The following is a 137,438-nucleotide window of genomic DNA, read 5'->3' on the forward strand; positions in this document are numbered from 1 at the left end:
GCCGTCTGGCCCCATCAATGGAGCCTTTGTCCCCACGCGGAGCCCTGTCCCGGGGACCATGCCCGTGGCTGGGGCGCTGGGGCAGAGAGCGGGGCAACCCCTGCACCAACACCAGGGCCAGGAGCGCAGCGAGAGGAATGGGGGTCCCCAGACCTGCTGCACCCCAACACCCCCTTGCTGCCCCACGCCCAGTGATGGAGAAGGGGGGGATGCAGCCTCCCCAGGGCTGTGAGCCCCCCACACACACACAGCAGCCGGGGGGGCCGTGTGCCGCCCACCTCAGCACCATTCTGTCGCTCCGCAGCCTTTGATCTGCCAAACTCGGGGGCCTTCAAAGCACCTTAGCGCAGGGAGGAGGCGGGGGGAGCACCGCACGCGGCTCCCGCAGCTGGGAAGGGGGACAAGGTGAAGTTGGGGAGCAGGAGCTGGACCCAGGCATCTCCATCCCTTGGGGTCCCCATCCCACCCCACAGGGGTGCTACAAGCGGGGGGGCAAAGGGGAGCCCGGGGCGTGGAGTCTGTGGCTCGGGACTCAAGACAACACACAGCACATAAAACAATTTCCAATTATTTTATTTCAAACCCCCGCTCTCTTCCCTTCCCACCCCCCAACAAAAAAAAAAAAAAACAAAACATCAGTCAAAACGACGATAGAAATGAGTTACAAACACAGAAGTCAGCTCTCCCTCACTGACGACTTACAAAAAAAACCCAAAAAAACCCAGGAACTTCACGCCAGCTTCCCCAACAGGACCTGCAGCAGTTACTAACGTCTCCACACGAGAGGCCAAACATGCCTATTAATACAATATATACAGACAAACCCACAGGTACAGCCAGGCTCCCCCTCCCCACCCCCAAAAATAACCAAACACACCCAAAAGTGCATTTGTTGTGTTTATATCAAAAACATTTTCTTTTTTTTCTTCTGAGAGATTGGCCTGCAAGTCTGTTTTTACCATTTAGTAACTTTTTAATATAGTTTATGAAAATAAATTATACAGCAACTATTTTAATAAATTAAGCACACACCAAAAAAAAAAAAAAAAAAAAGATAAAATTAAGCAAAGCTGCATTTCTACCAAAGGGTGGTTCAACAGTCCTGGCGATGAGCAGCGCGAGGTCCTGCACTCAGAGCTGCCGATACCTGCTCATTCCTTCTCTAAAGGCAAGTCCGGATCCAGTGTTACTCGCTGCCCGTCAGCAATTTTGGGAGCAAAGCCCTGGCTGGGGTGGGGAGCACCCCGGCGGGCACCGGGAGCTCGCCCCGGGAGGCCGCTACATTTCTGGGCACGGTCGGAGGCAGCGCCACTGGCACCCCGTTAATCCCGGGGGATGTTTTTTTGGGAGGGGAGAGTGTCCCCACCTGCCCCATCTCACCTGGAAGACTCTGGATGAGGAGCGAGGGGCCGGGGAGGGGAGCGCTACGGGGGCTGTTCGGAGCACGCCGATAAATCCCTCCATCCCTGAAAGCCAAGGGGGGCTCGGGCGGGTGTCTGGGTCCCCGACGAGCCCTCCAACGGGCAGGCTCAGACCTGATGGTCGATTTTAAGGGTAAAATCATCCCAAGGGCAGATCTTGACCGCAAAGAACAAAGGACAATAGCCAGTTCCCTTCCTACTGGAAGCAGGAAGATCCTTCCTTTTGCAAACCCTGCTTTCCAGCGGTTTCCTCCCCAAAATGCTCCCGGACAAGACTTCAGCCCCAACCATCACCCGCAGCAGAGCCTGCCCGGCCGGGGCACAGCCCCGCACATCTCCCTGCACCCACATGCTCCTTCAGGCACACGCATGATAACACAGGTCCCTATTAAAAACACTTTTAGGGTTTAAAAACTGGCCAGATATGTAAGCGCCACGTGCCCGGTGCTTTCAAAACCACCGATTCCCTCTCGCATGAGCGGCTCAGGTGGTTCCCACCCAAACCAAGCTAAGGATGAATTTTTTTCCCCTTCTTTTGGCCCCACGGAGGTCGATGCTGAGCTGAAAACTTCCATGCGAGAAAACTGTCCCGGCTCATCTGAATTTCACGCTGCGGGAGCGAGCCAGGCCATTCCCTACCTTGAAACAGGCTGCAGGGAGAGGAGCAGGGGCCCTGCGCAGAGCAGCCGGCTCAGAGCAAGTCGTGCCATGGGATCCCGCCAACCTGATAACCCGGTACAACACACAGCTGAAGGCTGCACCCATCCAGCTGAAAAAAGCACCATCTCCAGCTGAAAAAGGAGCTTTTCCATGGGTACTTTCTGCGCTTTGGTAGTTTTTACGGTCCGTTTCATTGTTCATCTGCCTCCGGCCTCTGATAGAGGGAGGAGGACAGCAACAACCTCTGCAGAACTCAAGGTTGGACAAAGGAGGCTATAAAAAATTCTTCCAAATCAGCAGGATGAGAGCACCCTCCAGAACCAACCTACAAAACCATTCCAGGCAGGACACAAACATTAGGTGTTCCTCCCCAATCAGGGATGGGGATTCACCGGCAAGACAGGACCGAGCCACCTCTTTGAGATCTCAGCCGTGTCCACGAAGACCATCCCCCCCTCGGCAGAGACCACTCTGCTCGCTCCGCTCACAACCAGCCTGGAAACAAAAGCTCTGGACCTTTTCCACGCCCAAACGGCAGATCAAGTCCCTCCCTCCCCTTACACCTAGACGTGAAGGAACTCTAGGAACAGCTTTATTTTAACCGGATTTCAAGAGAAGGCTGTTAACTACAGTTAACCTTGGGATCTTATCCAGCACTATTAGCCACAGGCAGCAGGCTGGCACTGACCACGCTCCAGCTCCCCTGCCTGTCTTGGAGCAAGGAGAGGTGGAGCAGGGCCCTGGGAAGGCTGAAGAGCATCTGCCACCTTCATGGCAGAGCTGACCCCGCCGCTCCCGCAGGTGCGGATCGATAGGGGGGTCTGTCCGACTACAGCCGACACCAAGCAGCACGACACGCCGGTGTCCCACCATCGCCCATCCAACACCCCAGAGCACGTTTCCTCCGTCTTTTCAGCTGCTGCAGACAGACCCCAAGCCTTGCTGCTGGCCTCAATTTGGGGAGGGCCGCCCGCACCGTGCACAGGGTTCAAGTAACAGCAGAAGCATCGGCAGGCTGTTGGGAGAAGTTCTCCCAAGGACAGTGACAGCCGACCAAATACACGTAATTCAAGTATTGCCCCTAAAGTCTGGCTGCTTCTTCAGCAGCTCCGAAAGCCGCAGAGCCACCCCATCCACCCTCACGGGGAGCTCCGGGGGTACGCAGGGAGCTCCCTGGAGGGGCAGGGGATGGAGCGGTGCAGGACGGCTCCACCGCGGAGCAGAGTTGTGCGTTTTCACCCCAGGCAAGCCCAGTGTCGGCAGGACGGGCTCTGCACCGATTCCCAGTGCCCGGCCAGCACCAGTTTTGCCTGGTCTGCTCTCCAGGTCGGCTGCTTTCCCTTCCCAAACCCAGCCTGCGCCTCTCCATGCCAGAAGGGGGAAGGAAGGAGTGAAAACGCTGTCACTACCATCACACTAGGGAGAGGACCAGCTTCTCCCCGGCTTCGGCAAGGGGAGACTCACAGCTCCCCCATTTCACACGTCCCGCAGGCCATCACCTATCCACGCGCACCGGCCCACGCCATCGTATCCTTGCCTCCGGGGTCTCTTTTGGAGAGAAGCTGGATAGGAGACACGGGCACTGGGCACACTGCTCTTCGCTGGCACAGAGCTGGACAATTCAGGCGTCAGACCAGGCTCGGCTCTTGGGAAGGTTTTCCTTTCCAGCATACGGATAAGTTGGAAGATTTAAATCTCCAGCACGTGGACAGGCGAGATGCAGCAGGGCCAGGTGTGCGGATATTCAAGTTTCACCTGCACAAGTACAGATGCTTCCCCCGCGCCCCCCCAACATTCGCCCACCATGCTGTGCGTTTTAGTTGAAGCAGTTGCATTTATCTGCAGGCTCCGCTGATAACTTGGTGTGAGCTGTAGGTCTACAGCCGAGGGGAGGGAACGCAGCGGCGGCTGCGGAGGGATGAACGCTGGTCCCCGCGCGGAGGGGACACGGTAGCTGCAGACTAGATTAGCTCCAATTTCACCAAGGGTCAGGATATGCTGTTCAAAACGTCTTGGGGCAGCTCCCCCTTCCTGATAACCACTGCCCCGACGACGCAACACAAAGTCAGTAGTGAGTAGAGTCCAATGAGGTATTTCTACAGATTTTGAAGCTTAGTTATTAGTTTCATCTGGAAGCCAAATCCTTTTTAAAAAACCATACTTTTTCTCCAAGACCAAAACTGAGGCCAGAGGTGATGGTGAAGAAAGGGAGGGCAGGATTTGTTAGCACCCTTCGTAGCAACGCTTGGCGGAGGCAGACAATCAGAATTTCTCCAGGCTGCTTTAAAATCCACACGACTGTGTCTAATTCAAGGACACAGATCATTCTGCAGGGCAAGACCAAAGTCCTAGCAGCTCCTGAGTGACTGCAGCCAGCTCACGGGGCACCGACCTCAGACCCGGCGACCGGGGCCACACACCACATCGCATCTTCAGACCACACTGTTGCAGGATGGAGCGTTCCCTTCACTCGGGTTGAGAGCACAGGAACGCTTGCTTGTTTAAATACAGGAGGAAAGGTGCTTCTCCAGACTTCTCAGCATCACTTCAGGCAAACTTTAAACTTCACCATGAAATGCAAACTCTTTGCAGTTGCTGCAATGGATGAAACAGCAGACCAGGATTTGAAAAAGGTGGGGGTGAGGGGGTGGCAGTATTTCAGCCCGTGCCAAGCCCAGAAACACAGCAAGAGCTACCACTTCTCCTTGCTTTACTGTTTCTGCACTGCTGTGGTTCCATGGACATCCCAGGAAGAGGAGGAAGCAGCAAGCAAGCTTGAAGAGATCAGATGCCGTTCCAGAAGAACCCTCAGTTATCCGTTTCTTGCTCCAAGTCACCCCAAAGATGCTTCTTAATGTCCCAGCGACTCCTGACGGGGATCCTTCACAGCTCTACAGAAAGCCACTTCATTCACAGCTTCTGGACACTGCCAGAGAAAGGCTAGAAGTGCACGTCCCACGGCTCTGAAAGACTGAGATCGCTATAGCAAGTACCTTTGGTCCATGGACTGCTGCAACAGTTACAGAGCAACAGCTTTGCCACCTTCCTCCCACTTACCACAGGGGTTCAGCAAAATCTTCCAGTGTTTGCTAAGGGAACAATGCCTCCTCAGGGGAGCAGCCCTCGCTCCCCAGTGCAGCGGCAACCGTTCCCTTTGGCAGAAGGTTCCAGGACATCCACATGGCTCACATGCTCTTCCTTCCTTGGACCCAACTTAAAAGCATATAGGACCACCCTGCAAACCCAGTTGCAAAGTTCAGCTACCCAAGACTAGGTTCGGTCCTCTTCTCCCAAATCCTAGGAAGCAGGGGAGCTGTGCAGCTGCCCGCTGTTCAGAGCTCCATGCTCCCCAGAGGCTATTCCACGTAGCTGCACATGATTCTGGCTCAGTCTGCCTCCAGGCAGCTCTCCGGCTGCATCCCCTCTTGGTGAGGGCCAAAGAACAGTCTTGCCATAATGCCTGGAGCAGATGATCTTCCTAGAGAGTCCCCTTCTCTCTCTATCTCTCCCCACCTTGAGGTTTCCAAGGGAGGATAATAAAATTCAGCTGATCGTAAGACAGTATTTCTCATGCTGAAAAACAAACAAACAAAAAGAAGACATAAAAAATAAAACTTTCAAAAAATTGTAAATAGTGCCATGACATTCTTTGTTCTGCAAGGAGTCCGCGAGCTGGGCTCAGCCATCTCCGAGACCCCTCTCCCTCAGCCAGGAGCCGAGGCTCTTGTTCCCGTTCTGCTGTGCTTCTTAGGAGTCTTGAACCCTCTTCTCTGTACAAAAGAGCTTGAGAGCAGAAGCGGCACCGCAGAAGCAGGCTTCACCGTCGCGTGCCTCCTTCCCACCACAGCCTGACTCGGGCTACAGGATGGCAACAATCAAATTCCTAGTGGGGAAGAGAGAAGGGAGAGGGATCAAACAGCCCGCTTGATGCGGCAGGATCTGCCCCAGACTGCAGCCGGTTTGGCACGAGAGTGAGCACTGGCTTGTGCGGGCACAAACATGCACGAGAAAGCAGCAGAAGCCTTGTTCCCCTCCCCAAGGAAAGCTGGGCAATGGTAAAAGACCATGGAGTGAATAGCCACGACTTCTTTGGGAGGGTTTTATGTTTTCTTTGCAATCAGAGGGAACAGAGCAATTTACGTTTGACCACACGGGACGGTGCACGGACCAGCAGCTCACACGTACCACCAGTGACAGCAACAAGACGGGCGAGGCAGCCTCGCTACGTGGAGGATTCGGTCTCCTGCTTCTGTTTGGAAATGAGCTGAGCTTCCTTCAGCGACAGATACACCTCCTCCTGCGGGTCGTAGTAGTAGAACTTGCGGATGTAGGAGATCAGGGGCCTGAGGAACGTACGGGCAGAAGCTTTAACCCTGAGCCACAACCATGCCAACCTCCGCAAAGGATAACCAGAACCTCTCCCCCAGCCCCCCCAGCACAGTCACCTCCAGCAGGAACAGGAGCCCGTACCCCAGGGCTGTGGCACCAGCAGATAACACTCCTGAGCTGGTCCCCACTCCCACCTGCATCCCTCCACACCACACGACATTTATCTTGCTGTCCCAAGGCTGAAGAAGTCAACTACTCCCTCCCAGAGCCCTTGCTGCAGACACAGACGCCTCCTCACTGCCTGCTGCGGCGAGGGTCAGGGAGGAAACCAAAGAGACTCGTCCCCAGGCCAGTCCTCGAGACTTACTTGGGCAGCGGGAGCTCGGGGATGTGGTCTATTCGGACCAACTGCCTGATCCGAAAGCGGCAAAGGTGCTGAAGGGATTTGACGTTGCTGAACCTGGAGACTGGATACAGGAGCTGGACGGGCGTTGGAGGGAGACCTTTGGACAAAAGCAATATTGGAGACAATAGAAAGGAACTGCTACCGATTCAGAAAGGAAAAGCTGGCTCTTGGGAACCGGAGCTCCCCGCAAGGCTGTGTCCGACAGCGGATCTCCCCAGGAGCCCACTGCTTTGGAGTCGCTTGGGACTGGGGAGCCAAACCTTCCAGGGGTGATACCCCTTTGGCTGCAAAATATCTCCAGCCTTCCTCACAAGGCAACAACAGTTCTGATGTCGTGGGGCGGCTGTGGAAAAGCAGACCCTGGGACACTGCGAGCTCCTAACCACCCCCTTCTCCCAGGACTAGTAGATGAAGCATCACTTTATACAGAGAAGCAACAGGGTTTTGAAAGGATGCAGAAGAAAGCCAAAGGAGAAGGCAGGCAGCATGACCGGCACGTAGGCTTTGCTCTGCATAACCCTTTGGGTAGTTCTAGCGAGGCGTTAAAAAGCTGGGGGATTTGGTCAGCTCAAGCTGTGCCGGAGTTGCTCATTCTTGGGGTCACGAGGCACAAAGGCAGAGGCGGCAGCGGCTTCACTCGAGCCAGCTCCCCACGCAGGGAGCGACCTCGCAGGGCTGAAAGCGAGTTGCATCCAGCCATCCCCCCCGCCCCACAACCTCCTCCTCCCCCAAAGTTAACAGCAACAATCGAGCCCACAGAACCGAGAGGACGGCAGGAGCACTAGGAAGGATCTTTGGGAGCTGGGTTCGTTCACAGCACAAGGTTTTATCTGTCTTTACAGAAGGATTCAAAGCTAGTTACACTCTAACCCCCTCCTGCTGGCTTGTCTCTGAGGGCAATGGAGTGAAAGGAGAAAAGGGAAAGCTCTTCACACTAAGATGGGCTCAAAACTGCTCCAGGCAGCTCAGGAAGTTGTGAGCCAGCTTTTGAGAAAGCAAAGAACAGCAATCAATTGAAGGCTGGATTCTGCCTCCCCCCCCGCCTTCTTATTCTCCTACCAAAAAGGAATTAGCCTCTGGGAGCTCAGCCAGCGACTACAGGGACGCAGCACGAGCTCCGCACACTGTGCTAGCCACATGCCTCACTGCCAGGAGCCAGATGTGAGCTGGAAGCAGCCCCCTCCTCTGAGCAGCAGTTAACATTTCAGCAGCAGAACAGCACTAACGAGCACACTGGGGAGATGCAGATCCTAAATATTCCCCCACTAAAGATCAGGCATCAGTGTGAGACTTTGTTTTTCAAGGATCAAGGCGCAGCAACTCTAAGAAGCACCCAGGTCCAAGCCTGCACCCAGATGGAGAGGTGCAGGACCCGGAGCCAGAAGCACAGCTGGCTGGTGGCTCAGAGGGGGGACCAGGCAGCAAGGGACTCCTCAGCAGGTGCACAGCGCTGTTGGGGGGGGGATTTTTTTCTTTTTCGATGATATTTTTCTAGAGCAAGTCCTTCCTAAGGTATTTGCCTGGAGTCCTAAGCCCACAAAGCCCTATTCTCAAGGGGAAGAGACCTCAGGACCAGGAAAGCAAAGTATCTTTAAGTTGAAAGGATTTTTTGAAGGCAGGGTGCATTGCAAAACCAGCTTTACGTCCCTCTCCTCCCCAAAGCGTGGCCACGTTATAAATCAGCTTTCCAGTTACTGGCGGTGTCTGCAGCAGAGGGCAACACTGAACAGATCTGGGCTGTGACTCCAGTGCTGCTAGGAACCCTGAGGAGGGAACATCCCATCCCTCCTCCCCTCCAGCCTCTTCTAGACCAGAAACTCTTTGGACCGAATCCTCTCCATGCTGCAGTGCCACGGAGAGGTCACTGTCACCATCAGGGCCTGCAGGCATGATGGCAATACGGATAGGGAGCAAATTTACTGTAATTTCACTTGCAGATTTACCGCAGCAATCCTCACACTCTTCTCAGTTCTGCCCCTCTCTGCTTCACTGCCGCCACCCATCTCACCACGGCAGCGTTCCCATTCCTGCTCCGTTTTGTTCAAAGCATCACCGCTCACCCGCCCTCCAAATTCAGTCCCCCACTGTTGCTCTCTCACAAGTAAGGGGCATATTTGCCTATTTGGCAGACTCTTCCCTTCCTTTCACATCAGATTTTTTGGCTAGCTTTCTGGTACACCAGGACAGACGAGCGAAAACCAGAACAAAAAAACAATAGATACAGAAGCTACTGGTCCAGTTGCCTGGCCAGATTTAGCAGGGGGGAGATGTGAGCCCATTTAAGGAACCAGAGTTTGATGGATGGGGAAACAAGCACTCTGCAATCCCAACAGCATGCGATCAAACATGCTTCAACAAAGCTTCACTAACACTCCTCGCTCGCAAGCACCTGCCTGTTGATGGGCTCTGGCACCACAGTCCCCCCCCAGGGACTCTGAATCTACAGTATCTATCGCTTGAGGCTCACTTTGAGCTCACACTTGGAAGCGCTCCCACACGCTCAGCTTAATGTCTCTCCCCTCGACAGTCCCAGGTGGGTCTCAGCTAAGGGCGAGCTGGGAAACTACAAAGCATGGACTGGTTCACAAGAACAGCAGTACTGAGGCTGGGGAAGGGAAGAAAGCAGGGTTTTAGTAGCCAAATAATTGCTTGTTGAGGGAGCAGCTTTCCGGTCTCCAGCTCCATTTGTCATAGCGTGAGATGGTATCACCATTTCCATACTCCTGGAAAGAAAGGTTTGGGAAGTCTCCTTACCACCACGAGTAAGTGGTGCAGCTGCTGAGTGAGAGGTCTGCTCCTCAGGATCCTCCTGAGAAGTCAGTGGGCAAGGATGCAGACCAGGGCACTTGAGGGCAGCAGACCAAAGCCACATCAAACTGGCTCTCTAGGACAGACCAGCAGCTAATCACAGAGCAAAACACCCCCCCAAGGCTCAGAGTGGGAGACTCACCTGGAACCCTGGATCGGAGGAAGTAGAGAAACTTCCCGTTTTTGGAGTGCATGATTGCTCTCTTTATGAACTCCACCACAGACTGGCAGCGGTCTTCAAACTTGGGATGGCACCACAGGCTGAAGGTCCCTTCCAACAGAACAGAACAGGTTTCACGTTATAGGAGCACTGGTGGCAAGAGGGGACATTTAGTCACGAGTCTGATGTTCTCAAAGACCAGGTGAATGCCCCAGGCCGAGTACTTCTCGTAGAGCTGGGCCAAGGCAAGGCACTAAGAGGAAACACCAGTGGCACCAGCTTGCAAGGATGCTGGTCCGCTGGAACCAGTGCTCTCCAAGAGCTGAGGATACGCAGAAAGACATGACGTGATCGCTGTAACCCAAGCATGGCCACAAGTCATGCTTGCCTGAACTTGTAAACAGCCTGCAACGACTGCCGGGTCTACAACTTAAACTACCAAAACATACTTTAACAGAGGACTAGCAGATGCCCCTGCTCCTCCGCAGTATCCTATCAACAGCACTCCCAAAGAAAGCTAGCGCATCAGAGCAGTTAAGCCCAACACATAGAGGTATGTAAAAAACAGTGATCCAGGTGCTGAAGCCCTCTTCTGCCAGCCCTGTGGCTGTCAAGGATCACTTATTTCAAAGCAAGCATGGGAGCAGCCTCACGTTCTTGCTAGCTGTTTCAAACACCTCAATTCAAATTACTGTCAAGCTAGAACCAGGGTCAAGACACAGCGACGGAGTCCTCCCTATACTGCCACCTGACACGACGTATGCGTTGAGCTCGAGTGGCAGACAATTAAACTTGGAGATGGGCAACACAGGGAAAGCAGGCCCTCTAACCTGCTCGCAGATCTCTAAATAGGTTAAGTTTAAGCCTCAAGTCAGACAAGTCTCACGATCTTTGTGCCGCAACCAGACGCCCCCTCCTCGCACCAAAATGCAGCCATTTATCCCCCCTTACTTGCCAAAACGCTGCTTACACCCCCCTCCGTCCCCCCTGTATCTCCCTTTCTATCTGCAGATCTGTCAGTGCTCCAGCAAGAGCCGACGCAGAGCGGAGCTTCACCAGGAAGAGGAAAATGGGAAAACAAAGGCTTTGTTTAGGACGGAGCCCATCAGGAGCCAGACCCAGGCTCACGCCTGCAGGGGGGCAGATTCCAGCGGGAGGCGTGCGGCACCACTGATCTGCACAAGCACTGTAACCCAGAGCTAGAAAGGCAGCGGAGTGACTTTGAAAACACCCCGCATCCGCGTAAAGAACTTGCGCTGAGGAGAAGGGGCAGCCAAATCAGAGGTACCCAGTACATATTTCAGGTCAGGGACTTCTTGGACGAGCAGCTCCCCCAGCAACATCACAGGCTCCGCAGCACCAACCTGTTACAGAAAAACTAGAGGAAGCGGCTCTGTGGGATGTCCAGCACTCACGGCTTTCTATAGGGTGGACAGCAACCAGCAATGCAGGGGCTATATACAGCCCACAAAATTTAAAACGCACCTCCTCTCCCCACGGCTAGGTCTGGTAGGCTTTACTGGGAGAAGATACCTCTCACCCCTGCCATGGGCCAGTTTGGGAGCAATGACCTGGGTTAGCACCTGCTAAACATCCAGGATCAGCAAGCACAAAAACAAGTAATTCTTCTTGGGAATCTCGGATCTGAACAGGCCCTTAAAAGTGGCCAGTAGATGCAAAGGACAAAGCACCAACACCAGCCTCCCCAGCCCACCTACTCAGCTCGCCTAAAAAAAAGACAAAAGAAATTCTGGTTTCTTCCTCTCATCTACCTGAAACCTGAAGGTCAAGCATTTCTCTCTCTCTACCATTCCCCCAGCCTCACCATTTGTCATCTTCATTGGTTTATCAAAGTGCTCAGGTCTGCAGTTTTCCACGATGCCGCAGCACATTCAGCACAAGGCAGCCAGTGCGGGGGGGGAGCACAGGGCTGCCGACACAGACCGAAGCGCTGCACCCAAAAATGAAATCCTTGATGCAGTGCCATGGCTGGGAGCGCTGCTCTAGGGAAGGTGGCAGCACCAACCTCCATCCACGCACCAAGAAGGACAACTTGAGGAAAGGGAAGGACGCCGGGCTAAGGAAGCTCCAAGAACAGATGTATCCCGGCCCCAAAATAAGAAACCAGACCAGCAGCAAGAGAAGTTTGCTCCAAAACTCAATTATGAAAAAGTATCCACTGTACAGGCAGCCTCCCAGCTCCTCCAGCTGCAAGAGCTTCCTGTAATTTCTGTAAGGACAAGGTGATGAAAATCCTTCCTCGTCACGCAATGGTCAGGGACGGGGGAACTGGCTTTAGACGGGCTAGAATTAATGCCGGGGCATCTTTCCATCAGAGGGGCTCAAGACCAGAAGTGCTGCCAGGTTCCACTAGCAGAGGTGGAAGAAGACAACAGCGGCACCCCTGGGGCAAGGGCAAAAAGGAGAAAAAGATGAGCTTTGCTCCGAAAGGTTGCAAACCACTGTCTCCTCCAGCAGCTTGGCTGGGAAGACTCTGAACCCATTATTTGCAGGCATATTTAATGACAAGGCTCTACAGGCAGCTGTTATTAAAGCTTGCCCACTGGTTACAGGGCAGCTCCCCCCCGCCCCGTGCATTCAGCCTCTCGGGCATTTTACTCGGCCTGAGGACAGCTGCCTGTACAAGGGTTCGATATAGAAAACCACACGTGAAGATGAGCAGACAAAGCGTGTGGGCGAGGTGAGAAGCAGCCCACGCCGGAGAGGGAGCACAGCAGGAAGAAAGGGCGCAAACAGCGTGCCAGGAGTTCTCGGAATAAAAACCCCCCACCGTGAAGCTAAAGCCTCAGCCTGGGACCGACTGCAGCCGGTACCACTGCCGAGCATCCCTCGGGCAGGCGGAGAACAAAGCAAGGCGATGAGCCACGACCTCAAGAGATCACTTCTCATTTCACAGGGAAACAAGCTTCATTTTGGGAAGCACCGAGAACTACGAATGGTGACTCTTGCTGTAGATCACATCTCAGCAACACGGGATCCCAAAGACCTTGCCATCATCATTTTTGAGTCCAGTTTTCCAAAGCAAGGCCTGAGGACAGGCACAGGGAACTCTTGTATTCCCCAGTTTTTCAGTTATAGGGAGAGTCGCTGCTTGAGGCACAAGAAGCAAAGTCAAATGCAGCTTCTAAGGCCTCTTGCAGAACCTCAACACAAGGGCGAGGACACATTCCTGCCGCTCCCCCTCTTCTGCCAGCTCTGTGCCCAGAGCACTGTTTTGGGACCTTGCGATCAGCCTGGTCCCCAGCCACAGGCCTCCGCTGCCAGCAGCACCCCCAGAACCGCCTCCGGCTCTTACCTCTGTAGTGCTCCATCCTGGTGTGATGGGTGATGCCCTGCGACCGAAAGCTGAGGCTCAGGATGTAACGGGGGTCAGAACTGTCTCGGACCAGAAAGGACCCATCCGGCTTCCCCTTCAGCTTCATCTCTGCATCCTCCCAGTTCATCGGTCCCCAGTACCACCCGCACTAGGAAAAGAGACAGCCAGAACGTCAGCAGATACCCGCCAGAGAGATTCTGTCAGCAACCGAACAATACGATTTGCTCTTGTTGTTAATTCCCTTTAAATGCCAAAATGGAAGCGTCTGGTTGTATCCACCCAGGAGTATGGGTGGTTGGGACTCACTGCTCCTGGATGAGCGCGCACCATCACATCCCTTACCACCCAGAAGTGTCGAAAGAACAGATGAGACTACGACCCCTTCCACGCACAACAAAAAAGGCTTTTCTAGACTCAAAGACCTCACTGGGAGAAAGGCAGGTGGTGGGTTTTTTTTCAGTCCTACCCTATTCTTACGCTCCCAAGCCTGTAAAAGGGACAGTCAGTCCCCAAAACCAGAGCCTAGAACCACAGCCTTTTCCTTCTGGCTGCCACCACCCACCCCCCCCTCCACGTTACCGTTACCTTCTCCAGCTCTCGCAAACTGGCTGCGAAGCTGCTGGAGTCCGGGCGGTAGAGCGGACACTGCAGGTGCGGGGCGGGCTGGCCGGGCATCGCCTCCATCGGCCTCAGCGGGACAATCCGTGGGAAAGCGTCTGCAGAGGGAGAGACAGCCCGGGTCATGGTCACCCGCGGGGAGCTCACCCCAAGGACGAGTCGCCCCGTCCCCCTCGCACAGCTCTAGAGGTCAGGGCAGGAGGGGCAGAGCTGCAGCGTGGAGGAGGAAGCTGGGCTGACCGATGGAAGGACAATGTCCTTGTGAAGGACACAGTGGGAGTCACTACCTGGCTCTTCCAAGGTGACTAACTCGGTGCCTTCACCTGCTATTTCCTTATGCTAGCTCGGAGGGGAGGCAAGGGAAGTGCCAGGCGGCACAGGCTGGAAGGAATGAACACACATCCTGAAAAAGGGGCAGCTAAAGCCCTCTGGGTCCTGAAGAAAACCGAAAGCACAAGGGTAAAGGCAGAGGAAACATCCTCGTGTGCTGTTCACTTGGACTGCGCACCAGGCGGGCTGTCAAAGCTGGGGCTCCTGCACCGAACCCTGCTCCCACGGCTCTTTTCCGACATCGCTGACACTCATTAACACGTTATCTGACACAGCGCAAACCGGGGAGGGCTGCGCTTCTGCTGAACCCAAGAGGAACCAGAGAAAACGGGAGATGCTGAACCGAGGATAAAGCTGGCGCAACCAGGAGCTTCAGCGATACTACTGTGGGCAACAAGAGCCACACCACGCGGAAACCAGAGCCTCGACACAACAGTGCCTGAGCACTCAGCAGCGTAGGACCGCATGTCCCTGAGCGGGCAACGCAGGCAGCACCATTGCTGTTAAAGCCCGAAGGGCAGCCTTAAAGTTTACCAAGAAAACCCCCAAAGTCCAGATCCCTGAAGGGGATCAGCCAGGGCCTTGCTGCTAAAGCTAAGCTGACCTGGGGCATGGGGCGGAGGAGGCGGAGGCAGAGGGAAAGACTGCAGGGAGGAGCCCATTGGACCCACTAGGACAGATGTAGGCAGCGTCCCACTGATATCATCTAGGAGAGAACAGAGGCAAGAGAGATTCAGAAAACAGGAAAGCGAGCGAGCCCTGCGCCGGCGAGCGCCTGACAACACGGCCCGAGCAAACCGGCGCTCGGCGCTGCCTGGAGAAGCGAAGATGGAGTTTCCCCACCGGCAGCTCACGGTCCTCCTCTCGCTTCTGAGCGCGGGTGGCTGCTGCCACGTCACACCAGCTCGGAGCTTCGCACACACACACACGCATGCTCACATGCACTCCTGGAGTGAAGGAGTCAGTTTTCCAGCCCAGCTAGCTCCTCGCATGCAGCTTGCGGCACAAGACAGGCATTTAGAGGAGATTTCACAGACCCGGCACATGGGATGTGCAGTTTAAGGTGCTGCTCGCTGAAGCTGACTTTACCCATCTTAAGCCGCTCTTGCTCAGAGGAACCTCCTCCAGAGGAGGATGTAGAGCAGCTAAGCCAGGCTCCTGGTGCAGCAGCCTCCCAGGGAGCCTCCAGTTCCACCGACTAGAGAGCGCAGAAGGGAACCGGCCTCGCTGGGCAATGGGTAGGAAGGGGGAAAGTTTCCAAAAGCAGCAGAGACACTACGCAACCAGCACGTTACGTCCCACCTCACGTTGCTCCACCACCGCCCTCCCCTCCTGGCTGATCTAAGAGAAACGCTGGAAGTTTCAATGGACAGCAAAAAATCCTCTGCTGGGGAAGGGCGAGCAGGCACGCTATGGGGCCAGACGAGCAGGCAGTGAGCCCGCTGCTGGGGACCCTTGGGACGCTCCTCCTCCGTCCCCGCAAGGGCAGATGGGCAGTTCCTACACTCCGTAGGGACGCACGGCAAAGGATGCTCTCCAGGACGGTACCTAGCAGGCTGAGGCTTCTTCGTGGTGGTGGTGGTGGAGTCGGAGGGTGAGGGGAGGTCAGTCCTCGCTGAGAGATGTCCACGTCCACTAGTGACACTGTTTCACCTGAAGGTTGGTGGAGCAAGACCGTTAGTATTGCACCTTCTCCGGGGCACGCAGAGGCTGAGCGTGGGGAGGCAGAGGGAGAGGGAAAGGGGCAGTAACCTCTGCAGGGTTTGGAGGACAATCTCGTTAACTGCTTTCAAATCAAGTTTCCCTGCTGCACCGCTTTCGAGACGTTGATCAGCTCTGCTACCGCAGCCCAAAAGTCGGGCAGAAGGGAATGACAGATACTGGTACGCGTGCCTGAACCCCATCCGAGTCCAGCACCAGGAGGACGTGATGAGGAAGGCACTGCGAGACCTTTTCAGCACCGAGTTCACGTATCAAGCAGAGCTCATCAATGGTGCACAGCGCTGACACTTTATGTAGTCTTGGGAAATGGTTTCACGGGTCTGCGTGGCACCCACTGGCACAGGACTCTGATATAATGCTCCTATCAATGCCAGTCCGAGTTTGCCTACCAATGCCTCAGATGATCAAACACAAATACCTTTTACCCTAAAGGCCGTGAGGGTACCAGCTCTTAAAATTAATATAAGGGAGCCAGACAGGCTTTTATGTTAAATAGCTGGGATTCACTGAAGCCTAAAGCCTCTGGATCCAGGACACTGCTTGGAGAAAATAATGACACAAACTAAGATGTCTAACTTAAACCCAGAAAAGCTTAAAATCAGCCTAAAATCACGGAAGAGAAATGAAGCCATCAAATCAAGGTCAAAGCATCAGCCTCAATGTTGGACTGATACAGAGTCAAAAGGAAAACACCTAAATCCCAAAGAGAGACCCTAAGTGGTGTTACCACAGCCAAGGCTTCCCCCCCCCCCCCCCCAAAAAAAAAAAATCAGTCTAACCAGGCTCTGATGAACCCACCAACATAAACCAAATCATCCCAAACACCTGAACGATGGTCTCAAGGACAAGGAAATCTGGCTGCCTTAGATTTCAATTCCTGTGGGCAGGGAACTCCTCTTCTGCTCCAGATACCGCACACAGCGTCACGCACCTCTTGGTAAGCACCTGACAATGTATTTACTATGCATTACGCAGGACAATACTGACTCAGCTTCCTTCTGCTTTTAAAAGTCCTATCTACTAATAAGCCACGTTGAGAGGAGTATTTAGGGTTGGTTATTATCCGAGGTACCTTCTCCATGGGCGTGAGCGCACACGCATGCTCACAGCCACTCATTTCCACACCCTGCAAATAAAGTGGCCACGTAGGCTGGGCTGCATTCGTCTCGTACAAACAAAAACAAAAGACGACCAGACTAAGAGGGGTTGCAGTAACTCAGCTCTGAAATCCTTCCCAACGCAGCAGGAGCTGCAATGGCAGGCTGGGGTGCAGTTATGGAGCCAGCACTTCCGAGAGGTGCCCGAGGAGACGTCAGCCTTCCCAAAGACCTTCGCTCGCCCCACAAGCTAACCTGAAAGCGAATCGCCAAGAAAACCATGCAAGTTGGGCCAGATATTTGAATTCTGTCCCACTTCGGTGGTCCCAGTCTCAGAAAATCCTCTGTACAGCGGCCATTAAAGAAACCAAGTCCTCAGCTGCGCAAGACTGGAGAAGTCAACAACAAACCAAAGCAATTAAAATCCAGACAGTCACTTTGGGGACTCTTCAATGGTCTTCTGCAAAGGAAAAGCTCCTATGAGGGCACTGCCAGTATTCCACCAACCGGCAAAAAAATTGACAAAAGTAACTTTAAAAACAGTTAATAGGGTAAACTAACAATTAACCAAATCAATTTCCCAAATGTAAAGCAAAAACCTGTCAACTCCAGGTTCTCCTCCGGAGTTTCCTTTGAAGAAAAGCAGCTCTGCACACACATCCGCACACCCCCATCACCAGCACCCAGAATTACAGATTTTATACTCACAGCTTCCCCTAGCAACAGCTGACAAAGCAGCAGAAGCAGCTTTTGCTTTCACCAGCCTTGATTTGCTAAATAAACGCACGTGACGCTTAGAGGAAGCCAGTCGCATGACGGGAGGAACACGTCCTCCCCACGCTGCCCTGCTATCAGGACATCAGCTGAAGGGACGTGGGAATGGAGAAGAGAACAAGCACCACAGCTGAATTACCCCCAAGTCACCCCACTTCTGCAAGAGGGGAACGAGCTACGAGAAACCACAGGAGCAGGATCAGCAGCTTCCAGTTACTAGTTTCAGGCAAGTCAAACGAATGCTCTGCCTTGAAGGTCGCTTCTCTGAAATTCAAACCAGTTCTCAGCAAGACTTCACCACCGCTCTCCAAAGAGGGCTTCACCCTACACTCAGGAACACAAACCACGCACCAGCTCCCGCGCCGAGCTCTCCAGCCGCTCTCTGCTACCAAACGCCTACACCAGCAGCAAGAGGAGGCTTTCAGCTCTACCCACCAGCTTTTCCTAACACAGTTATCGCTACACAATCACATTTTGATTCCTTTGCCCTGCAATGAGACCCTCAGCATGAATTTATTTTGAATCCGGCCTTCATAACAAGCCACGTAGAGCCCCACACAGCTGATAAATACTCACTTGTGACCTTAAGATTCCTAATCCCGCAAGTCTTGAGACAGGATTCTCCCAAGGAAGCCCCAAGCCCTGTGGCTAGGACTGATTTGACTATGAGCCCACACCACAAGAGGCACATGACCATGACCAGGGGCTTTTCAGTACCACAGCTTTCGGCCCCCAGCAGAGCAGGATTTCCCCCCTCGCACCATTTATAAACTGGTCAACCTCCCCCCCCTCTCCGCCCCCCGCAGAAAAGGGAAGGTCAGAAACCAGCAGGATACGGGGAGAGGGGGGAAACATGCAGAAGAAGGCGGTGCTCCACAAAAGAGGTTTCAATTCCCATAGCTGTCATGCAGCAGAGCCGCTGACGTTGGTGTGCTGTCCAGGTGGGGAGCGGGGCTTGGTCTCAGCCCCCCTCAAACCACGGGAGGGGAGCACCAAACTGCACTTGCTCTACGGGGGATTTTCCAAACCACTTGGATGCAAACAGCCCTGCGCGGAGGAAGGACCTTCACCTCTGAGAGCACAACTCAAACTTGCGTTTCAACAGGAAGAATTGCAAAACGCTGACGTGCAACAGCCACGTTCTTTACAGCTCCTCTTGTTCAGGCTTTGAGGCCGAGCAGGACAGAGGGACTCTTCACAGAGACCCCAGTTTGCACGTGGAGGCAGCGTTCAGCATCTATCGTTAAGCACACACTGCTCTTTTCATAGCAAAATGAAACGCCGTACTGTAAATCTTTCAAATCCTTACCTGTGAAGAGGGGGCTGAACACAACCGGGGAAAAGGCACTTTGAGTTCTTGTCAGTCTGTGTTTCCTATTGGAAATAAGAAAAACATCGTTAGTAGCGATGAGGAGACTCAGTGCATCCCACCAGAAGAAAACACTGTTTGACCTTCTCAGACCAGGAGAATCTTCGCCATTCTTTACAGAAGCTCGAGACAGCTCGATGCTGCGTGTTTATTCGACTCCTAGAGCAGTGCTTTGGCCTAAGTAGGGCAGTCAACCAATAAAGCTAGGTCTCCGTCCTGCTACGAAGCAAATCTCTAACTAGGTAATTAATAAGGTCTTTGGAAAGAAAAAACCCAAGCAAGTATGGTAACCGGAGCCAAGAAACTCTTTCACAACAGACGTCACACTATTTCTCTGGATCAGGCACTGCCAAATGCCTTCGACAAACAGGTTGGGTCCCTGCGCAATTAGGGGTTGTGCCTAGAGCGAGCGCACCAAATGCCCTCGCGCTGCGTTTGGAGGACGCCATCTCCCCAAAGGGTTTCAAAACGCAGGTGAAGGGCAGGCGAGCTAAACCCGGAGCTGTCAAGATGGATGGAAACAGCTAAAAAAGCACCTCTGATGAAGACCCAGGAATACCAGCAATTCCCGTGAAGCTTGCTTTCCAAACCAGCAGTTTTATAACAACGCTGCGGCCAGCCCTGGGCTCTCCCCGCACAAACCCACTCCTTCCAGCGCCTTCTCTACTGCAATGCTAAAGGGCTTTATCCAGATCTAGGCAGAGAAAATGCTGGTAAACTGAGGCACAGAGTATGGCACCCCCAGGACTTGAGTCCACGGTCGAGGTGAGTACAGAAATGCGTCCCTGGTGCCAGAAACTCACTCCCACCTAAGAGGAGAGCACAAGAACAAAGCTGAGCACAAGCGCAGCTCTCATGTGCCGCAGCTTTGACAAAGCTCTTTCCAGCATCCACAGTACATCGTGCAACGCCCATCCCAGCACCGGGCAGTCCGTATCAGTCTGCAGGTCTGTACTGGGTCAGACGAGGTTACTCCAAGTCAAATAGTGCAACTTCACCGTGCTGGCCAGAGAAACTGGTCCCGTTGCATCCAGGCAAGCGACTGCACCACCAAGATCTACAGGAGCTCAGAGACCAGCTCTGCTCACCACCCAGAAGAACACCCCACTGCAAGCAGACTGTTACAGGGCTGACACCGTTCCTCTTGGACGCCCTCCTCACTCTCCCGCCTCCTCCCAGCAAGCGGCTGACCCTGAACCTTAAGCCTGTCTTGTGCTTCAGACCCCAGCTCTGCTCGCAGCCTCCTGCGAAACCTGGACAAAGCTTCAGGTAAAACCAGCTCCGAGCAAGGACTGCCGCCCTTCAGGAAGGATTGCACCCAGCAGATGCATCTCAGCCGCCCTACAGGAAGAAGAAACCCAAGCTCCGGTCTCTTATTGCCTTGCGCTGAAGAGCCCTGAGCGCGCAGAACAGATGGCTGCGCCCTCATCTTCTCACAGGGCAGACCAAATGCTTCTCTTGTTTGTGTCCAGACACATCGCCGGGTCGCACAGCTGTGAATAAACATTTAGTACTATAAGTTTGCAAATAAAAATACTAAGAACACTCACCATCCCGATATATGAAATCCCATTAAAGTGTTTGGAAGTGTTTTCATTTTAAGCCTCTCGCACCTATTTGAGGGTTGGATTTTTTCCCCCTGAAGGAGAACAATTCACCAATTATCAGGCACACACAAAATTACACTTCTGGACTAATATCAACTAACCTTATAATACAGTAACAGCTCTGTTCCCACCCACTAAGCCAGACGGAAAGGAGCATTGTTGGCATTTTGCTGTTACCAAAACAGCTACATTTTATGCCAACATTTTACAGCCATCGATTTCTGAGATCTCTCATTTCTAGCAAGCTCACATCAGCAGCAGGGCGAGAGCAAGAAACGATTCACATGGACCGAATCCTCCACTTCCCAACTCAGTCTCCACCAAAACAACGTATTTCCATACTTCCTCCTCCTACCCTCAGGTTCTGCAGCCATCTCCAAACGCTGCTGAAACCCACGGAGAAGTAATTACCTGTGACCGGTACCTGAATGCTGCTGCATCGGACCAGCACGGCCCTGTGGAGCTGGAGAAAGCCGAAGGTGGACATTGCCATTCAGGAACGCCGTGGACAGATTCTGCATGGATTTGAGCACACACGAAACTGGGAAACCCCTCGAGCTCCAGCAAATAAGGATTTTTAGGGTCAGTTACCCACCGGCTCTGCAATAGCTGCAGCTACTGCCTTAGCGGCTGACAGCGCCCACGGCGCTGCCTTCGCTCGTCCCAAAGCACTGTCCTGTTAGCACCAAGGCAAGTCTTGCCCGGCCACCCAGGCTGGCAACGCGCTACTTTATGCGTGTCATACAGAGACGTGTTAAAAAACCCAAGGTCATCCATACGGCTAACTTACAAGACCTGGGTACCAACCTGGCAAGCGATCTGCAGCAGATGCAGATGGGTCCCGCACCCACCCATCTGCAGAACTGGTGCCTAACCCTGTCCCCTTCCCCTCTGATCGCCTCTGCAGTACAAATCGCTCCCCCCCCCCAAAAAAAAAAGCCGTTTCACTGATGCAACCTTTAAATATCAACACTCAGGCCCAGGGTGAGAAGCTGCACGTTGGTATCTCCACAGTTTCTTAGCCTCTTGCAGCTCAGCAGAGCCCAACTATTGATTTTACATAATGAGGCTGGTCTCCTTCCTAACTGCTGCTGCAGGCGGGAGGCAAAGCTGCACCGTGCCGCCTCCAGGACAGGCAGCAGGATGGGAAGCTTGGGCAGCAACTCCAAATACCAGGAATTCTGCTTCTTGCGGATGTTTAAAAAAAAAGAGCCGGGCTAAATAACACCCACCGCAGGCCAAGGGAGCACCCTTCACCGCCAGCAGAGAGACTTGCAAGTCAGGAACAAGAGCTCAATAGCACGCAGATCCATGAATTAACCCTAAAGTTGCTCTGAGCCCACCTCATCAGCCATGAGCGACTGCAGCAACGACTCACGGTGAATGCCAGATCCATCCTATATTAATAGGGGCTACGGGTTGGGAGGCAACAACCTCCAGCTCTTAGTACAACCAAGGAAAGCTTTATTTTCCTCCCAGTCAACCAACGAAGAATGGTGCAAAGTAGCAGACAGCATTCACCGGCGCGGCATTAAGTCTACCAAAGACTTAATCGGCAGAAAATCGAGTCGCTGCACTACTTATCTCTGAACTGGGGGACCAGGGCAACCAGGAGAGGAGAGGAAAAGAAAAGCAGCATCTACTAAGGCCAAACATTCACTTCCCAGCAAGCCCAGCTTAGCTAAACTGCGTCTAACCTGCTCATGAGAGTATGGGCATCCCAGCATCCCGAACCGCTCCTCCTCGCTGACGAGAGCGGGCACAGACCTCCGGGGCCAGCAGGGACCGTCCCGTCAACGCGCAGCCTCCCGGCAGGAGAGATGCCAGCACCGAGCACACCTGCCCCGCACCCCACCAGCACAGGAGCTGTGCTCCACAGGAGCAAAAAAGCATCGTTCAAATAATCCAGCCCCCGTCAGCAGGAAGGGACTCCTGGAATTGGAAGCAGCAAAGTCGTCCCTGAACCACAAGAGTTGCTGCATCAGGCACCTTGAAGTAACCTTTGTTAAAATACCACCTAATTAGTGCAGCGGAGTTGCACGACACCGGAGCACGAGAAGTGATCATTAAACTCCCAGAGGGAAGACCCGGGCAGCGATACGGTGCTTCTCTGCTCCCAACCTGCTAAGACACGTCTGCCAACTCTCCACTGCCTAATCCCAGCGCTGGGAGGTCCCGAGGACTCCTTGGTCTCGTCAAGCACGAGGGCCAAATAAACCACAAGCCCATTAGCAAAACGTTATGCCATTGCAGGCAACTCGGCTCGCTACCGTTTGAGGCCCGTTTAGTCATTTGCGGGGAACGGAGCCGTTGTATAAAACTGCTTCACCACCCCACATGCAAAAGCGAGGCTCCTCGCGGGCACACGAGCCCTAGGGAGGACTCAAAACACCCTGACCAGCTGCAGGGCTGGGAGCTGACGCAGGAGCTGTGGCTGCCCCATCTCAGAAGCCATCCTCTGCTTCAAAGGGGAGGTAATTCTGGCCTCCGCTACAGCCTGGCTGCCTTTTGAAGGCTGCCGAAGCGCCCAGTCACCCCAAGCCAGTGCTGGGGGTCACACCTGACCCAAGGTCAGCACCTTCAGAGCAAGCCCGGAGAAAGTTTCCTGCTCGCCCATCAACAGGTCTTCAGCTGCACTGAGGAAGCAACACACCCCAAAAGCCTTACACGAGGTTAATTAACCCCACGGGGAAAGGGCTGTGCTGTAATACCCAGAGTCCATTCAATTATTTAATGCTGCTCCCGGGCTGGCTGCACAGACCTTGGGCAGGCTCGCCCTGCCTCTTCCACGAGGCATTTCAGTTCTGCTGCTGGAAACGCTACAGAAAGTGGTTTCTGGAGCACAGGAGGCCCACCCCGACCGGAGCCTGGGCAGCGGGTACAGATCAGCCCTTTACCCTCCCCAGCTGGTATCGAGCAGTTCGTGTCTTCTGCTGAAACACGAGGCTGGAGCAGGGCGAGCAGCCGAGGAGTGCCGGAGCCGACGGAACAGGGCTGAGGAATGGGGGTGGGTGGGGGTGCGCGTGGGGTCCCACACCAATAGGCCCCAGGATTTGTCCCTCCAGCCTAACGCACGACCCAGCCAACCTCTGGCTGCCAACGCTTCCTCCGGCCACGTCCTGCCGCGGAGCACCGGGAGAACACAGCCCCTGCGGCAGCACCCACCACTACCGAGGCCGGAGCCCAACTGCGACGCTCGCGAGCCTCAGGAAATCATTCTGCAAGACGCGGGAGGGCGAGAGGAAATGCCAGCCCCGTGGGTCTCAGCGCAGTGTCACCAGAGGCCACTCCCGGGGCACACCACTTCCTCGCTCGGCCAGCGCCTGCAGCGTCCCGGGGCTCCGGCGGCTCCTCCGAGCCACCCACCGCCTCACCGGTCCTGCTCCCTGACGTTTTTCCGCCATCCCCTTCGCAGATGCAGGGCCCAGAGCAGCGTGTTCCTCCTCCGCCTGCCTCTCCCGGGCTCCAGCTGTGCTCGCCGACCTCGTGTGAAAGACGAGGCCTTGGCAGCTACTCAGAAGAGGCCTGAGCCCAGCTCGGAGCCGACGGACGGCCACGGCGTCCACCTGCGGGATGGCACCCATGCCTCGCGGTCACCCTCCACCTCCAGCAAGGCGTCACGGCACCGGCACCCCTTCTCCCCCTGCACCACGGGGCCACGCCGTCGCACGCCCGGCTTTCACCCCGTGCCTGGCACCAACCCCAAGGTCTCCCGGCTGCCATCAATGCAGGCGGCTGCTCCCCGCGACCCCCCGTCCTGCCACCCCAAAACCACCCCCCCCCCCCAAGCTCAGCCCCCGGGGCCGGGGATCCCCCCGTACCTGCCCGCCTCCTGCTCTCGGCCGCGGGCCCCGCAGACGTCGGTCAGGCTGCCGGCCGAGGCGGGCAGCTCCCCGGTGCGCCGGCCCTCGGTGGCGGCGGCGGCGGCGGCGTCCCCGGTGGCCGAGCCGCCGCTGCAGCTCTTGGTGCGGAAGAGGCGGCTGAGGCGGATCTTCAGCGAGCCCTTCCTGGCGCCGGGGCCGGCTCCCCCGGGGGCGGCGGGCGGGGGCGCGGGGCCGGGGGCTCCTCTCCCGGCGGCGCGGGGGGCTCCGCGGCCGGGAGAACCCGGCTCCTCCTCGGAGCAGCTCCCGGCCTCGTCGGGCTCCAGCGCCTCCAGCACCAGCAGCGCGTCGCTGGTCTCCTCGGCGGCGGGCCCGGCGGGCGGTGGCGGGCCGAGGCAGGGGCAGGGGCAGCCCGCCGGCCCCTTCGCGCCCAGCCCGGGCGGCCGCAGCCCCAGCGCCGCCAGCTGCAGCTCCAGCCCGCCCGCCGGCGCGGCCCCCCACCTCGCCGCCGCCTTGGGCTCCAGGGCGCAGCGGTGCCGCGGGCAGAGCAGCTCGCCGCCGCCCGCCGGGCCCCCGCCGCCGCCGCCGCCGCCTCCCGCCGCCGGGCCGCCCTCCTCGCCGGGCCGCCCCTCCGCCGCGTTGCGGAACACCATCAGCTGCGGCGGCGGCCGCGGGCCCCGCAGCGCCCCGCCGCCCGGCAACGCCGCCGCCGGCAGCCGCCCGCCGCCGGGGCCCAACGGCCCCGCGCCCGCCGCGCCGGTAACGGCGCCGCCCGCCGCGCCCGCCTCCGGCCCGGCCCCATAGCCCAGCAGGCGGCTGAGCACCCGGTAGGAGGCCGCGGCGGCCGCCGCCGCCTCCCCCTCCCGCAGCTCGGCGCGCTGCATGGCTACGGCCGCCGCATGGCTCTCCGGGACCGGGCCGGACCGGGCCGCCGCCGCCCTCGCACGGCCGCCGCCGCCGCCACGGCTCCCTCCCTCCTCCGCGGCGACGGCCGCCCGCCGCCACGCCCCCCCACTTCCGCCGCCGGCCCCGGCCCCGCCCCTTGCCCCTAGCCCCGCCTCCCGGGGGCCTGTAGCCACGCCCAGTGTCGAGGCCCCTCCCACTCCCCCCTCCCGCTTCGTGGAGCGCGGCCGCGGGGACCCGCTCCGAGCCCCCGGCACCCACGGGCGGCTCCGGCGGCGGGGCGGGGGCGTGGGGGGACACGGCTGGTGGGGCAGCCGTGGGGCAGCGGTGGCAGCCGGGGCGCCTGGAGACGCAGCCCCGGCCGCGACCCAGGGGGCTCTTCCCGCCCCCCCCGGGACAGCGGGGTGTGGTAGGGGAAACTGAGGCACGGGCGCCCGGCACCTGCGTCTTGCGAGCCCTGCACGGCTCTGCACCGGCTCTTGCACGGCTGCCGCACGGCTCTTGCACGGTTCTTGCGGGCAGCACGCCCCACTGGAGGAGAGGGGATGGGGGCCAGCTCTCCCCACACCTGCCTGGAGGCTGGTGCGGAGGGAAATCACCGTTGCTTCAGGCGGGGGGGGGGCGCCGCTGATCAGCCTCCCGTGCCTCAGTTTCCCCTCTGCAACCAGGGCAGTGCTGCGCGGGACCCAGGACACCATCCCCCAGCTTGGGGGGGTGGGCATCAGGCCCTGCCGTGGGGACCGTTGCTCGTGCCACCCGCATACCGCACTCGCCACCCTCAGCCCCACAGGGACATCCCGTGAGTGTGCCATCCGCCCCCCCCCCCATTTCCATCCCATGGCCGGGGGGGCCGGGCACTGCGGGACTGAAGCCCGGGACCATATGGGGAACCAGCGGGCGACCTTCTCCCCCCTCCCCGGCTACCGAGGGGGCCGCGGGGAGGGGGATGCCGGGAGGAAAATTCCCGGCCCCGTTGCCATGGCTTCCCATCAGGATGCGCTTTGCATCATGGCCAGCCCGAGGGGGCCGGGGCGCGGGGGTCCCCACGGGGCTCAAGGGCGGGGGGCTCCCCGGCAGCGTGGCCTGCCCGAGCGGGAGCGCGGGGGCGGGCGAGGGGGGGGGGGGGAAGCTCCGGGCAGGCAGCGCCAGCAGATGAACAGGTTTTGGAGCTGGTGACGTCTGCTCCGGCATCGCCGAGGGAGGAAAACAGGCGGCAGAGCGCGAGTCCGGCCCCGCGGAGCGGAGCAGGCTCCCGGCCGGCTCGGGCCCCCCTGCCCGCCATGCCACCCCCGGGCCGGCCGGCGGGACTGTGGGGAGCCAGGAGGCTCCGCTGAGCCCCCGGCCATGGGGCCGTGGCGGTGGCCGCTGCTCTGGTGCTTGCACGCCGCGCTGGTCCGCGGCACCATCCTCGCGGGGGGCCAGCGCCAGCAGGAGAGACCCTCCCGGCCGGCGGGATGGTCCCCGGCCCCGTCGTCCTCCTTGGCGCCCGTGCCGGAGCCGGGAGCGTCGGGGGACCCCGAGGGCTCGGCGGCGGCCCTGGCTTTCCTGCAGACGGGCGATGCTCAGCAGCTGGCCCGGGCCAACTGCAGCCGGGGCGTCGCGGCGGGGGCGCCCGGCCCCGGGCCCCCCCCGGCGCTGCGTGCCGCCCTGCGTGCCGCCCCCGAGGCGCTGGCCCACGCCGCCAACTTCCTCAACATGCTCTTCCAGACCAACGACATCCGCGAAGCCAGCGTGGCCGAGGACGTGGAGTGGTACCAGGCGCTGGTCCGCAGCCTGGCGGAGGGGCACCCATGGGTGCGCCGGGCGGTGCTTGCCCTTGACGCCCACCCGCTGGCCGCCAAACCCCGGCTGATGCTGCAGGCCACCAAGGGGGACGGCGAGATCCTGCTGCAGGACATCTCCGCCGCCTCCCCCAGCCTTGGCAACCTCAGCTGGGACAACGAGTGGTTCAACGCCCTCAAGTCCCAGCGGACCCCCCTCCTCCGCAAGCGCGTGCTCAGCAATGACCTGCGCAGCATGGAGACCCCCAAGTGGCAGCGGGGCGACAGCTACATGGGGGAGCCGGGCCACGTGCGGTGGTCCCCGCCATTCCTCGAGTGCCGGGATGGCAGGTTCCTGCCTGCCTGGGCAGTCACGCTCTCCTCTGCCTTCTACGGGCTCAAGCCGGACCTCAGCCCTGAGTTCAAGTAAGGGGTACCTGGAGGGGCTGGGGGGGTGTAAGGGGGCTGGGGGGTGCCCCATGTGCATGCTGGGGGGTGCAGCTGGAGGCATCACCCCCGGGGTGCTGGCAGCGGGTTGCAAGGTGTGTGCCAGCCCTCCTGGCAGCGTGCCAGCCCCCTGCCCGTGTCCCCGTGCGTGTGTGTGTGCGTGCACGTGCGTGTGCGTGGGTGTTTGCACGTCCGCAGGCACGGAGCTGCCCCCCGTCCCCCCCTCGGTTGTCTCCGTGCTGCCCACCTTGGGCTGCCACCCCCAGAACCCCCTGCCGCGGCTGCACTGGGGGTGGGTGAGCCGGGCTGGGGCCCTTCCTGGGAGCTGGGGGGGCATCCCCAGGCTGGTGGGTCCCTGCCGCAGCCCTGGCACCGCCCACACAAGGAACCACAGTGAGAGGTGCTGGGGAGGGAAGGGGGCAGCCGGGCTTAGCCTTGGAGAGGGCACATGGCCCCATTTCCAACAGGGAAGCCCCGTCCCCCTCGGAGCACCCAGGGAAGAGAGTCGGTCCTGCAGGGCGAGGGACGGCACGCAGGGGCCACCCCAGCAGCTCCTATTTCCCAATCGGTTGCATTAAAGCCCCTCTTGAGAGGCAGAATTCACACCCAGGAGCTGCTGCCCCTGCCCCTGTCCCTGCCCTTGTCCCTGCCCCAGCTCCAGTCTCCACCTGACAGGGCTCTGAGGGGGGACATCCCTGCCTGGGGGTCTGGGGACATTGCTGACACCTCAGTGTTGTCCCACCAGTCCATGCAAACGGCACCAGCCACCCCTGTGGCTGCCTCCCCCAGAGGCAGCCGTGGGGCACGGCCGCACTGGGTGGGGGGCACGAGGTGGGCACAGGGACGCCCTGTGCAGCCCCCGGGCGCCGACCCCATCCCTCTGCGCAGGGGCGTCGTGCGGGTGGACGTCGAGCTGCAGGACGTGGCCATCGACCAGTGCGCCAGCGGGCCGGGCTGGTTCACGGATACGCACCGCTGCGACCTCAACAGCACCCAGGTATCGGCCGCCGGCACCCAGCGCCCTGCGCCCCATCCTGTCGCCCGGCAGGGCTGGGGCTCCCCCACACCGAACTGTCCCCGTCCTCCCAGCCAGGCTGTCCCTTCCGCGTGTCCCTCCCTCCGGGCTGAGCTTTATCCTCTCCCAGCCGATCCATCTGCTTCATTCAGCTGCTCTCGGCATCGCAGCCGAGGGGTTTATTGTGCAAATCTTCCTTCCCCGATGCCAGCAGCAGCATGTGACCTGGCTGCTCCCTGCCCGGGCACCGCGGGGATGGCCGGGCTCTGGGGGGTGGCAGCCGGCGGGTGAAGCACCCCGACCAGCAGCCCTCGATCCCCTCCGGCGGTGCCCACCCGGGCGAGACGGTGATGCCTGAGCGTGTTTCAGGGCTCGGCACGACCGGCAGCATCCTCAGCCGGGGCAAACCCCGCAGCACCCCAGCTCAGTGTGGATCAGGGTCCCACCCCGAAGGCAAAGAGCCGTTCCCAAAGTGGGAAAGGCGTCACCAGCTTCTCCTTCCTGCCAGCGCCCCGCGGGCGATGCCCTCCGGAGGGACGGGCTCTGCCACCGGGCATCTCTCCAGAAAACAACAATACCCAGAAAAACTGCCAGCCCGGCCCATTCGGGGCAGGATCCGGCCGTGCCGCCCCGCAGAGGCCAGGGGGGATTAGGGCAGCAGTGCCCTGCCTGCCGCTGCCGTCACGGCCGGGCAGGATTAGTGCGCTCTGCTGCATTAGATGTCCATTTAGGTTTTAGGGAGGGATTTGGGGGCAGAGCTTTGGCTTTTAATTCTTAAATGTTTAACCATTGATTCCTCCTGGGCATGGGGGAGGACGGCATGGGGTCGGGTACCTGCGGGCCGGGGGCTGCTGGAGCCCCTGGTGCAGGGGGGGGATGCGGGGCCGGGGGGAGCATATGGGGTGCAGGATGAGCCCTCGCCCTTCCATGCGTCTCAGCCCGTCTCCTTCAGTGTGTCCCCCAGGAAAGCCGCGGCTTCGTCCTCGGGAGGTACCTGTGCCGGTGCAAGCCGGGCTTTTACGGAGCCGGCGGAGCAGCCAGCGGTGCCCAGGCAGGTGGGTGCCATGCCTGGCCCTGGGGTCCCCGTTTCACCCTGTGGCACATGGCTACAGCAGTGGGGTCCAGGGTTGGGGGGGCGGGGACTTTGGGAAGCCCGAGCACGTGCCCTGGCAAGGAAAGCGCCGCATCCACGATGCGGTGGCCTCACCTGGCTGTCGCTCTGTCCCCAGGTGCAGCAGGGAGCACGGCGGGGGCGGACGGGGGGTCCCGGCTGGCCTGCTGGCCCTGCCGCCAGGGATGCGCCACCTGCAAGGACGACGCGCCCTGCCTGATCCAGGAGGACCGGGCGCTGCGGGCGGCCGTCCTCTCCTGCCAGGCCTGCTGCATGCTGGCCGTCTTCCTCAGCATGCTCGTCTCCTACCACTTCCGACGGAGCAAGGCAAGGCATCCCCAGGTCCTCCCCCTCCGCCCGTCACCCCCTGCCCCTGCTCCCCTCCCACCACCAGTGCCATGGCCTGGGGGGCTCTCGGGGGGGGGATGTCACAACATCAGGAAGGATGTCACGGCCCCAAAACACCCCGGCACACGCAGTGGGGATCTCTCTGCCCTGGCTCCATCCCCTCCCGGCACCGGTGAGGCTCCCGGCTACACCCTCATGCCTCTGTCCCTGCAGAGAATCCAGGCGTCAGGAGTCATCCTCCTGGAGACGATCCTCTTCGGGTCCCTCCTCCTCTACTTCCCCGTGAGTATCCAGCTGGCCCCGGGACTGAAAACCTCTGGGCTGGGGTTTAAGAGCGTTTGCAGCCTGGCCAGCTGCCCCCCCGGGAGAGGGCGTCGAGCTGGCTCCAAGCAGGGCACGGGCACAACTCCGCCTAATTGTTAGTTTTGCTGGCACGGCCCCCGGCGGCTGCGGTATAAACCTTCTCAGGAAACCAAATCCCTTTTCCTCCGCTGGCCACAGGTATTAATCCCTGCCCAAATCCCCTCTCCCTCCTGCAAGAGCTGCGGCAGATGCCGTAGAGCCAAGAGGGAAAGGCGGGAGCGGGGCTAGCCCGAAAGCAGGTGGTTTCCGAGCCTCCAGCGTTTGCTGCCCCCCCGGCAGGCGGGATCCGGCCCCGTGCCGCCCACTGACCCCTCTCTCCCGCCACCCCAGGTGTTCATCCTGTACTTCAAGCCAAGCATCTTCCGCTGCATCGTCCTGCGCTGGGTGCGCATGCTCGGCTTCGCCATCGTCTACGGCACCATCACCCTCAAGCTGTACAGGTAGCCGGGATGGGGGGGCTGGATGCTTGGGACCCCCGCAGCGGGGACCGGCTGGGGGCTCACCCCTCCGCGCCTCGCAGGGTGCTGAAGGTGTTCCTGTCCCACACGGCCCAGCGGGTGCCCTATGTGTCGAGCGGGCGGGTGCTGAAGATGCTGGGGCTGATCCTGCTCCTGGTGCTGTGGTTCCTGGCGGCCTGGACCATCGGGATGCTGGAGAACATCGACAAGAACATCCCGCTGGTGATCCGCACCCAGACTACCCGCGGGCTCCACTTCTACATCTGCGGCCATGACCGCTGGGACTACATGATGGTGATCGGTGAGACCAGGCCCTGCGGTGTCCCTGGGTGTCCCCACAGCCCCAGGACCCCACCCCGTAAATGCAGCACGTGGGGTTTTAATTTCCTTGTCCATTTAACCTGCCTGGAGCCTGCAAGCAGGGCTGGGGCGCCCGAGCTGCCTCCCACCCTCTCCTCTGAGCATCCCCAGGACTCGCCCTGGTGCAGGATAACTCACCCGGCGCAGGCAGTGAGTCCCGGTGGCCTTCGGGCAGGCTGTGCTGGAGGATGCTTTGCACCGGACCCGGCTCCGACCACGGCACGTGCCGACGGCAGCCAGGGTGAACGTGCTCAGCTGGATGCGCCCCGAGGCAGGGAGGTCCCGGTGGGCAGCAGCACCCACCCCGCAGCTCAGCATCCATCGGTGTCACCCAGGGAAACATGCCGACGGCAGCGGGGTGATGGGGCTGGATGCTCAGCATCGCTCCCCCGCTCTCTCCCACAGCCGAAATGCTGTTCCTGCTGTGGGGCAGCTTCCTGTGCTACGCCACGCGTGCCGTGCCCTCCGCCTTCCACGAGCCCCGCTACATGGGCATCGCGCTCCACAACGAGCTCACAATCTCGGCCGCCTTCCACGTGGTCAGGTAGGGCACGGGGCCCTGAGGGGGCTGGGAACCGAGATTCCCGTCCCCGGCGATACAGAGGAACTGGCGGCAAATCCCTGAAGCCAGCGGGTTCCCCGCGTGGGTCCCCGGGCAGGGTGGAGGCTGCAGGGTCTGGAGGTGGGGAGGGGGCTGCGGGCGCCTCGATGGGACCCGGCACTGCCCTCCTCGCCCCTTCCAGGTTCATCATGGTCCCCTCGCTGCACCCCGACTGGACCCTGCTGCTGTTCTTCGCTCACACCCACGGCACCATCACCATGACCCTGGCGCTGCTCTTCATCCCGAAGGTAATGCTCGGCCCAGGGACGCGGGGAGATGGGGCTGGGGTTCCCCGGTGTTTCAGGGACCCCTCGGTAAGCTCGCCCCCTCACCACCCCCAGTTCCTGCACGCCGGCTCGCCGCTGCGGGAGGAGATCGCAGCCGAGGTCTACGAGGACGAGCTGGACATGCAGCGCTCAGGCTCCTGCCTGAACAGCAGCATCGCGTCTGCCTGGAGCGAGCACAGTCTCGACCCCGATGACATTCGGGTGGGTGGCACACTCAGGACCTTCTTTTGACGCTAGCTATGCAGCCCCGCGCAGAGTAAGAGGTGCCTTTTGCAATCTTTCTTCTGATGCAAAGCAGAGGGGGGGAGAAGGGGGTGCAGGGTGAACCGCCGCCGGCCACGGGTGGGGAAACCCGCCGCGTCCCCTGGGTTGGAGGGACGGGCAACACGGGGGCTTGGGGACATGGGGACAGCCTGGCCCTAGGGGCCAAGCCGGGGCTTTGCAGGGTCATCCCAGCCGCATCCCCCGTGCGGTCCCATTGTACGTGCTCTCCTCTCTCCCCTTTCTCTGCCGCGTCCCCCCGCCCACGGCGCACAGGAGGAGCTGAAGAAGCTTTACGCGCAGCTGGAGGTGCACAAGACGCGGAGGATGGCAGCCAACAACCCCCACCTCCCCAAGAAGCGCAGCTCCCGCCGCAGCCTGGGCCGCTCCATCGTGCGCCGTGTCACCGAGCTGCCTGAGGCCATGGCACGCCGGAGCAGCGGGGGTGAGCGGGTGGGCACCCCAGCACACCGCGGCTCCTCGGCCAAGCGGCTCCCTGACGCTGGTGGCGCCAGCCTGCAGATGCGGGATGACGGCTCCCGGCGCCGTGCCGCAGCCCTGCGCAAGTCCCGCAGCACCGAGGGTCCCGCGCGGGAGCCCCGGGGAGGCTCGCCCACCCCCGGCCTCCCCGGGGAGCCTGCGCCGGGGAGGAAGACGATGGTGGTGACAGCCTCGGAGCAATCCGACAGCGAGTCCCTCGACACCACCCCGCTCATGTGCAAGTCGGCCAGCGCCCACAACCTGGCGGGGCACGGGCAGCCCCCCCCGCCCCGCACAGCGCCCTTGCAGAAGTCGCTCAGTGTCGTCACCGGTGCCCAGGAAGAGGCCCTGCTCGCCGCCAGCCAAGCTATGCGGGCCAAGTGGCACCGGCACCCATCCGCCCCATCCTTGGAGCGCCCCACAGTCCAGGGACCCCCCAAGGAAGCCAGGAAGCCCCAAAGCCCTGGTGCAGCCGATGCCCTCCTGCCAGCTGGCTCCAGCCCCGCCGAGGGGTGCTCCCAGGAGGACGTGTCTCCCCCGGGCAATGGCAAGGTGCAGAAACACATCACCTACGCACCTATCAAGAGCATCAGCGTCGACAGCTCCCACCTCTCGGGGCGGGTGTGGGTGGCGGCGAGGAGGACCCCGCCGCCACCCCCCGTCCGCTACCAGAGCCTCGTGCAGCACACCGTGCAGGCCGGGGACAGCCCAGAGCCAGTGGAGCCACCCGCGGACCCCCTGGCACAGGCGGGAGAGCCAGAGAGGACACCGGAGGGGCCTGCGGAGGAAGAGCTGGGGTGTGCGTCCCCCCCGGAGGGGAAGGGCAGGCTGCTGACCACAGGCTCCATCTCGGTGCAGGTCTGCCCCTGGGAGCTGGTCCAGGAGGAGATCCGGAGCCAGAAGCAAAAAGCCGCCGAAGCAGCAGACTCGGGGACCCCTGGTGACGCAGCAGCCACCCCTCCCAGCCTCAAGCCGCCCTCCCAGAAGACCTCCTTCCGGGGCCTGGGACTCGCCATCAAAGCCTTCAACCACTCCAGGGGGAAAAGCATCCTGAAGGGGAAGAGAGAGGGCGAGGGGAGCCTCAGGAAGAGGGGGCGTGAGCGGGAGGGGGGCAGAAGGAGGGAGAGGCCCAGCCTGGCAGAGACGTCGTCCGTGTCCCTTGGCGGGATCGTCCGAGACCCTGCCGCCAAAAGCCCTGAGTGGAGCAGGCAGAGGACTGGCAGCGAGCCCACCGCCCGCCCGTGGCAGGGGGAGATGGTCCCCTGCCAGCACAACAACAATGCCGGCACCGCTTCAGAAGCTGAAGGCTGGGGGTATGGCAGGGAAGAGGCAGAAGGACAGCAGGACAGCCCAGCCCCGGGGACAGGCGATGGTGAGAAACTGGCAGAGGAGCCCAGTGCTCCCCGGGGGGACGTGGATGCTGGGAGGGGCCCGGGGCCACCCTCGGGGGTGCACAAGATTCCACCCAGTGTTGGCCACCAAGAAGGAGCCGAACATCCCCGTGAAACCCCAGCAGCGGCCAGCAGTGGGAAAGCAGAGATACGCCCCTGGCAAGGGGCCGAGGCTCCCGTGGCAGAGCTGGGGAAGGATGCTCCCACAGCCGTCGTGAGGCTGATCACACCGAAGGAAGGGGTGGCCGGGCCAGCTGAAGGGCTCGAGGGGGGCAGCAGGTCCATTCGACCCCAGGACCACGCGGAGGTGGAGCAGCCACGTGCAAAACCCATCGCAAGCAGCCCCCACCCATCCACCGCCAGTGCGTGGAGAGCAGCTGCTGAGAAGCCGGGGGCTGAGGTTTGTCCCCGGGGAGCCCCAGGCGTCCCAGCAGGAAAAGGAGCCTTGCTGCGTCAGGAGGCGATTGCTTCCCGGGAGGACAGTGGGGTCCCGCCGGGCAGGGAGAGCCCGACCAAGGTGCTGGAGAAGGGGGGCAGCCAGCCCGAGCCCCTCGGTCCCAGGGGGAGCCGGGGCACCGAGAGGGTCCCTGCAAAAAGCCAGAGCATGGAGGTGGCCCCGGCTGCAGCGGGGAAAGCCGGCAGCACGGCAGGCAGGCAGGCAGAGGTCTGTCCTGGGGAAACCCAGGCAGATTGCAGCATTAAAATAGAAATTTGCCCCTGGGAGGAGAGCGGAGGCAGAGCCCTGGGGAAGGGCGGCAGTGAGGGGGATCCCGGCCGCCCCGGGGAAGAGCCAAGCGCAGAGAAAACACCAGCAAAAACCCCAGAGCTGCCCAAAGCAGCTTCGGAGACAGCAGGCAGTGCGGAGGGCAGGACGGCTGAGGTTTGTCCGTGGGAGACCGCGGAAGGGGGGAGGACCGTCAGAGCAGAAATCTGCCCCTGGGACGTGGAGGGGGCTGAGCCGGAGCAAGAGAGGCAGGAAGGAGAGAGGAGGCGGCTGGCCAAGTGGGTCAAGGGCATCAGACCAAAATCACTGGGTTTGCTGAGAGCGCAGGGGAGTGGGAGCAGCCTGCAAGTGCCCGGCTGGCCCTGGGGCAGCACCAGCAGCGAGGGACCTTCACCGAAACCTGCTCCCAGAAGCTCTGAGCTGCCAGAAGTGACCTCGAGGAGCCCGGCGAGCGCATGGACTTCAGTTTGTCCCTGGGAAGCGGCTGGAGCCGACAGTGATGCAGAAGAAGTTTGCCCTTGGGAAAGGGGAACAGCCTTATCTGATGCAGGAAAATTAGATGATGGTGAAATTTCCCAAGTGAAAAATGGGATTTCCCTGCAGAGGGTGGTCCCGAGGGCCATGGGAGAGACAACTCCGGCTGCAGACAAGGGGAGCGGCCAGCGAGGAACCCCCAGCCCCGAGGAAGGTGCGGAGCAGCCTGGCACGGGGCTCGCGGCAAAACATCCAGCTCTGCCCAAAACGTCATCTAAGCAAGCGGGAACCATCGATAGCAAAAAGGCCGACATTTGTCCATGGAAAGTGGAGGATGAGCCGCTTCCTAAAACAGAAATCTGCCCTTGGGAAGAGGCTGCAGCTTCATCGGGGAGGGAGAGACTGAGTCAGGACACACGTGGGACTTCCAAAGGGGAAAACAAACCAGGATCTGGAGGACTTGAAGATATCAAAGCAAAGCTGGCAGAGGTGGGTGACCGTTGGCCAGAGCGCAGGGACACCGGGATCTTTGCAAAGCTCATTGGGAAAAGCCTGGAGTGCTCAAAAGCGGAGTCCAAGAAATCCCAGAGTGCGGAGAGCATAAGGGAGGAGATTTGTCCCTGGGAGAGCCTGGGCACGGAGCAGCCCCCAGCAAAACCCCGTGCTGGGAGCCCGGCACTGCCCAAATCACCTTCAAAGAAATCCCAGAGCGTGGAGATCCTGAAGGCCGAGATCTGTCCTTGGGAGGCTCCAGAGCTCGAGTCCACCGATAAAGCAGAAATCTGCCCCTGGGAGACGGCTGTTCCACCATCAGGTAAAGAGAAATTAAGACAGGACAAAGGTGTTCTGTCCGTGGTGAGCAAAAGCCCTTCTACAGGTCAAGGTCTTCGCAAAGAGATTGGAGACAGCACATCTGCAAAGAAGGAGAAAGCAAGCAGAGACCGTGAGTCCATCTGCCCCTGGGAGAGCACGAATATGGAGGGAACCTCCGTGGGGTACGGCACAAAGAGCGCAGAGCTGCTGAAAGCCACCATCAAGAAATGGAAGAGCATGGGGAGCACAAAGGCTGAGGTCTGTCCCTGGGAGAGCCTGGGCACGGAGCAGCCCCCAGCAAAACCCCACACCGGGAGCCCAGCGCTGCCCAAATCACCTTCGAGGAAATCCCAGAGCGTGGAGATCCTGAAGGTGGAGGTCTGTCCTTGGGAGGCTCCGGAGGCCGAAGCTGGCGGTAAAGCAGAAATCTGCCCCTGGGAGGTGGCTGCACCTCCCTCTGATCAGCCAAAGGCAAAGCAGGGTCCTGGGGGGGCTTCAAAGAGGGACAAGGGCATCACGCGCCAGGCAGCGTTGGCCAGCCCGCTGAGATCCCCGGAAAAGGGCAGCAGTGAGCGAGAAGCCATCTGTCCCTGGGAGAGCCTGGGCACGGAGCAGCCCCCAGCAAAACCCCGTGCTGGGAGCCCGGCACTGCCCAAATCACCTTCAAAGAAATCCCAGAGCGTGGAGATCCTGAAGGCCGAGATCTGTCCTTGGGAGGCTCCAGAGCTCGAGTCCACCGATAAAGCAGAAATCTGCCCCTGGGAGACGGCTGTTCCACTATCAGGTAAAGAGAAATTAAGACAGGACACAGGTGTTCTGTCCATGGTGAGCAAAAGCCCTTCTACAGGTCAAGGTCTTCGCAAAGAGATTGGAGACAGCACATCTGCAAAGAAGGAGAAAGCAAGCAGAGACCGTGAGTCCATCTGCCCCTGGGAGAGCACGAATATGGAGGGAACCTCCGTGGGGTACGGCACAAAGAGCGCAGAGCTGCTGAAAGCCACCATCAAGAAATGGAAGAGCATGGGGAGCACAAAGGCTGAGGTCTGTCCCTGGGAGAGCCTGGGCACGGAGCAGCCCCCAGCAAAACCCCACACCGGGAGCCCAGCGCTGCCCAAATCACCTTCGAGGAAATCCCAGAGCGTGGAGAGCCTGAAGGTGGAGGTCTGTCCTTGGGAGGCTCCGGAGGTTGAAGCTGGTGGTAAAGCAGAAATCTGCCCCTGGGAGGCAGCTGCACCTCTGCCGGAGAAAGGAGCAGCCCCGGGTAAGGTGAGCCTCCCACCGAAAAAAGCGGGTGCCTCCAAAGCACCGGAGAAGGGGAGTAGCGAGCGCGAGGCCATCTGCCCCTGGGAGAGCCTGGGCACGGAGGAGCCCTCCCTCAAAACTGCGATGGGGAAAGAGCCGTCCAAGAAGTCCGACAGCACGGAGAGCAGGAAATCTGATATTTGCCCCTGGGAAGCAGCAGAGCCCACCGGCTTGGAGAAGGAAAGCTTCAAACCAGGGATGCGCCCACAGGGAGCTGACAGAGCAGCCCCCACGGGGACGGGAAAGTCAAAGCCGGTGGCAGGAGCCAGCGCCGTGTCTCCAACAGCCCTGCTGAAAAAATCCAAGGGCAGATCTGACGGCGAGGCTGAGCACAAGCCCCCGCGCCGCATCCTGCCGGGCATCCAGCCCCCGCAGGGCCCCAGGGCAGAGCCGCTGCCTCGGGGAGCGAGCACGGCTCCCGCGGTGGGCAGCAGCCCCAGCCCAGGCGCTAGCGTAGCCGAGGTTTGTCCCTGGGAAGCAGAAGAGGCTCCACCAGCATCTGACAAGACCAGCACAGAGACAAGGAAAACCTCCGAAGTGTGTCCGTGGGAGGTGGAGAGCGTGGATCCCACCCCGACCCTCCGCAGGCAGGGCAGAGCCGGGGCGAGCCCCCCAGGACAGAGGCAGGGGTGCGAGTGAAACCAAACCCGACGTCTGCCCCTGGGACCACGAGTAGCTCCCTCCGTCTGGCCGCCAGCTGGGTGCAGACACGGCTTTCACAAAGTCTTGAGCTGAAGGCTGCTGCCTACCTGCACAGCCCGGACGGGGACAGAAGTGTTCACCAAAGCCAACGGCACGGCCGCACTCCCAGCGGTGGCCATCAGCCAGCCAGGCTTGGGGACCGATGCAGCGAGGGGACGGTTAACATCTCCTGTCTGCATCGAAGCGCTCAAGCCAGGCAGTAGCCTGCAAACGCCACCCGTCATTTGGTACCTGGCCCAGCACAGGGCCCCCTTGGTCCAAGGCGGGCACCCGAATACACTACACCACCCGTGGTGCCAGCCTCGCTCGCTTCCACCAACACGGCAGACACAAAGCTGCGGCTTGCTAGCTAGAGACGCCCGTCCACAAGCTCTCCGGCAGTTGAACGTCCTCCTACCACATGGGGAGGTTTGTGCCTCCGGCACAGCGAGGAACGGCTTGCCCGGCACCCCGAAATAGGCAGTCCCGCAGCCTCAGCAAGCCGGACACCGAAACAAGGGGAGAGGCAAACCAGGGGCAGCAACGATGCAGTTGGGAGGAAAACAGCTTTACCAGAGTTCCTGCAGCCCAGCTGATCTCCCCCAGCACTGCTGTCACCTCTGTTTTAAGCCAGGGTGGTTCCTGTAAGCGCTGCTAGGACCAGGCAGGTTCTGAAGCCTGGGACAAAGAGCCGTTGTTCCCAGCCGGCCCCACGACACGTTTTGCTTCCTTGACACAAAGTCATTTATTTTTAGATGTCCTCTGAAGTCACCGAGCCAGCCACAGGACTTCCACGCGCGCCAGGCAAACCTTTCCGCCCTGTTTTGGTCCAGCGACGCCAGCCCAGTGCTTGAACACTGCGCTTTGGCGATGCCCGCCACCATCTCTGTTCCCAGATGCCTTTGCCTATCGCTCGACCTGGGTGGGATAAAACCAACCCTCAGGCCACCCCACTGCTCTGCTTTTAGAAACCTCCGCATCCATGAAGGCTGGGATGGGTATTCCCGCTACTAACCTCCCCCCTGACTAACTTTACGGCACTGCTACACTTCCAATTCCTGCAGCAACTCAGCTGTAAATGTGTTTGTCTTAACTAACAATGCCGCTAACTTTTCAAAGCACTTTGTTACTGGTTTCTTCTTCACTCGCACTGGGTGTGCATGCGTGTGCATTCACCATGTGTGCAAACACGCCCAGGGCTCACCTTCCCGTCACAGGAGAGTTTTCCCCGTCAACATTTCCACGGGCGCTAGCAAGCCTTCCCTTTTACAGCCCGTCTGTAGCAGTGCTGGATGCCTTTTGTCATCCCACATTTCAACCTCTCCCTGTATTTGCAAGGCCCATTCCTTTGGGGCAGAGATGCAAACAGACTCCTGTATGACAGAGAAGATGCCGAGACCATGGAGGCAACTACGACCTCCAGAGCATCGGGCAGGGCTCCCGGGTTTGCCATTACTCCAGCCCACCCACTCACAAATGCACAAGGGAAGGGACGCGGCCGTACACACGGGGAGAAGCCTCAGGGTCGGGAAGGCAGCAGCCGGGACACAAGAAAGCCTCCAGTCTCCCCAGATTTGCCCCTCTGCTCCGCTTCGATGGAAGCAAATAAAAACAGAGACAGCAGAAGTGAAGGTTTCGGTTCTCCCTCTGATCTCCACGCAAGGCTGGGGCTCAGGGCTCGTCCTGCCATTCCTTCGTCGTTTACTTCCACTCTCCTTAGAAAGCGGCATTGCTGTAGCGTGCTGTCTGTGGTCTTCAGCGCTGAATGTCAAACGATCGTCCAATTGTGTAAGAAGTGTACATACAGAAAATAAAAGGTATTATCTACAGAGCGCACACTTCGTGGCTGATTTATGGGGTGTGGGTAAGATACTAAATATACTCAGGGAAGAGAGAGAACAGAAGGCAGCAAGGCTGTGAAGGAAACCCAGGAACAGGGGTGGTTCAGTTGCAGAGGTTTGAATATTGGCAAAGGAGATGGCCAGACTGGAAGGAAAGGCCATTCTCCCAGAAAAACCGGCCACTCCACCGGAAAACAGGCTCCTTTCATTCAGAGCCAGAGCTGAAGAACCTTGTCTGTTGGTCTTGGTTGAGGAGTCACGTCCCACGTCCATACCTGCTTGTAAGCTGCCTGAGTCACACCAGACACAAACCAGGCAGCTCACACTAATTTGTTTTAGCTCCTAGCCCAGCTCGCATACGCTGGAGCACTTCAGCTCATGAATGAAGCGTAGGCAGAAGGCTCAATATAGTAGGTTCTTTCAGGAAAGGCAGACAGATTGTGACACCCCTCTGATTTCCAGAAAGATGAAAGGGATTCCATCGCTGGCTCCTCTCCTAACAGAGCATAAAGATGATATTCTGCCCTTTCAAAAGAACATCATTCACAAGGAACACTGAACAACTCGGCAAGCATAAGGAGCCATAACTCTTTCACTGCATACTCTGTAAAATCTCTTTCAAGGAAGAAGAAAAAATGCACTTAACTCTCACAAGCTCTGGAAAATGGCCCAGTTAAAAAGTAAGACAAGGTTGAAAAAGAAAATGTTTCATTGTTTGATGACTAGTGAGTATTTTGCTCTGTGACTAGGAGTAAGTGGGACTTACCTGTGCAAAACAGAGCAAGAAGAGGTTAGCAGAGTGCACTGGTTTACTCCCAGCCACGGAAAAAGCTAACCTCTGGGTATATGTTTTCCCGACCCACACAGCCTGCAAAACCAGGGGACCCGATGCGAATGTCATCGTGTCCACAGGATGGTGCCAGCCACTCACTAACAACATCCCATCGCTGAATACATCAGCGTCTGTAACAAATGCACCTAAACCCATCAGCTACGAGAAATGCTGCCTTTGAAGAAGGCATTGGTCGACACAAACGCTGACCTTAGGAGTCAAAAAAATTTTATTACATTATCAGTGCTGTGCTGCAGCCCCTTTGGAAAGCTCGGCCATTAACAAGCACCCGTTCAGCAGGAGTCCAACTGCAATGCCCACTCAGGAGAATTTGATTTAAAGCGTGCTTGCTGCTCTTCCCTGTTTTCTGTTAAAAAAAAGCAGCCTGGGAATCAGTACAGAGAGGGAAAGAGGACGGGAAAAGAAAGTGCCAACACCTACTGCTGCAAGTTTTAGTGAAAGCCCACCAGGTCTATGACATTTCCCATGGAAGTGCCAAATATCCCACGTCTGGACAGAATTCTGCTGCCAAGGGCTCTCACGATGCAAGTTCAGGACAGAGGTTAGCCTAGAGAGCAGTCCTGAAGAGAACAGACTTCTCGTCTTCACAGAAACACAGAGAGGGTTAAGCTGCAGCACACTAAGTCTACTTGGACAGAGTAAAGCTCTTCTCAGAGCTCATCTGAATCCCTCTCCCAAGCCCCTCTCACTCCTTTAAAGGCAAATCCTCAGCGACTGGAGTCCATTTCTGAAGCCGCTTTGTTCGTTGACTGCTCACTGGAAAGGCACAGCCGTATCCAACCCGCTACCTCCACAGACATTCTCCCCTTCTTCCCTCCAGAGCGGTTTGCACTGCTGTCTCTGCACAGGCTCTGGAACTTCCTACTGCGTTTCTTCAAACTCTTTTGAGGGATCCAAGGTTGGGCCAGGAATCATCACAGTCTGAAAAAGCAAGGAACAAAATCAGCACGACACAGAGCAGCTCTGAACTGCTGTAACAGGAATTCTTCGTGTTACAGAGCATGAGAAAGGGTGAGCAGGGGGTTCTGGCAATGCAAGGGCCTTGCACAGGAAGACGACCAGATGGCAGCAGCACGGGGGAGGACGCAGAGGGGGAATGGGACGACATGCCTTGTACTACACTATAGTTCTCACCTCCTTCCTCTCTAGGACCTGTTTTTAGTAACACAGGAAGGCAGAGCACCTGCATCACTTTCCCAGGCTAAGTACAGGGAGTAGTAACCCCCTAAATTATCACATACGTGTCAAATGCCATCAGCCTCCTATTACAGCTTCCAGGTGCTAGAGGCTGATTATCCCCCATTAATAAATAGGTCTGCTTGCAGATTAATGCACCACTTTCCCGTTACAGGAAGCTCAGCTTTGGTTTTGTCCAGAATTAACTCGGGACCTATGTTTCACAGACACAGGCCATGCTGGTGCCTTCTCCCTGTGGCATTACCTTAACAATGGGCTCCTTCGGTGGAGCCCACTCTGGAACGATCTTGCCGTGCATCCTCCATGCGCCATATGGGTTCACCAAGTACCTCTCAAACACGACGTACTCCAAAACGTCCTTGGCCACCTGCTCTCCACCGTACATCAGCCGTCCAAAGCGGTCATAGATTGCCAGAATCTGTCAACGGAGCCAAGAAACTTACGTTGGGCTGGCAGCAGGTTGGAGTCAGCTGGGAAACGCGAGGGGCGCAAGGGGCTGTACCTGCCGCGTGTGCATCCGCACCGTCACCTGGCCGTACAGGTTGCCTCGATTCACAATGCTGTCGCATCGAACATGAACCACTCTTGGAGGCTCCAGCGACTCCACAAAACTCCACCGGATGGTCTTGTACCTGTTCCCACGGACCATTTCCTATGAAGAAAAATAAGCACCAACTCAATTAGGATGCGAATTGAATGACAAGCGAACTACCATAAATAATGAAGCATTTATGCATTAGCTATTACTTAGACTTGTGCTTTCCCTCCCTGCTCTGTCTCTACTGTATCCAGAAAAAAATGAGACAGACGATCAGGTTTAGAGAGCCTTAGAGATCACGGAGGACATCAAGGACACGCTACATCCAGATAAACACTTACCGGGTAGCAGCGCTCTGTCACCAGGGAGTGAAGTTTCTGCTTGTTAAAACTGCAAGTGAAACACGACAGTTACTTGAATACACATATTGTGAAGAGGCTTACTCACAAATTCCTCCTTCCCCAGAAGACATGCAATCTACTGGCAAAACAGAAAACGCAAAATTCTCAGCTGTGATCTCAGCACGAAATGAGAACACGAACGCAAGCTGGTTCACAAGACTTCAGGGACAGACACAACATCCTTCGGAAGCCAGTTATGACCTAAATGTTTTATTGATGTTTGGAATTGTAACCAAGAATGATGCAGTTTTGAAATCTGTTCTATTACTGGAAAGTGGAGCAAGCCAGTGGAGTATCATTTCATATCCAAACAATTCCCTGCAGCGTGATTCTGAACAGCACCAACCACCCACTCGTCTGCTGATAACACTAGTGGTGCAACAGCTCATCTCCTTTGCAGGTCAGGTCAAGATGAGTTTTCTGCAACCTGCTTTTCATTATCAAAAGCAAGAGGGTACCGACCAAACCTCCAACACTCTACCCTTCACAGAGATGGGGGCAGAAAAAGATAAAGTACTTGCTGCAGAGGAGGTACAAGGATTAGAAAGTCAAGGAAGAAAAACAGAGCACGTAAGCAAAGAGAAGCAGGTCCGACATAAGCGCATCAGTCAGAGAAGGGGTCTTACTTTGCCAGGCAATTGTGAGCTTCGATAAATATCTCCTGCGCCTTCTCTGGGAAGGTTTTAGTGCTGAAATCCGGATCATGATCTTTTACCTTCCGCACACTGAAAAGACAAGAAAAGCTCTACAGTGAGTAAAGAACAGCTTGGAACTGTCTCGCACGTCTCAGATGATGACAGCGATCTCATCCGGTTGGAGCCCAGCTTTTACCAGGGAGCAACCGAGAACTGGAGACTCCCCGCTAAGACATAACCTCTCGGTGCTCCTAAAACAGACATAGTGCTGCAAACCCAAAGAATCCTCAAGAAAATGAGCGCACGCTGTATCCATTCATGCCAGGGCAGGTGCCTCGCGTTCATTCGCACACCAGGGGCTCCCGGTTAAGCGGTACAACAGCAACAATGGAAGAAGCGGGTAGAAAACAAAACACGCCACCTCACCACTGCAAGACAGAACCGAGCAAAACTTCTGCACCACGGGCGAATTAAAAAGGAGGTACGTACGCTAGCTGGGAGACGGCAGTCTGCTTCAGCTTCTCCACCTTTTGCTTCAGCCCATCTTTGGATAGGGACGTCAAGCGGGCATCGCCCTCAGGAGGGATGTAAGGGTCTATAATATCAGCTGCAGGAGAGAGAAGAAAGGTCAGGAGGAGGCGCAAAAAAACAGCAAAATGAAAGAAACAAAGAGGCGGCACCCTGGCTGCCGGGGGCTGGAGTAGCAGGATTCCTCCCTGAAAATGTCTGTAAGACAAAGTATGAGCAGGCAAAGAACTGCTAGTCTAACACAGCTTGTCAGCAGTGACAGGTGCCTGCTCTCTGCTCTCCTTTTCCATACAGCCCAGGACAGGAGGAGAACACGCATTCGGCAGCAGGGAACGTGACCTCCCTTGCTATTCCTTGTCCCTAGGTATGAAGGGGCCAACAGCTTGACGCACTTTTGAGGTAAAGCAGGACAGCTGCTATCCCTCGCCAGGAGGCAGAGTGCGTAATTCAGTCTATTGCAGACAGACACTCTCTGTCAGCGTGGTCGCACCGCTTAGGCTAATTGCCCCATGCTGCTACTTTGCATTAGTTTTGCCCTTGAGAAGAGACCAAAGCAGGCTTTCTACCACCTGTGCAGGCCAAGTAGAAAGTCCGTTCTATACGTTCCTCAGGAAATACTGTCCCCAAAGACCTGAGTCTCTTCTCCTTCTCTTCAGGAGACAGTTCTCTGGCCCATTCGGGGACAGAAAACCTCTTCTTCGTTCTCACTGGGACAACAAGGCAGGCTGGAGCCGCTCCAGTGGGACGGAGCACGGACTCCACGGTCTAAGGAAGAGAAATGACAAAGCCGTGGAGTCAGCCCAACGGCCAAGAAACACCACCACCTCGATTTACTTCCCTTCGCATCTCCCAAACACGGGGCAGCTGTAAATACACCTAACGCCACTACTTGTAGCCTTCCTTGTCCCATGGCCCTCCCCATACTCCCTCGTCCCTGACTCCCCACATCCCTTATCCCGTGGCTCCTCAGCAACTCCCCACATCCCGTGGCTCCTCAGCCTCCCCGTGGCTCCTCAGCCCGTTCCCCTCTGTCCCTCCTGCCGGACCCCCAGCCCCGCTCCCGGGCCCCACCTGCCAGCCCACCCGCAGGCCCAGCCGGCCCAGGCCCGCCTTCATGGCGGCCGCCATCTTCCCGCCGCGCAGCCCGCCGGGACGTGGGCGGGGCCGAGGCGGGGCGGGGAGGGGCGGGGCCGAGGAGGCCGCGCGCGGAGGGGGCGGGGCCGGCGGGAGCCCGCGCCGCGGCGGCGAGTGGAAAATTCCATCGGCTGCGGGGGTGGGCGGGGGCCGGGGGAGGCCCCGCCCCGAGCGCGTGGCGGGGGGACCCCGGTGCCTGGTGCAGTGCGGGGCGGGGGGGGGGGGGGGAATCCTGCAGTGAGGGGGGGTCCTGCACCGGCGCCCCCGGTGCACCGAGAAAGGGGGTGCGGCCCCCCCCCCACCCCGTGCCACGTGCAACAGGCGAGGGACCCCCCCCCGCCCCGCCCCATGCAGGGTGTGCTGGGGGTGTCGCGCCCACCTGTCCCCCCCCGGACCTGCAGAGCCCCCCCAGCCTCCCCGGGGTCCTGTGCAGCCCCCCCCAGCAGCTCGGCTGGGCTCCGGGCGCAGCAGCAGTCGGTGCCTGATGCTTTTGGCATTTCAAATGGCAGCGACGCTCGTGGCTGCCGGCGGCGTGGGGGGGGGGGGGGGCTCAGGGGCAAGGGTCCCCTCCGAACGTCCCACGGGACAGCCTGGCACGCCGGGATGCAGCAGCTCCCGGGGGGGGGGGCGCAGCACCGGTGCCCTAAAGCAACCCACGCTTATCCCCAAACCCCCTTCCCTTGAAATTCCAGCTCCGGGAGCCCCGGGGACACCCTGGGGATGCTCCACACCCGCCCACAGCTGCAGGGCGAGGCCTTGGTCCATCTTGCAGACCCAAAGGCAAACACAGCGTGGGGGGGGGGGGTGCGAACCCCGGGGCGGCCCTGCGGGAAGCGGGGGGCTCGTCGGGAGGCTCCGGGCTGCGCTCGCTCCGCCTGGCCGCGCTCCCAGTTTGCTTTGGGGACTGTTGATCTTGGCTACGAGGAAGCGTTGCTCCATCGGACAGCTGGTTAATGTGTAGTGACGGCTCCGCTGTGCCCGAGACCGTTGATCCCAGCCCACGCTGTTATCTGTGCCGGCGTGAGCGGGGCGAGCTGGGAGCGGCCCTGCGGGGCTGTGCCGGGGGGCACAGAAGGAGCCAGGCACCCATGGGTGGGGGGATTGCATCTGCATCCCGGCAGCAGCTCCGACAGTCTGGCATGATGCTCGTGGGGGGCTCAAAAATAGGAGAGGGGGGATCCTCCCCGCTGCACCCCCGACAGGAAAACTGGAGCCCGTTTCCCCTCTGGAAAACAGAGCTGAAACCCCGGGGCCACGGAGCCGGTCCCGAAGCAGCCGGGGCTGAGTCACCGGCCCCAGCGCCCCACAGCCCCGGCGCTTTCCCACGGCTCAGGACTCGTGGGGCTGGATTATCCCAGCCCGTCTGGCTTTCCTGGCTGCAGAGCTGCCCTGTGATGCCATCTCAGCCAGTTTTACCACCGTGGGCGGCCATTTCAGGGCTCTGGCAGCCTCCTGGGGCCACGTCCTCACCTGGGGAACTGGGGAGCACGGCTCAGGAGCATCCCTACCTGCTGCTGTTCAGGCTGGGGCTTGTCCCAGCAGCGGTGGCTTCTGGGGATGCCACTTGACGGTGTCCCCAGCCCACGTGTGACCTTCCCCCTGCAAAACCACCACACTGGGATTTGCCCCATCGGAGAGCGGGACCAGGGCTGGGATTTGGAGGGACCCGAGCATCAACAGAAGTGGGATGTGCTCAGCACCCGCCCAAAGCTGAGCTGTCCCCGGCAGCTCCGGGCAGGGGCTTGGCCACATTTGCCTCCGTCCTTGTGCAACTCGCCGCAGGTCCACGGCGAGGCAGGAGGGCGACGGGTAGACCCGCACGCATGCATCGCCACGTAGCGAGAGGGGGAAGTGATGCAAAACGCCTCCCAACCCCCCCGGGAAGAGCCTGCGGAGCAAGAGGCCCCAGGAGCCACTTTGCAGCTTCGAGCACGCCGTTGTCCCGTGCTCCCGAATACCAGAGATTCCTGCCCTAAGCTGCCGGCCCAGACCTGCGAGGCAGGATTAGCCGGTGCCCTCCGGCTGCTCCCACTCTCGGCAGGAACGGCAAAAACTCCAGCAAAAGAGAGAAGAAAAGAAAAGCCTCTCTTGGGATTTTTCTTTTTCTTTTCCTCCCCTTTTTTCCCCTTGTTTTCCTAATTAAAATGGTGCGCTGACAGCGGTTGGTGGCTGCAGAGACTCTGGGCTAATTACAGCTCCTGGCTTCCACCCCGTCCGTTTGTCCCCGGGCCCTCCCCAGTCTGGCGCTGCAGGAGAACCCGGTTTGGTCAGGACACGGCAGAGGAGGTGGCTTCCCCCCGGCTTTCTCGGCAGAGGCTCTTTCTTTCTTCCTTTCTTTCTTTCTGGATTCTTGCTGACAGCAGCATCTGTCATCTAACAATATCTCCCGCGCAGACCAGCAGCCGCAGAAGGCACCCGGAGCCCTTTGCCGAGCAGAAGCCCCGCAGCCGGCGCGGCCACCGAGCCCCCTCGCTGCCCCCAGCACCGGGCGCACACCGGGAGGGCACCCGGCGACCCGCGTAGCCATCGGGGGCAGGAATTAAAGCTCGGAGGAGACAATCCCCTCCGCCTCCCTCCCGCAGCAGCCAGCGGCTCTGCTCCAGGAATAGGTTTATCCTGCCCTGACCTTGCTGCCTGCCCGGCCACGGCTCTGCCCAAGGGAGAGTCACCCGTGGCCGTGAGCTGCACCGGGGCATGGAAAGCAGAGGTGGGGCAGGAGGAGAAGGGCTTGTTGCTCCGGCGAGGTCTCTCAGCGCGACCGTGGCACGCCTGGGATGACTTCTCCTCTGTCCAGCCTGGCTGCAAATCACGCACGGAGGCTCCCCACCCAACCCACGCTGAACCGTGGGGTCACCGCTCCAGCCCTTCCCTCGCTGCAGGGGAGACGGGACTTTCTCCCCAGCGCCCCACTGGCACCGCAGGCGTGAGCTCGCTTGCAAGAACAATGATGAAACTTTCCCTGGTCCCAAGTCCCAGCACCGACACGTCCCCAACAACGTGTCCCCACCGACACCGTCCTTGTGTCCGATGGGGCTCCGCACCCCACCAAGGCGGCGGGAGGGGATGGTGGCAGGGAGCAAGGGGAGGGCGGCAGCTGCCCGACCTCCCCGCACGGTTCCAGCTGTTTCCTTGTCTCCCTTCCTCTCCTCCGGGCTCTGCAGCACAATGCAGCCCCACAGAAACCCCAGATGAACCCACGCTCGTCAGCCATTTGGTTTTTATAACGACGTGCTAAGAGCTGTCTGTACTTTCTCCGTGCCCCAGTTGGTGCTGCCGGCTCCTCCAGGTCTCAGCGAATCCCCACTCCCTCTCTCGCTCGGCGCTAACTTAATGCTAAACAGCCAGGTACCACTTTTAGCAAAAATAAACCTCTTTGGGGAGGGGGTGGAAGAAAAAAAAGGAGCAATTGCAGTTTCTAGCGGTGGAAGGCAATTAATGATTTCCTGCCTCTGCGAGCTGCGTTTCCTTCTTAAAACGAGGGAGGTTGTGGCACCCACAAAGACACAGCACGCTTCCTTTGGGGGGGCTGAGACTTAATCAGGTCCGTGTTTAACGCCACACGGAGCCAGGCAGGAGGCAGTGGCTGAGTTGATGGATCTAAGATTACCGTGGCAGGTCCCGGGGCCGAGAGCAGGGCTGGGCTGCGGCTCTCACCCAGCGAGCTGGGTGCAGGGAAAGCCACCGCGGCCACCGGCGCAGGCTCCCCTCTTCCAGAGGAATTCAATTTTTCGCCCTTCTTTTTCCCATATAAAGTCTTTATTAAGAATTTTTAAACTTCCTGCTGGTGTTTGTCACAAACCCAAACAGCCATCCAACATCACCCACTTGGGACATTTATTACCCTGTAAATACCGTTCGCTGTCTTGTGTACATAGCTTTTTAAGACAGATTCCTTACATAGCATCTTCCACAAGCCTCGGTGACACTCCGCGGCGCTGCCGACCCCGGGTGAGCAGGGAAAGCCCCGAAGGGCTTGCGGTACCCCGGGGTGGGCAGCAGCGGCTGCTTGGCCATGGGAAAAGGCAGAGAAGCCCCTTTCTGCTCAAGAGCTTAAGAGGTTTTTTTACTTACGAGGACGTGAGCCTGGTCACGAAGGGCTGCACGCGCGTCGGCAGCCCTGGGGTTTTACCGGGAGCCCTGCAACACCCGGGTTTCACCTTGACGCTGTGGTTCAAGCACGGGGAGAAGAGCAGCTCAGGGCGGGGAGAAAAGCAACCCCACGTAGCTGTATGGACAGGTAAAGCAAGCCTGGAGGAGAAGACACTGTCTCTCTGCTCCACGCGTGCACACCGCTATATTTTTGCTGCAAAGTCCCAGGGGTTTCAAGCTGATCTCACGATTTTTTAACGCTGGAGGTTAGCGATAGTTATACCCCAAGCTCCGTGAGCAGCGCTGCCTTATCTGGACCTGGGGAGCACAGAGGTGACCGAACCCAGGGAGAAAGGGACTTGCATCCTCCAGATACAAGGGCCAGACGCTGCATGGTGCCGAGTGGGTGCTCAGGAGGACTGGATGGGGTGACGAGCAGCCCGGGAAAAACCCAAACCTGCACGGTGTGCGCAGCGTGCTGCTGGTGTGGGACCCGCCAGCTGCTCAGTGCTAGGAAAAAGTACTCAGTAAAAAAACACCCCATGGAGGAGAACCAACAGAAAAACCCAGGACAACGTATTGGAGCTCATTAAACATTTGCAGCGGCGAGTCCCAGCTCGGATCTGGGCTGCTGTGGCCGGCCGGGCGCTGCCGTCGGCCCGGCCGGGGCTTTGAAATGCCACCAGCACAATGCCACGGAGCAGCAGCGACAAGTCCCATGTTGAGGCCAGCTCTGCGGCGGGGCAAGGCCGGGCAGGACGCGTTCCTGGAAGACATGGGACCAAACAGACTCTGAACAGCCTCCAAGCCCTGGCTGCACCCACGGGTGCCATGAGACCGGGCCCTGCCCCGCTGCTGGGGGACAGAGCTGCCACGCGATGCCGTGCCCTTGACCCCAGGGCCCCGCTGGACCCGTGCACGGGCGACCATCCCCGCCGCAGGGTGCATCTCCCAGCCCCCTCTGCTCGGGGACACCGTGCTGGAGCCCCCACGCAGGGCGCACCCCCCGGGAACCCTGAGCCCCGGTGCAACCCTGGTCGTCCCCGTCCCCCCCCCCGGGGCTGCCAGACCGCTCCACCCCGGGCGCGCTGGGAGCCCCCATGCAACCTCTCAGCCCCCTCAGAGCACCTTAAAGGGGTGCACTGTTCCAGCCCCCCCCCCCCCCCCCCCGCGCCGGGTGCATCGTGACAGCCCCGCTCTGTACTGGGTGCTGCGGGAGTCCCCGTTAACGGGGTGCACCGTGCCAGACACCCCCCCGTCCCCCCGGGCCGGGTGACCCGTTAGCGGGGTGCACCGTGCCGGACCCCCCCCGTCCCCCCGGGCCGGGTGACCCGTTAACGGGGTGCACCGTGCCATATCCCCCCCCCCCTCCGGGCCGGGTGACCCGTTAACGGGGTGCACCGTGCCGGACCCCCCCCCCGGGCCCCGTTGCAACGCGCGCGCCGGGGGCAGCGCGAGCCCCGCGGACCGCACCAGCCGGCAGCGAGGCGGGGCGGAGCGAGGCGCGACGCACGCGCACCGCCCGCGCCGCTTACGCAACGCGCTCGCGCCGCTCTACGTGCGCGGCCGCGTGGCGCCGCCGCCGCGCGCACGCGCACGCGCTGTTCCTCCTCCTCCTGCTGCCTCTCTCCCCCCCCCCCCACCCCCCCCCAGCCGCCTCGTGCCGGGAGCGCGCGCGCGCCCCCGCCCCTCCCTCCCTCCCTCCCTCCTCCTCCGCCGCCGCCGCTGCTCGCCCGCCCGCTCGCTCGGTGTGTCGGTGCGGGGCCGCCGCGTCGCCGGCAGGAAGCCTCCCCGCTCCCGCCCCCCGCCGCCGCCGCTCCGCCGCCCCCTCCCCCGCCGCCCCGCCGCGGGGGGGCGCAGCCCCGCACCCCCTGCCGCCGCCCCGCCATGCCGGAGAAGCGGCCCTTCGAGCGGCTGCCCGCCGACGTGTCCCCCCTCAACTACGGACTCTGCCTCAAGCCCGACCTCATCGACTTCACCTTCGAGGGCAAGCTGGAGGCCGCCGTGCAGGTAGGGCCCCGGCCCCTCCTCCCCTCCCGCCGCCGGGCCCTGAGGGGACCCCTTCCCTCAGCCCGCTCCTCCCGCCGCCGGGCCCTGAGGGAGCCCCGTCAGCCCGCCGGGCCCGGCCCCCCATTCCCTCCCTGGGCCGGGCCTTGAGGGAGCCCCGTCCGCCAGCGGGGGCCCGATCCCACCCTTTCCCCTTCCCCTCCTGGCCGCCGGGCCCTGAGGGCCTACCCCCTCCGTCAGCCGGCCGGGGCCCGGCCCTCGGCGCGGTGGAGCCGGCCAGGCAGGTGCAGGGAGGCCGCTCAAAGCTGCCCCCCCCCCCCCCCCGCTCCGCGGGCTCCGCCCTCCCTTTCCATTCAGCCTGTACATATATATGTATATATACCCCGCCAGCCCGGGGCCAGGCGTCGGGGAAGGGGAGAGGGCAGCCCGCGGGGCCCCGCCCTGCCCCGCTCCGTCCCCCGAGAGGGGCGGGAGCGGCCTGGGAAGGGCTGGGGGCCTCGCCCCGCCGTCGCGGGCCCCCGCGGCTCCCCCTCGGGCTGCGCGGGGGGTGCCCGGCCCGCTCCCTTTCCCCCCTCACCCCCGCCCAGTTCGGACCGTCCCCGGCTCTTCTCCCGCCTGCCCGCTGCCAGAAGGGCCCCGCTGGCAAAAGTCTGTATGTAGGTTAGGCGTGGAGCGGTCGGAGCCGCGGATATCTGCCTCGCTGGTATCCCCGGCTTCCCCCAAATCCGTAGTGAGCACCCTGTTCCTGTTTTCAGCCTCCAGCGTGCTGCTTTTATCTATATCCAGCCATTCAGATGGCTCGGGATTTTGCTGGAAAGACAAACTACCACATATGCAATTAAATGAGAACCCCCCCGGTGTAGTACGGTAAGCTGGTAGGCCTCAGTGTCATGAAAAGCCTGAAGTCAGTGGAGCGAGAGGCTCGGTTAACAGTGGGAAGGGGTGTGCAAACTAAAAACGCCGGGTCTTCTGCCTTTTCTGAAAGGCAAAATCTTCCCCGTGTTCATGCTTCAAAGCCAGATTGTTTGATGAAAGCCCTGAAGTCTCATAGTCATTCTCAGGCTGCTGTGCCAAGATTTCCTAAATTTGCTTTGAAGTCTTTCCTTGTGCAACGATTTGAAATAGATAGAGAATTAGTAAGGGCTTACCGGACTTTTTCTTAAAACGGGATGACTGTATAGAGAGCTCAGAAATATTTGAGGGAGATTTTAAATACCGAGATGTGTACAGATTTAAATCTCAGTCTAAAGAGGTGGTTAAAACCTTGTTTTAAAATGAGGTAACATCAGGGTAATAAAACTGCTGAATGTGAAGCACAGGTACAGAGGAGAGCAAGTGCCTGGCTGGGCAAGTGTCTGGTGTCTGTGGAAGTTAGGGAGGGCAAAAGGCTGTGGATGATAATGAATCTTGTGACTTTTGGGACCTGGAGGAAGATGACCAGAGATGAGTAAGTTTGTGTCATGTGGAAGAAATACTGAAAACGTAAATCGCCTTGCAGATTTTGTTCTAGCTTAAGTCCTCAGGCCGCTGCTGTCTTTGGGGTCTCGGTTTGACGGTGCATCAGCCTGGGTGAAAATGCTAGCTTGACAAATTCCCAATCTCTTCCGTCTTAATCCTAGCCACCTATTCCTGTCTTCGCACCCAAGTTGCTGCTCCTCAACCCTGTTACAGCTGTGGGGCTGTGCTGTAAATGGGATCGCTGAAATCATCCAGGTTAAAAATAACACTTGGGGGGAGGGGAGTAGGGGCTTTTTAAGCCAGCATTGCTACGGAGGAGAGAGTGGTATTGAGCAGCAGCCTTGGAAACTTAGTTTAAATCCAGGAATAACGAGGATTTGGAGACTTCTTGTGGAGATGGTAGTTGGTCAGCAGATTTTAGTCCTGTTGAGATATTTTTAATATTGTTTGCTGTTCAGGGGATTGCTCAATGAATTCCTAGAGCAATGGACACCACCTGACAATGCGAAATCCTGGACTTTCCTACCAGCTGAGGGCATGTGTTAAGGAAGAACACTGATCTGGCAGGTTCAGGGTTGTAAAAAACCCTTGTTCACATCACGGTGAGCTGATCTGATGTTCCCACGGTAGAGAGAATTAAAAAAATATAGGGCGAGGTTTTTAAAACATATCTAAACTATGTATCTTTATTTTTAAATAACTTTTAACAACCATAGACTGAAGAATCATGAGGCCACATCCCAGCTGCGTGCAAGCAAGTACAGGAGAGGTGCAGGAAGGTGTATGGGGTGAGTGTTCGCATGCTTGTCTCGAGCTAGAAATCTGGAGGAGTTTGCTGTGGCTGCCAGTATCCAAAGCACGGTAAAGGCACTTTCCAGAAAACTAGAGGGTAACTATTCTGCACTTTAATGGAGAGAAGAACAACCAGCTCACCTACAGTGCTAGGTGGACAGGATACTTCTATGCTAACATTTACTAGTTGTTTGTTATTGAGCTGGGATTGACTCTAGCAAATAAAAAGTCATTTGTGTGCTTTTGGATCTAATTGGTTCAATTAAGGACCTGTTGGCCATTTCTACTAGCACCTTGTAATAAGGTGGAGTGGAGCTCGTCGGAGGCATTCTGTTTTCAGCATACTGGAGAGCTTTGCCATACATTGTACAGTTGTCGAGGTAAAAGAGATTTTATGTTAAGACACAAACTTTGAATTTTCCAGATTTTGGGTAGGGAAATACATACACTGCCTCCTCTTGAAGATCCAGGTATCATTTTTTATAATCGATCAAGAATAATTATTAGTCCCTCTGCTCCATTCCAGTATGATAATGGCTGGACAAGCAATAATCCACATCAAGTACTTAAACCAGTGATGCTTTCTGACCTGCAGGGTGAGTACTGAAACTTCGACACCAGAATCAATCATGATTAATCACAAAATTAGAAAACCTTCTCATTACGTACATCGTAAGTGTGTGTTTGTTATTGTGCATCTTTAATAGCAAACTGGAATTAGTGAAGGCTGTGATATTTAGCCAAGATATTACAAGTAAACACTTGATCAGTCAGTTTGTGTTTCTCACTGTCCTTAAATAGGATTTGGCAGCCCTCTGTGTAGAATTTTAAGTCTTTCGACTTGAGCGCGAAGCCCTAAAGAAATGTTAAGTAACCTTCCAGTCTTGGCTTTGGGGCGGTACACTTGTGTTGGCTTTTGTACATATAAATAACTTAAAACATTTTGTCTTTACGCCACAATAATAAATGTTACACTTATATGACTCCTTCAAATAAGCTTCAGAGGATAAAGCCTTTTATGATTCAAAAGATAAGGCTGTTGCTTCAGTGTCAGCAGTGACCAGGTTGATTTCAAAGCCTTAAAAAGAAATGATAACGTGCTTGTGGTTTATTGTGGCACTTCTAGTTTTCAGGTTAGCGAGTTGGCCCTCTGTCTAGTATTTGTCTGTTTCTTGATAAAGGAACAATACTGAAATCTGTCTCTCGATAGTTTTATTTCGTAGCCTTTTGAAACCGCGCTTGTTAAGTACCTGCTAACCTATATATTAAGTTTTGTCTGGTTACTCGAGATTTTTAAATAATGTAATCTGTGGTCATATGAATATTTTTGAAGTCTGTAGAATTGTGTGACAGTTATATAAACTGACAGTATATAATTGCCATTTATCACAGTTAAAAACCCCAAAAATCCTTAAATGAACTATTTCACAAGGAACCCTTACCACTAGCTAGGACAAAACGTGGTTGTGGGAGAATCGGACACTGCGTGTTGGTAGCAGATCTGGAACTGAAATAGTCGCCTGTTCACAACCCTGTGATCACTCTGTCAGTTATGTTATCTTTTAGCATTTTAAACTGGTGATTTGTTGGGTGTGTGTGGATGTTTCTGAATGAGCACAATTAAGATTTGTGGGTTTTTTGGTGGAAATAGTTAATCTACTTTATTCGTCTGTTAGCTTGAGATTTAATTATTATAACCCTGATTCTCAGGGTCTAGTTATCAGTGCAGTGCACTCATATTAGTCAGCGTCTAGGTCAACTTTTTTCCATTCTGCTTTTGACTCCTGGGAGGCCTAACTGAGGGCTGGAACAAAGAGGGGATGTGTGGCCGTTCTGTTCTTCAGCATCGTGCTGAAAAGGCAAACATGAGTAACTAGCAACAGAAACAAACATCTGGCTCCCAAAGTTCAACGGTTGTTTTAAGCTTCTAAATGGAAGTTCTTAACGCTGTCACGGCTCCAAACGATCACCTGTCCGGTGCAGGGCGTAGTGGTGCGGAGCTTCAGAAAGGTGCATGGTTGTCTTCTAACTTCCTGGTATTTACCTCTATAGAAGCTACCTTCTTTGGAGAGCGTTGTGTGGTGATTCATTTCTTCCCTTGGAGACTACAGTGAGGTGTTTCTTGCTTGCAAAGCAACCTATCTTTACTTTAAAGAATTTACAACCTGAGGTAGATGGCTCTTTTAAATATCTTTCCCAGTCCCTTTAATATGTCTTAAGGATATTCTGTTATATTTAGCAATGTTTAACCTGTATCTGGTGCTTTTTATAGGTTAATTATGCGGTATCTGCTAGTCTAAAGAATGTGTAGTCTTCTGATCCTGCTGCATGCCAGTTAAAGATTAATTGTGACACTCTTGTATGTAAACCTTCAAAAATTAAGCTTAATGGATGTAGTATTTGTGGTCAGTATCTTTTCGGGGGGGGGGTGGTGGGGGTGGTGGTCTAGTATAAATATACGGTCATGTTATCCAGCATTGTAACTTATATTTCCAGCACATAAGATTAAATCTGAATTTGAGTGTTAAAGGTACCATACTGGGTTTTCCAGTCTGGTGCTTCAAAGTCGGAACCTCGGGGCTCTGTGTATCCTTATGCCACCAGCTTCAAAAATAGGAATGCCTCTGCTCTTCTCCCCCACAGAAAGGCCTCTTTCAGTTCTGTAATTCGTAAGGCTAAGATGATTGCACTGATCGTAGTTACAAAGGGATTTACTTGTCTGTGTGAACTTGACACTTCTGAAGTACGTGTGACTGCTACAGATGGATGTAGTTGGATGCTCTTTGGAATGAAGGGAATATTTCCAGTGGGCCAATTAGTCGTGGCATTGGTAGTTTTACTACTTGGCTACCATAATTTGCTCGAGATGCAGATGAATAGAACTTTTTATTCCTTTTCTCGTTGAAGTTTGAAATTCTTAAAAAGATACATCCCAGAACAGAACTGAGGTAATTTTAGTTGTCTATTTTTAGAGAGTAAAATGCTAAAAACATACATGCTTGTTAATAGTGCTACATTTAGAAAAGGACTCTGAAGCCGAGTGACAAGATTTTAATTATCTAGTCTTATGAATGGCTCTAGAGAATTAGTTTTGACTATAGAAGATGTCTTTTGGTGCCCCTCACCCTGTATTTTGGGTAGGCTGGCATTCTACTGAAGCCGTTCAAATTCTTGTTTCTAATGTCCTAAAAAGGTTTTTCCATCAGGTCCTTTCCTGCTCTGATAACCGGTGAAAATCAAAAGCTTTACAGCATCTTCAAGTCCTATTTGGCGGAGTTTTGAGAGTGTCTTCATTTTCAAAACTAAGTAATGAGCCTTTTTAGCTCTTCTTCCATCAAATGATGTTACCTTGGAAAACTCTTGGGGGGAACTTAAGCTGTTATCTCTGTTTCCCAGAAACAAGTGCTGAGCACGAATGTGGATGTGTAGTGGGTTGGGGAAGTGTGTGTCATCTTAGTCTAACGACAGGTTACCGACACAGTTAAAACGTCTTAAAGGTCTGCAGTTTTATTGCAGGGCAGACCTGCTTGTGGTATCTGTGTCTGGCTAATCTCAACAGGTATTTGAATTCTGATTGACGTTACTAGAGTTTCATCAAAAGCAACGGGTTTAAAGTTTTGAAACATTCCTAAATTCCAGATATTGGTCTTAGTTCATCTGCTGCTTTTAAGCACATCAGCCTTATGGCAAAACTACTTTCGTTGTGGGCATTTGTAGCTTGCTCTTGCCTTGATTAGCCTCTTCTTGTTGAAGAGTAAATTTATTATATTATAGAGCAAGGTGAAGCAGGGTGACAGTTCGCATATATACGGCTTTGTAATTGGTTATACCTTATGCAGTGAGATGCTTTTTTGCCTTTTAATATGATTGCATTCATGAAAAGCACTGCATGAGCAGAATATCTGTCTTCCAGAGCATAGTATTAGCAGAAATATAAAAGCAGTTTCAAGGTATCGCTTACAGTAAAACACATTCATTCATCTTCATGATACACGTGGTGTCTGTAAGCATTAGGCTATAGGTTCTTGTGAGATAAAATGGTCATAAGTTAAGTATGCTGGGCGGTTTATAGTTTTGTTTTGGTTTTGTTCTTACAGGTGTGTCTGTACGTCATTATTTTTAATGGATCAGAGGGAGGAGGATCTCAAGCTAGAGCCTGTGCGCCAATGTGAAAACTTTTTTTTTCCCCCCACTGAATTAAATTGAGAGCCTCAGAAGTGTGCTGTACAGTACACTGTCAATATTCATGTATGCTGAATTTTGCCCTTCGTTTTTCAGGAGTTGGAGGGTGAACATTTTTTAGGCTGCTGGTTCACTTGGTCCCTTTAAATATTTTCTACTACGTTGCACTCTTTTGTAAAACTGGCTTGATATTTGTAGGAGTTAAGAAAAAATCTAAAAATAGGTAATTGCCTTTCTAAGGAGCCTCTGAAGTTGTCTCTGCTTAAACCTAAACTTTCTTATTTTGCAGGCACAGTGCTACACTGAAAATTCTTCTGTCCTCAGAAGAGGTTGTTTTTTAAAGATCAAGCCTATTGTTAAACCCAGTATTGTCTGCAATTTGGACAGCTCTTTATGCATCTTGAATTCTTAATCCAGAGAGATTTGGATTTGTGGATTGAATAAAGGTCTCTATTAGACATTTATCAAAAGCTTTTCTCATTCTGATTTTTCTGTGTTTTAGAAGACCTTGAAAACCCCCAAACCCCAATATTGTGATGAAAATTGTTTGGCTTTGATCTTAGGTTTTGGGAGGTGGTGTAATCCTTTAGTTTCATGTACACCAAATTGGGGAAAAAAAAAAAAAAAAAGATTTCAGGTTGTAGATCTTTACTAGAAGCATCAAATCTAACCTGTGTCACTTCAGCTGTTAACGTTTGCTAGTTTTAGGCTTTGCAAGCATGTTGTTTTTAGAATCAGGTTAAGTTTATTAGGTAACATTGTTTTGGTTTTATTACTGTAAAGAGGCAACATGCTGAAAACAACACACCTCTTCTGCACTGTCCTGTACGACACGCTACTGCAGGGTGACTGACAAGCAGGGTTTGGAAAGATTCACTAATAGTTGCGCTTGTCAAAAAGTATAAGCCCTTATGTAATACTTACACAAACGATTCTGTTAATAGGAATAAGCCATAGACGTTTGTTTCAGAAGCAAAGCTGGTGACTGAGGTTAGAAAGAAACTTCTGAATTAGGTTTGTCTCGTGTTAACCATCCACTGGGAGTTGGCTTTCCTTGGCGTATCTGGTATTAGCCCTTTGGTTCACAGATTATTAGACTAGGTGGACCGTTCTTATGATGTGGGTATGCCTATTAAGTTACATATTTAAATTTCTTAAGCCTCTCTTATCACTGACTAGACTTGAATTTGGTTTTTATGTACACAATGACTAAGGAACCATTTCTTCAGTGAGCCTAGGTAGAACAGCTTAAGACTGAATATCTGCTTCCGTTTACTCATCTTGTGTAGATACCAGCTCCGTTGTGGCAGAGTGATAAGTGTCTGTTGCAACTATGACGCTTCACAGCTTATTATTTCAGCTTTACTTGCAATAAATGCATTCACACTCAGATGCTCGAATGGTGAGCTGGCGTGCACATGCAGAGCGCTTTGCTGATTTTGCTACAGGGGCGAAGGAGCTCTTGATTCATGGGAACCACTTTCCATCGCAGGCAAATAAGTCCGGTTGGTTTCTGCTGTGTTCAAACGCAGGTAGCTAGTGTGATGGGTACAGGTGTTAACAGGGCATTTTAAGGTTATAATAGTGAAAAACCAAGAAAGGGATGTAAGTCCTTATGCTTTAAGGAACTTGCTGTCTGGGGTAGGAGGCAGTTCCTTTGTGCCCATGTTAAACTCTAGTTGGCTGTTATAGAAATTCTTGCTCTTTCATGTAAAGAACTGGCGTTGTCTACTGCTAGAAGTTGTATCCTGGGCTAGCAGGATTACCAGCTCGACCCAGTGTAATGATTCTAGTGGTTTCAGCCATAAGTTTCTAAATAATTCCTAGTTTAATTCCCAAATATTTTACCCCTTTGTAATTAATTGATATTTAATTTGAATTCCTCTGTATTCAAGCTCTTGCATCCAAATAGAAAGCTGGCACAGTGAGACAGTTTATTACTACGCTGGGAGCTGGCCACTTGTTAAATAAAGCAAAGTGTGCGTAGCCAAGAGCTGGCAGAAGGAAAGCTTTCAGGAAAATGTAAAGGCAAATTTCTTGGCAGATGTTTTTAACCTAAGAAGTTCTTACAGTGTCGACAGTTTAGAACACAGTACCGTAGGTTGTATTTCTGATCATCTCTGAAAGATGTAAGTTTGTGTTCAAAGGCTTCGACTGTAGTCTCCTGGAGGTCATCTCTAAAAGGAAGCTTACAGGCTCTCTATCTATTTTTATTGGTCTTGGATTCCCAGGCACGTACAGGGGCCCTATTGTCAAGCTTACATACCAATTTTTAACAGGCAGTCCATTCCCTTAAATAATTTACAGTCTTGATAAGTAGGCCGAGATGGCTTGAACATGATTCAAGTGCGCATGTTCCGGAACAAATGAAAGCAGTCAGTGGAATATCTTTTTCTTTTTTACCACTCTTAAGCACTAAATTCTATTTCAAACACTTGATGATGGAGGGTTTTTTAGATTAAAGGGAAGTGGGAATGCCTACCTAAGGGAGCTCAAGGGAGTAGGGAACGCCATTTCTTCCTGATGCTCATAAAATTTCTCTTCCAGGTGAAACAGGCAACCAACCAAATTGTGATGAACTGTGCTGACATTGACATTATTACAGCTTCCTACGCGCCAGAAGGAGACGAAGGTAGGATTGCGCTTTTGCTGGAGTTTTTACCTGTTAATCCATTTCATTTCTGACGTGAGGTGCTGTTGCCAACAGTTAACAACTCTGCAAAATTACATAATAGTTTGATAAGCTAACCTACCCCTGGAAGCACAAAATTTAATTATCTAACCTTCATTCTCTTCTTATCACTACCATTTGCATTGTTTAAAAAAAGTTACCTCCAGCTTCCATGCAATGTACGTTCTACTTCATCATGCCTGAGTGTTGTAGGCAAAAGGATGTTTGACTGGTTTTACATTGCTATTTATCTTTATACTGGATAACTGTGTAAGAACTTGATCTGTACCTATGGACTTGGCAATATTGACAAAATCTGTGACAAGGGCTTAGATAAGGAATCATCAATAATGGCCTGCAGTAGGAAATACTCATTGGGAAGGATCTGAAGAAGTACAGAAGACACTTAATTGAGATTTATCAGGATGTTCCGAGGGTAGGGCAACATGGCAAAAGGTGATTGTGTGGAGGAGACAATGGCTGGGATCCAGTTCAGTGAAAGGCTGGAAGTTACTTGAGAAATCAAAGAAGCAGTACCTGTTTGTAAGACACAGTTAGAATAGTTGACATCTTCCCCAATTATATTTTGAGGAGATTTAGCAGACAAAAGGAAAGTTTTAGCATGAAATGATTGAGGTGTGGAGAATAAGCTCCTTGAAACAGAGTGGTGGTCTAATAGTGTGCAAAGCCTTTCTGGTTTTCTTACGGAGCCTTTGCTATTTCAAGCACAGTAGCTATTTGGTCCACTGCGTACGACTTTAAGTCCTTCAGACGACAAAAGGCTCTGCGGAGCTTCCCTTTCTATAAGGAAAATGCCACAATGATGTCATGAAGCATTCTGTTAAAACCATGATTGTGAATTAAAGGAACAATCTTGATGATGGATAGGAGAAAGGTGTTCCTTTGATTAGGTTTAAACTTCTCTAGTATGCTTATGCAACAGCTGAATAAAGTTGGAGAGAAGGGCTGCGTTTGCCTGAAAACAAATCTTAAGAAAAGAAATCTTAGTTTTCTGGACTGGATTTGGTAGGGACAGTTTCAGTTCTTGTTGTAGTGACGTTATCCTATGGCTAATAGATTTGTATGCGGCAAGTGGAATGTCTGCAATGAGTCTTTGCATTTAAATTGGTTTGACTTTTTTTATTTTTCATACAGTATTAATGAAACCAGAGGGCTTAAGTACAGTTGTGAGCAGCCGAGCGGTGCTTAGGTGGATGGGGAACTCTGTCCTAAGGAAGTGGCACTCGGTGGGTGTGTTGTGGAAAAGCAGAGCTCACTGCAGGAAGTGCAGTCGCAGCGAGAGAGGGCGGCAGAGAAGAGTATTACCAAAGAGCTTGGAGTCTGGCCACCGAGTTCCGATAGTGAAAGAATAGAGCGCTGTTTCCTACGTGCTTGATCTGGGCTCCCGGCTTGTACCCTGGCGCTCCATTCCTCTGTGCCTTTCACACGCTGCCATTAGTGATCTTTAGTTGATTGGATGCACTGTGTTGCTAAGCACTCCTGGAGCTATTTCTTACGCTGAGTAATGAGGCGATAATGAGAGTGGTAGTAATCGCAGAGTGTGTATGGAGTCTGTTGCACCCACCACTGTGCCGTAGGCCCAAACCACCTATTAATTTTTTATTTCGTCATTGAGAAAATGAAAATAAACGGAAAAGGTACCTAGGAATAAAGTCTCTTTCCAGTCAAATCAGGGAAAATACATAAAAGAGAGAGGATCTCTGTTTTAATGTGTTGTCTTTGTTGTTTTCAGAGCTGATTTCCCCTCTCATAGGGGTTTATTTTTCTGTCCTTTAACAGCGATATACTCTCCCTGTAACTTTGAAGTATTAATAGTAGAGCTTAACGGAGACTTAAAACCAAGTACACTGGAAGGGAGTTTCTGTGGCTTAAATTCCTTCATTCTGATTTTTCAGATAGCCTTGAATGTGGCCCTCTGGACACACAGGAATATGGGTACAGCACCCTGGTGATAGTATAGGCACTCACCTCTCAAACTGTTGTATCATAAATATTTGAGCTGCAGCTTTGTTGCATGTTTGCCATAATTATGCTCAGGCTTCAGGGGGTTAAAACATATCTTTCAGTTTGGTAAACTGCCAACTGGTATAATGGCTTTGGAAGTAAAATTGCATGAAATTGGCAGACTATTTGCTGGCACCTGTTGATACAGATCAAGTCAGTCTTACTAATGCTTCTATTGTGCACAGCTTTTGGATGGTAATTGTGTAACTGGTCTCAAAAACAGAGTATGGAATATCGTCCAATGAACCGACAGAAATATCAGCCAGATCATTTGGATTTAGTTACTTAGGTGAGCCTTGTACCAATCGCGTATATAGTATGTTTGAAAACGAGTGAGAAGTTAGCGATGTTTTCTCCTTTAAAGGCTCTAGTGAAGAATTGTTACCTCTTTTAGTTCTGTACCTCAGTGGGGAAGAATTTGTCTCACGCTTGTCTGTAAATGTGAGACAAAAGATAATTGGTCACTTATCTTCTTTCAAGTGTGGTTCTGTTCCGAAAAGTAGCTGTGTGAAAAAGAGACCTTCTTGTTCAACAGATACCTTTCCCTTGTTTATGGAAGTGATCTGTTGACTTTTGTGCAGAATAGTTTATTCTTTTCCTAATAATTCGTGTTAGTCTTGAGTGCCTACTGCAATGTGGCTTGTACAACAACAGAAATCTTAGCTAGAACTGTGGGCTGTGTTTTCCCTCCCCTCCTATTCACTCTTCTAAAGATGGATACAGCAGAGGATAGAACTTGGTCTTTGGAATTTTAATGCAGATTTGCAGGGAAATCAGATTATTGCCCAATATTTGACAGAAAGCTGAGGGAGGATCTCTGAAGCTTTAAAGTCAAAGTAAAAAATTTTGCTGCGTAATCCACAATTGAGTGATAGTGAATAATAAACCAGGAGAGATTGATTACGCAGTGCTTTGGAGTAGAAAAATTCTCTGTTTCATCATAAAACTAGTGTAGTAATTGTAACCAGAGGTTGTGGATTTGCCGTTTGTGCCAGGTATGCTATAGTGGAACAAAGCTATTCAAAAGACTGAGTTTTCCGTTGCTGAAGTTATGACTGGCTCCTCCCACTAATCATAATGAGCAACTGGTTTTGTTTTTTCCAGAAGCTAGCTTTTAGCATTTGTAGTCAAACATTTATAGTGCAGCCTTAGTGTTTAGGTGCGCACGTGCTGTACTACCTTTATCCAAATGGTTGACTTTGCTCAGCTAAATGAAGAACTGAAAAGGCATTCCTGAGCAAGTTGGTTCTTCAGTTAAATTTCAGGGGATTGAGTTTCATACTTACTGAATGCTAAGTAGTTTGAGCTTCCTGTGAATCTCTCTTTTAAGGAGCCGTGAAATTGTGATGGAGTCATAATCAGTGAATTACATTGTCTTTAGCTTGGGAAGCTTTTCAGATACTGGGGGATCTAAAGCAGCTTCTTAAATTTGGAGATGCTTGGAAGGTAGTAGTTGGCAATTTTGCACAGAAAATTACAAGCAACCATAGTGGTGTTTGTTTAGCAGAAATAATCGAGTGAACTTTGATTTGTACTTCAACCTTTAAAAGGTTTTAAGGCCAGAACGCATTATTTTGGTCTTTTCCTTCCTAGTATGGTAGGGATGTGCTTGGATGCTAGTGCTAGATGCTGGTTACACCAGAGCCTCGGCTGATGTTTAAAAACGATGACAAAAGATCACTAGCGCTTATGGAAAGCTAAGCAGTGTGACCCAAGTGTATCTAAGGAGTGCTTTCCCTTGGCCTGGGAGCACGACTGTTTCACGACGATCGTAAGGCAGTCTGAAATCCTGCTGCTGTGGAAAGGGGCAATGACGCTTGTCCTCACTCCCTTCCTTCTGTTGGCGTTCACGTTTGTACTGTTGGGCAGCCACGTGGATCAGGAAACTGCACTGGCTGAAAACTGCCTCTACAAGGGGGGAAAAAAAGGGGCAGCTTGGAGACAGATCATCTTCCTGATCCTGATGATTGTATGCGAATGCCAGTGGAAGGAAGGGAATGGGAACGTGCAGCTGGGGCCAGGTGGGAAAAATGAGACTACTGTCTCCGCCTGTAGCAGACTAGATTCGTTTAAGCCAGTTGTGAAACCTTTCTTTGTTGTAGAAAAGCATCTTCATCCTTTCTTCTGGAGAGGACTTGATGTGACAGAATTTTTAATGGTAGGTTTTTTAAGGAGGCCTGGGCTGCGTTGACATGGACAGTTTGGGAATATCTGATACGTGAGAATACTTCTGACTCCTTTAAAGGATTTTGCAACCACTGGTTTGAAACACGTGAAAAGATGTGAAAGGGCTTGAAAGCATTAGCATTCTCGGGAATTGCGTCGGCATAGTTCAGTGGCTAATGCTGAAGGAGGACAGTGTATGCTATGTCAACATGTAGATGTTTTAAGCCAATGTGTTTAATTTGCAGATAGAGTAGGCAGAGTGCACACAGTCACTGCAGCTCAGTTGATGAATGCAGGTTCATTAAGCCACCATACCTTAATTGCCTGTGACTTCTCCATGCCGTGGAATGAGGGCTACTTGAAAAAATTCCATCTCTTGCACTTGGCTTTGTCTTCACTTTGAAATACATGCACATTTGACATTGCTTAAAACCTTTGGCTAGGATCCACGTTTATAAGCATGTAATACAGAAATTGGGATCATTAATTGATGTATCCATCTGGCTACTGTGCAGTTTCAGGAAGTACTCTGTAGAGAACTGTAATTTATTTAAAATGCTATTGTAAAATTTGATATGTAGTGCTCTGAGTTTGGGAGGGTTGCTAGATCCGATTTTTATGCATTTTTTCCAAAGACATGGAGCACTAGCGGGTTTTTATTTTCTCATGCAACTTGGTCCAGACTGTGTACTAATGTGCTAGTGATTAACTTGCAACCTTGCAGTGCCAAACTCTCCAAAGTTAGTAGGCTGCCAAAATTGTGTTGTTCTCTTCAGGAGCTTTTGTATTCAACACTGTTAGGAATTCAGACTGCCTTTTACTGCAATTACATCTTTGTTATAAGCAGTTCTCTTAAACTCTTAACAAAAAGTATTGTTGATGGTTTTCCATGGTTCTTTTGCTCTGGATTAAATTATTGACACTGAATAGTTAGTTTAAAAAAAAATCTAACTTTGAATCTTTCATTTATATTCTGCTGTTTCGGAAATTGATATATAAGCAGCTGCTTTGAGAATTACAAAAAATTGCTGGAGTTGAGCATGGAAAGACACTCTTCAAGACACCAACTCCTCGCTGAGTACAGGTCTTGCGAAACTGTAAATGAGGGTTGCCTTTTGTTGGAGCTGTATTCCTGCCATTGCTTTTAGGTGCTCATCAGAGGCTGGTTGTCACGGCAAGTGGGGCAGTCCTGGGGTATCGCAAGACTCTCGGCCTCCTTTGGTGGAGATTGTGATCAGTATGTGCTGGGAGTGCACAGCATCGCTCATGAGATGGCTGCTCCCAGCCCATTTAAACTATAACTTGTTTAAACATTGTTTCTAACCTTAGGGTAATTGCCATCTAAAATTAAGTTGAGAAGCTCTTTGAAACAAGGTTGCTTTCCGCAATGTGTTAGTAGGTTTCCCAGGCTGTTGCAGGGGGAAAAAAACCCTGAAGGTCTTCACCTTCTTCTAGCACTGGTAATGTTTACCTGTGTCTTTCCTGTGGCTTTCCTAGTACAGGTTAAAAAGGTTATAAAGTAGTAGAGCTACAAATTCGCTTAGGAGGACTTCACATTTGGGAGAGGAGGAGGGGGAAATTTAATATCCATTGTCAACTTTTGGCAGAAGATCTGCATAACATGCATTCTTCTGTATTTCTTGGTTTCAGTAGGTTAGAACTGTGATCCTGAAGTCATGGTGTTGTTTGTCTTTGGTATCAGATTGTTTCCATTAGAAGTTGTAAAAAGATACAAATGTTTTTGGTTTGCTGTGGTCATTTTAAAATACATGGGGGGGGGGGAGTGTTTCTGCATTCTTTTACTGATCTTTATCAGGCATTTCTCAGGTTTTCATTTAGCCTCTGACCACAGGCTGACAGCTCAGCATCTGCAGGTTGTCCAGCAGCGGGTTTCCTCCCAGGCAGGCTAACATAAATATCTGACAGGTATTCAGCCCGTCCTTCCCTCTGACCGAGGTCACTGACATGCTATTGCAGAACAACAGGTTTGTTGTCTGTTGGACTCTAAAGATAGCCGGGGTCAAAATTCATTGGGTCTAAACGATGTAGTCAGCAATCAGCTCCGCTCTCTGTTGCTTGGAAGTCCGCTTTCAGACTTTGTGTGTTGTACGTTAGCGTTGTTCCCCTGAATATCTTCTCTCCAACTCTCTTATAACGTCTCCTTTTCTGCCACAGTGTTCCACAGAGTTATAAGAAGAAAAGCTAAACCTTCACTTTTCGTTGCTCATTGCCCAACGCTTGCTGGCATTGTGATGTCCTTGGCATGTATTCTGTTTAAATGGTCTATCTCAACCCTCTTACAGTTGATTTTAAAAATCTTGGAACTCCTCAGTACAGACTAGTAGGGTAAAGTTCTACTTGATCCTGTAAAGATTTTTTTTTTTCTTGAATTTGTTTCTGTACTGTATTTTTTTTACAGCTAGAATTTTTTTATTTTAAGCGTTTATGTATTATGTACCCTAGCATGGTGGTTAATTCTGATTAAACGCTGAGCAGAGCACTGTGAAACCAGTAGTTAAGACTAATGCATTCATGCAGTCTCTGCATTTATGTTCTCTGTGAGCAGAGGTTGGTATTAACTCTGACTTAAGGCTGAAATCATACTATTCCAGAATAAATAGCACTTTAATTTTATAAAAATAAAAACATGTTTCCAGTTACTTTCGTCACATATGGAACAACTTAGCTGAACATCTTGCGAGTGTGGTTAGGCTGCCTCTGAAACCGAATACCTGGATTCTTGTAGTGATAACTTGAGTGTGGAATACAGGTCATTCTGTAAATTAAATTGTTGTTTCCAACTAGCTTTGTCATTCAGAATTCCATTTAATGAAGAAGTTGATATAGTGGTACATTTTTCTTTTAGGATGTTTACCTCTATGTATCACAGCACTTCCCAGTATTCTTTTTTGTCCTTTTTCTCTGTGCCCATTCAAACTAGTATCTACTTCAGTAGATAACTGAAGCTATTTACTGAATCTTTCTTCCTAGGTCGATTTTGAAAGTACCTGAAAAGGTTATTAGACCCTTGCTCGCATTTCGATATCCTACATGTGTTTTCACTTCGATTTGAGTGGTGTAAGTGGGATGGGACAGGCAGCTTGCACTAGGAATGCTGTTACTTTAAACTGGCCTGTGCATTTCCCTTATCTTTCAAAACTATACTGAACTGCCAAATGTTTATTGTATTTATAAATCTAGAATTATACATCAGTATGTCTGCATAGAAAGATGTATTGTTGTGTCCAGGCTTACCAAGTTTGGTAGTTCAAGGTGCTGATGTGTGGTAGGAAGCATTGCTTGTTTGTTTTGGTGCAGATTTGCATTTCTTAAAGATAGCTGGTTATTGCGGTGGTTGAGTATAGAGTGACATAGGTAGCAGAACTTGCAAAGTGAGGTCCGACGTAGCTATTTTAGATTTTTTTGCTTGACGGAGCATAGATGTACATCACCTTGGATGCAGCGCGTGGGACTTGATGAATTAGGAAGGAAGAAGCAACACCCGGTGTTCTGTCTGGGCTCTGCGAACTCTAAGTTGCAGGGCAGTTAAATTCCTGTGTACCGATTCCCTCCTCCCATCTATCCAGCTCAGCCTCATAGTTCGGATGTTTGCATCTACAGATAGAGCCAATGCTGTGTAAATGCCATACTGCTTAATATTCTGGTTGATTTTGGATGCCCTTGCTGAATGGTATATAAACTCCAAGGTAGGTGGTTCTGAAGACAATTTTTAAATAAAATCAACATTGTGTTTTTCTTTGTGGTTAAAACCAAACAAAAACACCTTGCTGTGGATATCAGTGTGCTTTTCAAAGCGAGATCCACAAATTAGTTAAATTAATCATAAGCATCCTGTTTGGAATAATTAGTAAGAATCCTGCTGCACTTGATATTAAGGGGAAGTTTTGTGCAATATTTGCCATTTGTCAAGATTGTAGTAGTTGTTACCAGCATTCTTGGTGTTGTACAGGATACCGTTCTTACTGCAAGTTTACAATTTAGCAGTCCAGCTTTCATTACCCGGCACAGCAGACGACTTCCCTGCCATGTATGAGCGCAGCATTCTGATGGATGGGATGTATGGCAGAGGTGGAAGGAGCACGGAGGTGGTGCTTTGAGTCTGTGGCTGTACAGTGTGATGTAAATGTGGTAGATTTATTTGTCTGAAGTAAGATAATAAACACGGAACTCTGACAGTGGGTGGTGTTTCATTGTTTGCTTGCATTTATATCATTCTGGATTATTCAAAATCTTCATTGATTTGTTCAGTAACTACAGCATGCTGTTGGATTCAGCTGATTCAGTTAATTCTAAATGTTCATGAGTTACAAAAACATCTCTGGGACTTATTTCGAACAAAGTAGTCTGTTTTTCTGTTTCAGAGGTACATGCCACAGGGTTCAACTATCAAAATGAGGATGAAAAGGTTACTCTCTCCTTTCCCAGTACCCTTCAGAAAGGTAAGAGCTGTTTTCATGCTTTCTGCTTGCTTCAACCATGTGTTTGAGACATTTGCACTTGAAAAAGCTGGAGTAGGACGGCTCTGTCTTCCCTGAAGTTTCTGACTGCGAATGTAGTGCTCCCTAGGGAGTCTGTCCACTATAAGTCACTTTGTGAGCCTCTGGAATTGAAAATGTTGTTTCATTAATGGTGACGTTTGCTTCCAACACCTGAGGTGACTCTAATTATTTACCTGTTATTGGGAGTTAGGCTCAGAAGCTATTTATGTTAGCTACTGATGATCTGTTTGCCTTTTACCAAGAATGAGCTAATCTGAATTACTGCAGTATTTTCCTAGGCATGAATGTACTAATTCTTTTGAAACTGCTACAGTTTTTTTGCTCTGAGCGAGTTTGTCGATTGCAACTCAGCTCCTCAGTTTGAATAAAGCAGTTTTATTTCATCTTGACAAATACAAATATAAAGATTCTAGGATGATAAAACTTCAGTGTTTCTTTCTGTGGGATATTGGCATGCTGCCTCTCTGCTCAAGATCAGGTTTCCCCTTTTGCACTAAGACATCGAGGGCAGAATAAATCCTGACACTAATTGACTTAAAAGCTTGAACGCAGCCAGTGCTCCATCTTGGCTTTTGTAGTAGATTTCATAGGATGCTATTATTACTTAGTAGCCATCCTATACTTTTGCAAACTTTACTCAGAGGTAAGGATTGTAGGATCAGACTTCTCAAATGGCTTAAGGTAGGTCTCTCCTGGTTATTGCATTATGTTTAGAAGATGAGAACGAATACTGCAGCGGCCTTTGCCGATCAAGTGCTAAAATGCGGTGGTGAGTCTGGCTTTGCCTGCATTGCTCTGCTGGAGCTTATTTTGTGTAAGGAGAGTGAAGGGTTTGAAGGAGGCTGGCAAAAAAGTGATGGGTGGAGATGAGCTGAAGGGACATCTTATTTCAGAAGGGCAGTGGGCCAGCTGAGTATCCTGGCCTGAAGGTCCAGACCAAATAAATGTTCTGTTTGGCACATGCAAATAACAATACCCCATCTGTTTCTGTTACAGGGACAGGGATGCTCAAGATAGACTTTGTAGGGGAGCTGAATGATAAAATGAAAGGTTTTTACCGAAGTAAATATACCACCCCTACTGGAGACACACGCTATGCTGCTGTCACTCAGTTTGAGGTATGGGCTATATTTCTGTTTTCAGGGAATGTCATTCTTAATATGGGATTTATGCTTAGAAGAAGCAAAGACCCGATTTCCTAGCTTTAGCTATACCCTCTGGGTAAATTTAAAAAAATCCGTATTTATTTGCTGCTTGCTTTTAGTGTGGATGGGTAATACTAAAAGCAGCCTTTACATTGAGACTTCAAGGTCAGTAAATTCTGGATCTGGCAAATTCCCCAGCCAAGGATCATGCTGATGTGTGATGCATCATATATGTACAATTGCTGCAATGTTTAACAGCAGATGTTTATTTAGATGTGGTCAAATACCTCTGTATTACTTTCCTTTATGAAGTATATTATTTTTTTTAATAGGGCACTCTGCCTTTATCTCAGTATCTTAATGGCATCCAAAATGTGAGCCAGATACTGTCTCAAGTATTATGTAAACCCTGGACATAATGACAGAATTTTTTACCATATTGTAATTTCATAGTTATCTGCCTGGTTACATAAAAACATAGTGTACTTCCTTGTACAAATAGAACATTTCTTGGGTGCAGTCTACTGACAAAATATAAATAGGTGGTCTTGTGTGTACGGTCTGTGAACGCCTGGGTGCCCTCTCTGCTTTCACATGACTGAGCTTTGCTCCTGTCACGACTCTGCTAAATTTTGCTCAGACTGTAGAATTCCATCAGAGCACGGAGTGCTTTTCAGCTGCTTTTTTTTTTTTTTTTTTTTAAAACCAGGAGTGAAATTAGTTACCACAGTAAGAATAAAATGCTCTAATGCAGAGGTCAAGAGTGTCAGTGAGGAGACTCTATACCAATGACGAACCATCATTCACCCTACTTCTTGTCTGTAAAATGTGCTGAATTTTTGTGTGTGTTTTATTGCCACAATATCTTGTGATTTATTTGTTTAATGCTCTTATTTCCTTCAGGCTACTGATGCTCGCAGAGCTTTCCCTTGCTGGGATGAGCCTGCTATTAAGGCAACATTTGATATTTCTTTGGTGGTTCCTAAAGACAGAGTAGCTTTGTCAAATATGGTAAGTTCTTGATGGGCAAGTAAACAGTGTTTTAAATAAAACTGTAATAATGCCAGCTGATTATTTGATAGTTAATAGTGTGTCTTGGTAACAGACAGAATTAGGAATATAGGCTGTCTTGCTAGCTATTACTAAGCAGCTCTAAATTGAGAGAACTTTTTAAAAGATTATATTGTGATGTCAGATGCTAGCACAAAACCTAAACAGGTTGTACAAACCACAGTGGTGTTTGTTTAAAAAAAAAAAAAAAAAAAAGTCTTAGCATATGTCATGCCACGTGCTGCTTGATTAAGAGTGACTGGGGAAAAAAAAAGTGCCTTTGTGTGTTTATATAGCTGTTATAGCTACATAAGCAGACATAGCACTTGAGATAAATAAGCGTGTTTTCTGCCCTAGAGAATTTTTGACCAGAACTGGGGTACAATGTGCAAGTAGAAGTATCTCTGTCACAATTACAAGTGGGTATTTTCAGGTTGTTACTCTAAATATGGTGCAAATATTTCTAGAAGATGTTGCTGGAGAAGAGCAAGTCAGTTTAAAAATAGACTTTTTTATTCCAGTAGCTAACTTTCATAGTTACCTGTAAAGTCTAGCCTTGCCCACTGACCACATAGTTATGGTTTCTGTTTCTGAATTTAAAGTGAAAGCCTGGTGCCTTATTGGGATGTGGGTAGTAGTCTCTTTGAAGGGCAGCAGCTGATAGCTGATGTGTTCAGCTGCCTTTGCAGTAATGGAATATAACATACGTATTATAAAAGTGCACCTCCGTATGTGATGGGGCATTTTTAGTTAGGAGGGGAACTACATTGTGGTCTGTATTTTAAAATCGTAAAAGAAGTCCTTTCATTTAAACGCGTGACTCATAACGATGGAATAGTTAGTCAGATGTATTGTGTAATACAGTTTCACTTCCATGAAATTAACTGATTCCCTTTCATGTTGAAAGAATGTCATTGACCGGAAGCCGTACCCAGATGATGAAAATCTGGTGGAAGTGAAGTTTGCTCGCACCCCTATAATGTCGACGTATCTTGTAGCGTTTGTGGTGGGAGAATATGACTTCGTAGAGGCCAGGTCCCTTGACGGTGTCTTAGTGCGTGTTTACACTCCTGTTGGCAAAGCGGAACAAGGAAAGTTTGCATTAGAGGTAAATGCACTCAGGGTGACTTCGTTATTGCTGTGGCGATCTCCGACAGGCTGGACATAGCGCTCTCCTCTGTTCGGTCACCTAAATCCATGCAAAGCTCATGAGGGTGTTTTTTGCTTTAATGGCTCGGAGAGGCTGGGCTTGATATTAAACAGAATTTCAGTTTGGTGATGTAGACTTTGGTCCAAAGATGATGCGAAGTACTGAAGGGTAGGCTACAGCCTGGGAGAAAAAGGGGATGGGAGTCTTCCAAACCATTGTGCTCTAGAAGCTGGAAATGGGGCTTCTGGAAGAAATCTTGTGTGCGCTGCTTTCTTAGGCTAGTTTCAGTCATAAATTTTCAAGTTTTACTAATTGTTCCAAGCTAACATTTCTCCTCTTGTTTCTTACAGGTTGCTGCTAAAACTCTGCCTTTTTATAAGGACTACTTCAATGTTCCTTACCCTCTTCCTAAAATTGATCTCATAGCTATTGCAGACTTTGCTGCTGGTAAAGTAACTCACTTTATTGATGAACTGTATTTTATTTGAATTTTAAACATTTAGGAAGAGGTGTGTATCAATATCAATAAACCTTTGTATTTATTTTATAAAGGTGCCATGGAGAACTGGGGCCTTGTTACTTATAGGTATGCTGTTAAAATACTGTCTTTCCCCCTCTTTGTTCACTAATACTTGGAAGTAATTGGATTAGTTTTAGGGAGCTGTAATTATTGGGTATCGTCCCAAATAAGACTGAGTAAATACCTTCAACTCTTGCTTCGGTTTGGATAAGTTTAACTTCTGCAGCAGCGTGCATTGTTGTACAAATCTTAGGAAGGCAAGAATGAGCTATTACAACTACTGTCCAAGGGTGTGAGATTTTTAAGCGTCTGGCAGCACTGCCTGTTCTACAAGAGAACTTTCTTGGCCGCTTTTTTCCCCGTAAAAGTTACGTACTTACTGACACAGCTGGAAGAGTTTCTGATTTTATGTTGTAGGCAAGTTGGTAAATTTAGCAACCACAGTGTAACCATGTGGATATGAGTAAATCAAAAATATTAACTTGCCTTCCTTTTCAGTTTTTTTTTTTTGTTCATCTGATCAAGCTTTTGTAATTTGCTTGATATTATTACATTATCTGTGCTCATTGTTAGAATGATTTTCCTTCATTTTGTACAACACTGGTCTTGTAAGCTTCGGACTTTAAATCCTGAAATAGTTTGAATTTCTTCTGCTAAACTTTTAATTTGGCCTTAAAAAATTGAAATGGAAATTTGAGCCCAGGTTTAAAATCTACTTGTCTGCTTATCGCAATTCTGATGAAATCTGATATTTTACTCCCTGTGGAAAAAAAATATTTGTCCTGGATGAGTAGAATTTTTGGAAGCCTTTCTTAATTGTGCTGTTAATTTTTTTTCCCCCCCTTTTGCTCAGTTTGGCACGCTTGCTTTATCCCTTTGGGGACAGAAGGCTGGCATAATCTGCAGGCACCACCTATGTTTTGAGATGCACGTTTTCCCCCTTTGAGTTGCAGCAGTCCAGAAGTCCTTTCTGACTGACCCACTAAGTCCTGATCATGACAGGGGTGTTCATAGCGGAAGGTTCTGTGCCTGACCCGGGGAGCACTTGCGTGTGTATGCGTGTGTGCGCGTGTGCCCTGTGTGGAGAATCTTGTGCATCTGCAGTGGCGAGTGTAACACGGCTGGTTGTGCACTTGGAAGAGTTGGAATTCCTTTGGGGATGAGGGAGGCAGAGAAGTCTTGCTATGCATACATCATGCAGTGCAAAGGGAGTTACAGTTAAGGTTCCTAGATTATGTAGGTGAGCTATTTTATAAATAAAGGATAAACTTTCTTGTTCCTGCCTGGGTTTTTGCACTTGTCTTCTTGCATGCCATAAGGAATTATTGCTCCAAAGCATTCCAACAGCTGTGGAACTTACCAAAATAATTTAATGTCTAAACTGAAATAGCTTTTGGTTTTTTTCAGTTGTACTGATCGCTTTTTAGCTTGCTTAGGTAATTTAACCTACTTTTGATTGTGTTTTTTCCCTAGGCATGTACCACTCTGTTCAGTTATCTTTCTCTCTTAAATACAGGGAGACTGCATTGCTCATTGACCCCAAAAATTCCTGTTCTTCATCTCGCCAGTGGGTTGCTCTGGTTGTAGGACATGAACTTGCTCATCAATGGTTTGGAAACCTTGTGACCATGGTATCTAACAGTTACAAGTTCTTCCAGTTTTCTTTGACATGTACTTCGTATCATGTGTGTGTTCAAGTGCCCCTTAATAGCAGACGTGCTATCTTTAAATTAAAAAAATTAAATATTTAAATAGTGCTTTGTTACAACTTCCTTCTTTACTAGTGTGTTCTTTAGAAGTATTCCTAGATCTTTTCTGTGTGAAGCAACGTTCAGTTGTTTGAATATAGTCATAGTTGGAGTTGAGCAGGTGTTCCATGGAGATGATTTTGGCTAGTCAGATGACTTAGAAGCAGTAATCCACTGTGTTCCTTTCAGGTAGGCATGATTCACTCATCAGGCTTTCATACCAAGCAGGTATATCGGTACCAGCTCAGCATTGCAAATGGTTCTAGTCCAGTAGCTGAAAAGATGCTCGGTAGTAACTCTTCATATGAATTACTTTGGATATACGGGGAGCCAGCTGTCTGAATGGTTTCATGTTTAAGTCATTTTGATGGGAATAAAAGTATATCTGAGGCAGCAAGACTGAAATCTGTAAATAAATTCTATTTAGTGCTAAAAACTGAAACCTGTATCTGTCAGAGCTTCTGCTGTTAACAAATGGCTTCAGCTTACTCTTAATTAGATCTGACATTCCTTTTCCCAAAACCCTGCAAACAGATGTTTGAATCCAAATATTTGACAGGTTGGGAAGTTTCTTGTAAGAAACCAGTGTGTTTGGTAAAAAAGCATGGTTTCTGGAGCCCCAAATCTGCATCGTTCTGGCTTTCAGGCCGCTTAAATGAAGCGTGAGTGGATGGAGGGAAAAACCCAGTGTAAATATTAATTGTAACGCTAAGCAAAGTTTGTCAAAATTTTCTACAGTGCCGTGCCTCTTAAAATCTAGTCAGCTGTGTCCATTCCTGTTTGTGGTAGCACAGGTAGCTTCCATGTGAGAGCAACACAATATTTAAATGGAAAAGTAATATTAAAGTAATATATTTTTAGCTTTTAGTACAGTTGAGCAGCTGGAAGCAGGGCAAGCCAGCATCATGTGGCTAGACAACACTGTAGGATGCCAGCAAGTGCCTTGGGAACCATTAGTGACCCATGAACCGTTCGTGGTCCTTCTGACCATTGAGAACTGTGGCAGTAAGCTTGAGAAAGTATCATTTACAAGAATCTCTAAAATTTATATTGAATTAGCTTTTTGTTTTCCTTTGGAAATTCCAGGTCTTCCAAAAATTTTCTTGAGGCATTTTTTCTTTCATTATTTTATGTTCTGTGATGAAACTGTGAAATAGGAAAAGACATTCCAATGTTACTTCTCAATTTCCAGAAAGTCAGCTTTTTCCCTTCTATAATCTGAGGTGCGTACAGCACAGCAGAAAGCCTCGGTAGCATCACTGGTTTAGTTTGCCAGTACCAGATCTTATTGGACAGCACAATATGCCAGTTCTTCTGTAGCAAAGTAAATGAAATCAGACTACTTTCAGGGGAAGAAACAGGTTCGTGAGCAGTTAGGTTGCCAGTGGGATAAGAGAGAAAAACAGGGAGGTGAAAAGATTTAGCAGTCCAACCTAATTGCCCAAGAACCTATTTTGCAGTTGCATTAATCATTTGGCACCAATCTGTGTGTATTAGAACCTTGTCTTGGAAACAGTTGTGATCAGAAGTGTAAAAGAAAATTGGATAGTCTCCACTCTAAAAATAAAACGGGGCTTATCTGTGTAGAGTTTCAGTAACAGCTTTCCTTATTGAAATTCCACCCTCCCTGGGGTAAATGTTTCGTTCATAGTAGAAGCAGTAGTTCTTCGTGGAACAGCTTACTGGACTGATTCTACATCCTGTTCAGTTTCTTTTACTTAAGGGCCCATATCATCACAGCCATGCTCATCTGAGTTAACCACCCCATTTACATTTAAAGAATGGTTGGTAAGTGCGGTTATGGAAAAGGGTGTTTTCTTCCTCAGTATCTGTAACTTGTTTCCTTATCTCGCCTACTTCAGTTAAATATTAGAAATGAAGGGAAGAATTTTAAAACATCAGTGCAACGGTCTTATCTTAAAAAAAACAAAGCCCACCTTTGGCTGGTGAGAAACAACTTTTAACTGTTTACTAGATTTCAGGTTTCCGGAGTCTAGAACACTTTTTTCAGATTCTCCTTTATGTCAGCATACTCTTTAGCAAAAAACCAAACACAAATCCAAACAAAATCAGTCTTCTGCAGCTGTTGCTATTCCATTTGGAAGACTGCCGTGTTGCCCACAATTCTTCTGCTTTACTGAACCGTGGCTTTGCATGTCACTGACTCTTCTCCTTAGTCTAGCTAACGTTCTTAGCTGTTCCCTCAGTGGCTCTGCGCTGACCTCTAGTCTAGTCTCCGGGAATTTCACTTGTAGCTGATGCAGTTCTCCTCCATGCAGAGTTTCTAAAACTTAAGACAGAGGGGAAGACAGTTATTGGGTGCTGATTACTCTTCTTGGGCTGATGACTTTATAGAGAGGAATTTGTGCTTACCTGTTTCTCTGATTGGTACTAAACTAGGCCATTAACAGCTTATCTTTGCTGGAAACTTCTTGTTGATTAAATGAAGCTCCTGGAATTTTGTTCTTTATTTTGCCTTCTCATCTTTCCAGGAATGGTGGACCCACCTCTGGCTGAATGAAGGATTTGCCTCCTGGATTGAATACCTATGTGTAGATCATTGTTTCCCAGAGTACGATATCTGGACTCAGTTTGTTTCTGCTGATTACACGCGAGCTCAAGAGCTTGATGCCTTAGAGAACAGTCATCCTATTGAAGTAAGTTTTGTCTTTGCTATGGATTGTCTCCCTTTTTTTCTTGTCAGCTGGGTGTAAGCTTTTTTCCTGTTACGAAAAAAGGCAACTTTGCAAAGGTGCAAAGGAAAATCTAGGGTTGCATTTACACTTTGTGGATTTTCCTCTACTTGAATTAGTACTTTAGAAGTGAGGTTTGAGGGTCTGAAGGTGGCTTCTTCTGGAATTTTTCTGCTCTACCGACTTGAAATGGCAAAGTTGTGATCAGAACTCATCATTGTTTGTGTTTTGTTTTGGTTTCTGATCAAAGTGGGTAGTTTTCTGGCCCTTGAGCACAGTGAAGTAGCTACTGACTTACTCCAGTGCTCAACAACATAAACCAAAGTGCAGCGTAGCCCAGAGCTCAAGCTACCAAACTTTGCTGGGCTTGTACTGGTTTCTGTCTGAGGCCGCCTTAGGTGTTTCTGTGTTGTACTCCCAGAACTGTGAGTGTGATGCAGACAGCCTTGAAGGATCTAGCTGGGCTTGCTGCTTTGGAAACAGGGCAGTAGGTCAGTGATGAAGAGAAGGCAGCAGCAGTGAGCTCAATTACTGCCAAACTGGGAGCTGTGCTAAAAGAAGACTCCCTTGTAATTCCTAGAGATCACCATGGACAAGTTTTCAGATAGCTAGGAAATGTTTGATGTAATAGATGTTGGGAGATGACCTTGCTTTGTACAACAGGTCATCTTCGAGTGACTTACTGAGTGCATTTCCTGAGTATGTGTTGTTCTCTGTCCCAGAATTAAACAAATTTCACTGTTTTTTTTTCCTTTTGGGTAGGTGTTGAACCGAAGGATTGAAGCAAGATCCTCTAGTCTATTTGATTAAATACCAAAACCTAAGTTAAAGTGTGTTTAACCTATAAACCAATCCTAACCTAGTCATATGTGAATAAGTTTAATTGACTGGGTGCAGAGATTCCACTAAGACAATTTAGTGATGGATATACATGCGCTTTCTTCAGTGAGGAAAGTCAGCTCCTTAAACACTAGAAACAAGCAAAATCAAAATCTTTCATGGCAGTTAAAATTGTTCTCACTGTTAATTGTCCTGTTTACCACAGGTTAGTGTTGGCCATCCATCTGAAGTAGATGAAATATTCGATGCTATTTCTTACAGCAAGGGAGCATCTGTAATCCGAATGCTACATGACTACATTGGTGATGAGGTAAAAAGATTGTTGTTAAAAAGCCAGACGTAAATTGTCAAATCTTTTTACAGTTAAAAATACCATTAAAAAAAAAAAATTTAAATCTGTGTATTCTATATTTTGAAAGCTTTTCTCCAATTTGTATTTGGGATCTATTTGAACTAACCTAGGAGAAATAAGATAGTGGGAAAATATGGAAGGAGTTACAGATGTAGATACTTGATCCTAAGGTTCCTTGGCCGATTCTTGAATATAAATGCAGTGCGGAGGGAGGATAGAAAGGACCTCCGTTCTGGTGCCATTACATGTTCAATTTTATGTTTCCAGGACTTTCGGAAAGGAATGAATTTATATTTAACGAAGTTCCAGCAGAAGAATGCTGCTACAGGTAACTGGTGGTTATTATATGCTTAAGAAAAGTGATTTCTGGAGACAAAATTTTTAGTGCTAAAGTGATGGATTCTTAAACAGCTGTTTTTTCCACCTGAGAACTGAAATGCGAGGAAATAATTGGCTTGTTTCCAGTTTCATACTATGTATCCTCTGCACAGCCGGAATTCGGGATCCTCTAGGGGTTCTCTATCTCAGGAGTATGCGGTTGAGGTAATCTGAAAGGGCTGCATTTACCGTTGATAACCACATCTGCGTAGTAATCTAATTTAGAAAGAGTACGTTGATTTGCCATGTAAGCCTTTTGCAAGCTTCCTTTTGCAGTATTGATTGCATGTGTGATTACACAGTTCAAAGTCTTGTCTAATATCTCACAGCGCTTTCTTTACTTAAACCTTTTTTGTGTATCAGGCATAAATGTGGAAGTGGAACAGCATCATCTATCAGCCAAAACCAGTCCATGTTCGGTCAGCTCTTTTGGCATGATATATGAAAAACTTAAGGAAAAGATTCTTCTATTTACCATTTTGAATATTTAATACTCATTTTTATTATACTTTATCGCAATGTGTATTGATTGCATTTTTTTAGTAGTAAAGAAGCTTTCTTCTCCCCTCTCTCCCCCGAGTGGTTTAAAGTATTTCCTTTTTCTTGCCTATCATCTGTTACAATTCGACAAAAACACAACCCAAAACATGAAGGGCAAACCGGAGTAATGGTACAGCCTCCCACCCCCCAGTGCCCCTATAGTGTCCTTAATAGTGTCTGACATGTCAAGGCTCTGTCCTTAGTCAGACTTTTCTTCTGCAGAGGACCTCTGGGAAAGCCTGGAAAAAGCTAGTGGCAAACCTATTGCTGCTGTGATGAATACATGGACCAAACAAATGGGATTTCCGCTCATTTATGTGGAAGCTGAACAGGTAAATATAACTGTGTTTTTCAGCACTTCAGATCAAAAGTTCTGCCTTTAGCTGTGTTTTAGGATCAAATTTAGTGGTATCCAATTATTTTAAAAATTCTCTTTGATCAGGAGGCTGTACAGTGGGTTGCTTTGTTTAGTGACAGTTCTGTTTCTGAAGGGAGGGGAAGTGCGGCTCACTTGAGGAACCTAGTGCAAAGCGATGTGGAGTTGTTCCACAAGCGCTCTAGATCATGTGCTTGGAGTTTGCTGACATAGTCCGTTTGCTCTTTGTGTGTGAAATGTGCGTTGGGGGGAGGGAATATCTGACTTAGCTCCCCTTGCCACACGTTTTGCTTCTCCCTCTGGTTCAATTATGCTTATTCTACAAGATTGCAGGGTGAGTGAGGATTACTGGCTGGCAGCTGAAGTCGGACAACAAATTCAAATGAGAAATAGGGCATGTGTGTTTTAACAGTAACAGTGATTAATGCACTGGTACGATTCTTGAGGTAGCTCCTTTTTCTGGAGGAGAATACAAGTTACTCCGTTTAACAGAGGGCACAAGAATGTATTGTGATATACAGAAGCTGAGCTGAGCTGTTCTGATAATTCCTTTCTCTCTCTTTTTCTTTTTCTTCTTTTTTTTTTTTCCTCAGCAAGAAGATGACAAAGTGTTGAAGTTAGTCCAGAAGAAATTCTGTGCCAGTGGACCTTATACTGGTAAGATGAGTGCTAAGAGCAGGAATGGAGTGTTTGTTGCTTTTCATGCAATGGCAGCAATTTTGAGAGATGAAACAGCTGCACTGCAGAGCAGGCAGGTGCTCTGCTTGGATTCAGGTGTTTAAGTATTTGTTAAAACTTCAGAAAATCTAAGGTTGAATGCTCTCACACCTGTGGTTTCCGTGTCCTCCTTGCATGGAGAATGGCATTCATCTGCAGTCTTTGGTTCAATTTTCATCCTGAGGTGCTTCTCTTCTGATGTCCAGTTTAAGGCCAGTGCTGCCATCTGAGGAGCTCTGTAAACTGCTGGTCTTATAGTAGTGCTGAAATAAAAACGCCTCATATGGAAGCCAGCTCTATCTTAAGACACAGATTCCACCTCTCCTCCATGCTTATGGAAATTAAAATGTTTGGCTTGAAAGGTGATTTAGAGATTCTTGGTTTTTAACTCTAGAACTGCCGTTTTCCTTCAGATTTGTGCCTTTTTAGATTTAAATTTAAGTAGCCTTGCTTAAACTGCTGCTGTAACTTGTTTGAACATCAGGCAGAGTTTCTCAGTGTTGTGTGCATACTTTTTTTTCCTTAGGCCTTCCCTTTTATTGTTTCTTCTTTTAGGGGAGGATTTCCCCATGTGGATGGTCCCCATAAGTATTTGTACAAGTGATGACCCCACCTGTGCCAAAATGCAAATATTGATGGACAAACCAGAGCTCACCTTGGTTTTGAAAGACATCAAACCAGACCAGTGGGTGAAGGTGAGTTGTCACAAAGGAGAACATATTACTGGGAATACGTTTGATTGTCACTGTAATGTTCCCTTGCATTTCATTTTCCTCTTCTCTTTTTTTTTTTTCCTCCTTGCAATCTTGTATTTCTTATGCAGGGCCCTCTCTGTGCTGCTATTGAATATTGGCTCCTCTCTGTAATGCTTGCTTAGTGTAGTCCTTTGCCTTCCAAGAGTAGTCTAAACAATGTAAACTTGAACCTTTTAGGAGTCTGAGCCCGGAAAAACAGTGTGCAATTAGAGGCAGCTTTTGAGTTGAAATGTGGTGGCTTTTTTGGTATCCCATGGCAACCGCAGTTTAGTTAAAGTCCATCCTGAGCAAAAAAAAAAAATAGTCCTGTTTATCTTTCATTAGTGTGAAGGTTTTCTAGTGGCTATTGCCAGACAAGTACAAATCTGCAAGTGAAAAAATTCACTGTTGCGGTCTCCTGCAGACACCAGTCAAACTGAATTTAAAAATTGAAAGACAGCAACTGGCTGGGACTATTGCTGTATGAACTACTGAGGTTGAAGAGTAATTGTTTCTAAGCTGGAGCTGTACTCTGAGAGGTGACTCCGTGAAATAACATTAAGGGTTAGTCTCTTTTTTTAATATTAATTAAATCTTCCTCTTTAACTCACGTGAGCATTCCAGCTGTCAGGCCTGCGTATTCTCTTGAATCACCATATCTATCTGGGTCCTCCCTGGTAATAGAGAGGGGCATGAAATGAATGAACAGCTCTGAAAGTGCCCTGTCTAAATGAGGGTAAAGTTTGATGTTTCTGCCTGAGAAGGCAACAATCCAGCTCAGTCCAAGGTGAATTTGTGGGACTGCTGGCTGCAAAAGTTGTCAGTCTTTGAGGTTTTTAGTTAGTGCCATAGTCCTGAGGACTGGCAATTGGACTGACCAAAATCATAGCAGTAGCAAAGGGGGTGACTTCCTGATGAGCTCAGCAATGTTTTTGGTTTATGCCGGGTACTGTTGTTCAACCAACCACAATATCTGACCACCTCCGCTAAAATGCTAGTAGGTAGCAGCGTGTAGCCAGTGTAGTTCATCAAGCTTGCTGACCATGACTTGCTTTTACGCTGGGCAGAGGTGGTTGCTCTCATTTCTTAAGGAAATGCTTCTCTCTATCAAAAGTGAATGGAGCAGGTTGTGGGAGAGAGGTTACAAAAGTTAAGATTCTAGCACCTGCAGTCTGCTGCATTCTATCTTCTCAGTGCATGACTACCCTTACATGAGTTAGGAGTTGCCCCTAGAAGAGAAGTTTCTCTTTTCTCCTTGCTCCTAGTTTTAGCTCTAGCCTCTGTTTCTTTATGTCAGCTCTCTCTCGTCTTCTATACCTCTTAGTGAGCATTTCTTCTTTGAAACCTTAAGTCTTTCTCCCTTACTTATGATTTGTTTTTTCTTTTTATTTAAATGATAGTGACTGACTTCTCTGAGGTGTGATGCTTTGAGAAATTTCTAGTGGTTCAAAAACAAAAAAGCATTTCCTTATTTGTTCCTTACTTGTAATTTTTTACTCTTTTGGTACATTTCAGTTAAACCTTGGAACAGTAGGGTTTTACCGTACTCAGTATAGCCCTGACATGCTGGAGAGTTTAATACCAGCGATCAAAGACCTCTCCCTACCCCCTGTGGACAGGCTTGGCCTGCAGAATGATCTTTTCTCTCTGGTAAGTAACCCTTTGCTATTCTGTCTAATAATGAGAGCTACAGTAACTGCAGAAATCGGTGTCTGAAGAGTCAGTCTCCATTTCTGGAGGCAAAGTGCCTTTGGGATTACTGCATACATCTAGCTATTAATTAGCTTGACAAGTTCTAACTTGTATTATAAGACTTAGACCCTATGGAAGCAGTCTTGTCTATTACTCCTGTTGCCCCGTTCTCTGTAGGGGTGTATTATACTATAGGGTTTTTTTTTTATAAAATTAAGTGTTTTGAGACCTTGCTTTCTTTTAACTCGTCAAAATAAGGATATTTTAATGATCCCCTCAGTGACTTTATCAAATACTATCAGCACCATGTGCTTTATTGAGTTGGGCTTGTTAAAAATGTCCTCCACTGGAGGACGTGACTGTTGGGGATTCTTGCTGTTTAAAAGCAAGGGATTGCCCCCAAAGCAGGTGTTGCTAGCTCTGAACAATTAGTTGCTGTACTCTGTATTTCACATTGCACCTTCTTACTCTTGCTAGTCAGCAAGTATATGGAAACTTTTAAAAATGTGGGTTTGATACCCTGCCTTTCCAGCTTCAAAGCTTGTAACTCTTGTCATGGCTTAGTTGAAGGGGTTTGACACTGTAGCCTGAGTCATTTCCCAAATACTGCAAGACTAGTGGGACAAAAAAATTGAGCAAATAATACACGTAGGAACATTGTGTTAGACTCCTATTTTGGTTCCAGTTTTAATTATGTTTTTATCATAGGTGAATATAGCTTAGATAATAAAAATTGATCTTCACCTCTTTTCTGGTAACATAAATTACTGGTCTGGTTCCAGATGAACAAAAATCTGAGCAATCTGGTTGGAGATACCTACTGTAGGTATTACCAATTGCACTAAGCATGGAAGTGTTTTCATGATGCCATAAAGCAGTTAATATAAAATTTTCCTGGCAGAGGTGGAAAGGCAGTACTTCTTGTACTAATTCACGGGAAGCAGGAAGCAAAAATGACTTCTGCAGTTTTACACTCTCAATTTAATGAAGAGCAAAAATTAAATCTCTAAATCTTTACAGTTTTTAGTTAAAATAAGATTTTGGTGGGTGTAGTATCTGGCTGGGAATAACTCTGGGGGTTTGCTTTTTCTTGCCAGCATTGCTGCAATTTTGTTAAGTCACTTAATCTCCTTGTCTGTCTCTTGTTTGCAAAATGTGCTTATAATTATACAGCTGTCTCCTTGTAAAGTGCTTACCTGTGTATAAAAAGCATTGTGTGCCGTGAGCAGACAGCTAAGGTGCTTTGACTAGCGTTAACTCACCTTGGCAGAACCCCACAACAGAGAAAATAGAGTTTATGTGCAGGCTGTGCAAACTGAACAGGGACAACTGTAAAAATAATGTGATGAGCTATTAAACGTCTTAATTCTGTTTGGAAGTAAGATTAATCTGTGTCTTTTCCTCTCCCAGGCCCGAGCTGGAATCATTAGCACTGTAGAGGTTCTAAAAGTCATGGAAGCTTTTGTGAATGAGCCCAATTATACTGTGTGGAGCGACCTCAGCTGTAACCTGGGGATCCTCTCAACTCTCTTGTCCCACACAGACTTCTATGAGGAAATCCAGGTGTTCGTGAAAGATGTCTTTTCACCAATAGGGGAGAGACTGGGATGGGACCCCAAACCTGGAGAGGGTAGGAAACTTATGCTGTGAAATCCAGTAGTGGTTTTGGAAAACTTGTGTAAATAAGCCATCAAGATTTTGGGAAAGGGGAGAGAAGGGAGGAAGAGGAGTCTGAAGTAGGCATTCAAGGGTATTTTTATACTTCTAACAGCCAAACAAAAAACCCCATAACAACCCTCTGTTAAGAGGCGCAAGTTAAAATGGTAAAACTTCTCCGTACCTGGTCACTGACTGATAAAAATTCTCTGCTCTAGCTTTGCAAATTTTGGAGTGCATGAAACTTATTAGACTACAAGGATGGAAAGCCACGTACGTGCATGTTTACTTGTCCTAGTCAGTCCTGTTGTAGACGCAAATGGTTAATATTACTGACTTAGCTCAGGTTACAGGCCTAGCCTGTTGTACTTGGGCCGAATCATCTTTTCCTGACCCTTTTGCCATAAAAAAATCAATGTGTTCTCCAGTTGGCACCAAGGATAGTGAGAAAAGGCCTAGTTTCTTTAGATATCCTCAAGCATGTGGAAGGATTGTTATACAGCTCTGCCCAGATCACTCTAGGTGGAAGAACACTTAATTGCTGAATTGTGTCTCCAAATAACTTTTTTTTCCCCTCCTCCTACTCACTCATTAGGTCATCTAGATGCCCTTCTGAGAGGTCTGGTCTTGGGCAAACTAGGAAAAGCTGGGCACAAGGTAACATTAGAAGAAGCCCGACGCCGATTTAAGGACCACGTGGAAGGAAAACATATGCTGTCAGCTGATCTGAGGAGTCCTGTAGGTTCTTGTAAATTTTGGTTCCCAAAAGACTGTCCCCTCTCACTTAGCACTGTGTGCACTGAACTCTTGTATTTCCAAGAATAGGGAAGCTAGAGGAAACCAGTGTCAAGGTATGAGACCAACTGGTTTTGGCAGAGGTGGTGGGAGCTTGGATAAATCCAGTTATGAAGAAAATGATACTGGGGAGCATGGTACAAACATCCCTGTGTTTCTTGAATCAAGTAAGCCTCATCTGTCATGGTCAATACTTAGTCATAACTAATAAGCTCAGCTGTACCCACATTGACTGCCACAGAACAACTCTGGTCTTTAGACTGTGTTGCTTTTTGGGTTTTGAAGACTACTCAAGTGCAGTGCTGAACCTGAGCTGACTTCTACTCGTTTACATCCATCCGTAACCAGCCTACATCCTCCAGGTTTAAAAGCACTGTGGTAAATTGCAGGGACCGTGGAAGAGCTCTGCAGGTGTCAGCTTGTCCCTGCAGAGCACAAAGTCTAACTATGGTGGATATGGATTGAGTGTACGTGAAGTACTTACTAGCTAGGAGTTGCATGGTACAAAGATTTCTTGTTCTGGTGTTTTGCTGTGGTTGAAATTACCAAAATTATGCTGAAATGGAGGAGGAGGTGAAGGAGTTGATGCATCTTTAAAATCCAGTCTTAAAACATAGAAGGGATCAGTGCTGGTATCTTCCAGATCCGTTCACTTGTCTGAAGTCTAACCCAAATATGTTGATTTGTTATTGATTGTTGCATTTCTAAAAGTGTGGTTTTTGAAGGACCTTCCTTGTTTATGCTCTATCTTAGGTATATGTAACTGTTTTGAAGCATGGAGATAGTACTACTTTAGACACTATGCTGAAGGTGAGTGCACAGTCGGTTGTTAACACTGCCAGCTTATGCAATGAAAAGCTAAATATTCCACCCTACAAGTTCCTCTAAGATGTAGTTTATCTGCGCACAGGCTCAATCCGATGTTTTACAGATGATGTGAACGCTAGGGCTTCATTGTGGTGTTCCTTGGTCCATGTGTAGTGTGAAATTGCCACCTAGTGGATTGTTGCCTCTCTCATTTTAGGGTCATTTTTCATTGCTTGGAGGCACGGTCCTACTTGACCTTATATAAACAGTGGTGAGGATCAGTTTATTAGTAATGGTACTTTCTGCTGATGTACATGTAATGAGGTCCGTAATGTGGATAGCTGCAGGATGACTCATGAACAAGTTCAATTTGTCACATGTTAGGCCTGAAGACTGATCTAGCAGCTCTAGCGTATACAGCGAGTTCGGTAGTGCTAGGTAAGAAGTCAGCATTTAATACCATGCGCTAATATTATTCACTTTGGCTTCGAAGCTTCACAAGCAAGCAGACATGCAGGAGGAGAAGAACCGAATTGAACGAGTTCTTGGAGCCATCTCTCAACCAGAACTGATTCAAAAAGTTCTCACCTTTGCACTTTCAGTAAGTTATTGGAAAAGCTGCCGCTTCCTTACCTCGTGAGAATGACAAGTGCATTCAGAGCACTTGGTGATAGAGCACTGCGCGCATATAACGCGCTAGAATAGGAGGAATAGTCTTAACGATTAAATCTTTTGAGTTGTATCTTAAAGTTTGGGGGAGGGGGGGGAAGGCTATCGTTGACAGATTCAGCGTAGAAATGCATAAAGCCAACATACTGCATTTGTTGAAACAGTCTTGAATACTTGTCTACATTTTCATCTTCAGGAAGAGGTACGTCCCCAGGACACGGTATCTGTTATTGGTGGAGTAGCTGGAGGCAGCAAGCAGGGGAGGAAAGCTGCTTGGAAATTTGTAAGGGACAATTGGGAGGAACTTTATAATCGATACCAAGGTGGATTCTTAATATCCAGACTAATAAAGGTATGTGCAGCTGGGAGGAAAAGTCCCGTTCACACACATGACCAAAACTAAACTGTTGTATTTGAGATGCTAAATGCTTACCCTCGGTTAATATTTCTTTCCTTCAGCTAACAGTGGACGGATTTGCAAATGATAAAATGGCCGCAGAAGTTAAGGTAAGCAGTTTTAATTAAAGAAGTGATTAACATCATCTGTGACAAACATTGCGTGCTCTAGACTGTAAGCACCTGATGGAAGAGCCAGGAGTTTCTGTGCCGTTTTTGTTTTTGAACTGTAGCTCTGCCTCTAACTATTTTGACTGTTGCCTAGTCCCCGAATTGCACTGCTTTAGGTTGAGTTATTTTATTGAAATGTCTTAAATTAGCATTTTCACAAAGTAATGTCCAACTTCTAGTCATTTCTATTTCATTAGTTTCACTCATTTAAACTTTTATGAAATCCAGCACAGTTTGCGGCAGTGGTTTTGAGACTCCCCAGAAGATAACCTTTAAAGATAATTGTAGCAAAACTCATAGTTGTTACAACTTCCATAGTAAGCTGAGGCTTACACCACCACTTTGTTCCTCCCCAGACTGATATGGCACATTTGGGGCTGACTGCGTTAGCACGCAGGGACTCCCGGGGGAATTAACATGGCAGAAATTGGCTAAATTCCATACTATAGGTCCCAGTTTTATGTGGTCAATTTGTGCTGTGTACTAAGAGCCAGGCCTTGACACAAGGCAGATTAATGTGTTTGCAGAGTCTGTCTTGAAGTTGGTGGCTCAAGGTGACGTGATTTCATTACTGGACTCAAGCATCCCCTCTGACTTGGGACTGTAGGCGCTGGTCCCGGTAGCATTTTAAAAATGCGTGCAGGTTTTATTACTTACTCTTTTTACAAGGACTCCTTCTCGGAAGAAGAAACTTAAAAACATGGCCCTTAATTACCACTTTAATGCTCAGGAGGAATTCTTATTTCAAAGATATGCTGAGCCATGAGCTCTATCTGTCTTTTTTTTTTTTTTTTATCATCTAGTGATCTCCTCTTAGGAAAGATTTAGTAGCATAAGTGATTTTACAGAGAAATCTTGCACTATAGTTCATATTTTTCTTAAAGAATGCTTTCCAAAACATTTACCAGAACAATCATCCATAACTAAATCATAACTACTTTCCAAGAGAACTTCCTGAGACAGTATACCTAGCTTTTAGCTGGAGAACTTAATGTGCCTGAGTCTCGATGTCACCTTGTAGCATACATTAGTGTGAGGTGATCTGCCAAATACTGGGAAAAGCCCGCTTGTGGGAAGATGGGGGATGACTCCCGGCTATGCCAGCTTATTCTACCTTTTAACCAATTGTAAAGTGCAAGTCACAGCAGCCTCTGCTGCAGTTTCTTCAGCTTCAGCTATTTGCAGGGGATCAATATTGTTGATTCTGGAGGAAGAAATGTAAGAATATTCAGCAAAACTCTTGAGTGCTGCTGGTGCTTGGAGGTCATTGTGCAGCTTGGAAAGAGGCCTAGGTAGAGTGCTAAGAAATCTGATACCTAGACAAATGCTTTTGCAAAATGGCCTTAGGCTTCCGTTAGTGTCTTCTTCCATGTATCCAGAAGTACACACTTGATTTGCTGCTCATTTGTTGCCTCCCAGTGAGAGACTGAATTCATCTCTTCAGCTGCCACTTGCTGTCCCTGGCAGCAAGGACAAGGCAGGGCAGGAGGCAGCGTTTGGGGGCTAGTTTGTAGAAATGCTATCGCGGCTTTCCTTTAGCAGAGAAATGGAGGCATTTTGCTGTTCCCACTCTGTACTTGGCATTACACGTCTTGCAAACTCGGCAAGCACCCTGCAAATTTTTCAGAGTCTGTGATGTTGGTGGGAGCAGATAGCGTGAACTGTAGTCAGACAAGGAACGTAATTCACAAAAGCATTTCTATATAACCTAGGGAATTTGGCAACTTAAAAATATAATTTTGTCTATGCCTGTTTATACCCTTATGGATGGTTGTCTGCTTTTTGAACAGGCCTTCTTTGAGAGTCACCCAGCTCCATCGGCAGAACGCACTGTCCAGCAGTGCTGTGAAAATATTCTGCTGAATGCAGCTTGGCTGAAGCGGGACGCCGAGAACATCCACCAATATTTTCTGCAGCGCAAGGCCCCACCAGCCATGGTGTGAATCTGTGCATGCCACTGCTGCAGTCCTGCTGCCGCCTCATGGGGAGAGGGAGGAGCTACCCAACAGCCGATTCATATGCCAAGAATTTGGAGTCTTTTTCTCAAACCAATGGGGATTGGACAATGAATGTAGTTAACTGGTTCCTGCTCACACTCCAGATTTAAATTCTATTAAAATTATCAGCAATTCAGCAAAAAAAAAAAAAGAGAGAAAAATCTGTAAATATGATAGTAATAAAATAGAGCATAACAAAACTGTGAAACTTCCTCAAGCCTTGTCAGTGGTTAAAATATTTAACACCCCCCTCCTGACACTCTTATTGACAGATGTTCTGTTTTTTACACCCTCCCCAAAAAAAGGAAACCAGTGGTTTCTAGGTCAGTGGAATTTTGTGGAGCGTCTGGGGCAAGAATGGGTTAATGCCTCTGAGCGTTGTGTGGAACAGGTCACTCGGAAAGGCAGGTAGCTGGTATAACATAGAGTCTGTGCATCGTTCTAAGTGCAAGGTTTTGGGGAGATGTTCCTGCAACCCCCCCCAATCCAAGGATAGTAGGTTCCCTCCCTTTTGTGTTACCTCTCAGCAAAAAGAAAAATGTTCTGTTGCTCTTCGGTTTTTCTCCTTGGTTCCACTTGCTGATGTCCTTCTTAGAGATAATGGAATTGTAAGGAAACATCTTTCATAGCCACATTAAATAAGAGAAAGATTCATGCAATTTATTTTTTTTTCTTACTAAATTGCACCCTCAAAATGCATGCAAATGAGGAGATAACTACTGTGTGACTGGTTCTCCTGGCTGCTGTTAGGGCAGGTCTCTTCTACTCAAGACACCGTTACTTGTCTAAAAGATCCAGCTTGTTCAATCTCCTCATGACCGTAGCAACACTAGCTTTTCGTTCCTTTCTGTGATGTTGATGGTAATTTGATTCAGAAGCCTTAAATTAGTGATGACTGGCGTGATGATGAAGTCTAAGCTGTGTGCCATCATTTACTTCACAAAGCAGCGTGGTCTACTAACCAGACACAACACCCTCTAATACAAAGGTTGGAGTTCCATATATTTTTTTTTTTCTTTAACAGGAATTCGTATTTGGTGTGGCTTAACTGTATTTCAGAAGGTCATCAGACTAACTGTCAGACTGCTTCCCTGAAACATTTTTGTGCTATTGTTTAAAAAAAAAAAAAAAAAAAAAATTAAAACAGTTGGCGTTAATAAAAATGTCAATGTGAAATTCATGTCCTGATCTTGTGTTCTGTTTGAAGCCTAAAAGCGTTGCTGCTTTCAAAGGACCTAAACCTCTGAGGGAACAGCGGAGGTCACGTCGATGGTGTCTTTAACGGCCCCAAGGAAACCCTTGTTCTCAGCCTTCTCCTCTTCTGCTATCAGTGCTAGGTCGTAGGGCAGCTAAATCAGCACGTACCGTACTGATCGTAAGTAGGTCTTGTGTAATATGAATAAAGATTGTAGTCAAGCACTAAAGAACTAACCAGGACAGAATTTGGGAGGTAAAGGAAAGGGAAAATAATTGAGAATAAGCAAATTTCTACCAAACAAACACCTGAAAATTTGAGGGACTCTGCAAGAGGGAATAGCATTGTGCCAATGCTGCTGATGCCAACCACGGTGAGCCAGGGCAGGGATACACACCAGAAATGGGCAAGTTGATAGTCAGTGGAGGTGCAGTGCTCTCGAACAGTGTCGCGCTGGTTGGTATCCCTAGGGCTAGTGTGGCTACATGGTCAGAAATGAGACTGAAACAGGAATTCTGTTTGCCCTGAGTCATATCTGTTAACTTGACTGATGTTTTTTCCTGCTGTCAGCACTGCAGAGCCAATGTAATTTCAGAAGAGTAAGCTGGTTTCTCTTCTGCTTCTTGCACATTGACAAAATAACATGCAAAGTTGTGATTCCAGCATGACTGGTGATGTATGAAATGAGAAGTACTGTAGCTGCAAGTTGAGGTGATCTTGTTTTGACTTTAAACAATGCAAATGACATGCAAGCAGTTGAAGGAGAGTGACAAAAATAACAAGCTTGTGGTCAGTGAGCAAACTGAATAGTCTCAGCAGACTGACTAGTCCTAGTCTCTTCTGCATGCAAAGAAAGTAGATTTTAATTCTTCATGAAAGTAAGTTTGGGATTTGTCCACTTAATCTGAAATCTTTTTTTTTTTTTTTTTTCATTGGAGACAAACTGATGCTCTGGAGAGGGTCAGGACAAGAACAGCAAGAGTTATTGTGGATGAGGAAAGAGATGAAATGGGGCTCACGTGATGATTAGCGAGGATATTGCCCATAAGAATTGAGTGTATTCACTAGGGCTGTTGAGGGTGCGGTGTCCCAGCACACGTCAGGGATGCCTAAGTGATACAGAAGCTAGCTTTTAACAAGGACTCCACTGTATCTATTCAAGTTAAACACGTTTGAAGGAACCTTGATATATTCTTTCTTCCCTCTTGGGCAGTTTCACTGGTTTCTGTGTCAAATCTTAGATAAAGACCTAAACTATGTAGGTAATAGTGGGGTCCTTTATTCCTAGTACAGGCTTATAAGGGAAATAAAAGCGATACAAGTTTTCCCAGCAGCAGGAGGAGGAGTTTGGCTCCATGTTTCTTCTATCGCTGTCAGGCGTAATGAGATAGTCCTGCCTGGGTGAGTCCTGGTGATTGAGTGATGACAAAAATCTGCATCGATTCTTGTTCACAAAAACATTGGGGTGAAAATCTCCTTCAACGTCTGGAACAGAAAGGTTTTCTTAATGATTGAACTTCCTGCGTGCACCCACTTCTTCCCTGGGAGCATGGTCGGTCACTGGAACAGGCTCCCCAGGGAAGTGGTCGGGGCACCAAGCCTGTCAAGAGTTCAAGGAGCGTCTGGACGACGCTCTTAGCCGTACGGTTTAGTTTTAGGCAGTCCTGCGAGGAGCAGGGAGTGGGACTCGATGATCCTTATGGGTCCCTTCCAACTTGAGATACTCTATGATTCTATGATTTGTTGCTCCTTTAACTTACTTTTCTGATACAGCGCTAGCACCTGGCTTTAATCTCTGCATTTACAAGTAAGTAACCTTGTCCTTTTGCCTTCTGTTTGCCTCCCTATCCCCCCTCCAACAAAACCACAAAAAGCTTTCTCTAGCGAGCGTCCCCCTGCCTAGGAGGCAGCAGAGTTGTTCCAAAATAAACGGCGTGTGTTGTCGTTACCTTGCCCTTCTCTTGTTCTTCACAGTTTCAGGTAAACTTATGGAAACAGTACTTCTGGCAGACCTCACTTTCGGTTTCTGTCGCAGACAGGTTGGCCGTGCTGCGTCCGAGGTACTGCCTTGCCATAAAGATGCCCCTTTAAAGAAGGAGGGGCTCGATTCCTGCCAAGGTGGAAGGTTGGTCTGATGGAACGTGGATTGATACGGCCAGGTTGCAACTCAGGCTTTTGCCCAGCGAGCTGTCTTACCGCCGGGCCGAAGCTGCTCGCTTGAATTTCAGGTGATCAGGCTTGGGACGGCTGCTGCCCTTGCCGCAGGGGCTGCCTCCTGCTCACCTGTGAACTGAGGCAGCGGTTTACGAAGAAGAACGCATCAAAGCAATGTAAATTACTTGGCCTTGAGCAGAGGGTGCATGAGTGACTTGTGCAATGTTCTCTTAGCCTTGAGATTAAAGGGTTAATTCATATTTTATAAATCATTTCTGAAACACCTCCATGCTGCGGATTGTTGGGGGCTCGGAGGAAGGGGGGCATGGTTGGGGGATAGTTCATTTTTTACCTGTCCTTTATTTAAATGGTCTCCCTAATCATCTTGCGTTGGTCGTGATTAGATGTAGCAGCCTTGGCGAGGTGGATCTTCGGTTTGAGATACGTTCTTTTTTTCTACCCCATCAGCTTTAGGTAATTGAATCTTGAGTTTTAAGGAAATCTCAATGTGTTCATTTGTTCGCTTTTCTTAGCAGGGGCAGTAAAAATAATGAAAGCAGTTGAAATCTAGTCGGTGTTGGTTGCGACTGGAAGCTGATACGAAGCCAGTTTGATACTGAGCCAGTATGGAATGGTCAGGCACCTGCACTGCAGTTGGCCCCATGACACCGAAACGCTGAGCTTCAAATAAGCTGGAAATGAGGTTTTTTTAAATTGTTTTTTGGGAATGCTTATGGTGGGCGGAGGACTGGTGGCCTCCTGCCCTGCTGTTGCTGATGCAGATCCAGTCCTGCCGCTGACACAGCCAGGTTTGCTCGGAAAGTGTCCCTGCCATTTTAAAAAATAATCGCACCTGTGAACTCTCCACGGCAATTTGGAAAAGGCGAGTTTTGTAATAACAAAAATACACATTCCTATATATAGTCATTGCTTTGATATTTGCAAGACAGTTACACGTGAGATAGAGTAATATTTAATCTGTCAGGGAAAAAGGCACAAGCTTGCCAGGCGGATGTGGAATTAGCTGGGAAAGAAAATTTCGGAATCTGGTTTACTCTCCAAAAATACCCAGATTTCGGACCAAAATTTTCTCTAGCGTAAGTGGAACTGCAGCATCTGGAAAGACATATTATTTGCTTCCCCAAATGCCAGGCTCTTTTCCCAAACATACTCACGTTAAGAATATGCTCCATATTTTAAATGATAGTAAAATTAAATGGTGTACAGCAAAAAAATAAGGTTGTGAACCCTCTGAAAAACAATCGAAGAAACAGCAAAACCCTAAACTTGACTTCCCAAATCCTTCTCTAACGTGTACCTACTTGTTTCTGTACAGGGTCGTGAGACGCAGTGAGGTCTCGGTGTTACCCACCATTGACCGTCCCTGCGATTAGCCGTTATATCGCTGTGTTTCACAGACTTTACACCCACCTTCTGTTAAAGGTACCTTAACCCGTGCAAAATACCTGTACGAGTGAAGATGCCCTGTGACAGGCGATGGATGAACGAGTCTTGGCCACCGGGATCAGAACAAGGCTGACGGCAGCCGTAGGATTGATACCAGCTTGAGCGAAGCCCTCTTCTATTGCCGAGCGGATTCTGGTTAGTGAAGGAGGATGATGCGTGGCTTGTCCTTCAGTGACGATGTCAAGATGAGCATCCTTCCACCCCAGTGAAGGACGGACCAAGCAGTAACAAGTGATCAAAAACAGGCTGAGCAGTGGCTGGCTCAGTGACCTCTACTTGGACTCTTTCAGGCTTGCTTTTTATTACAGGAGAGCTCAATTTGCTGTGCTAAGGTTGTGGTATAAGGTTAAAATTATTCATGTTCAAGTGAAAAATGTGTGGGGAAAATACACACACGTGCCAAAACTCGGAGCCAAAGAGGTTAGTGTGCTGTGCTCCGCTGTAATCTTTTTCGCTGGGTTGTTATTGTGGACTCATTAACTTTTCTCTTACAGGGACTCAAACCAGGAAAGAAAAGTGAGGTTATTTTAAGGCTGAACATAACCAAAGTGCTTGGAAATCATTCTGTCTAAGGGAGGAAGACCAGGTGAGTGTCTCCGCTCAGCCTTGTGTAACTTAGTCACCTGTGCCAGCTGGATTTCATCCAGGTTTTTTTTTTTCAAGACTGGATTTCATCACCTGACTGTTAGGAAAACTGCATCTTCTCCGTGCAAGCACGTAAGTCAGCCTTCGGGCTGCTCCAGCAAGGTGAGACAGAGCGCACAGAAATTCACCACGTTGCTGCAATTCGGTGTTAGGGAAATGTTGAGTGTTAAGCAGCCTTTAACGTTTTGCTTCCTACGGAGGAAGGGCCGCACCCGGTGCACGCGTTGTCCTTTCAGTGCACGTCCTCGTTCGTGTAAATAATCTTATTCTGGATTCCTGCGTTAACTTCTTAAACCCGGCGTCATCTAAACTCCGCTTGATTTACGGTGGTTTCTTAGAGGTTTCCACTGAACTCCAAGCTCCGGATATATACAAAATCACAGATAGTTCCTGTCCCATGGAATTTATGTGGGATTTTCTGAGAAACCTGAAGGTACTGAGCAGCCTCAATGGGCTTGGGAAGGGGAACCTGGTCACCTCGTTCTTGTTCTAACCATTTCCCTAGCGAAATAACCCCAAGTACCCTGACTGTCTCTAGAGTTGTTCCAAAGGTCAGCAGCTTTTCAGCATTTCTCGCCCAGTTTCTGTAGTCAGTTTATGAAAGCAGGAGATGATATAAGCCTCTGTAATGTGAATGCTGAGTATGCCATTTATGGCAACGAGGAGAAAAACAGTGCATCTAGCTCAAGTTTACAGCTCCAGCCCAAGCACTACCGGGGGGAGCTGACTCCGCAGTCTCACTAATCCTGATTTTACACTGGGTTTTCGGGCTTTCATTGCTACCGAGGCCAGATTTGTACAAAATTCTTTAATCCTTCTCTCTCTCCCTGGCTTTCCTACGGGAGCAGTCCCCTGGGGAAAGTCATCCTGGTCAGCAACACGGAAGGTTTGTAGCGGTCAGTGAAACTGCACTTGGTGAAGCACTGTGGGGTTCTGGGTTGTGTCCTAGAGCTTAGGGGTGGGGAGGGGAATAGAGGAGCATGTTGGAGCAGGACAGCGTTCGGCTGACCCCAGCAGCAAACTGCGGCTGTGTGGGGCTCCTCTGTTCCTGTCTCGTCCCTCCTCCCCTCTGGGGAATAGCAGCAAGAGTGAATTTCACCTGATTTCAACCCAAATGCTGCTCAGAGAGTTGACTTTGATCCGCTAGCAGAGGCGTACTACAGAGCGGCGAAGAGGGCTGTATGCGAAGTGAACTCCATTCCTTCAGGCTGAATAACGTGTCCGTTCTGTTCCGTGAGTCAAGCTGTAAATAGTAATTGGCCTTAAACGAGTCAATGATGTGAGCTGTTTACAACTCTGCCTGTCCAGACTCCACTGCTGGTGCAGATTTACCACGGAGCAGCACCCCTCTCTCCTCCTGCTAGCACCGCGTGCCGTGGTCACGCTGTCCGTGCCTCCGCATCCTGCGCTCCCTCGCTGTCCTATCTTGGAGATCTCAAAGCCCTGCAGCCGCCAGCAAACGCAGTCCCCGTCCACCTTCCGGAGGTTAGTCTCAGCTTTGTTTTTCCAGCTGGAGTGGCTGAGACAGATGCAGGCGAGAGACCGTAAGAACATGCAACAAGATAATGGCAGCAGGGCAAAGAGAATTCAAATCCCGATGTACGGACGTTTTTTAGACTGCATTAAACCTGCCGGCGTGATACTTAGTACTCCTCATCCAGAGATCTCAAAGCACTTTACAAAAGAAGCTGACCCCGATTTGTCCCCATTTTAAAACCTGAGACTCAAGGCATAGGTAGACAAAAGACGTTTTCCGAGGTTCTCCTGCAGGCCGCTGGCAGAGGTAGGGACAGTATCTCGGTCTCCTGAGCCCCAGAGTACCGGTCTGTCCCTGGAACCTGAATGTCTTTAGGGGAACGATGAATCTCTTTTGTGTTGCACGGCTGTGGGTGTAAGTCCGCTTCCTCAGCAATCGGTAAGACCAGTCCTCGGGGGCCGGCACTTGCTTTGCTCTACAGCGTAAGACTTCCCTTAGTCAACAGCTTGTATGGCGGTGGTGGGGAGAGCAGTACTAGTGTGGGACAGGAAGGCCCGGAGCCATGGAGGATGGGTTAGGCTGCTTTTCCCCACCTTCCACTTTCAGCTGGAGAGGGGGGAGAAGCCTGCCTGGGACTTCAGCCCACGGGAGGGAGCAGCGGTGGGGATGCTGGCCTCTGGAAGCCGCTCCACCTCCGCCTGTCCTGGGCTTGAGAAGGTCGTGGAGCACCTGAAGCCCGGAAGGTGCTGTCGTGCTCACGCGTGATGTGCCTTTCTTGCAGCTGGTTGATAAATGCAGTTGTTTGCAACCGAAATGAAGGTGTGCCTTTAGCCGCAGGACTGACTCTGTGTACGGTGCAGGAATGTCACTGTCAGGACAGTCCGTCACGCTGATGATGTCGACTATTCCCAAGTACTCGTAACTCAAGAGTCTTCCCCGGCCTGCGGTCAGCTAAACTTCCCCTTTTCCCCTCATTTACCCGCTCAGAGACGGCTGCGTTTGACCAGATCCCGTTTCTGGAGTGCGTCCCTTTCCCGGGAACCCAAAATATATTCAGAGCAAAGAACGATTAATCAAAGGATGACGGCCAGGGAGGAGCAGAGGCCAACGCACGCCTGCCTGGAGCGGAGCTTGCCTCTCCCATGGCAGCAGCGCTCTTCCCTGCGTCCTCAGGCTCCTGCCCGCGGGAGAGGACGGGGCTGGGTCACCAGGTAATTGTCCCCTCTCCCTGTGGCCTTCGTATTTAGTCCCACAATGCAGCCTGATTGTGTTACTAATTGCTCTCTCCCGGTGAGCAAGCTAGAGCCCTGCAAGTCACAGGGACTGCCTTCACCTGGCTTTAATTATTCAGCTACACCTTTGTTCTGCCCTTCTTTTTTCTCAGGGATTCATTCCTCCCTTTTTTGTTGGGTTTTTTCCCCCTTTCCCCTCGAATATCCCGCGTCCCTGCCCTCGCCTGCGTCACCCCTTTGCTCAGGCCAGGCCGGGGCGCAGAGGGAACCCCGCTGCCCCCCCCCGGACTCCCGTGGGGAGGACAGACGAGGGACGCCGCTGTCGGTCGGGGGTTGCCTGGCGGCGTTCCCTCCCTGGGGAGCGCCCGGGGGGGGGACGGGACGGGACACACGGGGACACAGTTAAATCTATAGATCAGCGCGGGGCCCGGGGCCCTTCGCGGTGGTGCCGCGCAGCAGCAGCCCGGGCTGCGGCTCTGCCCCCCCCCCCGCAGCCTTCACCCACACCTACCGGCACCGGCCTGCGCTACCCCACAGCACCGAGCCGGGGCCGGCAGCGCCGGTTCCTGCGGGATGCCCGAACCAGCGCGGCTCTCCGGGGCCGTGTTCCCCGCCTTCCCCCCCCCCCTTTACACGGTGCAGCGTTAAACTCGCAGCAGTTTCGGCGGGGGCGGCAGCGACGCGCAGGCCGGCTCCCTCTCGGGGCTCCGCTCCCCGGTAGGGGCCCAGCACGTGGCTCCCCCCGGGCCGGTTCCGGGGGCGCAGGCGGGAGCAGGAGGCGCTCCCCACGGCTGCCGCGGGCGGACCCGCCGCCGCCCCCCCGGACCCGCCGCCCCGGGCCGGGCGGCGCTGGGAACCGCCGGCGGGGCCCTGCCGGTGCCGGTGCCCGGTAGCCGGTGCCCGCCCGCGGCGCGGCCCCCACGTGGCCGCCTCCCTCAGTGCCGCCGGGGCGCCCTTCCCGGCACCGCCCAATCAGCGCGCGCGCCGCCGGAAGCCCCGCCCCCGGCCTTCCTCTCCGCCGCCCGCCAATGGCCGCGCCCCGGCCGCCGCCGCCAATGGGAGCGCGCGCCGCCGGGGGCCGGCGGCCAATGAGCGCGGCGGCGCGGGGCGGCGGGCCGCGGCTGGTATCCCTCCGCCGCCCGCCCCGCTCGGTGTGCGCGCGCGCGCCCGCCCCGCTCGCGCGGCCCTTTTCTCCCTCCGCCGCCCGCAGCAGCAGGAGCCGCCGCCCGCCGCCCCCGCCCCGCCAGGCCTCCGCGCGGGACCCCTCCCTCGGCCGCGTCCGCGGGGCAGGCCCCGTCTTTCTTCCCTTCCCCTCCCTCCCCTCCTCCGGCCCCGGCCCGCCCCGCTTCCCCCCCGCCGGCGCCGGAGCCGCCACGCCGCCGCCATGGAGCTCATCACCATCCTGGAGAAGACGGTCTCGCCGGGTAGGGCGCGGGCGGCGCGGCGGCGGCCTGAGGGAGGGCGGCGGGTAGGCCCGGCGGGGCCGGGCGGGGTGGGGACCGCGCACCCCTGGGGCGGCCGAGGCGGCGGCTCCGGCCCCGGCCCCAGCCCCGGGAGGGCGTGGGCGGCGGCGGGGAAGGCCGCGGGGCGGCTGGGCCGGGGGTGGGAACCGGGGCGGAGGGGGTGAGGGGGTGGTGGGGGGGGAAGGTTCGGCCGCGGTGTCCGCCGGCGGCGCCTGAGGGCCGGGCGGTTGGGCCCCGCGCGCCCGCTGACTGACGCCGGTTTCCCCCCCCCGGCTTCCCCCCCCCGCAGACCGCTCCGAGCTCGAGGCGGCGCAGAAGTTCCTGGAACGGGCGGCCATCGAGAACCTGGTGAGCGCGCGGGGCCGGGGCCGCCGGGGCCGGCGGCGGGCGCTCCCCTCCCCTCCCCTCCCCTCCCCCCCCCCTCCCCGCGCCCCGCCCGGCCAGGCCGAACCGCCATGGAGCGCAGCCTACCCTGCCCGCGCCCGGCCGCCGCGCCCGCCCAATAGCAACGCGTTCTCCGTCTCCGCCAGCCAATGGGATCGCGGCGCCGGGCGAGGGGGCCGCGCCGGCTGCGGGAGCGGCCGCGGGCCATGTGCGGCCGCGGCCATCGCTGCCCCGGGCGCCGCCCGGCCCCGCGGCCTGCCCCGCCGGCCGCCCGGCCCCGCGGGCTGCCCGGCTCCCTCCTCCCCGCACCGCCATCGGGCGATTTCCCCCCCACACACACACACACCCCCCTCGGCGCGGGCGGGCGGGTGGCGGCGGCGGGACGGGAGCACCGGAGCAGCACCGGAGCCCCGCCGGCCCGGGGGACGGGGAACGGGGGGGGGGGAGGTCGGTGGCCTGTGGCTTCACCCCGAGCAAAGGGAGGGGAGCTCCGCTGGGCAGCCGGCAAGCTGGGCTGGGAGTTGTCCCCGTGACCTTCTTTAAACAAAACAAAAACCTTAAAAAAAAGGCAAAAAAGGGGGAAAAAAAAAAAAATCCAACCCAACCCACCCCAGCCCCCCCGTCTCATCCGTGTGCTGGCGCGGGGGCGGCGCGGGGAAGTCGAACTGGCGGGCAGCGGAGTAGGATTTTTGCTTAGTCAAGGTGCGGTGCCGCGGCCGCTCCGCGGTCCTGGGAGGGGAAGGGTTTGCGGTGGCGCTGGGCTCTCCCGGAGGGCGGCTTGTCTTGCGGGGGGGGGGGTGGGGGGGTGGTTGTCGCAGGCACGTTATCGTGGCAAGCGAAACCGGCATCCTTCAGTTTTTAAGCGGTTCCGTGCGCTGGTCTCCACTGGCGTAAACTGGGAAAGTCGCAGAGTATTTACGTTGCTCCGTGTGAAGGTGTGCGAGGCATCCCTCAGATCAGAATTGACGTCGCCTTTGCGCTGAACGTCGGTTTTGAGACAAAATTCGCTGAACTGCTGGTTGTTAAGCCTCAGGATCCACACACACACCCCCCCCCCGTTAGACTGAAGCTCCCTGGGCTGTGTTACGTGAGGTATTTCAGGGCGATGTACTTGAGCTGCTCGCGATCCTGGGTTTCGGGCTTTTAAAACGGCTGAGGGATACGCCGGTTTTTCACGGTTCTGTTTGTACTTGCTGCCTTGCGAGAGCCAGGTCAAGGCAGCGAGCGGAGGAAACGGAGCTTATGCTGGGGCTAAAATGCGTGCCCTGGTGTGGGATGGGGACGCGGAACGGCCCAGCCGCGGAAAGGGCAGGGGCTGAGGGAGCTCCAGGTGGGCTGCGAGGGCGGTTAATGGCTTGGCGGGAGGGTGAGGATGTGGGGCTGAGGGCTGTTCCCACCGCGGTACGTGGTGGGTGGGAAGAGCTCCGGCTGGCCCCGGGGAGAGGGAAGGGGTCGAGATGGGAAGGGGTAGGAGATACGGGGTCGAGCGAGAGGTTCTGCGCCCGGGGCCGCAGCCCGGTACCCAGAGCTGGAAGTGATCTCCCGGTTACTTAACGGAGATGCACCCGCAGAGCGGCTTGTTCTTCCTCGTCCCCTCCTCCTCCTCCCCGTAGTTAATTTAGACCCTCTTCTGAGATTTTCATTGACACTTCTGTAGGTGTGAGAGCTGAGGTCGTATGCATCTGCATTTGCTTTGAGCCTCAAGTCTGGAACGCTTAATGTAATGCATCTCATTTTTAGCTAGAATTATTCCTAAAGCTCCATGAAAAGCCAAATTTTTTTTGCTAATTTATGAGTGAGAAATCCAAGGGCGCTTCTTCACCTTTGAATTTTAGTACGGTTTTCTTCTCAAAGGTGGCAGCAACACTTCTGTTTTGTCCTGTGAACTTTTTTTGAACGGTTCCCCACTTTTAATAAAATCAGCGTATAAAAAGTGAGCAATTTTGACGACTGGGAGGTGGTTTAATGTGGTATATTTGTAGGGGGTTTGTCTACCGCATTAAAATTTCAGAGTCTCTCTAATGGCTTACACTCATCAGTTTAAGTTGTCCCACGTTTTTGTTTCCAAATTCTGCAGTTTGAATGTTGAAGAGCGCTGGATAGCCCAACTAAATTTTTATTTTTTAAGAGCTGTGCTTGGTCATTGAAAATGTGGAGTCCGAGATACTGGACTTAATCTATGTTTCTCTTGAACTTTTGAAAGTTAAGTTAGTTTTAAAAATGGCTATTTTTGGTGCCCTTAAAAGTCTTTGTATGTATCTTAAGTTCTGTTATACAGATTATAGAAGCGGGTTACGTGTAACTGTATGTTAAACGCTTTCAGGAAAACCATGTTCCTGCTTGGTGTGAAACGGTTTTGAAAATGGCGCAGCTGTTTCCACTGTTTCCTAGAAAGGTTTTCTTAGTAGGCGAAATGCTTCATAGGGCCAGCGAAATGAACAAGCTTCGCTGCTGAAACTTTAGCTGTCTCTTGTACGCGGCGGAAGTCTCCGAAATGCAAAGCTGTCAAATCGGGAAAGGGTTTAAATGCGGAGGCATTTCTCGCTAGCTCTCACCCAAAGCAAGTGGCACGAATGTCAGGTATTTTTATCCACACGTACGCGCTTTTTGTGGGGGGTAATCTTCATGTACGTCTATGCACCTTTGATTACAGAGAAGCAAGTTCATGATCTTACAAACCTATTTGTAATGCACCAGAGGAGCATCCGATTCCCCGTTTTAACAATTCCTGTGTTAGATTAGAGTTCGGGTGTTTGCCTTGAAGCAAGGAGATAAGTAGCAGAGAGTTACTCTTCGCCATGTTTGATATCCATCCAGAAAATACGTATCTTGGCATACGACCTGAGTAGTTTATTTAAAAGAACACTTAAAGCAGGCAGGAGCACGGAAGGTAACAGTTTCTCAAGTAAGCTGAAAAAAAACCCGGCAAAGTCAATGCCCGCTTACGTCACTTTCCAGCGGTTCTAATTAGGAGCTTAACGCCCGTAATCTCGGGATAGAGCCGCCGTCGTTGCGCGGTGGTGGCGGTTTGCTGTTGGCCTGGTAGAGAAGGAGCTTCAATGGGTCGTAGTCTCGTTTTGCTGGGCGAATGGGGGTTTTTTTCTTTTTTTTTTCTTCCCCCCTTGTTGGTGGGGAGGGGCGGGCGCAGGCAGGCGCAGGCAGGGGCGGGTGCTGAGCCCTCCTCTCTCCCCAGCCGACCTTCCTGGTGGAACTGTCCAGAGTGCTGGCAAACCCCGGCAACAGCCAAGTTGCCCGCGTGGCAGCCGGCTTGCAGATCAAGAACTCCCTGACGTCCAAGGACCCCGACATCAAGGCCCAGTACCAACAGAGATGGCTCGCGATCGACGCCAACGCCCGCAGGGAAGTCAAGAACTACGTAAGTTTTGTGACTTTTGGTTCTCCGCCTGTTGTTTTCTCGCGGCCGGGGGGTGAGCGATGAACGTCTTGTCCGTCCTTTTCCACCTGAGGAGTCTTCCGTCGGCTGGCTGCTCCCTTTCACGAGACGAGCAATGTCATCTGCACTTGCTGGGGTGCTTTGTTGCTTGTAGCGTATTTAATCTGTAGAACTATTAGGGTAAAAAAAGCCCAAACAGGTATGAGGCTGTGGCCTTTAAATTCACACCTGTATATACTTTTACAAGGAGCCTCCGAATAGTCTCGTGTGATTGCGGGAGCTAATGGGCATGGCTTCCCCGCTGGGTGATTGCAGCTGGGTTGGTGTTTCCTTTTTCTTATACTCGAACGGCTTCCTCAACTGTTTTACGATCCACATTAACATCTTTGAAGCAAACTCTGTGTCTGAACACACGTGTTTACACGAGGCCTGGCAAATTTTGAGAGTAGAATATGGTCAGATACTTGCAAGCTCCAAATAGGAAATTATATTCTTAAATTTTCACACAGTTGGTGAATTTGCCCGAGGACTCCTTTGTTCTTTGATAGTTAAAGTTCAGGACTTGCAATGGCAGAACTGGTGGCTTAGTGTTTTTTGGCTAATGGGAACGAAGGTGTACTTGGGTGTGCGCAGCATTTTGTAATTGGTACGAGTTGGCCGTATGCTTTATGTGATGTTTTTGTGTTAATGGAATCCGTATATGGCAGAATAAGGTTGGGCACGTGACAATGATACAACTTTAGTCTTTTATTTACATTGATGATAGCTAAAGGGGAACTTACACTGTTAACAGGAGCTGTCGTATTGTTGTGTGCTGAAGCTTACAAAACCAGTTTATTACTGTTTTCTGTCAAGTGCCATTAGAAATACAGTATTTGTTAAGTGGATGTATGGAAAATGAAGACGTATAACTGGAAATGCTGAAACAAATGCACACCCCTTCATTTTTTTAAGAAACGGTTATTGAAGTGTACAAAAAAATCATTCTCCTGATTGATTGCAATTAAAACGAAAGAAAATTACTTAGTCCTTTTCCGATTATCCTGGCATAAAAAGTCCGGTATTTGGGGGTGGGGGGGGGATTTTTAAACCACAACTTGTTCAGCTTTCGCAATTTTGCTTTATAGTGCAAGCCGGGAGGAATTGTTCAGTGAGTCATTGTCGCGCGTTGCGGCGCGTAGCATTGTGTATGGGATTTAAAGGATGTGGTACAAGTACGCGTAATCACACAGCTGTAGCTCACTTCCTGAAAGGGGCAGCCATGGCCAAGTTCATTTCAAACATTATTTGTCCGTGGTCACGGCCTCGTTTGAAGCGGGAGAAAGCGGAACGAGCAAACTGCTTTCTTGAGGAAGGGGTGTGTTTTGGAATAGCGTCGAGCGGAGACTTGAGTGGCAAGCCAGCGCCCATCTCTTCGGTCGCTGACATCAAACCATCGCCTGCTAATCTCTCCCGCAGGTTTTGCAGACATTGGGTACAGAAACATACAGGCCCAGCTCGGCCTCTCAGTGCGTGGCCGGCATCGCGTGTGCGGAGATCCCCATGAACCAGTGGCCCGAGCTCATTCCCCAGTTGGTAGCGAACGTTACAAATCAGCACAGTACGGAGCACATGAAAGAGTCGACGTTGGAGGCCATTGGATACATCTGTCAGGATATCGTGAGTATATTTTAAGTATTATTGTGAGTTTATTTTAAGGGCTGGCCCAGCCTCTCCCCAGCACCTTTTCTCTCCCAGCCTTTCCTTTCTCACACCTCTGTATCTAGTAGGCTGTAATGCTTCCTTGTGGCTGTCTTTTAATGCTTGTCCGGAGGATGTCTCTGTGCTGACAGAACGATGGGCAGTAAAACGCGCAAGGATGGTGTCTGAAAGGACTGACCTGCTTTCGCAGCGCAAATCCAGGTCATCTTTCGTAAGGTGCAGATTTAAGTCTATATGTCGCTGCGGTCATACGGTGGTGAGGGGTGCTGTGACAAAACTTCAGCTGAACGTCCAGTTGTGTAGAACGTTACAGATGGGAGATAAGCGTTTGATTCCTTTCTGTGTTGGGGAAACCTGACAACTACCTTCACCTCGCGTGAGGAGTCCCTTTATTCTTAATTTAGGAATTTTTGGGAGATAAGCGTTTTGATTCCTTTCTGTGTTGGGGAAACCTGACAACTACCTTCACCTCGCGTGAGGAGTCCCTTTATTCTTAATTTAGGAATTTTTGATGCACAGGCAAGAATATTTAGCTCTTTGAGGCACCTTCTACAAAAGGTCTCATGGTTTTATCAGCGTAGTATCGCGAAGCGTTGCATCAAGTATCTGATGTGAATTGGCTTGCAAAAACCCTGTGCGCTGTCTGACCTACCACTGAAAAACAAAATTAGCTGCTGGTTTTTCGGTGCAGCTGAACGCCTTCGAGAATGTACGTGCGGCGTATTGCTGGTTGAACCTCGGTATAGTGAGGTAAAAAGAGAAATCTTCTGTTTGGTGATTTCATCAGGCCGCAGGGGATTGGTTTCACTGGGGAGGTCGGTTGCTTCACGGCAGGTCAATGAAATAAAGGAGGAAGTGTACGGCTGGATGGGGGGAGTGCTCCAGGTCGAGCGTTGTCTGTTACAAGTCCGTGCAAGGCTTGGGTGCGTGTTCGTTGGTTTTTTTGGGTGGTATGTACCGTTGGCCTCTGGATTTTTGGATGCCCTGGCTTGCTGGTTGGGTATTTGTAACCAAGATCCCTCTTAGAGTTTTGTGGTTTGTCAGTCGCATTGTGACACAGTTTGTGACTACAAACTACTGTTTGTAGTTAGGGAATCTACTGCTGGATAAATTCTGATGTAACAATTAATACAGTTATTTGGGCATCTTGCAGTCTTTAAATTTACCGTGAAGAAAAATTAATCTTTAGTCTGTGTTCACAGCTTTATTCTTTAAGCCTTGAGTGCTTAACAGTTACCTGTCCTTGCTACTGGTCCAGGCAATGTATTTTTGCCCTACGTCTAAAAAAGATTGGCATCTTTACCAATAAAAGTATCAACTGCAGCTGCTGGTGTAGACCTCTGCCCAGTATATAAAGGAATTGGAAAACAGTGTTTTTTAACGTGCTAATTGAATGAAGTCAAGTACTCTGAACCTTGTTGGCCTATTATTTGAAACAGCCGAGTTCATTTGGCATTTATGACTTGAATATCTGGAGTATTTGCGCTCAGTTCAGACTTCTCTTTCCTGTCCCTGAAGCTGTAAAGACATAATGGTGTATGAATTCCTTGTACCTGCGTTCCGGTCCTCCCATTGAACAAAGGGCTTCTTGGCCTTAATGTCTTAAAACTTCTGCTTGGAGATTTCAGGATCAAACCTTGAGGTTACTTTAAAATATGGCGAAGGTTGTTCAGCTGGCAGATAACTTTATCAACACTTCTTTTAGGATCCAGAGCAGCTTCAGGACAAATCCAATGAGATCCTGACAGCCATCATCCAGGGAATGAGAAAGGAAGAGCCCAGCAACAATGTGAAGCTAGCAGCTACTAATGCACTCCTGAACTCTTTGGAATTCACCAAAGCAAACTTTGACAAAGAGGTGAGGGGGTGCCAATTCTTGGCCTAAAATGCAAGGGCTGAATCCACGGTCTATGATGAGAAATCATGCACCACGCTGAATTTTGATGCATAATTCTGTTGCAGCTGAGACTTGGATTCATTTCTGTAAATCCGGTATGTTCTTGTTGTAATGCAGAAATAATGTGGAAATCTTCAGAGATTCATCAATGGAAAGGAAGCATCGTTGACTTTTTTTGGATAAATTTGAACTGACCTTAGAGTTTAGCCTATTAGATGCTCAGCCTATTAGATGCTCTGCTTCCTAATCAAACTCTGCTCTATAATGCTGCTGCAAGAGCGCAAGCTTGGATCAGCACTTTCTTTCAAGTGGTGTGGCAGCAATCCAGATTTAACTTTGCCTCTGAAAATTGTTGGGGGAGGAAGGCCTGTAAGAGCCTTCAGAATAGGGGCCTCAGAATGAGAGTCTTTTCAGAACAAATATATTGATTTTTCTTTTCCTGCTCGGATTAAGTCTATCCTCTAGGTCTCTACCAGGGAGAGTGCGGGGAAGATGGAATTAATATTGAACCTTGAGCTTAGAAGGTCTCTTAATGAAAACTTCCCCATTTCAACTATTCAGTGGACGTTGATGGGGATCAACTAGAGTCTTTCAGAATTTGAGATGGGAGGTGCATGATCCATTCAGACCCTATTTCTGTTGGGCTTTGGTACTGTAAATAGCCTGGGCATGAGTCTGTTCCTTCCTACTAAAATGCAAGTATCCAGGTACTGCCCCTCAAGAAATTTATGTCCTGACTGAGTTTTGAGGTTTCTTGAAGCAATTGCTGACGTAGTTCAGGAAACAGCAGGATTTTTTCCTTCCCCCCCCCTGAAAAGCTAGTGTCTTTAGTTCTGCTGTATCTTTCTACTTTGGACAGCCTGTTAAGCACTTTTTAAAATGGAAGCTTGGGCATCCCGTTTTGGGGAAGAAATGATTTAAAATACTGCAGTGAATAGTAACCTGTACTGGTCCTGATCTTCAGAAGTGCCGCGTGAACGATGGTACTAGTTCCAGACTCAAAATACAGCCTCCGTAGGAAGGCTTGCAAAGACTTTAATGCTTTTGTAAGGCAGTTCTAATGTTCTTTTATTTCTCCTTCTAGTCTGAAAGGCACTTTATTATGCAAGTAGTCTGTGAAGCAACGCAGTGTCCAGATACAAGGGTGAGTGAAATTAAATGCTTGATTTGTCACTGCACCTTTCTGGGGAAGCTGGCTAGAACCTCTGGCATCAACACACAGTTGAAAAGTGTTACATGGAATAAACAATATTCTGTTAAATGATTGGTGCGCATGTAAGTACTCAAACAAAATTAGTTTTATACTTAAAGTTAGAAGTAGTAAACTACTAGAAGGGTTTACATTGTTTGTTGTGAAAGGCCTTATTAGGTATGGAGTAAACTTAAATCAGCAGAAAGGCTGGGTTATTAATCTGTGGTAGGCTACAACTGTGCTTGGTTTTCAAAGCACTCGGAAAAGTCACATCTTTGATCCGTTTTCTACTCTGACAGGTACGAGTGGCTGCCTTACAGAATTTGGTGAAGATAATGTCCCTTTATTATCAGTATATGGAGACATACATGGGTCCTGCGCTTTTTGCTGTGAGTGCTCAGGTTTCTCCTATATAGTTGTCTGATCTTCCTGTACTCCTTTGTCCTAATCCAAGAGGAAAAGTTTTCCTACGTTCCCGATTTGTTTTTCTTTTCTTTGGCCGTGACTGCATGCTGTGAATCCCTCTCTCCTAGCAAAATCCGTAAAACCAGCATCAGGTGTTTCAGACCTGAGACTCCAAAAGTCAGGACAACGCAGATTGCTTGACTTGCTCTGCAGTCCTCCCAAGCTGCTGATAGCCGATAAACTTCTAAATGAGGAGATTGTCTTCAAGAACAGTAACTCTAATGTGGCGTCTGATTTCAGACAATCTCGAATCTCGTACCAGTTGGCCAAAAGTTGGGGCACGTATTTCAGGAGAAATAACTTGCTAAAACGTCCTTCTCTCCTCTCCTTTCTTTCATGTTTCTAAAGATAACTATTGAAGCAATGAAAAGTGACATAGATGAGGTGGCTCTACAGGGGATAGAGTTCTGGTCGAATGTCTGCGATGAGGAGATGGACCTGGCTATAGAGGCGTCTGAGGTGAGCTCGCAGATGACCGCCGAAAAGCGGCGGATGCCTGTGATCACGTTTGGGAATGCTGAACTCGTGTCTTTGAACCGCATCTGAAAGTCCTCCTGTTCTCCCAAGTGGAACAGTGTAGGAGAGCCCGTCTGAGCCCCTCGTGCGGCGGTCGTGGGTCCCTGATGAGACATCGTGCACCGCTCTGATGCGACGTGATGCGTGTCTGTGACAGAAGCTGAGACCTGAGGCTGCACGAAGCCTGCGAGGCTGGTTGACTCCGCAGGTGTTAGGTGTGCTGCAGGCATCAGCGCAGTGTTGTGGTACCCAGCTTAGTTTTTAGCTGCTAGCTTGGGTACTAGCAGCTGTCTTAGCCAGGGCTCAGCTATGGTTAGTTTATTCTGCCGTTCAAGGTAGATGCGAAGCTCGTAGCTAAGGTTGCGCAGGGGCTGCCGTTCGGAATTCCCTTTAATAAGTCTTTGGGTTATTTTCTAGGCTCTGTAGCCTAATGTAAAGTTCTTGGTGTAGCTTGAATGTAACCCCTTTTGCTTACTAGATTAGATTAGGCTGAACTGCCTTTTTAAGTGAGCCAAGTGGTTTTAATGCCAGCCTGGCTGGGAATTGAAACTGCTCGAGTTAAAGGTTCTCTGGCAGGTTTGATGAGGACACACTGTGACATACAAGTGCTAGTTTTCTGCAAATGGTACGTGACAGCTACCTGGTTTCTTTTTAGCATTCCAAGTCAACTCAAGCTACTCCTGTAAGGTTAACCTAAACGTGCGTTAAGCGTGTATACTAGGCACAGTATAATCCCAGAAGATTCTCAGTATCATGAAGATCTTTGAGCTGTTGCTTCGTTAAGACAGCATCTTGAATTGTTGAGCTATATATACCACATCGAAGGGAGAGCGTTTCTTGAATTACTTGCTGTCTTGGAGGCCTGGTGGACTCTGTTAGGCTGACGTGTAAGATTTTGGGGTCCGTTACAGGCGTGAGTGACTTAGTCCTACCCCAGTGTGCAGAGAGATTGATCACATTCTATGTAATACATTATTCATGAGTTAAGTATAAAATTATGGGACGAAATAAAAGTAATCATCTCTTACAATGGATCGGGCTGGAGATGAATTTGGGGTATTGTTCTGCATGCAGATGCTGTTTGCATAAATTAGCTGTAGAGATCAATAATAGCTTAAACTTTGAAGGGCTCTAGATGAATCATACCCATCTTTAAAAGTAGCTAAATGTATATTTATGTTGAATGCCCAAAAAAGCGTTGATAGCAAGGATAAAAGGACAGTCAGCAGCACGTAGGTTTAGTTTATATGCTGAAGACCTTTTGCTGCTTCTACTTGGGGTCACTTGTTAATTATACGTAACTGCAAACTGAAAATATTTCTATTTGTACCATGTGAGGAGGGGCTCTATGTTTGTATGGAATGGCAAATTGAACTCGCTTATTGAGTATTTAACTGGGATTGGTGCAGGGTGTCCTTGAGGTTCCTGTGTGTTATGGTAACTTAAAGTTTGTGTTGGGCAGGAGAGGAAAGCATGCAAAAGACAGTTTGTATCTACTGGAGTTCGTAATTCAGATCCCATGCCTATATAGCCACTGAGAATCATTTTGTAACCTTTTTTTCTAGGCAGCAGAGCAAGGAAGGCCTCCAGAGCACACTAGCAAATTTTATGCAAAAGGAGCACTACAGTATTTGGTCCCAATTCTAACACAAACATTAACAAAACAGGTGAGTTGCAAAACCCCTGCTGCGTGTTAAAAAATACGTGCCGTGTCTACTTTCAAGTTCTGGGACAGTGATGCTACTGTTGCATGGAGGAGCAAATTGTCCGTCGTGGTCATGGCTCCCTTGCATAGGTGACTTCTTGATATGCTTGGTCCCAAAGATGCTTTAGGTCCCCTCGGGTAGTTTTTAACGGTGCGCTTGTTGAGAGCACCTGCAGTGGCAGTCCTTGGTCTGTGATGAGATGTCATGCACCACTCTGACTGAATGATGCATCGTTTTTTTAGGGCTGAGACTGTGAGACTGCGTGCAGTGTCATTTTTATGCTGAATTCTGTTAGTACGTGCTTGTATTTATGGTTTCTGAAGAGGTTTGATAGTTATCTGTATTCCTAACGAAATGTTTGTGAAATTAAAACCAATATACAGTCTCTGTGTCATTAGAGATCCAATTTCTGGAATTCTTGAGCTTTACTTTTTGAACTGTGAAGTCCATGTTTATTTAGTACCTATTAAACACTTCACAGAGACTTGTTTGGTCTGTGTTTCACAGTCTAATCAAAATTAATGGAATCACTTGCTACAGCAGGTCTAATTATAAAATAAAACTGTTAATTAAGCCATACAGGATGGAGCTCATTTGTCTTACTGCGATGAACTGGGAAAATGCTTGGCGCTCTTAGGGAATCCAGGGAATTGTTTCCCTGTTTGTTTTGTATCGCTGTCTGTCTGGTTGCGGAGAGATAAATTGCAGGAGGTTCTAAAGTGCTTGTTAAAACGGGAAAGATAAAACGGATAAGAGAATCCCAGGTAGCTAACGGGGGGGAGGGGGAAGAAGCTATTTAACTGGTACAGCGGGCCGCTCTGCAAGGCGATGGCATGGATCAAAGGAACAAAATCTCAACCTAGCTGAGAGAGAAGCAGTTTGGAAGATGTACGAGGCTACTGTAGGCGCGTCAGTAAAGAGCTGGCAGCCTTACACCAGGATGGAAAGGTACAGATGATGCAAGTAACTCGGGTTGCCTCTCTGTCAGAGATGTAGCTAGTACTTCCAGACCTGAATTAATTTCTAAATATAACACCTGGTAATAAGGCAGTGTTAATTGCGGTAGATCCAACAGGACGCCACTGCCCGTGAGTGGTTAGGGATATTCTCCTCCAGACTGACCAGGAGTGCTGTTCTCCTCCTAGGATGAAAATGATGATGACGACGACTGGAACCCCTGCAAAGCAGCAGGAGTCTGCCTCATGCTTCTGGCGACCTGCTGTGAAGATGACATTGTTCCTCATGTGCTGCCCTTTATTAAAGAACACATTAAAAACCCAGATTGGCGATACAGGGATGCAGCTGTGATGGCTTTTGGGTGCATTTTGGAAGGACCAGAGCCTAACCAGCTCAAACCACTAGTCATACAGGTAAGACTCATTGTGTTTTCTTGGAGTAAAAAGTTTCTTGTTTATTTGGAGGAGGATGTCTGCTTTGCATGTTGTTCTTAACCTGTGGAAAAGCAAAAGGATGCCACCTTTTAATCACGTTTTAGAGAGATTTGGTAGGCCCAGGGCAGGTGGTTGGGTTACACAGCTCTGATTCACAGGGATATGCAGGACTTCAAATACCTGACTCCAGATGCCTCAGTTCTCGAGTCTTACCCCCTGGGAAATAACTTCATGAATCTTAAAATGTGGGAAAAATGGCCTAACGGGGTCTAGACTGTCCTCCCCTCTCCGATCTATTGCTAGCTCGTAGAGAATACGTTAAAATCAGAAACAGTGGCAAATTCATATTTCCGTATATTGCATATGATGACATCTTTCTCCTGACTGCAATTATGTTCTAGGCAATGCCAACTTTAATAGAACTAATGAAGGACCCCAGTGTTGTGGTTCGAGACACAACTGCTTGGACCGTGGGCAGGATCTGTGAGATGCTTCCCGAAGCTGCCATCAATGACATTTACCTCGCTCCACTGCTGCAGTGTCTGATGGAGGGCCTGAGCGCTGAGCCCAGAGTGGCCTCCAATGTGTGCTGGGTAAGGCAGTCCCTTTGCTGTTGGACGTATGACAAGGTTCTATCAACAAGGGGAATGCAGCTCATAGTCATATATATGAATACACGCACACGTATATATACTCACACACTTAAATGGATTTCAGAGATGACTCATGGCTTGGTCATCCAGCACACACAACTGTTGCTAACTGTAAGTTATCTCAAATCTGTTTTGTGGCTCTGGTAGGAAGGAATAAAGGAACAAATGGATTTTAAGGAGAAAAATGCTAATGATCGCTGAGTGTAGAAGTTGCCTTCGGTTTGAAAATGCTATGGAAACTGTCCTTGAGAACAGGTGCGATAGCTGTTTAGAAAAGGCATGCTGGGATTTAGCTTTTTTCTTGGGGACAACTGGATTGCCACCTTAATCTGAAGGGAGAGACAAGGTACCTTGTTTCCCATTACCTAAGCCTGCTTCTGCGGTGGTTCCAGAACTAAATTGAGGAGCGTGAGATTTCTTTTTTGTTCACTTACAGAGCTGCAATCCCTTGGGTTGGCTTGCTAACTTCAGTTGTATTACCGTCTTGATGCATGTCTACTACCAAGTAGCATATCTGATCTTTCACCATAAAGAGAATGTGTCCCTTACTGCCTTTTAAGAGAGCTGCTCAGTAAGAATTGAGCTAGAGATGAGTGCATGTCAAAACAAGTTTTAGAAATTACAGAATTTGTTCTCTTGGTATTCCAGAGGTTTGAAGACTTCTGGTCAGGACGGAAGCTTTTCCCCGATACGTTGATCCTGGCAAAAGTCCGTGTAACTGTGGCTTTTGTCTCCTGAATATGACGACTACTATATGGTTTTAGGTTGAAAGGAAAATGAGGAGGCTTTCAACTCTCCTAATCCACCTGTCTCTCAGAGCAGTTACAACTGCTGTGCAGCTGGGAATCTGAGCAGTCCGCAGCCTCGTCTAAACCAGGATTTTAACTTGCGATGATGATGCCGGGTAGTGGGTAGAATCTGTTAATACCCTGCGAGGTTCGAGCAATCTGCCTTTATTCAGTTTGATTCTTGACAGCTACCAGTTGTTGAGACCAGTGACGTTGTGTGGACATTTGACTGCAGACAGCGTGACTGCCTTGCGTGTTAATGTTACGTTTTAAGCCTTTGAAATTTTCACCCCTGTTGTACCGAAGTTTGGTGCAGTAAACAATTAGCTGTTCACGAGGGGAGCTGTTAATCCTGCACGTTTCGGGGGCGGGGGTTTCTTAGGGTGAAAACTGTTGGGATATATGTTTCTGGACTTGTGAGGGTAAACCCGTTTGAGTAATAGCAATGGTTGTTCTGTGTTTCAGGCCTTCTCTAGTCTTGCTGAAGCTGCCTATGAAGCTGCAGATGTAGCTGATGATCAGGAAGAACCAGCAACCTACTGCTTATCCTCTTCATTTGAGCTAATAGTTCAGAAACTTCTGGAGACTGCAGATAGGTAATGCTAAACTGCCTGGCTTAAGCTCTGCAAAGATGCTTTTTTTGTTTTTTTTTTTAATTCAGACTGTTGGTCCTCTTTCTCTTGCAGCTTAGATCTGGATAGTGTTTTATCAGAACCGGGCTTTTTTGGTATCACATGGAATATAGAATGCTAATCCCCAGGAAGAAAGCTATTCACGCAGAATAATTTCTCAGTATTTTGTCCATATCTGCTTGTAGTAAATCTGGGGTTACCTCCAAGAGTGCCTCTTCCATGTTTTATTTTGGAGTTCCCGAGCACAGTTTAAGACTGTGCACATCTTTTGTACGGTAGTGATAAGACTCTTCAAGGTTGGCTACAAGGCCACTGAATAATCAAGATTGCAGCAAGAGATAATTGGAAATCTGTGTGTTTCGTACAGTTTGTTTTACTGTGATTGTTTTATGCCGTGGTTGTTGCTGTAGTGTTACATCCATTTACATTAGCACCAGGTACTCCCAGAAGAGCTGAGGACCTAGTTAGGCTAGATACTGTCCTTTTCCCAACTAAGCTGAAATAGAAATAGACGAGGCAAAATATTTTCTCAGTTCTGCAGATGCAAAAATAAGGGTAATGCTGAAGTCGTATTCTGCCTTGAAGGTCGCATAAATCTTGACAGCTCAGAGTTCAATCCTTGGATCAGTTCAGTCATCGGTTGAAGCCTTTTGCTGCAGGACTGCTTCTTCTTAAATGGTGTCCCTGTCTGAACAGTTCAAAGTCTAAACTCTTCCTGTCTAATTTACATCCAGCCAGAAGTGTAGTGTCTAGCTCAAGGCTCTGAAGTCCATCAGTCATCTTAGCATAGATCTCAGCTGTCTTTATTTCAAATTTAACGCCCTCACCAACATCTCGGAAGGATGTTAGAGAGCTGGTAACATATGCTGCTCACCCCTTGAGACCGTCTCTTCCCAGGCAGGGTAACGGCACACTGGAAGATGTGGGTTTGAGGCTTTTTCTGCTCCTGTGCTTGCTGCCAGTGACTGAAGATATTGGAAGTCATTATTAATAGCGAATGAAAAAATGTTCCAAAAGTGGCTTCACAAATTTCATTTACTTTCAAGTCTTGGAATACAGGAATGCAAGTGCTTCTGCTTGTCACAACACTAAAATTTAGCTGTTACCAATTTACTAAAAAAAAGTCTGTTTCTAAGCAAGCCTGAGCACTGGGAGCTGCAAATATATTCCTTCTGTTACAGGCCTGATGGACACCAGAATAACTTGAGGAGTTCTGCATATGAATCTCTGATGGAAATAGTGAAAAACAGTGCCAAGGACTGTTACCCTGCTGTCCAAAAGACAACTCTGGTCATCATGGAACGACTCCAGCAAGTGCTGCAGATGGAGGTAGGTAAACCCGAGTTTTAAACCCCGGTGACAGGGAGGGGTTTAAGGAAGCTAAGTAGGTGTGGTGTTGCTGTTGTGCTGGTGTAGAAAAATCAGTTTTGTTGCTGACTGCATATATTAAAAAAAAAATAAATAAACACACATTATACCATATAGATGGTAGATATGTTAAGCTTCTGAACAGTATCTCTTGTCTTAAATTTGAAGAAACAAATACGTAAAATTGAATCTCTGGAACTCATAGCGCTGTCAAAATCCTCTGGGTTTGCATGGACTGCAATGCAGGCTTTTCACATGTGGGGTTTTGTTCTTTTTCAGTCTCATATCCAGAGCACTTCCGACAGAATCCAGTTCAATGATCTTCAGTCTCTTCTTTGTGCTACTCTACAGGTAAGTTCCTGTCTCCTGTGTTTGTGGTTATGGGAAGGAGGTGGTTTTGGAGACGTTTCTGTGCCCCTGAGGATGCAGACTTGGTCTTGCTGATGAGATCTGAATGAGGAAATGGGATCTGTGTCCCAGCTGACATGTGGGAGGTGATACAAGGTTCAGAAGGCTTCAGTAGAGTACAACTTACAAAATTTAGGGCAATATGGATAAAGAACACTGTACGCGGCATGTTAAAGATTGTATGTGCTTTTCAGATTGGCTTTTATGTTGGCTACAGGCTGAACAATCGCTTTGGTTGGCACAGACAGAAAAACTCCATAACGGCTTTAATTCGTTCATCTGCCTCTTGTGGTTGGTGTTCTTATTTAAAATGGCACTAATTAAAATGCACTGAGTGTCCTTGAAATTAAACATCTGGTAATGAACAGCCCGTGTGACTTGGAGTACTAGCACATTTCAGTTCCTTGCTTACTCCTACAAAGTCTGCTGAAAAAGCCACTTTTTCCACCCCCCACCCCCCACCCCCCCCCAAACCGCTCGGGAGATTGATCAGACCATCCTCTGAAATACGTTGTATTTGATATTGAAGCTTTCCTGTTTGCACTGCAGGAAGGATGGTACTGTCCTGTCCTGCCTAGCTTATTAACAGGTACAAGGTGCTGCTTTAAAGCTCTATAACAGACGTAGATTCAGCATCAACGCAGCTCTGTGCAGCTCAGAGAAGAAAGGAGTGTTTTCTTCTGGAAGTGTAACACAGTACTATGTAAGCTGAAATAAAAGCAGAGCAGAGTATCTATCCCTACTCAGATTTATTCCTTTGTTGGGTGGGGTTACCTGTTCTCTGCAGTTTTCTTCCATTCCTATTAGCCCAGGAAGGGGAGCCTTTTCCTCGCCCGCAGGTAACAGCCTGTTTCTATCGGTTTTAGCTTCCCGTTCCCTTAAGGGAGGTTAGGAGGTCTCCTGGCTGTTCTCTCCAGGTTGTTTTGAGAAATCATTAATTTCATCCCTCTTGTTCAAAAGCCCATAGCATCAGCTGTTACTTTCACTCTCCAATTTTTAGGGTAATTTTTCAAATAATGGGTGGGTGGGAATAATCTGTCCTTACAGGGAGACTTCAGTATCTAGAATCTCTCCTTTTGGCACAGTGTGATCACTGATCTCTTTCAGGACGCCTCTGCCTATGGGAAGTGTAGTACAGGTGGAATTAAACTGCGGGTTTTAATTTGTAAACGTGTGCTGCTTTGCTATCTCAAAATCTGAACCTAAGTATTTACAGTAGTTGCAGCAGATACTTAAATACCACTAAGTAAAAATCAGCAGGGAGATTATTTTCAGTGTTACGTAGTCAACGATACTACTTTGTTACATACTTTTTCTCTTCTGCTGGAAATACAATTATGAACATCCAGCAGAGGAAAAACATTTGTTGATATTTAAATTGAATGAGACAATCAAGACCAATTATTGAAACAGTCAAAGTCAATCTCCTTGGATTGACTCAGTTTGAAGAATCAGACTTGAAATAATTATTTTCCTCTGCAGGTTAAGGAATCAGTCTTTCTCTTTTCGTAGGAAATGTACCCTTATTTAAAATAAATTTGCATCAAGGCTGTGTTCTGTAGTTCACATGCCGAAAGGGATGGTCAGAACTACACAGTAGGAGCAGAGCATAGGTTAAGCTCAGGTATTTCCCTGGGGTGTTTCCTTGGCCCTTCTGCTCACTGTAGCGTGCTGGGTAACACAGAGCACACGTGTGCTCGCCAGCCTGCTCTGCTTGTATGTAAGGCTGCCTCTGCCCTCTCCAGAAACCAGTTTTGCTTTTCAAACACCTCAGTGCTAAACATGTTCCCATAAATCTCTTTTGCATTGGTTGTATGTTAATTTATTCTCTGTTCATCCTTGGTGGGAGAGGTTTGACTGCAGTTAGCAGTAAGGACATTCTTATGTCATATTTCTGAAGTTTAATTCTGTGGTTTAGAAGCAAAGCTTACGTGCAACCCATACTTGGCAGTAAGAGATTGCAGTCACATTGCTGTAATGGAAAAGGGCTCTTTTTATAGGGCCAGATTTAGGCTGGTCACATTTAATGCCAGCTTACAAATGGAAAGCCCGGAGAATAGCCTATGCAGCAGGAAAGGTAAATTCAGCTTGTTCTGTAGCTGGCAAATTGAATGCAGCTAAAATGAATGGGACTTTGCCCTTGCACTGACAAAGCATATTTTTGCAGCAACAGAGTTCAAACAGCAGCTTCCTTTTTAGCAGCCCAATGCGGTCACGAGTGTTCGGAGCTCGCGCAGGAGATGTAAAGGTGCGATTCAGCCTTGCATGGATGGAAGCAGTTACAATCTCTTTCTCCGTTCCCACCCAGAACGTCCTCCGGAAGGTCCAGCACCAGGATGCTTTGCAGATCTCCGATGTGGTGATGGCATCTCTGCTGAGAATGTTCCAGAGCACGGCGGGCTCGGGGGGCGTGCAGGAGGATGCCTTGATGGCAGTCAGCACCCTGGTAGAAGGTCAGTCTTGGGCTGCAGAGCAGGCTTGTGTTCGGGGGGAGGCAGAGCTGGGACAGCACTGGTTTGGTTCCTTCTCTTTGACTATATGGCAGAAAACATTGTTAGTTCCTGGTTTTGCTTGAGGTATGGTTTTGACCGCACGTCTCACCACATCTATCTGTGAAGCTCTGAGACTGGCCGGTTACGCTAGGCTGTGTTTCGTGAATGAACGGTTTGTTTTCCGTTAATAACGTAGCTGCAATGCAAATTCTGCCAGAAAAAAAAATAAATAACTAGTGCTACTGTGTACAGTGTCCAGCACAATGGGAACCTGCTCTCTCCGTGCTGCTGCAGGACAGATTTAACGTTATCTTAATGATTCATACTTGCCACTGCCCGTGACCTGTGGTGGTTTTGTGGAGTTTTGTCAGTGGGTGGATTTACAGTCACTCTTTTTGTTTAAAAGAAATCACGGTGGCAAAGATCAGTGTCAGAGCGGGTCAGAATGGGTGACGTAAAATAAAATTTGGGTTGTGGTATTCCAGGCAGTTTTGAGCCTCATGGTTCAGGTTTAGAAGGTGGTGGCTGTGGCATCATGTGGAGCCCTAGGAACACGCTCTGTTGTCAAACGCTACGTATGAGTGTGAAAGTTGAGGTGCTGTTGAAAGTACATTTAACCTCATGGCCTAACACCCCTGCCTTATCTCCAGTAAAAGCCACGCGTGATTTGGAAATGGGTCTTCGGGGAGATCAGTTTGTAAGGAGGCTCGTTTGAGTCTTCCCTTTTTCCTGAGGCTGTTATCCTGGCTAGCCTGTTGAGGGTCGGAGCAGGTGACAGGACCTACTTCTAGTAGAAGTACATGCCTGAGTGCTCTGAGAACACAGGACACCTTGTAAGTGCAGCAGAGTTAGTTTTGGCTTTTTGGAGTAGCCCCTTCCGACACTAGCGTGTTTTGGAGAGCGGGTCTTTGGCGGGTACCCCTCTGACTGCTCTTGGGAATGTTTAGTGGAATTGCCTGAGGAAGCTGGGAAGTGAGTGAGAAGGTTGAGTGGGATCATTGCAAGCTAACGGGCAAGTAAAAATGTAAGTGTGTATCCTCTTGGGACAAAGGCCTTTTCGCTTTTGGATAGGTAAATCTGCATGCACGGTCTTAGTAATGCAAGTGACTTGGGGAAGGTAGGAGTTAGCGGAGAAGAGCAGAAATATTTTACTTCAAATATTGCTTAAATATAAACATACTGAAGGGTGTGCTGCTTGAACCGCATGGCTCTGAAGAGGTTGAGCAGCTGTTTCCAAAAGGAAGATGTTACAACTGTTATGGCAGTAAAGCGATGTGAAAAGGCGTAGAGTTTTCAACTGATGCAAAGCAACGTAACAGTGCCGAACCCTGTCTGAAAGCGTGCCGCCCTCTCCCTCTGATGGGTCTGCTCAGTCAGAAGATCTCAACATCCTTTCTGAGCACAGGAGGGGGTTGTCTTGTCTTCAAAGGCCTGCAAAGAATTGAGCTTTTTCGAATCTCAGTGTAGTCCAGGTGGACATATTTCACTGACGCTCAGTTTTTGTGTGAGAATCGATTTGTCGTGCTTCTCTGGAACGTACAGGTACTGGTTTTGGGTGGAATATAATGGCGGGTTTCTCTTTTGTTGAACTCCAGCAAATACATCGTAGGTTGGGATTTTTTTTTTTCTAACTCGAATATTTTCCGTGCACAGTCTTAGGTGGAGAGTTTCTGAAGTACATGGATGCCTTCAAACCGTTCCTTGGCATTGGACTGAAGAACTATGCTGAGTACCAGGTAGAGGTCAAACCAGGCAGCCCTGTGTTCACAATCTCTAAATTCTCATCTGCTCACAGATGCTGAGTTCAGCAGGTGTGCACCTGTAAAATACCACAGCTTCTGGTGATGAAACCAAAATTGGAGCCCCATAGACTTTTCTCTAATTACTGGCGGCATGCACAAATTTAGACTCTCTTCTGTTTAGTTCAGCAGAAGGCCTTCGTTGACTTGACACCTGTGTTTTCACAGTGGCTGCATATTAGTTGGCCTTGGTGAGGAAAGAGGTTGCTACTGGCCGTGAATTTCCATTAGAAGGTCAAGTCGCGGTACTCACCGTGGGGTGGATGTTTAGACCACCCGGCTGCTGAATTTGGTAGTGTTTGTTCAGACCAAGTACCTGCCACTTTGTTGGCATCTGGATCTCTTGCCTTCCCCCTTGGCGAAGCAAGCTCAGCTCTTTGCAGCTTTGTGATACAAATGGTTAACGAAGCAGGGACTCATCGGCTGCTGTGTGAGGGTCATTATTCTCGGTGGTTTAATGGCTGCAGACTCTCACCACTACCTTAGTGCTTTAATAAGCTGAAGCTGTAAGGGAAGAGTGTGGAAGACTGACTCACTGGGTGGGCGTCTCACTTGCCGTTCTATTTGCAGGTTTGTCTGGCTGCGGTGGGCCTGGTTGGTGACTTATGCAGAGCCCTGCAATCCAACATCTTGCCTTTTTGTGATGAGGTTATGCAGCTGCTCTTGGAGAACTTGGGGGTGAGTGTTTACCTTCTCATTAGCCAGTTAGTAACAGTTGGCTTGCACACTGAGAAGAAAGTGGGAGGTGGGAGAAGCAGAAGTGTTAGGCATGCTCTGAAGATCTCGTGTTTGACAACTATCTTGCTTACTATTTGAATGGAATCCAAATTTATTGGGGGTAAAGATTTACATTTCAAGTAAATGTCTTAATTTATTAGCTCCTCCCCCCTTAAAAAGAAGTGCAACTGAATGTAATGGCGCTGAAATCTCTTCCAGAATGAAAACGTTCATAGGTCTGTGAAGCCTCAGATTCTCTCAGTGTTTGGCGATATTGCCCTTGCCATTGGAGGAGAATTTAAGAAGTACCTAGATGTCGTACTGAATACCCTCCAGCAGGCTTCCCAAGCACAGGTTGATAAGGTAAGCCAAGGGTGCGTGCTCCAGTTCCTTCATTAAAATCACAAACGAGTAAGGGCTGTGCGCACGTCATCAGGGACGTTGCTGAAGCGTGCTCTCCTGTTGCCTTTCCAGTCTGACTATGACATGGTGGATTACCTGAACGAGTTGAGGGAGGGCTGCCTGGAAGCTTACACTGGCATCATCCAAGGATTGAAGGGAGACCAAGAAAACGTGCACCGTGAGTACTCTGTCCTACTGCGGTGTTTCTGTGCCTGAAATGACAAAGGGAGATAGGAAGAACTCTGCCTGGACAAGCTGTTTCGCGGTTGTTGTCACGTCCACGGGCATATCCTTGTTCGCTCCCGTCTGCGTGGCAGTGAACGCTCTGCTGCCATGAGCAGGGAATGGGTTTAGAGCCCTTCACTATGGTTCCTCTTCCTCCGGCAGTTTTTCCCCCTCCCTATCTCAGAGAGCTCTTCTGGGGTCGAATTCTGGCTGTCTGGGGGGGCACGCTGGAATCCCTTTTAAAGGACAGACTGTTAAACGTGAACTGTGTTTCACCCTGCTGTAATAACGCTGTTTTCTTTCAGCGGATGTGATGCTGGTGCAGCCCAGAGTAGAATTTATTCTGTCTTACATTGACCACATTGCTGGAGACGAGGATCACACCGATGGAGTAGTGGCGTGTGCTGCTGGACTGATAGGGTAAGCATCCCAATCCCATTTCACCTGACAGCACGCTCATTAGATAAATAGAAGTCTTTGTACAACAGCCTTAATATTTGAAGCTGCGTTTTTATGACCGTCTGAAGTATTTAACATCAGTTCTGGGTTTTTACAGTCTAGTGTTGGATGTTTAACCCAAGGTGTGAAGCGGTTACGCAGGCGAGGTCCTTTAGCTGACAGGGTGAAAACCAGTAGGTAGAAGTGAAAGTTGGATGTGTGTTACAGAAATTCCAGATCTAGGATTTTTCAAGGGTGACCTGGGCTTAAAAACAAAACACCTCACCCTCAGTTTCCTGGGTACGGAGGAGCTCGGGTCAGGGTGTTTTAATCTTTTCTGTTGCATTTAGGGAGAGCTGATGGGAACATCAGGGAGATCAGGCTTTGGACAGGAGATTGAATGTCTCCGGTTAGTCACGATTTCAGAAAACTGTTCAGCTCTCCTCCTGCTGGAATTAGTGACCATATGCAGCATTTTAAAAAGGACATTAGCTGTGAGTCAGATTTCTTTTTGCTAGCAAGAGCTGATCAGAGTGGTACTGGCACATCTGTTTGTGGCACTCAGCCTCAAAGCCTCTCTTACTTCTTCAGGGATTTGTGTACAGCATTTGGAAAAGATGTACTGAAATTAGTAGAAGCTAGACCCATGATACATGAACTGCTAACTGAAGGAAGAAGATCCAAGACGAACAAAACAAAAACCCTCGCTACCTGGGCGACTAAAGAACTGAGAAAACTGAAGAATCAAGCTTGGTAAGGGATTACACCCACCTCCTTTTCATGTTGCATAATTATGAAATTGGCTAAACTCCTGAGTCTGAAAGAGATGCTTCACAAAAGCCTTGTTCTCTAGAAGGTTTTCTCATTTATTTTTCTGTAAACAAGCCCCATCTGTGGTCTTGTATATCAGAACAAATACAAACCGAGAAACATGGTGAACTGCTTGGCTTTCACAAGACCAGATGCAGACTGGAGGGCTTCTTGCGCTGTGAAATGAGTCACCCTTGCTAGTCGGGGACGATCCCGCGCTCCTCCAAATGCGGTATAATTGAAGCCCGTTGACCCCTCAGTCCTACTCGGAGATCAAGGAGCGTCTGGACGACGCTCTTAGCCGTACGGTTTAGTTTTAGGCAGTCCTGCGAGGAGCAGGGAGTGGGACTCGATGATCCTTATGGGTCCCTTCCAACTTGAGATACTCTGTGAGTCTGATTCTACCGAAGCACCTTTTAAAAGGAGCAGATTGTCGAGGGGGGCATGATGGTGTATCTGCATTTGGGAGAGTAAGTCTGGTACAGCTTTGTCCCCCCACCTTGAGAAGTTCCGTAGTATCCCTGTTATTTCTCTCTTAGTCATTTTTTTCCACTTACTGCTAGTTTTATCTCCCAAATATGGGGTTTTGTGGTGTTGGGTTTGGGTTTGTTGGTTGTTGTTTTTTTTTTTGATGGACCCTTTTTGCTTGCAGATCTGTTACCATTGGGATGACACCTGAGACCCCCACTGGAAATCTCCAATCTTTTGAAAAAACCCGGAAGTGAGGAGTGTGCACGGATGCTGAATGTTTGGGAATGAGAGGATGAGTGAGTGAGGCTTGAAACACACCACATTGAAAATCCCGCCACAGCAACAGCAGCAGCGCTGTTAGCGAGCTGAGCACTGACTTGCGTAGAAAACCTGGCATCGGCCATCTTCGGGAAGAGGGAACGACCGATTTCTGTCCAAGTAACGAGCAAATCTCTTCTTCCGACAGACCAGGACTAGCTTCTCTGTCGTGGCCGGCGCAGAAGGGGAACGGCCGGTTTGGAGGAGAGGAAACTGGGTTCAACTGTGGTGCTCTTTGTCTGAGGTCTGGCTTTGGCTGCTGGAGAGAGATGGAGCCTGGGTCTCCAGCCGCCTGCTGTAACCTTTGCCGCACGATGCTGTCGGTGCATGGGATAAAAGGAGGGGGTGAAGGATTTTCAGTCTAGGAGTGAGTGTGTGTGAATGAGGCGGTATCCACATTCTCAACTTCAAGTCATTGCAGTTTATCTTTTCCCAAAAAAAGGGTTAGCTGTTGCATTTCATAAACTAACCGAAGTTCAGTCTACTGACGCAGCATAAGAGATGTAAAAAAAGAAAAGAGGAAAAAAAAAAAAAAAGAAAAAAAAAAAGGAAAGTCGCTCTTTAGGGCTTTTTATTTTAGGGAAACACTGACGAATGTTCAGAGCTCCCGTTCTGAGTGACGCTTTTCATGATCTCGTTTCATCAAAGCGCCTTTCCTTCCTTAATATTGTTCAACTGTGAATGTAGAAATGGGGGAAAAACAAAACTCTTGCGTTAGAGGGAATAGAAACAAATTGTCAAACAAGATTTCAGGCTTAAAAAAAAAAAAAAAAAAAAAAACAACACAAAAATGCAAACGTTAAGTGCTCCGAATTGGCAGTGAGAACGCAAAGGGAAAGATCTCTCCTGACTTGTACTGTAGCAGCCCGAACACCCACAAAAATTGTGCCAAAGAGTTGAAAAACAAAATAAAACTTCAGGTAATATTTTGGATTGCAAAATGAGGATAAATTCAATGTTCAAACAAAATCTGATAAAATGCCATTTGGAAACTGCTTGGCCTTTTGTGCTCTTTATTTGATCAAATTTAATGTGGTATTGGTCTCTTGCTGCACTTCAAAAACAAAAAAAGGAAAAAAGAAATTTATATAAAATATATATATACTGACTTGAGCTTACACAAGACGGCACTTGTAAAAGGTTATATTTTTCCACTGCAGTTGAAGATTAATAAAATGGTGTCAAACATTCCCCAATACTTCCTTTTTGTATTCTTGGTCTTTCCAGTAAAAGGGGAACCCATTAACCATTTTTTTTTTTTTCTTCAATAGAGTAGTAACAGTCCGATGGGCAACTCAGAAATGAATTGGCTGTTTACTGCTTCCCCAATCATGCAACGTTTTATTTTCACATGAAGGATCAGAATCTCTCGTTTCCTCTTAAATGAGACTTTTGCTTTTGAGGAATAGTCCCTTGCTTATCCTAGATTGTCAGCAATAAGCCAAGAAAAAACGGAGGAGGTGCAGGGTTTTGAGACTATTTTTCATTTCATTTTTATTAATGCAGCTGTTGATACTACCAGCATTTGAACCTGCAGTTTAACATGGGCATTTTTAGAAGCTGCTTGTGGGAGGGAGAGTAGAAAATCTTTAGCCAGTATTTTTTTCTTTATTTTTTTTCTTTTTTTTCTTCCCCCCCCCCCCCCCCCAAAAAAAAAGCAGGCGAGGATCTGCTTTATTCCCCAATTTCCTTTTCCCGGTCTGATCCTAGGATCCATTACAATGGAGTCCACTTTTGTTGCCCATCTGCACTGCAGCATCCACAATAGCTCTTGTACAGGGTATCAGATATGTGCCTTTCAGTGCTGGGTTCAGATTGCAGTCGAAGTGCCGACTTTGAACCAGTGTACAAAAAAAATAAAAATAAAATAAAAAAAATCCCAGGTGTTTAGAGGAGAGGAGGAGCTCTGTGAACTGGGAGAGCCAGCCAGCTCCGGAGCACGGACTAGGGAGAGGCCTGGGTCACGTTTCTAGTAATGCCTTTTCTTTTTATTTTGTTTCTCGAGGCGGGGTGGGATTTCCTAAAAAAAAAAAATATAAAAAAAAGAAAAAGCCATTCCTGAAGTTGGGGAGGGGGCGTGGAGGGAAGAAATCTGATCATTCCTCAGTGCTACCTGTTTCTGTCCTGTGTGGCTGTTCAGCTGTAGACAGCAGGAGAATAAAGTACACTGAGACAGTAGTGGAAACAAACCTTGTGTCTGTCCTGTTTGTTTTGGGGCTTTTTGTTGGGGTTTTGGTTGGTTTGTTTGTTTGTTTTTTGTTTTTTTTTTTTTTTGTTTGGTTTGGTTTCAGGGAACCAGTTCTCAAAAGGAATTGCAGCGGCGCAGGCTTTACGTGAGCGATGTAGTGGTGAGCAGGAGCTTGTCCGCACCCCCGTGCCCGGTGCCTCCCCTGCGCCTGTTATCCCTTAATCCCGTTACTGCTGGCTGTAGAGGGAGGGCCAAATACCTATTTTATATACTTTATTTTTTTTAAGAGCTGGTTTCGCTGCTTGGCAGATTTAATTTATAGAATAAATCCTTGAGGTGGTTGTTTTTTTGGTTTGGGTTGGTTTGTTTGTTTTTTTTTTTTCCCTCCTTTTCCAAGTGCCATTTCAGCACTGGAATCAAAATGTCCTTGTCTCAGCAGAGCCTGCCTCAGCTGGCAGCCCGGCGTCGCTTGCGCGGCGCTGCCGGAGCCGTGCGGCCGCCTGCGAGGGCTGCGAAGGCGCTGCCGCGGGCGGTAGCTCCGCTCTGGCGCTTTGTGTCGCGCCCCTTTCCTTCCAAACTAATCCCTCGGTGCAGGTGGGGGAAAAGTTTAATCTCTAAAAGTGCCCGTTAATGCAATCCTGAAATTCTAGCTCCGAACCAAGTTCCTTTATTAACTTACTTTTGTCAATTTGTCAGTCGTACCTAGCGAAGGAACCGGCGCTTCGGTGCTCGTCTGCCTTCTGATAGCAAAGACTCTAACCCGCCGTGACACGCCAGCGCCGTCACCGCACCACCTCCCCGCCGGCTGCGCCCGCTCAGTAATAATGATTGGAAAGGACCCAGTTACTAACAAATCGGTAGGACCGATTTATTTACCTTCTAAATTAAAAAAAAAAAAAGAAAAAAAAAACCGCTTTATTTTTGTTTTCCTTACTTTTTTTTGCTGCTTCATTTTCCCAGAGCCCGCCGCGTCTCCTCCTGCCAGCAATCTTCCCCCGCCGCGGTGGCTCGGAGAGACTGTGTGGGTGTGCGCTCAATGAGTGACGATCGCCCGTTTCCTCTTTGGGGGAGCCGGAGGTGACAGCAGTGTGTCATCAGCCATATGTGCCACTCCGGCACCCGAGGATAGCGGGGCCGTGCGGAACTATTTCTGGGAGCAGGAGCTCGGTCTCTCCTCCCAACGCTGGATTTCATTTATTTAGCATCTTTCCGGCGATGGGTGGCTCGAGGTGAGCGGGCTGATGTGCCGAGCTCCCCCCCGGGACGGCTGCGTCCCTACGGGGAGAAGAGAAAACCCGATTTCCCTGCAGCCTTGGGCAGGGGAGGGGGCGGAAACAACCAGCAACTTGATTTTTCTAGTCTCGGAGGTGATAGCGTGGCCTCGGCGCCCTCCTGCGAAGGGCTGCTGTAGTTCGCAGTCGCTGTCTGGCACCGCCGGCACTTGCTGAATGCAGCGGTTTCCCACCCGTGGGGGTGGCGCAACGGCAGCACAGGGGGACAGGGTGGTCAGCGTGGCCCTTGAGCTGGTGTCACCCCTCTGGAATGAAACTTTCTAGCTGAGGGGACCTTAATTTTACGGCTGTTCTCCTTAACCCTGTTGTTGAGGCGCTGGCTGCGAGCAGAGCGGGTGGTTTTGCACGTTGCGGCGGTGAACGGTCCGTGTGTCGGCTACCGGGGAGCGCCGGAGGAAACCACGCTTTCCTGCGACGGGGAGCATCCCACCTGCGAAACCCGGGCACTGTGTGGCTACAATGGCATCGCTCGTGTACCCTCGCCCGGCAGGGACACGGGGCTTTCCTGCCACGACCGAAATACCGGGGCGTCCAGATGAGAGACGTCCAGCCTCCCCCCTGCGAGCGCCCAGGAGCTGGATGTGCCGCGTGGGTGCTTAGGCCAGGATCAGCACGATTACGGAGGGGCTGTGCTGATCAGGGACGGGCTCCAGCATGGCGACTTACAGGGCTTTATGCTCTCTGGTCACCGGCTGCAGCTTTCCCCTGCTTTATGCTCCCTTGTATCCTCCTCCAGTTGTTGCTCCCGGGGCCGGGACAGGGGATCAGGCAGCAGCAGGGGTTGTGCGAGGACTCGCAGCTTTTCACTTGCATCCCGCCAGGCTGAGCTCGAGCCTACGGTGAGAAATGGCGTGGATGCAGAGTTCCACCACTGCAGCTCTCCGGTGCCAGCTAACGTCACGGTTTCATTCGTCCGCGCGTGCGGCTGCCTCTCGTGTTTTAGCGAAGTCGCTCCATGCTCAGAGCCGCGGCTTTTGGGGAGCTGAGAGCATGATGTGCCGGTCCTGGTTGCTGGGTCGTAGCCCCCACCGGGCGCCGATGCGAGCGCCGGGCTGGGAACGTTACTGCAGCCTTTGCACTGAATGCACAGGGGTGAGCACCTCGGTGAGGGTGCTCGGGGTGTGGAGTGGGTGCTCGGGCACCCCTGGGGAGCCCGAGGATGCCTCCAGCCCGCCCAGGGACGCCTTGCGCGGGTGGGAGACGAGCTCAGTGCCGGCTTTTTGAACACGCGGGGCTCTTCTTTCAAGCCAGCGCGGTTCCACAGCGGGGCCAGATAAGCCAAGTGGAAAATGGTCGGAGGTTTTCCGCTCTGCGTGGCCGGGTGATGAGGTTCTCGCCGTAAAGATGCTTCTGCGCCGCTCTAACCCCTCTGCTCACAACAGCGCTTCCACAACCGTGTCTGCGGCTGCCGGTGGGAATGGCGTTTTGTGTTCCTGCGTTAGACCCTGTTGGTGAGCAGGAACCGATGGACGAATTTACTGCTCGGCCTCGTCCCGGTGGCGGCCGGAGCTGATGGGGGTGGAAAGGAAAACCTCAGCCGGCTGCAGGCTAATGCCGCTGGGCGTCACCGGGGCGGATTTTAAGTGTCCCCCGCCAAAAGGCAGCCAGGCTAATTTTTTTTGTTGGTAATAACCGAGGAGCCCAACGCTGCCTCCGCCATAAACGCACTAAATAACTTTGCTCAGGCAAGTAAAGCCTTTGATTGAGGGATCTGACGGGCTCCTTCGTTCCTTCTGAGTGGTTAATGGAGGTAACGAATGAGAGACTGTCCCCGAGGATGATGAAGGCGACGTTTTTGGGGTTCAATTGACATTTCTAGCACAGCTCAGGCCTCGTGTGAACCCGGGGAGTTTGCAGCCTCCAAGTAACGTGGGCTATTCAAGGAGGAGATGCAGGCTGGGGGTCAGGAGAGCTTGCTCTTCCCCTGCCTGCCTTCCCCTGCTCTTCCCCTGCTCTCCATCGTTTCCCTGCCGTGAGCACTGTGGAAGTGCACCGATTAGCCGAGACCTTGAGCGTACCCGAAATGCATTAGAGTTAAGTAATTCAGTTATGGCGTTAACATGGGGATCTGGGAGAGAGGCAGGTGCGAGAGATGCTTGGAAATGCCGGGGAGGCAGCTCCCAGCTGCAGGGCGAAAGCACGGCTGGACAGCGGGGAAGGGAGCACGAGGGACCGGCCTGGGCGGGCCGCGGAGGCACACGTAATATTGGGGGGGGGTGGAAAAACGTGGTTTTGAGCAGGATTTTGAAGCAGCTGAGAAGGCGGCAGAGCTTCGACTCTTTCGACAAACGACTTGCCATCGCTCTGCCCGACGAGTTCCCGTGCACGAACGCTGCTGGGAAGTGGGGATTTTACCTGGCTTTGCGACGATGACTGTGAAAGCTGGCTGTAGAAGCAGCTTTAGAGCTGTTCCTGTCACTCTGGGCGTTGCATCTCTCAACCACCACAGCCCAAATGTCCGGGGGTGCTGCAAGCCTGCCCTTGCCCTTGGGTGATCTTCCCTTCGCAGGATGAGGCCGGTCCCCAGCACCCCAGAGGCAGCAGCGAGGGTGGGCGAGGGACCTCCGCCAGTCGGGGGGACCTTTTCCTGATGCTGCCTTCGGCTTAAAAATTTGCAGAAACTATCGGGAGGAGGAGAAAATGCCGCAGGGGGGGATGCCCTGTGCTCCTCTTGGCTCCTGCTGCCAGCATCCCTGCCGGATGGGCTGCTGGCACCCAGGGTGGTGGGTGGGCTGCTGGGGAAAACCGCAGGGGAAGAGCTGCAGCCCTGGGAAGAGCAGAGCATCCCCCAGGGCAGCCGGGCTGGATCCGGCTCTGCCCGTACCCGTGGTCCCGGATGGTGCGTTGGCTGTGGATGTGCAATGCGGACCCCAAATCCCGGGGCCTGGCTTACACGGGCGACGATCGCAGGAGCTTGGATCGTTCCTCCTGCCTCTAAAGTCTCCTTCTGCCTTCCTCCTCTCCAGCCAAACCTGCAACAGCTCCCGGGGCGGCTGCGAGGCTTTTCTTTAATGCGCGGTGAACTTTTGTGCCCTGTCCCCCACGTGCAGCCCCTTGCGGGGGGGGGGGGGGCGGCGGTGCAGCATTGGACCCCATCCCCCTGCCTGCTGCTCCCTGCCGGGCTGCCCATCCCCGGCACGCCGCCTGCCTCCATCACACACGCGCAGGGCTGAGGCCATGCTGTTTTCTTTGCGTCAAAATTAAGTTCGAACCTGATGGAAAACCTTAATTTGCACTTCAAAGTGCTTTGCAGCAATCTGCCAGCGTGAGCAAAGCCGGAGCTGGCACTCGGGATTTTTCCGGGGCCCTGTTTGCGGCAGAGCCTAGCCCCGTGGCTCCTGCTCGCCCCTGCCTGCACCCGTTTGATTCCCCCGGGGTTATTGGTGCTCTCCTGTCTTTCAGCCCAGCCCTGCGACCCCTCCAGCCCCCAAGAGCTGTGTTGATTTCTCCAGGCCGTGCACTGAAGGCAACGTGCTGATTCCCTGGCAGGAACTCAGACGGAAACGGCCGCGCTTTGCTCGCTGAAGCCTTGGAGCAGCCCGGTGCCCACCTGGAATCGGCCTCCCAAAACCTCCTGGGCCTCAGGTTGCGTTTTCGGCTCAGAAACCCCCCCCCCCCGGTGCGGCGCCTGGCTCCTGCTCCAGCCGAAGGAATCACCTGGCATCTCGGCATCCCATGAGCGGTAACCCACCGATGCCAACCTGGGGCGGGCGGGGGTCCAGCCACGCCGCCGACGGCCCCGCTCCCGCTCCGGTGGCGAGGCTTCATGCGCTGAATCACCGCCGCGCTCTCCCGGCGCAGCCCAGGCTCCATCCAAGCGATGATACAGCTGCGCTAAACATAGCGCTGGGAAGGGGGGGGGGGGGTCTAGGATGGGAGCTCCTCGGCCGGGGGCTTCGCTCCCTTTGGGTCTCTGAGGTGGGGACAGGGCCTGGGTGAAGCCAAGCACCATCTTTGCCTGGTTTTTGTACTGACACCTTTTCCCCCAGCCCGGCACGAGCCGTCGCGTGATGGAGGCAGACGGCTGGGACGCAGGATCGCACCGTGCTGACATCTCCCCCATCACCTCTGCTGCCGGTGCCCAGGCAGGAGCAAAGCCCCCCGCCCCCGGCCACCATCCCTGGGGCTCCGCTTCCACCACCCCCCCACCCCCCCCCCCAAGTCCTCGAGTGGGGTGGGATGAGGCCTCGGCAGGGATGTTCGTGCTGTCGGGGTCAAGCCAGTGCCGTGGGTCCGTCCATCCAGGCCTTGGGGTCTGCAGGCGCCAGGCTGGCAGCAGTCCCTCCGCCCGGGGGGGGGGGGGCCGCGAGGGTCTGTCCCCCGCAGCACGGGACTCACCGGTGGAGCCCCCGGCAGCAGCGGCACCGGCGAAAGGAGAGCAGCTATTAATAACCCTGCGCAGCAAAGGGAAAAAAATGTAATTCCATAATGGAAGCGGCTCCGAGAGAACAATTCGGGGAATAAAATGTTCTCGGGGCGGGGGGGGGGGGGGGGAGGCGAGCCCAGCCCCCACGGCGTGTGGCTGCGGTGCTGCTCCGCCATCGCCCCCCGGGGCTGCCCGGGAAGGGAGAAGCCCCCCCAGGCCCCGGGGTCAGCCCCGCTGGGGGGGTGTGGGGGGGTCCCCCGACCGCAGGAGGGGGCTGGGGTCCGGTTCCCCCCCCCCCCCCCCCCCCCCCCCCCGCTCCCGGGGCAGGGCAGGAGGTGGAGGCTCCGGGGGGGGCTGCAGCGGGGCGGGGGTCCGGGGCAGCGTGTGTCGTGTCCCGTCCCGTGTCCGCCCCCCCCCGGGAGCATCCCGGGGACCGCCGTGCTCCGGGGGGGGGGGGGGGGCAGCCCGGGGGCGGCACCGGCGCGTGGCGGGGGGAGGGGGCTGGCGGCCGCCCGGTGCCCACGTGGTTTCGCGGTGTCTCCGGAGCGGAAGAAACGGCGGCCGGGGCCGGGGCCGGGGCTGCGGCGGGGGCGGCCGGGGCCGGCACCGAGACCGAGACCGAGACCGAGACCGACCGGGGTGGGAAAGGAGCCGCATCCCGGCGGGCGCTGCCGCATCGCATCGCATCGCCGGTGAGTGCGGGGCCTGGGCCGGGGCTGGGGGGAGAACCGGGCTGCCCCCGCCCTTCCCGGGCCTGCCTCCTCCGGCCCCATCGCGTCCCCGTCTCCATCCCCATCTCCCCCCGCCACCCTCACCCGCGGCTCCATCCCCATCCCCGGCTCCATCCCCATCCCCGGCTCCATCCCCATCCCGGCCCATCCCCGGCTCCGCCCCGGACCCCTCCTGCGTCTTCGATCCGACCCCGTCCCCCTGTCGGCGACCCCCGGCGCCGGTGCGGCACCGGGCCGGGCGCAGAGGGCGGGCGGCACCGGGCCGGGCCGGGGGCGCTCGGGAGGGCTTACCGGAGGTACCGGGGCCGCCGCAGGCCGGACCCACCCCCCACCCCCCCGCCCCTGCCCCTCCCCCTCCGCCCCTCCCCCTCCCCTCCCCTCCCGCCGGTGCCCGCGACCCCCGCCCGGACTCGCCCGCCCGCCCGGGCCCCACTCCCGGGGTCGGGGGCCACGCTCGCTCCCGGCCCCCTTTGCACGCAGGTTTACACGGAGGTTTGCAGCCCGTCCACGTTCACTCGGGGCCGTGGCAGTGGCACCGCGTCCTGGCCTCCACCGGCCCCCTCCCTGCAGCCCCCCCCGGCTCCCCGCGCCTCCCACCCCCAGCAGCGGGAAAGCACCCAGGGAGGTTACAGCAATGAGGAGGGGGCTTGTACCGGTCGCAGCCCCCCGAGGCTCGGGCAGGGGGTGCGTGGCTGGGGGCTGTGCTGGAACTCGGTCCCACTGAGCGCATCCTCCCAGAACCCCCAAGTGGGGCCGTGTCGGGGGGCCAGGCTGCTGCGTGGTGCCTCTCCCCAAGTGCCAGCTGGGTGCCAGCAGCCCGGTGTCACCTCCTGCCCAGCATAGCCCGTTCCCATCCCCGCCGGCGCACCGGGGCGGTGAGCTGCCGCTCGTTGGCTGAGCCCTCCCGCAGCATCCCGGTGCTGGGGAGCTGCAGCCCTGATTTTGCTCTCTTTAAAGGCATTTGTAGGCCTCGAGGAGGGGCCGACCGCTGGGAACGTGGAGGGGAGCGTAGCTGGTGCGGCGTCGTGGGGACCTCCGCCATTGCCCCTGGAGCCTAATGACAGCGCCGCCATCTCCCGCTGACCCTCTCGTGGCTGATCTCCTGAGTGCCTGCCCACTGCGGCTCCCTGCCTGCGCTGCCCGTGCTGCCGACGCCTGAGACACGCGTGCCTGCGCCGCAGCCCTGCCCAGCCCGCACCGCCTCGCCCCGCGCCCGGGGCCCACTGTAAGGCAGGTGTCACAGTATGATACAGATGGGGAAACTGAGGCACAGTTTGGGGAGCAGCAGGGCCGGGCCGGGGGACTCGGGGCCAGGCTGTGGGTGTAGAGCTGCTGCCAGGCCCTGTGTGTCGGGACGAGAGGGTCCCATCCCTGCTTGGCACTGGGGCTCCCCCTCCAGCCTGTATGGTGCCCCCAGGACCCCCAGGCAGGGTCCAGGCAGGGGTCTGGCGCACACCGGCCCCGTGACCCAGGACTCCTGGGGTCTTGCTTTGAGGGGGTCACGAGGGGCTTGGGGAGTCTCATCTTGGCTTACGGGGGTGCCTCAGTTTCCCCATGAGGGATGATGACGATGCCCTCCCTGCCTAAGCGGAGGTGGATCCTGGGTGTCCCATCTGTTCCATCGCTGCCCCGCGGGGGTGGATTTAAAGCCTTTATGGTGGGGACAGAGGAGGGGTTGGGGTGCTGGGGGGTTTGTCCGCATTTCGTGCTCCTCGTCCCAGTGGAGGCTGCAAAACGCGCAGCTGCGGCAGCCACGACCGCCCGACCCCTGACCGTGCTGGGGCTGCGGGAGCAGCTGGGGGGTCTGCCCTCCAGGGCAGAGTGGGACTGGGGGTGCCAGCGGGGCTGGCCCCCGGCTCCGGCGGCGGCTCGGGGGGGCCGGGCTGTCTCGCCCCGTCACCCTGTAGATATCGCCTCCTTCTCCCGGCTTTGTGCTATGAATTATTTGGGCAGCAGCGGCTCCCAGATGTCTGCCCGAGCCGGCGAGGCTGCGCGCAGCCAGCGGCCACCCGGTGCCCACAGGCCCCTGGCCGGGCCGGGGGGGACAGTGCCAGAGCTCCGCATGCGGGTGCCGGGCTCAGCACCGCAGCCACTGCCTCCTCGCCACCTCGAAGTGTGTTTTCCCTGCCGGCCGGCTGTGCCAAACAGCCCGGGAGCGGTAGCAGAACTGCTGGTGGCAGCGGCTTTTGGGAGCCTTGACCACTCAAAATCCTCGACCGGGGACAAATCCAGCTGTGCAGCAGGATCAGGCCCCCCGGGGCCGGTTCGGGGGCCGTGCCATGAGGCAGGTGGCTCCCCGGGGGGTGAGCGGCAGCGCCGGTATATAGGGCATGCGCGGGCTGCGTGCCGCTGCGGAGGCGTGGGAGGGCGGGAAACAGCTCGCGTGCGGCGCAGGTCAGGAGGCAACAGCACCGGCACCGGCCGCTATTTCTGGCACTTGCTCCCCGGGGGGACATGGGGAAAGTCACTGCGTTCCCCTGGGGCCGCTCCGGCTGGGGGATGCTCTTTGCCACCCCGGCTCCCACCCTTGTCCCTAGCGGTGATGGCCCCTGCTGTGGGGGCTGCCAGGACCCCCGTCCCCCCCCTTCCCCTGGCAGAGGGCAGAGGCGATCGCTTGGCTGGTGTCCCCCTGCCACCCCGGGGGATGCTGCGGGGTTGGAGCCGCTGCCAGTGGCGGTTCCTGGGACCGTCCTTCCTCCATCACCCTTTGCCCTTGGGACACTGCCGAGCTCCTGCAGACCCCGCTCTGTCCTCAGGACCCGACCGGGCTCGGTGGGGGCTGATCCACAGCTCCCCCTGCCCCAGGCTGGATCCTGCACCCAGTGCCCTCGCAGCCCAGCCTGCTCTGGGGGCTTCAGGCTGCCCCCGGCTGGGTTCATCCCCGCTTCGCCCAGGGGACCGAGGCTGCGGGTCACCGGCGTCTGTCTGTCCGTCTGTATCCCCCCAGGCAGGACATGGACTCCCATGTTCGAGGACGACATCAGCATCCTGACGCAGGAGGCGCTGGGGCCGGACGAGGACTGGCTCGACAGCCCCAACACTGACCTCTCGGGCGAGATGTGCTCGGCCTCCCACTTCGCCCTCATCACCGCCTACGACGACATCAAGAACCGGCTGACAGGGCTGGAGAGGGAGAACTCCACGCTCAAGCGCCGGCTCAAGATGGTACGAGGTCAAGGTGAGGGGCCGGGGGGCCGGGAGTGGGGCACAGGGCCGGGTGTCCCCGCTGATGCCTCTGCCCCGTGGCCGCAGTACCCGCTGATCGGTGAGTTTGGGGAGGAGCACATCTTCTCCCTCCTACGAGGCCAAGGAGACGTCGCTGCTCAAGAGTGAGAAGGCGTCGCTGCAGCAGCAGCTCAACCAGTTCCAGCACGAGGTGAGCGGGGCCGGTGGCGCCGGGGGACGTGGGGGTCCCCGAGCTGGCCGCCCACCCCCGCCTGCCTTCCCGGCAGCTGCAGAAGAGCAAAGAGCGGGAGGAGCAGCTGGAGGAGATGATCCAGGCCTACGAGAAGCTGTGCGTGGAGAAGGCTGACCTGGAGACCGAGCTCGGAGAGATGGTGGGTGCCGGCGGGTGCTGCTGGCAGGGACCGGTGCCTGAGGACATCGGGGTCCCCTTCCCCTCTCCATGGCCGCAGCTGGGCAAATGGCTTCTCCATCCCACGGGGCCGCTGGTGCCACCGCAGGGACTTGGTGGGGATGCAGGGCTGGGGGGCCGCGGCTGCTCGCCCCGTTATGGCCGCGTTGGGGGTTGTAGTGATGCACACGGCTTGGCTTTATCCCTGTCTCTTCCGCTCCCACCCGGCCAAGGGATGCTCCCGGCTCCAGCGTGTCCCCGTCCTGGCGCGGTGGGTCGGCTGGGCATCCCCGGCTTCCCCCGCCCCATCCAGCATGATGCTCTGCCAGCCCGGGGGGCCACCCGCGCCGTGCCACCTTCTGGCTGGCCACGTGCTGGGGACAGATCCCCCCGTCGCCCTGCCATGACGGCCACCGGCTCCACGGGGACCCCGAGCGCCGGGTCTTGCCGGGGCGGGGCAGGATGAACCCCGGGGAGGGGTGCGGTGCCAGCGGCTCGCCCTCTCCCCGGGCAGCGGGTGCTGGTGGAGACGCACCTGAGCCGCATCCGGAGCTTGGAGCAGCAGCTGCGGCAGCGCGACAGTGGCACCTTCCCCGGGCTGGGTGCCCCGCTGCCGGGCCAGGAGGTGCCTTCCCGCCCTGCACCCCAACCCCGGCCTGACCCACGGTGAGCTGCCCCCCTCCCTGCCCCGTGGGACCCCCCCAGGCGGGGAAGCCCGGGCTCCGTGCCGGGGCTGAGCCGTGCCCTGCCCGCAGTGCTGGAGCGTGCCGGTGGCTGGCAGAGCCGGGGGCTGGAGGCGGCGGGGCGGCTGGAGGCCGAGCTGGAGGCGGCGCGGCAGAGACCCAGCGCGCCCAGCACCGCGAGGAGCATCTCAAGGCCGAGTGCGAGCGGCTGCAGGCGGAGCTGAAGCACCTGCAGGACACCCGGGAGCAGGTACGGGGCAGGGGTCCGGCTATGCGGGACCACCCCCCATCCCCCGGTGGGTGGGGGTCCGGGTGCCGATGGGATGTCTGCTCTCCCCAGGACCAGTCGGAGCGGGATATGGCCTGGGTGAGGAAGGTGGGCGACGACCAGTAAGTGCGGGGGTGGACCGGGGTGAGGGCTGGGCTGCAGTGGGGGGGGGTCCCCACCCTGGCAGGGAGGGGTTGGGGGCACATGGGGCTCTGCTGGGGCACTGCGGAGCTTCACGTTCAGGGTGTCCTGGGGGGACGGGACCTCCCTCTGGGGAGGGTCCCCGGGGGCTTCCCCCCATTGAAGTGCTGCAGGCAGGTGGGATCCTGCACTCCAAAAGCACCTGCTGGAAAAGCACCCGGGGAGTTTGGAGTTGAACTGGGCTCCAGGCGGCGGGGTGGCCGCAGTCCGGCATCCGGCACCGTGTACAGGCTGCGCGGTGCCGGCTCGGCGAGTGTGCCGCTGCCTCCAGAGGGCACTGATGGTTGTGGCTGCTGTGCAGCACCGTGCAGTCGCCATACAGCACCGTACAGCACCAAGCCGTGCCACGCAGCCATGCCAGGCTGCGGGATGCCAGCCTGGCTGTGCCGGGCAGGACCAGGAGCATGTTCGGGCTGCTCGGGGCCGCTGGCTTCCCCTTCTCCAGCTCGCTCCAGCTCTGCACCAAAACCTGCCAGCAGCGTTTCTTTTTGCAATGGTGTAACTGATGTGGAGCCATCGTGGTGCCGGTGCCGAGAGTCCCTCCTCCGGCCCTTGCGCCTCTTCTGGCCTCCCCTTGCTGCAGCCGTGAGCTCTGGGGGCTCCATCAGGGCAACCCCCGGGGGCGTTGTGTGGC

The 137,438-nt window shown here is 51.7% G+C and overlaps 6 protein-coding genes across 8 annotated transcripts in view; 4 read left to right on the forward strand and 2 right to left on the reverse strand.

Annotated features, from left to right (window-relative positions):
• Positions 1–552: 552 nt before the first annotated feature.
• On the reverse strand, positions 553–25,343 carry SOCS7 (suppressor of cytokine signaling 7). Its single transcript, XM_076356742.1, has 10 exons — positions 24,460–25,343; positions 18,972–19,036; positions 15,618–15,722; positions 14,674–14,775; positions 13,707–13,837; positions 13,101–13,269; positions 9,767–9,895; positions 6,778–6,913; positions 6,267–6,424; positions 553–5,964 (listed from the first exon to the last, which is right to left on the reverse strand). Exons 1-9 carry the CDS (start codon positions 25,341–25,343, stop codon positions 6,304–6,306), a joined length of 1,842 nt encoding a protein of 613 aa, XP_076212857.1. The 3' UTR covers positions 553–5,964; positions 6,267–6,303.
• A 1,363-nt stretch (positions 25,344–26,706) lies between these two features.
• On the forward strand, positions 26,707–40,067 carry GPR179 (G protein-coupled receptor 179). Its single transcript, XM_076356751.1, has 11 exons — positions 26,707–27,548; positions 28,458–28,566; positions 29,537–29,639; positions 29,814–30,022; positions 30,257–30,325; positions 30,737–30,846; positions 30,927–31,165; positions 31,630–31,768; positions 31,968–32,073; positions 32,167–32,313; positions 32,650–40,067. Exons 1-11 carry the CDS (start codon positions 26,707–26,709, stop codon positions 38,194–38,196), a joined length of 7,620 nt encoding a protein of 2,539 aa, XP_076212866.1. The 3' UTR covers positions 38,197–40,067.
• Positions 40,068–41,122: 1,055 nt separating this feature from the next.
• Positions 41,123–45,371, reverse strand: MRPL45 (mitochondrial ribosomal protein L45). 2 transcript variants are annotated; one of them, XM_076356804.1, is made up of 8 exons: positions 45,315–45,371; positions 44,801–44,996; positions 44,193–44,310; positions 43,695–43,793; positions 43,009–43,057; positions 42,632–42,781; positions 42,374–42,547; positions 41,123–41,853 (listed from the first exon to the last, which is right to left on the reverse strand). In XM_076356804.1, the coding sequence occupies exons 1-8, from the start codon at positions 45,357–45,359 to the stop codon at positions 41,794–41,796; spliced, it is 891 nt and encodes a 296-aa protein (XP_076212919.1). In that variant the 5' UTR covers positions 45,360–45,371; the 3' UTR covers positions 41,123–41,793. The 2 variants fall into 2 exon arrangements, with proteins under 2 accessions (XP_076212919.1, XP_076212918.1); XM_076356803.1 differs by having other exon boundaries at positions 45,303–45,368.
• Positions 45,372–51,301: 5,930 nt separating this feature from the next.
• On the forward strand, positions 51,302–90,881 carry NPEPPS (aminopeptidase puromycin sensitive). The gene is made up of 24 exons (XM_076356990.1): positions 51,302–51,464; positions 60,441–60,525; positions 69,138–69,215; positions 70,272–70,393; positions 71,324–71,431; positions 72,378–72,578; positions 72,971–73,067; positions 73,173–73,206; positions 74,657–74,771; positions 77,381–77,545; positions 78,627–78,731; positions 79,041–79,101; positions 79,914–80,023; positions 80,661–80,724; positions 81,340–81,479; positions 83,034–83,168; positions 84,621–84,840; positions 85,462–85,604; positions 86,415–86,471; positions 86,962–87,069; positions 87,334–87,489; positions 87,597–87,644; positions 89,495–89,641; positions 90,726–90,881. Exons 1-24 carry the CDS (start codon positions 51,342–51,344, stop codon positions 90,747–90,749), a joined length of 2,646 nt encoding a protein of 881 aa, XP_076213105.1. The 5' UTR covers positions 51,302–51,341; the 3' UTR covers positions 90,750–90,881.
• Positions 90,882–99,105: 8,224 nt separating this feature from the next.
• On the forward strand, positions 99,106–124,692 carry KPNB1 (karyopherin subunit beta 1). Of its 2 annotated transcripts, XM_076356989.1 has the most exons (22): positions 99,106–99,295; positions 99,624–99,682; positions 102,912–103,094; positions 104,571–104,771; positions 106,519–106,671; positions 107,795–107,854; positions 108,202–108,291; positions 108,716–108,826; positions 110,449–110,550; positions 111,735–111,959; positions 112,382–112,573; positions 113,887–114,017; positions 115,235–115,382; positions 115,701–115,772; positions 118,138–118,282; positions 119,975–120,057; positions 120,691–120,798; positions 121,057–121,200; positions 121,312–121,417; positions 121,770–121,884; positions 122,494–122,655; positions 123,365–124,692. In XM_076356989.1, coding segments are annotated over exons 1-22 (2,631 nt in total). In that variant the 5' UTR covers positions 99,106–99,255; the 3' UTR covers positions 123,366–124,692. The 2 variants fall into 2 exon arrangements, with proteins under 2 accessions (XP_076213104.1, XP_076213103.1); XM_076356988.1 differs by lacking the exon at positions 123,365–124,692 and having other exon boundaries at positions 122,494–122,659.
• Positions 124,693–131,975: 7,283 nt separating this feature from the next.
• TBKBP1 (TBK1 binding protein 1) overlaps positions 131,976–137,438 on the forward strand; it is an 11,488-nt gene continuing 6,025 nt past the window's right edge. Inside the window, 12 exon segments of the mRNA XM_076356679.1 lie at positions 131,976–132,039; positions 133,036–133,312; positions 135,030–135,243; positions 135,245–135,256; positions 135,331–135,375; positions 135,377–135,454; positions 135,531–135,635; positions 136,167–136,285; positions 136,287–136,318; positions 136,408–136,485; positions 136,488–136,585; positions 136,676–136,725. Coding sequence (XP_076212794.1) covers positions 135,043–135,243; positions 135,245–135,256; positions 135,331–135,375; positions 135,377–135,454; positions 135,531–135,635; positions 136,167–136,285; positions 136,287–136,318; positions 136,408–136,485; positions 136,488–136,585; positions 136,676–136,725 — 818 coding nt within the window. The 5' untranslated portion in view covers positions 131,976–132,039; positions 133,036–133,312; positions 135,030–135,042.

Source organism: Aptenodytes patagonicus, chromosome 20, assembly GCF_965638725.1.
Source record: "Aptenodytes patagonicus chromosome 20, bAptPat1.pri.cur, whole genome shotgun sequence".
In the NCBI taxonomy this organism is placed as follows: Eukaryota; Metazoa; Chordata; class Aves; order Sphenisciformes; family Spheniscidae; genus Aptenodytes; species Aptenodytes patagonicus.

What these genes read in the sequence shown, in the direction of transcription:
- NPEPPS (XM_076356990.1), top strand. Translation starts at nt 51,342, where the DNA reads ATGCCGGAGAAGCGGCCCTTCGAGCGGCTGCCCGCCGACGTGTCCCCC. An exon ending in CGCGCCAGAAGGAGACGAAG is followed by an intron (nt 60,526 to 69,137) that starts GTAGGATTGCGC and finishes TTTCTGTTTCAG; the next exon opens with AGGTACATGCCACAGGGTTC. An exon ending in ATGACTACATTGGTGATGAG is followed by an intron (nt 78,732 to 79,040) that starts GTAAAAAGATTG and finishes TTATGTTTCCAG; the next exon opens with GACTTTCGGAAAGGAATGAA.
- GPR179 (XM_076356751.1), top strand. Translation starts at nt 26,707, where the DNA reads ATGGGGCCGTGGCGGTGGCCGCTGCTCTGGTGCTTGCACGCCGCGCTG. An exon ending in GGACTACATGATGGTGATCG is followed by an intron (nt 31,166 to 31,629) that starts GTGAGACCAGGC and finishes TCTCTCCCACAG; the next exon opens with CCGAAATGCTGTTCCTGCTG. An exon ending in TCGACCCCGATGACATTCGG is followed by an intron (nt 32,314 to 32,649) that starts GTGGGTGGCACA and finishes CACGGCGCACAG; the next exon opens with GAGGAGCTGAAGAAGCTTTA.
- MRPL45 (XM_076356803.1), bottom strand. Translation starts at nt 45,359, where the DNA reads ATGGCGGCCGCCATGAAGGCGGGCCTGGGCCGGCTGGGCCTGCGGGTG. An exon ending in GCCTGCGGGTGGGCTGGCAG is followed by an intron (nt 44,997 to 45,302) that starts GTGGGGCCCGGG and finishes TCTCTTCCTTAG; the next exon opens with ACCGTGGAGTCCGTGCTCCG. An exon ending in GCTCACAATTGCCTGGCAAA is followed by an intron (nt 43,058 to 43,694) that starts GTAAGACCCCTT and finishes TTTCACTTGCAG; the next exon opens with TTTTAACAAGCAGAAACTTC.
- SOCS7 (XM_076356742.1), bottom strand. Translation starts at nt 25,343, where the DNA reads ATGCAGCGCGCCGAGCTGCGGGAGGGGGAGGCGGCGGCGGCCGCCGCG. An exon ending in CGAGAGCAGGAGGCGGGCAG is followed by an intron (nt 19,037 to 24,459) that starts GTACGGGGGGAT and finishes TATTTCCAATAG; the next exon opens with GAAACACAGACTGACAAGAA. An exon ending in TCCTCCGCCCCATGCCCCAG is followed by an intron (nt 13,838 to 14,673) that starts GTCAGCTTAGCT and finishes CTCCCTCTGCAG; the next exon opens with ACGCTTTCCCACGGATTGTC.
- KPNB1 (XM_076356988.1), top strand. Translation starts at nt 99,256, where the DNA reads ATGGAGCTCATCACCATCCTGGAGAAGACGGTCTCGCCGG. An exon ending in TTCTTTGTGCTACTCTACAG is followed by an intron (nt 115,773 to 118,137) that starts GTAAGTTCCTGT and finishes GTTCCCACCCAG; the next exon opens with AACGTCCTCCGGAAGGTCCA. An exon ending in AGAACTATGCTGAGTACCAG is followed by an intron (nt 120,058 to 120,690) that starts GTAGAGGTCAAA and finishes TTCTATTTGCAG; the next exon opens with GTTTGTCTGGCTGCGGTGGG.